Here is a 144,179-nt window from a genome sequence, read left to right as displayed (position 1 = left end):
TATTGAGTTTAAGGCCAGCCTGGGCTATGTAAGATCTTGCTAAAAAGACTTTTGCAGGATAGACCAGCATGCAAGTATACACCAATAATAAACTACCTGTAAAAGAAAAAGAATGTGACCTCATTTACAATACCCACAAATCTGATGTTTTTTTAAAAAGGTTACTCATTGAAAAACTTTATATTATTATAGTGATAAAAACCTGGGGGGCTGGAGAGATGGCTCAGTGGTTTAGAGTACTGTTTGCTTTTCCAAAGGACCTGGGTTCAATTTCCAGCACCCACATGTCAGCTCCCAACTCTCTATAATGCCAATTCCAAGGGATCTGACACCTTACACTAGTGCACATAAAATAAAAGTTGAATAAATTATACAAAAAAGATGCAGGAAGGGATCTCGTGTTCATTAAGTAGAAGGTTCTAAGTCATTAAAACATTTGTGCCACTGAAAATGATCTATCCACTCAACACAATCCCTTTCAAAAGGAAACAAAATTTGTCATAGAAAAAGCTGTGTGCAACCATAAAGGACCCTGAGTAGTCAATGTCTTATGAGCAGAAACAATTATTCTGACGATATCACAGTGCTTGACTTCAAATAACCAACCCAGCTAGGGTAAACAAGCAGCTGAGTGATTTTCACCAAAGGCAACAAGAATATGTGCTGGTAAAACTGGGCATCCACAGGGGAAAGAATGAAATAATATCCATATCTGCCACCATACAAAACTTAAGCTTAGCACGATCTCGCTCATTCTCAAACCCAGCACCAGGCAGGCAAAGGACAGAGGAGGCTACAAGCTGGTAGTCATCCAGTTCTTCCCGGCATGTTCCAAGCCAGCTGAGCTTATATCACAAGACCCCATGTCAAAACAAAACAAATGAAACTCAAACTGGATCAGAAACTTAAGTGTAAAAAAGCCTTGAAACCGTTCAAGAGGAACTTTAGGGAAAGTGTTGATAATGCTTGTCTGGGTAAAGACTTTTTAGATACCAACTCAAACCAAACAAAACAGCCAAAATGAGATTATATCAAACTAAAATTCTTCTTCACCCAAAGAAAACAATAAAAAGAGAGGAAGGAGATCATGAGAGATGTATGCAGGCTCCTAACTCAGTGAAGGAAGAATATAGACGATATAAGAACACACAACAAAAAAAATTCAATTAAAATAGATTAATAATCTACATGACATTTCTCAAAGGAAGATATACAAATGGCTCACAAGCCTATTTAAAATGTGTAATATAACCATTATCAAGGAAATATAAGTGAGAAAAACATAATATCCATTTTAGTCCCATCTGAATAGCTTTTTAAAAATCTACAAATGTCATAATAATGCAGGGGAAAGGGAACTCTTATGTACTATGGATGGAAATATAAATTGATACAGCCATTTTGGAAAGCAAGTACAGAGACTCCTTAACAAACCTGAATTAAAGCTACCACTTGATCACAAGTATGCTAAGTTTGTATCTAAAGAAAAGCAAGTCATTGTCAAGGAGATTTTTTAAACTCTCAAATTCGCTGATACTTTATTGATAATAGCCAAGCTATAGAATCGATTTAGATGCCCATCAATAGATGGATGGATGAAGAAAGTGTGGTACATACGCACAAGAGAATATTACTTAGCTGTAAAAATTCATTAAATTGGCCAGGCCTGGAAGCATATGCTTTTAATCTCATCCCAAAGAAGGCAGGGAGGCAGAGGCAGGCAGATCTCTGTGAGTTCAAGGCCAGCCTGATCTACAAATCAAGTTCCAGAACAGAAAGAGCTACAAAATGAGAGCCAGTTTAAAAAAAAAAAAGATGGGGCTGTTAGCAAGATGATCAGGCAAGGCACTTGCTACCTAGACTAATGCCCTGTGTTTGATCACTGAAACCTCCACTGTTTTGGAGCAAGCCCACCCGAGGTCACGAAAGGGATACACTCAGAGCTGAAAACAAAGTCCTTATTGCTAGCTAGTGACTTCATGGGGAACTTGCCCAAATCATTCCGCCCTCATCGCCTAACAGCCCTTTGTCTTTTAGGCACAAACCACATCCTAGTTGTCACAGTTCAGTTATCAAGAACCAGAACCACAGAAGCTAAAAAGCAAGGTGAGTACATTTAGGGCCTTTCTGGAACTAGGAAAGACTAGGGCTTTGCAAGATTCTTTCTATCCCCACTTTGGCCAGTCTTAGGGCTTAACACGATGGGTTTTAAGGTCATAATGATGCTTCTAACATGGTACCCATTGTGTTGAGATACAGGGGCCCTGTTACAACATGATAATAAGACACTTGAGATCTTCATGTTGTCCTATGACCTCCATACACATATTATGTAGGGCACACACAAAGAGAAAGAGAGAGAGAAAAAGAATTTTTTTAAAGTTTAGAAATATACAACCAAAGAGGCAACTGGAGACTCAGAACCTATTTTGTTTTGGAAGTAACATAAGAATTGACTAATTTAATTGTCTATTTAATGGAGAAGATGCTAATAAAAGGGTTAGTAAGACTTGTCAATGCAGTAATTATTACAAAACAGGTGGATAGAATCAAACTGTTTAGGTAAACATTTATAGCTTTACCTAACCAATTTCCTGTAACAAGTCTTCTAATACATAGCATTTATAGCTAGTAGAATATTGACATGATCTGAGACCAGCCTAAACTGATAATAAAACAAAGGCCCTACTTTTAGGTACTACATGTCATAAAAGATTTCCTGTCCTTACATGATAAGCACTTACAGTAAGCCCTGACTATGTTTAAAATAGACCTTTACGATGGGAAACTTTGTTCTCCCTTCCATATTAGGCCAAGGCTTCTAAAACGTTTCCTTGCAAACCTTTTAGCCCAAGAAACTTTTACATTGTCCTGGATATACAGGTACAGAGAGAGAGACATGAAAATCAAACACTTCTTTCTTAGGATGTCCCCTACACTGTATCAAGATGAGGCTGACAATCTCTGTCCCAGCTACTGGCTGCTAGAAACTCACTGGATGGACCATGAACGCAAGCTTTGTACTTTCTATGAGAAGCGCATGACCACAAAAGTGGTTGCCGATGCTCTGGGTGAAGAGGGGAATGGTTGCGTAGCTCAAATCAGCAATGGAAATGACAAATTTCAGTTTACCCATGACGCAAGTCGTCTTTACCCGCGGCAGTTTGAGCCTGCTGTTGAGTAAAAGGCGTTTTTGTTATAGGCCAAGGAAAACTAGAGAGCGGAAGCACAAGTTCGTGGATGCACTGTAGATGCCAACCTAAATGTTCTCAAGTTGGTTATGGGGGTGGGGTGAGGATGAGGAGCTAAAGGATGGGGCAGGTGATGAGGAGTGGGGGATGAGGGAGTGGAGGGTAAGAGGGTGAGAGGGTGAGGGGGTGAGAGTGAGTATATTCCTGAAATGACATATACTATTGTGTCTTGGTGTTTGGGGCCTAAAAGAGCCAGCAGGATGCCAAAGCTTTTCATGCTCTCTAAAGACAAGGCTGCCAATAGGTTCTCAGAAAGTCCTTAAACCGGGAAGGTGAGAAATCCGGAAGCAAAGCACCCCAGATTCAGCATCTCGTTATTTCATGTGTCCTGGAATACAAAGGCTGACACACTGCTTTGAAGAAACAACACACGGAGAAAAATGAGGAGGAGGCTGCATAATGTGCTCAAAATTCGGCCTAGAGAATGAAGGAAGCCAAAGAGAAATCTCAGGAACACATGGTCAAGAGCTGTAGGCCACACTCACTCAGAGTTCCTGCTTCTAAGTCTGAGTTCAGTCAAAAACAAGTCTTTAAGAGTAACAGATAAATGATCAGATCTCAGGGAGAAAAGACAAACATTTACTGGTAACGAGCAACAAAATTTTATAATAAAATGGCTTTGTGGAATACATATAATTTCGCCATCTATTAAAAATGAAAACAAATTTGCACACGAAAGAGATAAATGCCTCTGTATATTTTTGTATAAATAAATGTGGACTGGATGTCTGATACCATGGGAGGGAGAGCATCTTTGGCGTTTTTTCCAGGGCTTATTGTTATTTTGATTTTATATTTATCAGAGTGGGAATTGTCGCATAAATATCTTTGAGCCCCTTTCAGACCTCTGAAAATTCTATTCCTAAACCAAAAATTTGTTTAGTGATTTGCGTGTGTGTGTCCATGAAACTCCAATCAGCAACATAATTTTTTTTAAGATTTATTTATTTTATGTAGATGAGCACTATTTTCAGGCACAGCAGAAGAGGGAATCAGCTTCCATTACAGCCATGTGGTTGCTGGGAATTGAACTCAGGTCTTCTGGAAGAACAGCCAGTGTTCTTAACCGCTGAGCCATCTCTCCAGCCCCAGAAACTTGGTTTTTAAAGACAAACATTTTAACACAATTCAATATAAAATTATACTGACTTATGTGAAATGCTCCAGAAAACTGTGTTTTCTCAAGAGCATGTTGCACGTTCAGTAAGCAACACAGGATCGCCAGGGACGTGAGCTGAGGTGTTCGGCACTGCGTTTGCTGGCCGTGGGTGAGGTCGGTGTACGCTGCTGGTTCAGAACCAAGGCTGTGGTGCAGTGGCATGACACAGCACAGGTGGGCACTGCCAGAAACCGCTCTCCTTGCCGCGCACTTGATTTTGAGTTGACTTTTGGTTCCTGCACACTCGGCGTGCCAATTTTTCAAGGCATTCACATTCAGTGACTCCACCTATGTGAGGCGACGATGTAAGCCCAGTTTAAGAAGCTGGGCTTTAAAAGGCCAAGAGCCATTTACACATCACGCTCTTTATTGTTGTTGGTTGGTTGGTTGGTTTTCGACACAGGGTTTCTCTGTGTAGCCTTAGCTGTCCTGGACTTGCTTCATAGATCAAGCTGCACAGAGATCCTCCTGCCTTTGCCTCCCTGAATGCTGGGATTACAGGTGTGCACAGCCATGCCAGGCTAGACATTATGTTCTTAACGCCATCAAATCCAAGCACTTGTTTAAAAGAAAAACATGCATATTCGTTTGATTTGAACAGAAAACACATGCACATGGCTACAAAAGGAAAATAAAACTTACCTATGGATACCTATGCATTCCCACCACTATGCCCAGCCATCAAGACGCCCACCTCAGAAACAACTCAGACCAATAATTTCCTATGTATTTAAAGAAACACTCACTATATAGCAAGCAGACACCTGCATTTACGCTTCGCTTTACGCAAATAATAGCACACTTGAAATGCCATGGTTTAGTTTGCTTCATCCACTCCTTGGTGTGTGTGAATGGGCAAGCATATGCAGGTGTGGTGTGTGCGTCTGCATGTGTATGTGCGTGAGCATGCGTTCCACGCTTGAAGACAGATGACAGTCATGAGCAGTCAGTTCTCTCCTTCCTCCTTTGACTCAGATCACGATTTTTGCACACCGGGCACCTGACCAGCTGAGCCCTCTGGTTGGTCCTTATCCACTCGTATCTTATAGACTACTTCACATCAGTACAGCATTAGCTGGTTTGGTTTGGTTTGTTTTTAGAAGGATACGTAGTTGTTGGGCAGTGGTAGCATATGCCTTCAATGCAGCACTTAGGAAGCAGAGACAGACAGATCTCTGAGTTCCAGGCCAGCCTGGGTCTATAGAGCTAGTTCCAGGACAGCCAGGGCTACACGGAGAAACCCTGCCTCAAAAAACAAACAAACAAACAAGCAACAACAGGAAGAATGATACATAGCTAAGTCACACAGATGTATCACAACTTCGTACATAATTGTTCCAATGGTTTAATATTATGTACAATGATGCCCAAACACATAAAGTAATATATTTTAACATATGCACTTATCTGTATATACATAGATTAAAGTCAGTTCCCAGGAGTTTGATATCTGAGTCAAAGAACAGATGCATTCTACATCTTGATTGTAAAACTATACTTTAGAGATTCGATCAATGATAAAGTAATGATAAAGTAAATGATAAATCGATTTAAAGTAGGAAAAACTGATTGAAATTCAAACCTAAATAAACAATAAAAATAAATAAAAGCAGTAGCAAAAACATTTGTTTCTAAGATCACAGATTTTTATAGTTAGAGATGAACCTGTAATCAGTCATATTTAATTTGGTTTAAGAATAAAAATATAAGCTGGGCTTGGTGGCGCATGTCATTAATCCCAGCACTTAGGAGGCAGAGGCAGGCAAATCTCTGGGTTCAAGGCCAACCTAGTCTACAGAGAGAGTTTCAGAACAGCCAGGACTACAAGGAGAAAACTTGTCTCGAACAAAAAAAAAAAAAATTCATCACTTTGAGGCTGTGGGATTGGGCTCCATTCCCTTGCTCCAGAGCCTCTTCTGTACTCGCATCCAGCAAGACTCTTGTGGGGCTGACTCACACTCTAGAACTCAGACTCCTCTTGACTGTAACACCTAGACCAGATGTAAACAGCCTGTGTCACTAGGTCATATCTGTCTTGATAATCAGTACTGAGTCAGTGCTTGCCCAAATATGTCAGAGAAGTATGTACTACCCAGGGCCAGGACATGTGAGGACTTCAACAGCTTGAACACTTCATGTTCCTTTGCCTCAGTTGGTACTGAAGGGGTGGGACTCTCGGAGGTGACCAGATCACGATTTTAGAGTCCTTAGGAATGCGTCTAGAGTCCTTATCACACAGCCCCAGGTATAATGGGAGCTTTGAGTTCTTTGTAAATTCAGTCATGTTATGTAAATATGTTTTTGTTTTAATCCCAAGTGTGGGATTTTAGTTTGGGCTTTAGTTTGTTCACAGCTGATAATTGACTTGTGGGGTGTGGTCTTTGCCAGCTGGTAAAGGACTGCCCTGGGCAGCACAGAGAGGGGCACGACCTAGGACTCTGAGGGTAGCAAGAGGTATTGTCATGTGGCACGTGGCAGTTGAAGCAGATAGACAGAGACAGATGCTTCATGGTTCAGAGGCTTGGAGGAGACTGCTGCATTTGCTGTTGACAAAGATTGGTATAGCGCCAGGGAAACCCATTGACTGTAAAGAGCCAAGAGAAGTAAAGGAATCTGTGCCCCCTCTCCCCAGTAACCTTCTCTCTCCTACCTAGGGTTGTGGGGTTAGAAGGAAGAAGCTTTAATGAGCCTGAAATAAATTAGAGTTTAAAAAATGAGCGCTATACTCTGGAGAGCTTTCTCATCCTCATTTCACAATGTTGAGAGTGCACTGAAAAGTTAGCAGTCCACAACAGAGCCCCATCAGGTTGGACTTCCAGATAACAAAATACTAATATGTGTTTATTTAAGCCAGTAAGTCCATGGCAATTTGTTACAGCTTTCCAAACAGACAAAAAAATGTGCCAACTTGGAATTTTGCCTACCACACAACCGAATTTAAAGAGGAAAAAAAGTATAAGTTGTTATTATTTTATGTCTATTGCTTCATAATTCATTAAGTCCATTTAAGTTATAAAATCAGGTAAGAAGCAAATTATCTTCTTGGAGATGTGCTCTCTCGCTTGTACTTTCTCTCTCCCGGAATTCTTTACTTGTAGTCTCCAAGATCACTATTTGGAAGATTAGGCACACAAAGCACATTTTATCCTCTTTCTTCATAAACTTATAAAAGTATAATATTTGCACCGTGATGAGAAATGAGGTTACTCAGAGTGTAATTATAGTTAAAGGGTGATTATTTAAATAAAGAGGATCAGAATAGACTCACATGAGGAGAATCAGTTGTAATGGTCTGCAGCACATAAGGTATTATGGTCTATAACCATTAATTATGCATTTAAAATAAATAGGGAGAGAGCTTGAAAGTACCTGATTTGTAGAAATGGTATTTGATGAGATGGAAAGGCTAATTGCTCTGATTTCACTATTAGGCACCATAAACATGTACTGGATTTTAATATTGAGGCCCATAAGTAAACATAAACATATTAGTTAAAAAACAAAAAATATTAATGGGGCATGGTAGCAAATACCTGTAATGCTAGTATTCAGTAGGCTGAGTGAGGCAGGAGGATTGCCAAGATTTTAAGATCAACTTGGACACATAGTAAGTAGGAGGTCAGGTAAGACTATAGAGCAAGGCATTGTTTCAAAAAAGCACTCTTTTCACCCTTTTCAAACATAAGCACTTCTAGTTGTGAATCTGAAAGAAGGGTATGATGAATTGATAGAAATACTATAATTAAGTGCATGATAATCCAAATACCCAAATTATATGCATTAAAACATAACAAAATACATGCCTAGGAGTGGTATAGCTGGATCTTGAGGAAGCACTATTCCTAATTGTCTGAAAAAGCACCAGATTGATTTCCAAAGTGGTTCTTCAAGTTTACATTCCCACCAGCAGTGGAGGAGGGTTCCCCTTTCTCCACATCCTCTCCAGCATGTGTTGTCACTTGAGTTTTTGATCTTAGCCATTCTGATGGGTGTAAGGTGAAATCTCAGGGTCGTTTTGATTTGCATTTCCCTGATGACTAAGGATGTTGAGCAATTCTTTATGTGTTTCTTGCCATTTGATATTCCTCTACTGAGAATTCTCTGTTTAGAATCCCTGCACAGATGCAGCCCATAGCAGCTCAGTGTCCCAAGAGAGTTCCCTAGTAATGGGAACAGGGACTGTCTCTGGAATGAATTCGGTGGCTGGCTCTTTGATCAACTCCACCTGAGGGGTGAGCAGCCTTACCAGTCCACAGAGGAAGACAATGAAGACATTCCTGATGAGACCTGATAGACTAGGATCAGTGGAATGGGAGGAGGACCTCCCCTATCATTGGACTGGGGGAGGAGCATAGGAGAAGAAGAGGCAGAGAGGGTGGGGTTGGGAAGGGATGGGGAAGGGATACAAAGTGAATAAACTGTAATTAATAAAAATAAACTAAAATTTTAAAACAAAAAAAATAAGTTAATATATAAAGTAAACCTTTTTAAAAATCATATTTTCAAAGTCACCAATTATTTTAAGTTTTTAATATATAACTTTGAAAACTAGGTTAAAATGGTAGAGGAACCCATTTGTTATGTGCAGCTATAAGTAAGAGGAAGCACTTTGTGATGGTTCCAAGTCTAATGCTGTGTGTTCTGTAAGCTCTGCCAGGCATAGGTGAACCCAAAGCCAGAAGAAGGATTCATGCACACAAAAGAGAAGGTTTGGTGCAAATTCTCCCACAAGATGCTTACAGAGCCATAACATTACCATCTTTAAAGCAGGGCCAGACTGTCTCTGACCAGAATAAAAATATTGGTTCATTTAGCAAAAGCACCTCAGAGAGGGAGATGCTGACAGGCAAAAACATACAAACTCAGTAAGAATAAAAGCAGAGTCTTCATATTGCATAAGCAGGGTGGAATGAGGAGGGAAAGGAGACAGTTCGTACAAAGTTACACAGTCACATTTCCAGTTACAGACTGGAAGCACTTACAGGCTCGAGGCACAGAAGAAAAAAGACACTATAAATCCAAAGGACTGGAAGAACTGGATAAAATGATGATGAGAAGAAGAAAATGCCAGACAGCTTGAAAATAAGAGAACGAAAGACAACAAGACCAGGGAGCCAATGAAGGAAAGAAAATAAATCTGATAGAGAGCTGAAGAAGAGCTGGACTGAGGAATGGAGAAAGAAAAAAAAACTGAATCAGACAACATTTGAAAATATCTGATTGACAATCAAAGTTACTGATGATGAAGAATAAATAATATACTTGTATTATCCAAGAATCCAAAATATACACAATTATCTGACAATTTAAAAATAATACGGTAAGTCAAAATATGTAGACCAACGCCACATCTTGCTGAGTAGACTGACATTACAGATGCTTCCGATAACCAAGCTGGACTTATGTTACTTGAAATGTATTTACACCATGAGCTAACCTGGGGCACATACTGTTAGTGTTTCTGGTGTGACCCAGAGGACACATAATTTTAGAATGTATAAAAACTGGAAGCATCTGAAATCTTGATAGGCTTCTACGTTGCCTTATTACAAAGCCAATGATAAAATGCTCTTCAAATTTGTTCTGTGTTACACCCTATGAACAATTAAGAGTATAGCAAAAACAAAAACAAAAACAAACATGGTGACACCTAACTTTGATCCCAGCACTTGGGAGGCAGAGGCAGGCTGATCACTGTGAGTTCGAGGCCAGCCTGGTCTAGAGGTCGACTTCCAGGACAGCAAGGACTGTTATAAGAGAAAACCCTGTCTGAGAAAACAAAAAAAACACAACCACAAAAATGTGACCAAAGCTTTCAGTTGCTTAGGGTGCCAGTCTCCCACCAGCCTGTTACTTCTCTTTCACATTTTTTGGTTTTATTTGTTTTCACTTGCACAGAAACATTGTTTTAAAACTTTGACATTTCTTTATTGTGAGTATATGTGTAAACATGGAGATGAGCACATACTGGCAGGCCACAGCAGCGAGTGTGTGCAGGTCAGAGGACAGCTTTTGGGAGTCAGTTATCTTCCCTCTATCATATGGATTCTAGGGCTCACGCTCACTCAGTCAGACTCGGTGGCCAGCATCTTCACCTGCAGAGCATGTGTCCAGGCGTGTTATAGTTTTATTGTTACTCTGTGAGGACATAGGAAGGGAAAGAGATGCTTTGCTTCTGCTGAGACTATAGAGTATCCGGCAATCATTTCTCTAGGGAGGAAAAGACCTGTCTATAACATTCGCTAACTGTCCCACCAGTTGGCTTTACGCTGTCAGGGCAACGCCAAGGGCAGAGCTGGAAAGAGATGAGCCCTGTTCTCTAGAAGAAATGTGAAAGACTTAAACTTCATCATCACAGTCTATAGTGAAACAGTTAGAAAGTGAACTATAACGTATTAATCACCTTAGTATGGATATAATTTATATTTAACTCTACATTTGTATAGCTTAATTTTGAATAGCACCTCGTGGATTTGTAACTATAAGTTCACAAGATTCCTGGAAAATCTTAACTATCATCTCTTGAACATAGCAGAGAAGATACTTCCTCAGAACTGTCACATTCGGCATCTCTGCTGTCTGGGTTGCTCTTTCCTGATCAAGCCCCATGTGTTCCCCAATGCCCCCTCCAGGACTGTGCTCCAGTGGTACCTTCGCTAGAATATATTCTATGATCTTTCTAAATAAAAGAGCAACTCCAGCCCTATCACTCTTTTTCCCTTCAAAGAGCTTATTATGGGCTTAAATGTGTGTGTGTGTGTGTGTGTGTATTCATGGGCCTGGAGATGTAGTTCACTTGCTAGTGCCTGAGCATTCAGGAATCCCAGAGTCAGATCCCCAGCAAGCTTGTTCCCAAATGTATTAGACATATACCTTTTTTAAGAAAACCAGCTATTTATTTAACTATCACTCCATTCATCACCTTCCTCATGGTGTGAGCTCCATGAAGGAGTGACTGCTCTCTCCTGTGTCTTTGACACTCACAATGTTGTCTACTGCATATCAGATACCACACAACATGAATGAGTGAATGAAACAATGAATGCAGAGTATTTTGAAAGAGAATGTATCTCATTTTTTTTAAAGGTGGTTCAACTTTCCTTTCTAATTACCCACCCAGAATCGCTTACGTGGGTCTATTTCCTAGAGAAGTGTTCACAAATTTTAAACCACACTGTAGGGAAAGGAATATAAAATGGCAGAGAAACACTTAAATGCTCAAAGTCCTTAGTCATCAGGGAAATGCAAAACAAAACGACCCTGAGATTTCACCTTACACCCATCAGAATGGCTAAGATCAAAAACTCAACTGACAACACACGCTGGAGAGGTTGTGGAGAAAGGGGAACCCTCCTCCACTGCTGGTGGGAATGTAAACTTGTACACTACTTTGGAAATCAATCTGGTGCTTTCTCAGACAATTAGGAATAGCGCTTCCTCAAGATCCAGCTATCACTCCAGTATTCTTCTCTGAAGAAGCCAATTTTGTTTTGTTTTGAAGCAGGATCTTACAACCAAGTCCAGACTGGTCTCAAATTCCCAGTCCTCCTCTGTCTAATTCCCAATTGCTGGTCATGTACCACTCTGCCCTCCCATCCACTTGGGGTGTGTGTGTGTCTTTCTGTGTCTGAATGTCTGTCTGTCTGTGTCTGAATGTCTGTCTGTGTGTCTGTGTGTATACATGTGTGCATGTGTGTGTGTCTTTCTGTGTGTCTGTGTGTGTGTATCTGTGTCTGTGTGTATATGTGTGTGCGTGTGTGTGCATGTGTTTGTGTGTGTATAATGGGTATTGATCTTGGGGGACCTTATGCATACGAGGCAGGCAAATACTCATAATTAGCTGAGCGGCACCCCTAGCCCAGTCAGAAGATTTCTTTGGTTACTAATCCAGTTTTCTTTCTTTTCCTCATTTACATAGTTATTTACAGGTCTATTCAATTATTTCTATTTTTGTATTTTAAACCTGGTAAATTTTATGTTTTTAGGAAATTGTCTGTAGCATCTAATCCATTCAATGTGTTTTCGTACTGTTTTCGTACGGTTGATCTTCCATAATCCTCTTGATTACAGAATCGGTAATACTGTTATCACTTGATCTTTCCAAAAGAGCAACTTTTGGTTTCATTATTGCTGTTTTTTCTTTCCCTCTTATTTTTCTGTTTATTCTACTGGTGGTTGTTTCAATGATCACTCCCTTCCTTCCCTGGCCTTTAGGTTAATCTATTCTCTTCTAGTTCCTTCTCTTGCACATTTAAATTGTTGATAATTTATTTTAAAATTCTAAATGTTTCCTGTCTGTATGCAACATGCTTCAAGACCAAATTGAAGGCTGCATGCACAGAATTTTATCTGAAACCTGACTGAGTTTACAAAGCTTGAAACGAGTTCATGGGGTTCTTGCTGTCATACATACCCTTAACCTCATAGCTGACTCCAGCCATCTTACCTTTTTCCTTACAGAATCAGCCAAAGAATTAGGTGGGTTGTTTGATTTTTGTTTTTGGGCTTTTTAGTTATTGTTTAATTTTTTGGTTGGTTGGTTCCTTGGTTGGTTGGGTGGGTGGGGGTTTTGTTTATTTGTTGTTTATCTAGATTTATGATTTATTATTTCATTTCATTTTATGTGTAGGAGTGTTTTACCTGAATATATGCATGCACACTATGTGTCTGGTGTCAGTGGGGGTCAGAGAGGTCACTGGATTCCTGGAAACTGGAGTTAGGGTTGTGAACCACCATATGAGTGCAGGAAACGGACCCCAGGTCCTCTGCAAGAGCAAGCTGTCAACTGCTGAGCCCTGTTCAGTCCCTTGTTGGTTTTGTTTTTGTTCATTTTCTTAAGGTCTTATGTGTTACCAAGTTTCCGAAATTTGTCTAATAGCTCTGAAAATGTGATATGGATCAGACATAAAGTATATACACCTTCCCAAAGTTCCCAAAGTCCAAGTTTGGCATCTTTTTTTATTATTATTTTAATGCATCCATTGCGAAATTTAAGAATATAAGATAAAAAGAAGTCCAAGCAAAACTTCAAACTGGCTTGATAGTGGTGGTGCTCAGCACTCTGAAGGCAGAGGCAGGCAGATCTTTCAATTCAAAGCCAGCCTGGTCTATGGAGCGACTTTCAGGACAGCCAGGGCTACACAGAGAATCTCTGTCTTAAAAAAATCCCCAGTTCCACTCACCATCTCCCCCAAACCTTCAAACTGTCTACACATAAACCAATCAAACATTTGGGATTTTATGCTTCTTTTGTCTAAGCACTAAATATTGTGGCATGTGAAATCTGACCCCACTTTCCTTTAATATGGAATAGGGCAAAGAGGAAAAAAAATTAATGTTTCCTTTGCCATCACTCCAAAGAATATGGGCACATACCAGCTCAGCTCTGGTCAGCTCAGGTGGGAGGGAGTTCCTCTCCTTCTGTCATTACTGCATGAGCATCTGCTGGAGTCTGAATTTCCAGCATCATAAATGGTTTTCATTACAGCTTACCTACAATGTGTGGCCTAAAGCAAACCCTCAGTGGACATTTGTTAAATGAATAGTTACACTCAGTTTCAACATACCCAATACTTACACAGACTTTTATATAGAAATCTTCAATTCTATGAATAATCATAGTCCTGGCTAATCCTCTGATTCACACTTATTTTCAATGAAACTATACATAAGAAAATAATTCAGATAAACTCATCCAATGAAACCCCTTATGAGTTTCAGTGTGTGGATCTATGGAAATCATGGTTACTAAACTGGTTTGTTTCTTCCAAGTAAATGAAGCATCCTTTCCTGTGAGTAAAATTAGCTGTTAACTGAATTCCTTCATAAAAATAAAGTAGGATTTGGGCTAAATAGTTATCTCAGCACATATATCTCAGTGATGTTCATAAAAAAAAAGTTTATCTTTGCAATGCGGGGGCTAGAACTCAGGCCTTCCACATACTGAGCAAGTGCTGTTCCATTGAGCAACATCTCCAGCCCCACAAAGATCATTTAAACAGCAGACTACAAATATAAATATTCTTAAGACAGAAAGGCAGGAAGAAAAGCCACGTGTTTGGCAAATGTTAAAGGGCCATGATTAAAACACGATAAATTCAAGGTTCTGTAAAGCCATGCGAAATCACACCAAGGCTATCACTTTATTTAGATATCTTTACTGTCTTCCAGTGTGCCAGAAGGACTAAAATGACCCTCGGGACGCTAGGAGCATACTTCCCTAACACTCTTTTGAACAGCACCACTGTTGCTTTTCAAATAGAATGCCCCAAAGCTGTATGACTTTTTGTGTGTGTGAGTGTGTGTCTGTGTATGTATGATCTGTGGGTCTATGTGTATGTTCGAGTGTGTATTTGTGTGCTGCGTGTGTGTCTGTGTGAATTTGTGTGTGTCCGTGTTTGTACGTACGTGTGTGTGTGTGTGTGTGTGTGTGTGTGTGTGTGTGTGTGTTAAGGAAATGAGATGCTTAAAGTTAAAGTACTTAGGGAAGATCAGCATATTCTTGAAACTAGTGAGCAACAACGCCACAACACAGTTTGAGGCACACAGGGACAACCATCTTCCTTTGGCCTGCTGCAGCCAAGGATGAAAACTTGGTGAAAGTGAAAAAAAGACACAAAGTAGAGATTGTTTCTCGGCTTTAGGATGTTTGAGGATGAAAACAAAGTTGTTGACCCAATGTTTAGATTAGAATTCCTTGAAACTTTCTCCTGAGCGTCAGAACTCTTCTCATATCGCTATCCCCAAGTTAACACATATGACTAGATTAAAGTGTCTACATTTGGATACTTGAATTTTTTTAATTGGATCATTACAAACTACCCAGTTGATTCAATTAAAGGAAAAAAGTAATTTTTTAATTAATCTCATGCCTGGCAGTGGAAGGCACAATGACTTAATTAAGCAATATGCTTAGGAACTGAAAGACTTTCCCGCAGTAAAAACAATTCAAACTTTTGCAATATGGGTTGAAATATACCCAACATTACTTAGATAGGTCAAAATTACACATTATTTTTAATAACCTGATTTTGTCCTTGAGTTCTTATTGCCAGTGATAATTGAAGAAAAGTGCACTTAAAATTAACCATCCCTTTTATCTAAGGGTTTCTTAATTATGTCATAATTTTAACTCAATAAAAATATTTCTTACAGATGGATTGTCTTCTCTCCTCTGCCAAACCTGTTTCTGAGTGGGGACAAAGGCTTGAATACGGCTATTAGGGTGGAAATGAAACGAGCATTTGGCTCGTGTGTGCAGTCACCTGCCTTGTCTTGTCCAACACAGTAGACACTAATCGCATGTAGCCATTTAGGACTTGCAACTCCTGACAAAGATGCACTTTCAACAGAAAACACACACAAGGTTTCCAAGATTTTACCTAGAGGAAGAATATGATATTGCATCGATTAGTCACATTAAACATTATACAGAGCATTCATGTTCCTATAGTGATTATTGGTGGGGGTTAAAATATTTTAAAACATTTGGTTAAATAAAATATTAAGTACTAAAAATTGACTTCAGCAGTGGGTGGTGATGGCACACGCCTTTAATCCCAGCACTCGGAAGGCAAAGGCTTCTATAGAGAGAGTTCCAGAACAATCAAGGCTACACAGAGAAACCCTGAATCAAAATAATAACAATAATAATAATAAACAATAATGATGATGATTCCACATCTTTTAACTTTGTTTTAACAATTTTAAATTGCATGTGTGCTTTGCACTATATCCCATTGGACGACAGTACCCTGGCTTTTCTAACGTGGGGCCATTGGTCTAACTGTTCCCTCAGCAGCCAACACTGGCATCTGCAAAGGAAAGTCATGTGACATGGTGACATCACTGAGGGGAGCCAGCTTCCCCGGTGTGGCCTTCACCTGTAAGCTCTCCCTAGCTCCAACATTCCTGGTCCATCCCGAGCTACCTACTTTGATCCACCAGTCTTTGAATCATCTCTGCTTCCTGCCTAAGCTGTGCACAGTGTTCCAGGCCCCTCTCCTTAGATCCTTCCCCCACTGTTTTAACAAGCTCTGCTGACACGTCAGGAAAACAGAAGCAAAGCCTGGAGGTTCTCCGAGTCTTCCTTGACTATACCAGGGTTATTGTCCCCTTGCCATACTCCTGCATCACCCAGGGTCTCAGAGTGGTAGTTCATCAAATCCTCATTCTGGGAGCCAATTCTGCCTTCCTCTGTTTGCAAGCCTTCTTACTCCTTTATCCCTCCTCTCCATCACCTTTGGTTTCTCCCTTTTCTTCCTGCCTGATGGGTAGCTCCCATCCACTATGCTGATTATGGTTTTTACACCACGAATCATGGCAAAATTCTATAAATATGAGTTCATGAGACCTGGCTTTTGATGTTCAAAGGAAAGATCACAGTATGGAGCATGGAGCAGAGAGCTGTGGAGCTCTAAAGGAGAATATGGTAGTGCCGTTAACAAAGGCAGGAATTGCAAGGATTTCTCGCTTCTGGTCTGTGCATAAATCTGTGAGTCCCTTTTCTTTATTGTGTGTTAAAAATAGGGGCAGGCTCAGGGAGCAAAGATGTTTGCTACCAAGTCTGGCAACCTGAGTCCTATGGTAGAAGGAAGCAGCAGAGTCCTACAAACTGTCCATGTACCATACACACACACACACACACACACCAAATAAATAATTAATATAAATTTAAAGTGAATTTAAATGAAAAAGTATAGGCCCAGTTTAAAAATAGTTTAAGTGTGCATTTTCACGCAGTTGCACATATTAAGTTTTTTTATTGTGACAGTACAGAAACAAAAGCCAAATAAGAAACAGCCTTAAATACTAGCACCAACATCTGTTATAAATTGTTTCTCATAACTTTCCAGGTCCTATTATTCCAGATTTTTGTGTTCATCAATTTGGACTCATTCTATACTTAGTTTGTTCTAGCTGATAGATTCTTGCAGACATATCTTTATATGAAAAAAAAAAAACATAGAATCCAATCTTATTTTTGATAGCCTCATAGTATTCTACTGCAGGACTAAACCCTAGTTTTCTTGTCCAGTCCCATATGAATGGATGGGGAGTGGTGAGCTATGGTCAAGAAGTCTGGAGGGCCGGGCTAAGACATGTGTTACTCTGTGTGCTAGGTACAGTCTAAGCGTCCAAGTACCACTGTCCCTTTGTACTTAGACATTCTGATGCCTGTGTTAAATTGCCTTCCGGGAAAAGATTATTGACTTGTAAGCCCACAATGAATGGGTCTCTTTTCCCTCCTACGACAAATAGCCCATTGAAGTCTTGTAAAGCTTTACAAATGCTATTGTTCACAGATTTCAGTTACAGGTGCTTGATGGTCAGTAAGGTGGAATACGTTTTCATATTTACCTGTCAGATTGTTTCTACATATATCAGTCATCAGTTCAAACTGTTCTCTATGGGTTTTTCTTGTGGATTCAGTTATTTATACGTTATGATTATTAATACTTCAACATGTGTTGTGAGTTTTTCATAAATCTTTCTGATTTTAGGAAGAACTGATTGCCATAAGGATGGGTGGGTTGGGGAGGGTAAAGTATGTTTCAAGACAGGATCTCTCTAAGTAGCCCTGGCTGTCTTGGAATTTTCTCTGTAGACCAGGCTGGCCTGGAGCTCACAGAGGTCTGCCTGCATCTGCCTCCCAAGTGCTGGGATTAAAGGCGTGTGCCACCACCACTCAGCCATAAGGATGTTTTAAAATTTAATGAAATTTCTAGTTTCTATAGTAGTTTCCAAATGATGAAATACATACATTTTATCCAAATTCTTTTACATTTAACTCATTGATTTACAAAAAAGTTTGCAAGGGTCTAAAAGTAAGAATTTAATATATTTTCTAAATCATTAGTCAATTATAAAATGCCAATTATTGAATACTCCATTTGCTCCACTAGTTTGAATATGCTGAGATATATATATATATATATCCCTATTTTAAGTTAATTAGTTTTTTAGTAAAGACTCACTATAATTAAATAATTATTTTTTTTTCCTTAAGTAAGACTCAACTTTGGCTTTCCTGAAACTTGCTATCCAGACCAGGCTGGTCTTGAATTCACAGGAATCTACCTGCCTCTACTTCCCAAGCGCAGGCATTAAAGGTGCTTTTCAGCCTTTCATATAAACCTATCTATCTATCTCTGAGTCAATAAAACACTGTATATGGATATATAAATATATCCTTAGCCTTTGTCAAATGTTTTTTGTTTTTTTTTTTTTCAGACAGACGTTTTTGGCCTCCTAACTTCTGAGTGAGCTTGGCCAATAAAGAATGACAATGATGAGGTCCAAAGTTCTTCCATTTCTCTATAGAGGAGGCAGGCTGGGAAGACTAGAATTGGTAGAGTGCTTGTCCAGCCTTCAACAAGTCTTGGATCCACCCTACTCCCCCATAAATTAGTGGTGTGTACCTGTATTCCCAGCTCCTGGGAAATGGAGGCAAAATGATCAGGAGCTGAAGGCCATCATTGGTGTCCTGGCTAGTTTTACGTCAACTTGACACAAGCTGGAGTCATCTGGAAGGAGGGAACCTCAATTAGTGATTGATGAGGGAAGGCCCATGTGGGTGATGCCATCTTTGGGCTGATGGTCCTGAGTTCTATCAGAAAGCAGGCTGAACAAGCCATGGGGAGCAAGCCAGTAAGCAGCACCCCTCCATGGCCTCTGCATCAACCCCTGTCTCCAGGTTCCTGCCCTGTTTAAGTTCCTGTCCTGACTTCCTTCAGTGATGAACAGTGATGTGGAAGTAAAAGGCAAATAAACCTGTTCCTCCCCAAGTTGCTTTGGTCATGGTGTTTCATCACATCAATAGAAACCCTAAGTTGGACATTGGCTATAAAGTGAGTGTGAGGCTGGCCTGTGCTATACAAAACTCAGTTGCTAAAGGAAAAGGAAGAACTGAAGAGAGGAAAGAAAGAAGGAAGAAAGAAAGAAAGGAAGGAAGGAAGGAAGGAAGGAAGGAAGGAAGGAAGGAAGGAAAAATTCAGACTGCCCCGAATTTTTCTAAACCTCATTTCAATGTCTCCTTTCCTTTTTTATTCAGTCTTGGCAGTTGTATCATGGTACCTTGGTAGACCAGTTCTGGTTGCTGTTGCAAACTTTCCAATTTCCTTACATGTCTCCTAGACTTTGGTAAATAGTCTTTTTTTTTTTTTTTTACTTCTCTCAGTACCCTCAAATAAATGTGATAGTCTATACAACCTTGGCTCAAATTGGAATGTTTGAAGAGTTCTACTAGAAACCATCTTATACTACAACTCCAGAAAACTGGATTATCCTTGAGAACCCATCCAACCTCCTTCCCTCTCTTTTTCAACAGGTAATGTCCCTGGCTACTTTGGAAGTCACATCAAGGACATTTGGAAGTAACACTCTAAACTTCCAGCTACTGTATCCATAAGCTTACCTCCACATCCTCCTTCCTTTCCTCTTTTCACAATGAAAGGAGGAGAGACGTCTGTCTAGTCTAGGCTTCAGATTCTACTTTCACTTTTTTCATGGAGTTGGGCCACCATGCTTCCTTGAGTCTCAGACTTTGGACTTGGTCATCCTGACACCCTATCATGCTTCCTTTCTCTTATTCCAAGTTATCAGGCTATGCTTGTCCCATTTTACAGATGAAGACCCTCTTTGTTCAGGTTGTCTTCCATTCTTATCTTCCTCTTTTCATCAAATGTCTTAGATTTTACACCTGCTCTGGATGTTCTTGTAACTCTGCAGAAAGAGCTTTTGTAAGATCACTGTGTCATACTAAAAGCTTTCTCTGGAAAATAGAAAATGAGAAGGAAGAAAGGTGATCAAGATCTGAGAATGTCATAACTAGTCCAGAAGGAAGTCGGGGAGAAGAAATGTCTTACTTGATGCTTCTATCCATCATTGGCTGGCATTGCCCAGGAAGAAGTCTGTTAGCATCCAAAGATGCTAACAATGGACTCTGTCCATGCACTGCACTGGTATTAGTTACCAAGTTCAATTTGAAAAAGAACTCTAAACAGTGTCTAAGCCACCAAAACCTCTGTTGTGCTAAAAACAAACAAACAAACAAACAAATAAGATAGAACAAAAGAAGCCTCCCCTGGCTTTTAATATTATGAATCACTTTTTTCTTAAAAGTAGTTGTCTAATTGTCCTGGGTCAGCTCCTTGTCATCTTTGAAAGATAAACTTCGTCTAGACATCCCACAAATGTAGCCCCCTGGGGTTCTGTCTCAGTCCTGCTCTTTCTGTCCTTCACAGACTGCCTTAGAAGTCTTGTTCATGTCCATGACTTCAGTGTGGTGACAGCGGGCTCGCATCTACCTCTGTACCAGGTAAATGACATGGCTACTCACTCATCATCCGTTACCCTCGCCTCCTCCTTCTCTTCAGCTGCTCACCGCCAACCACCAAGTCTGCTTTTCTAACCCCATCTCCTGCACCTTCACCTCTACCCTTGCCTTATTTCAAATCATGGTTTCTTTCTCTCTTCTAGCGTGTCGTGGTGGTCTCCACCTCTGCTCGCCCCTCCCCTTTCTGATTCGTACTTCATCTTCTTCCAACCTCAGCATTCATCCAGTTGGTAAAATATACATACATACATGTATACATGTAACTGTATCTCTGTGAAGAAAATGTAGATTAAAGCAAAAGTGACATCTACATTTCATTATTTTAGAATATACAGAGAAAAACTTTCACTGGTTTTATCAAACAATTCACTTTTTTAACCTATTGTATTTACTTTCTGAGATTTAAATATCAAATCAGCACAGCTTGGTGGCTTGAAACAACAGAACTTTATTCTCTCACATTTCTGGAGGCCAAAAGTCTGAAATCAAGATGTTGCCAGGGCAACGTTCAGTCTGGGGACTCTGGAGTAAATTCCTTTCTTACTTCTTCTGTCTTCTGGGAGCTTCCAACATGACATCCCTGGCTTGTGGCCACAACACTGCAATGTCTAACTCCTTTTCTGCGTTGCTTTTTCTAATGTTTTATCCCTCAAAACTTTCTTTACCCCTCATCTTATAAGAATATATGAGATTCTGTTTTGGCCTCACCAGAATGTTCCTGGATAAATCTTCCTCTGCCTTTCTGTAACTTAGTAGTGTATGTTTCCGCGTGAGGCAATGTTCATCCTTTACCATGGAAAATAACACCACAGATTTCAGGGATTTAGATGTGGGCTCACGGGGGCGGGGTCCAGAGAGCATCATTCAGCAGACAATCCCAACCTAATTAGTAGAGCTAAATTGAAGAGTCAATGTGAACAGCAGAGGCAACTCTTCCCTCCTCTCTCTACCTCTTTCTGTGTGTGTGTCTCTCTCTCTTTCTCCTTTTCTCGCATATACAGAATTAGGAAGATCATAAATATTCAAGGTAATGTGGTAACATGAACCTAGACCACTAAAAATATTCGTACTGTGGCAGGGAGTATAGATCAGTAATAGAACACTTGCCAATAACATGCACGCTCCTGGGTTTGATTGCCAGCATCACAGCCAAAAGTAATGAGACTGGCTGTCTAATAATCCTTTATTGAGAAATCGGTCTTGGAAAAATATATTTCAATACAGACAAACAGATTATTCAAATCTATTTATAAAATGTGCACATCAAATCATCCTTACTTTAATATTTTATGATGCTACTTGTATATTTTATGGTGAGCATTCATTACTTTCATAATCACTTGGTTATTTTTCAGTTTAGTCACTGAAACGTGGATTGTAGTCACAAGAAAGAAGTACATGACTAGTCACAGAAAATTTGAAAATTAATTACCTAATGTTTGAAAGTCTATTAAGGCAACATTTCTAGAGTTAAAAACAAAAGCCGATTTTTATTTTAAATCAAACTTCTAGAAAATTCAATTAAGCCTCCAAAGATGCTAGGCTTCATCTATCTCTAAAGAAGATTGAAAATAAGACAGATACAAGTAAAATTGGCATGGCCTGTAGGATCCCTTAAGAAGTCATCACATTCATTTTATTACCCAAAGGCAAGCTGCACAATAGGGAAAAAAAAAAACAAACTTAAGTCTCTTTTAAAAATAAATATTTAGGAAAGAGAAATCCAGTATCTTCATTGGGCTCCCATGCTCTTCCATGTTCAAATGTATCCACTGTATTTCATGGCTCTGCAGGTTGAGGCACTGGAAGAGCTATGGAAGTCTACACATTTTCTTTGAGAACAATTTAAAAGGGGAAAAGGAATGTTCCTTTAATCTATAGGAAATCTGTGTATAAATAGCACAATATTACCTTATGGCTATTTATGACAGATTCCTATGTGAATTCTGACTTAAGATATTGATAACTAAATAATTATTAGAAAGGCCATTATTATGTAAATGATCAGAAATTAAAATTCTCATTGCAAGGGGAAGGCTTTTAATGTCCTACATTCAGTGAGAAGTAATGGACTTAACTTTTATCAACTTAAAGAAATTACTTTATTCAATAACTCAAATGCCTTCTTCATGCTGGTATATATATTTAGATAGAACCTGAGGGTTCCACTTGGCCTTAAACTAAAATTACAGAGAATCTACATAGAAGGAACTTCTTTAGTAGTTATTAGCTTCAGCTCTTCCGTGACTTACCCAGTAAATCCACCAAGGAGCAAATATCTTGCAGACCGCTTCTCAGGATGCCTTAGAAGAAATGATGGCTTCTCCATTCATGACACACAAAACCATTTAAGGATTAAAACAATGTGCTCAAAGGACTCTCCTCTTCCATTATATACAAAGATCTTTAAAGCCTTTAACCTCTAGAGATTATGCAGACAATTTGCATACAGTTTCCTCAGGGAGAAAAAATCAGTTTGGGTGATTAACTCCATTAGAAGATGAAACACAAAGAAGGGAAGAAGAATAGGCAAAGAAGACTTACTCAGGTTGTGTATCTACCCTCAGAATTTACATCCACTTAAATGTATTTATTCTCGAAGCAGGGGTTACAGATCAGAAAATGTCTTTCAAAGGGAGTAACCGTGTAAGTAGTGGGCTTTCATTCATGAAATAATCTATTTTGATAACTGTAAAGATTCTCATTATTACTTGTGGAGAGACTTATCAAAAATAAATAATGATATACATATTTCAAACATACAAGTAGAGAACTAAATAAACTAGTAGGTACAAAGATTGTCTTTTGCATTTTCTGTTGAAGAGTTGTAAGAAGGTAGATATATTCATTTCAGAAGTGATGCTAAGAAGGTGTTAAGAAATTAAGAAAAGTCACATATAAAAGAAATGATAGAAACATGGACTTGTTATTTGTGACATTTTATTTATGAAAAGTAATAGAGATAATGTATATCTATCTATGTAATTTTGTCTGTAGGCATATATGGAAAGATTTTTCTGTTGTACAATGAACACACAATCAATATTTTTGGCCAATGTCATAATGATGACTAGGATGAATTTTAATTTTTTTATTTTTATTTTTCTGGGCTATTGTTATATCTCCAAGTAAACAAATATTATTACAAGAAGGGAAATTTTGGTTTATTTGTTTGCCTTCTTGCTTGAGAAAGGTTTTCTCTATGTAGCCCTGGGTATTCTGGAACTTGTTCTATAGACAAGGCTGGCTTAAAATTCTCATAGACGTGCCTGCTTCTGCTTCTGCCTGCGGAGTGCTGGGATCAAGCGTATATACACCATCAGTGCCTGCTAGAAGCAGGGAGAACATTCAACCCCCCCCCCCAAATATTAACATCATTACCTCCCACCTTCCAACATCTAGGTCAGTGATGTCATAGTCCTGATCCCCATTAATCACTCGGTTTGGATTTTAGCTGAGTGCCTACTGTGATTCTGGGACTTACATGCTCAAAAGCCCAAGTTTCAGGTGTAGGAAAAATCAGATGAGGAAAACTCATTGAAGGGGTTGGTGCAAGTAGGAAGGGAGGGCGGAAACAGCAATCCTGACTTCACACTCCTGTGTTTAATTCAGGGTTTCCCACACTTTGTTGCCTGGGTACCTCAACAGAACAGAAAGAAGAAGATGGCTTGAGGCCTTCTCCCACCTGAGATTTTCTTTCAAGACTTAGATTTTCTATAAACTATTGTAAGAATTTTACTTTGTATTTCACCAAATTTTCGATATGAAGAGAGGTTTTTATATTACAGATGCTGGAGTAAGACAGATGTTCCTAGAAGCAGCTGGCTATGTTTGGTTTTGTTTATTTGTTTGTTTGTTTGGGAGTTTGAGTGGCTGCTAGGTTGGGGGGTTAATACCCATCCCCCGCTCCAGAGGCCAATCAGCATGGAAAGTGTAGACTCTCCAGCCGGCATCCTCAGGAACAGCTGACCCTGTGCCCTAAGCTCTGCCCAGGGCTTAGACACCTAGTGGGAACTGCAGCAGATGGGAGGAAAACCCTTGATGACCACCGTCACTGAATACATTTGCTCAACTCACACTTACTGCAAAACATACTGTTTGTCTTACAAGTTCTTTCCAACATCCAAATGCTTAAAACTGAAAGAGCAGCTTAAGAAGAAAAATATAGACTGAGGAGAGGAGATGCTGTTTGTAAAATATGTTCTTTCAGTACTGAGTACTTCAATAGGACATTAAAGAGAAACAGAGAAAAAGCTGAAATGTGCATTTGTGCATGTGCGTGCGTGTGTTTGTGTGTGTGTGTGTGTGTGTCTATGTGTGTGATCTTATGGATATTCTGTCAATATTACACCTTCAGTATAGATTTGTTTTGTAAAATTTTAAATGTCTACAGAAACTAACAAATCAATAAGACCCCAGTTCTTCATACACTGATCACAGCATCAAATTTAATTTTAATATGAAAGGTTTCAACTCTACATCCTTGGCTGTAAAACAAAATTCAAATGATGCGTCTCACCCCCAGGAAAAACCTGTTGTACTGCACCAAACGCACTTTCTTTCAAGAAAGTTATTCCCACAATCTTCACTTTTTTAAAAAAAATAAGAAACGCCTAATAAAACATGTAGGTGACTCAAAATATACCTGTAATTTGATCACTCTTATTTTTAAAAACAAGCAAACAACATTGCCCCTGTATCTGAAGAAATGGGTAGCTGGAGCAACAAAGGGACCAAATGATGAACATTAAATCAAAACCATGCAGACCCAAGCAAGGAGATCATGCAAACTTTTAGAAAGCAATTAAAAAAAATCGTGGCCACTGAAAAGAAAACCAAAAAAAATGCACCAAGTTGTTGTCAAACTCCTGCTTGAAACCTTTTCAAAGGGAATGTTGCTGGAGCTGAGAAAGTTTTCGGTACTGTGAGAGCTTAAGAAGCACTTTTTTCTTTTGCAATTACTCATTTTGAGTCAGAAATGGTGATCTTTCTTTATTTCTCTTTTCTCTCTCCCAAATATATTGTAATAAAAATTTATAGAAAAAATTAATCTGCTTCTAGTCGAAGCCACATTTCAAAGAGAACAAGTAGATATTTTTTTTTTTACATTCAAAAGCAACTCAATGCAGTAAACAGATTACTGTATCTGAATATCCTATTTATGCATCAAATTTAAATTGTCGGAGACTGGAAACCTAAGTACCAATGCTTAATTCAAAGAGATATTTATCACAGTCTCTAAACTGTTGGGAAGAACACACAGACACAATAGGGATTACAAGTGTCTTTGATGAAGTCTCCCTCATTTGAACCTGTTTTTTCCTCATTTAGAGAACAAGAGATAATCGCCCTGAAATAAATATTTCCCCTTTTGAAAAATGTTTTAAACAAATGATAGTTGGGCAAAATAAGGCACTCCATACAGGGCTAAAGTGGAGAAATAATAAATGCAAGCAGACAAAATACGGAGATTATTTCTCTCCACTCTATTTTTCAAAAGAGAGAGGTAATGAGCGGACAAGCACTTGTAATTTACAAGCTGAAGTCTTCCTTTGACAGCCCACAGATCAATTAAACCCTCTTCAAATTAGTTTTGATGTGTTAATGTGAGAGTCCCCCTCATCTCCCTAGGTTTCCAAGGCCAGTTCCTAGTTTCCAGGCTGGCTCCCGGCTGGATTGTTTCTCCTGCTTTGTTGTGCATTAATACAAATCACTTGGAACTATGGAAAGACACAGAAACGTAACCTTGAAACAGAGTGCTCCTGGTGGTGGTTTATTTTCTCACACTGCTTTCTATCTTCTAGCTAATTAAAAGTAGAAAGAACTGAGATCTTGGTTAATGTTTCCTTCTCCAAGCTGTACGTGTAACCCTGTACGTGTAACCTTTAGCAACACTTTAGCAATACCAAAATGTAGCAGGTCGCCTCAATTCCCATTTCCACGACCTGCTCAAAGATGCCTCCATTCTAAAACTTGTTAACCACAATTTTAACGCCATCTTTCACTTGAACTGAGAAGAGTCTAACAAGCAAAGAAGGGCTATTTTAAATTTATGACTTGATAATTCTTTTCTCATATGACGGGAATCCAAAACAATACCTCAGTTTTATCTGACAGGGAATTACTGTCACGTTTGCCTCCCCAATGCTTCCTGTTGGGGGTGAGTGGCCTATTCTTCAGCATGACAAAGTCTGATTTCTGAATGGCTGGTAGTGTCAAAGGGCCATTAGTATGCTAAGCCTTTTAGTGGCATGGGATAGCTCCATCCTGCTTTCCTCAATTGTTACAATTGGGCCACGTGACTAACTGATGATTTCAAGGCAAGCTTTGGAATCTTGATGTCTTCCAGAAATTAATATTCTTTCTGGTAGTGCAATCTAGTGACTCCTCTTGCCCGGCCTTTTAGTGCTTAAAAGGACGTGATCCAGACCTAAGAGGAGAGGGAAAGCTCAACAAATAAATAAATAGCTTCTCTTATAATTAGTTTTTTAAGAGTGTAAAAAAGCAGACATAATCTGTTTGGTGGGCCTGTTGACAGTTTTTGCCATGTTCTTCAATGTTAACGTTTCTGCAAAACTTATTGACAATTACATGTTGAAAGCAATTTTTCAAAAACTGGCTTAAAGACAAGCAATGTTGTACTTCTTTGTATAGTCAGCTTTTAATTCCCAGCACTGTCTCTTTTTCATTTCCTGAAAAATATTCCTTTCATGGTGATTAACTGCCAGCCGGAATAGTACAATGGAATCAACACAAAACAGTCATTTGAAAATGAAAGGAAGTGAGTCAGACGGTATCTGATTCTGTACCGACTGATCACTTTCTTTATTGTGTCTTATACTGATCAACGCCTAATCTGCAAACCAACACGTTTGTTGAAATAACACTTGCTTGGTTCCAGAGACTGAAAGATGAGACACTTTGGATTACCTGTACCTGGTTCTATAAAGGTGTGGACAGAAAAACCGACCAGTTCCTGTCTGTGCCCAGCACTATCAAGATATAGGTGACATGCCTATTTGATAAAGAAGTCTATTTCCAGAATATCAACCCACATGTATTAAAATATGAAGAGAAATTAGCTCTCAGAGCCCAATGCGCTGTTATTTCGTGTTGTACCCTTGAATTTTGCACAGAATTATGTCTGAGAGCTCAGCAAAAATTTGGACTTTTCTAAATCAGTTAGAGACTGACCGGCTTTTCAGAAAACAAAGCAAAACAGAACAAATCTAGCAACCTCCCCCTCCTTCTTCTTCCGTCACCAGGCCCAGAGTTAGACCACACATCCTGTCCTCCTTGGCAATCTGATGCAATTATGTGGCTGAGTTTCATCTAATATGATATATTTAGCTAATAGAACGTTCTTCCCTGCCAGGCTTGGCCCATTAAAGTTTCTCATGGTCACTCTTTCATGCCCTTTCTCAATCTGCCAATATGGCTCAGAGCGCAGTGACTTTGAAAACTTTTGGAGAAGCTGAGCCAGAAGCTCTTGGTTCAGAAACATTTTGAAGTCGGAACCTCACCGGCAGGAATACCCACAGTGTAGCTCTCCATGATACAATTGTTTAACAGACATTTATTTCCTTTGTTAAACAACTGCTACATACAACCTGGTTTATTTTGGTCAACAGAAAAAAAAAGTTTTAAGGGTTGAAGTGGCTCAGCGGCTAAGAGAACTTATTCTTGCAGAGGACACAGGTTTGATTCCTGGAACCCGCATGGCAGATGATAGCCATCCATCACTCTAGTTTCAGGAGGTTGGATGCCCTCTTTTGACCTCTCCAGGTACAGTCAGACGTGTGGGGAACAGACACAGGCAAGCAGAACACTCATACACAGAAAATACAATAAACGCATCTGAAAGAGTTTTAAAGAAGGAAAAGAATTTTAGGCCTCAGGGTTTAAGTTGGCTATGAGTAATTTCTAGAAATTAGTAGTCACACTTTTAAAATCCAAAAAGGAAAATCAGTTTAGGGGAAAAGATCAATTAGATTTTGAAATCAAGCCATGTTTTTTAAAGCAGCAAACCCAGATCTTTAATTGTAATTCTGTTTACATTTACTCACATTCGTTCTAGGAAATGGTATAGTCTACCAGGATGTGACCCAAACAGAAGTAAAACAATGTGGTGGCATATTTACTGATGGCCTTTGTCAAGTGGAAACAACGTTCAAGGTAATCTAACCAGAAATGGGAAAAGCAACTACAGACAACATAAGGTTTGATTTGAGACAATTAAATCTGAAATCCTATTGCTACCAACTGGATTTTCTTGGCAGCCTTCTGGGATCCTAGTGGCTGACCCAAGATGAACTGACTGGCATGAGTCAAGCACAGAGTCTTCTCAATTGTCCTAAATTAATACTGTGTGTGTGTGTGTGTGTGTGTGTGTGTGTGTGTGTGTGTGTAAACAGGGTCTGTCTATGTAGCCCTGGCTGTCTTGACACTCACTACATAGACCAGGCTGGCCTTGAATTCACAGAGATCTACCTTCCTGTACTTCTGGAGTGGTAGGATTGGAGAAATGAGCCACTACATCCAGCTACAAATAAATTCCTTAAACAAAACTTTTTGTAAGCTCACTTGGTCATTAGATCCCACCCTGGTGCTCATCCATAGTTTACAAATCTTTTTTTTGTTTTGTTTTGTTTTGTTTTTGTTTTTTCAAGACAGGATTTCTCTGTGTAGCCATGGCTGTCCTGGAACTCACTCTGTAGACCAGGCTGGACTTGAACTCAGAGATCCGCCTGCCTCTGCCTCCCAAGTGCTGGAATTAAGGCATGAACCACCATTGCCCATCTTAGTTTAAAAATCTTAAGGAAAATAATTTGCCCAATATGTGATCTTGTTTACAGTCTACTGCTGTGCTTTGAACCAGCTCTGGTACAAAGTTTACTCTCCACCTGGCTTTAGATTCCCCAGAACCTGAGCTCACAGCATTAAGAATTTCTGATGGTGGTACTAAGTGGTGGCATTAAGTGGTACTCTGATGACTTGGCTAACTTTATTGAAATTTGTTTTGTTAGAGAGAACTCTTTGAACAAGTTTATTCTGTTCTGAAAACAGTGCTGTGTAGGAAGCTGTTTCCCCTTTCAGGCTGCAGTGGGACAAACGGAACCCTAGATTCACTTTTATTATTATTGTTTTTAGTTATGTGTGCATGTGTCTATGTGTGGGTATGAGCACCTGTGTTTGGGTGCCTGCAGAAGCCAGAGATACCCCTGGAGCTGGAGTTACACTGAGTGAGAACTCTCCAACATGGGTACTTGGGAACTGAACTCAGGTCCAGGCAAGACCAGTACACTCGCTTAACCTCTGAGCCATCTTGCTAGCGCTGGGTTGCTCTTGATCTTTTTTTTCTACATATGATCATGACAGAGGTTAGACAAGTCGCTCATCCTACCGTTTTCTAAGCAAACTCCATTTCCAAGTGTGTGCTCACCAGAGGTCCAAGCAGGTGGCCCCGTGAACTGAGGCAGAGTGCTGCATCAACCCAATAAGGCTACAGGTTCTTTCACACACAGCAGGCATGTTTACGGGGCTGGCTTCATCAGTCCTCTTTTAGAGGATTTATCTTATACAGACTGCTTCAAACACTGTAGCTATAAGTCCGTGATAAGGTAATGCAAAGAGCACAAGTTACCTGATTATAAATAAGATACTTCATTATTTCTAGTCTTCAAGCCTTACTGAACTTTGACTGCTCTGTTTCCACAAAGCATTCACGAAAATAAACTCCAGACCGCTTTCAGCTGACAAATGACACCTTTAAGCCGACATGACTGTCCTATGTTGTTTACTGGGTAGGAATTCTATAAACATTACTTATAGTATGGGTAACGGTGGAGCTGGTGAGGATCTGGCCTTCCTCCAAGCTGCAGGCCACGATTCTTGCAGCCTGCAGATGCCAGCTCGCACATCTGCATCTCCCTCCATTTGTGGACTGGTTGAGTGATCCTCTGGGTATCACGGTTTCTTTCACAACTAGGAATCTCAATAGAAAAAAATCAGAGGGCAGGGTGAAGATCTTAGGGCGTTGGTATTGAGCGGGTATGTGGATGGGGAGCTGGACGCTTTGGATAGGCTCCTGGGGTGGGGTGGGTGAGAAATGTCTCCCCATAGTCTTCGTTATGTGAACACCTGGACCCCAGTTGGTGGCTCCGTTTGGTCAAGCTTAGGTATGGCACCTTTCAGTTGTGGTCATGCCGCCCCACCAAGACAGACTCTTATCCCTCTGGTAACGGTGCCCTAAATGAAGCCTTTCTTCTGTAAGTTGCCACTGTCATGGTGTTTATCACAGGAACATGCAGATGATTCGGTATAGGTAGAGTCCTTCCCTGCACTTCCCTGTTTCTGATTTCTGGGCGGGGCAGCTAAACTAAACGGAAGCCCCAGCAGGTCAAGGGGAAAGTTAGGAACATCACCTCCTCCCCTATCCCCAGCCCCACGCCATTTTGTGCTTACAGGTGGGTAGTACAGCCTTGGCAGTGCTTGAATGTTTTTTCTCCCCGTGATTCTAGCTCGTTTAGAATGTCCTCTCTTTCCCTGATCACAGCTTCTGCTACACAGCCCTGCCTACAGTTTCAGATCCCATGAACTGCGGTTTTCCGTAGTGTGTTTGTTCCTCCAGGGCTAACACAGCCTCCTGATAGTAATCTTCCTTGACTCACGAGCTACCTGATTTGGCTTCTCTACAATGCAATCACCTATATAAACAAATCTCATGAATTAAGTTTGTCTGTTTGAAATAATCTAACGCTGTTTGTTCTCCTGATGGGGACACTGACTAATATATACGTCAGGGAAAGTCTCACTAAAGCTGTGACATTTGATCAAAGACTTAAAGGTAGCCATGCAGATATGCAGGGGAAATATATCCCAGGCAGACAAACAATTAATGCAAAGCCCTGAGGGGAGAACCTGCCTGACACATTTAGAAAAAATAACAGTGAACAAGGAAAGACTAATAGCAGAGGAAGAGGTAAGGGAGAAAATGCAGCCAATGGAGGGACACCGAGTACCTGTTGGAAAGCTTTGAGAGAGGGAGTGACTAATAAGAGCCTTATTCTTCAGGATGGCAGCTGTACTGAAAATATGTTGGAGGGTCAGGCCTGGTGGCTCAGGTCTGCAATCCCAGCTACTTGTAAAGCTGAGGCAGGAAGATCAAAAATTCAAGGCCATTTTGAGCTACAGAATGACTATGAAGCTGGCTTGGGTAATTCTATGCAATTCATTCTAAAAAAAAAAAAAGAAAGAAAGAAAAGCGAAAAGGGGGAAATGAGGATATGGTGTATTGATTGGCACAGTACTTGTCTAGCAAGTCTGAGGCCCTAGATTCAACTGTTACCTGATAGTGGAGGTAAAGAGTGTACTAAAGAAATGAGGCAGGCTCAGAAAGACAGATATTCTGTTTTCTTTCCTATATTGCCCTAGTGTTTTGTTACTGTGATAAAAAACTAACCCAAACCAACTTGGTGGGGGAAAATTGTTTATTTGGCTTACAGGTTTGTCTTAGATGGGTTGCTGTTGCTGTGATGAAATAACATGACCAAAGCAACTTGGGGAAGAAAGGGTTTATTTATAAAGGCTTATGCTTCTTCATCTGTTTTCATTGTTAAAGGAAATCGGGACAGGAACTCAAGCAGGGCTGGAACCTGGAGGCAGGAGCTGAAGCAGAGGCCATGGAGGGGTGCTGCTTACTGCCTTGCCCAATATGACTTACTCAGCCTGCTTTCTTATACCAGTTAGGACCACCAGCCCAGGGTTGGCACCATCCACATGGGCAGGCCTTCCCTCTCGGCTCCTCTCACACCAATCACTAATTAAGAAAATGTCCCACAGACTTACTTACAAGCCCAAATCTTTTGGAGACATTTTCTCAGTTGAAGGCCCCTCCCCTCAGATGACCCCCAGCTTGTGTCAAGTTGACATAAAACTAGCCAGCACAAGGTCACAGTCCATTATCAAGGGAAGCCCAAGGCAAGAACTCCAGGCCAGAATCTGGAGACAGGGACCAAGCAGAGATCATGGAAGACCGTTGCTTACTGGTTTGCATTTATGTTGCTTAGTTTACTTTCTCAAGTATCCCAGGGCCACCCACCCAAGGGTGACACCACCTAGGTTGGGTTGAATCCTCTCACATCAATTATTAATCAAGAAAATGTCCCAAGCCACTCTAATGGAACTAATTTTGCAATTGGTCTTTTCTCTTTTAGGTGACTCTAGTTTGTGTCAACAAAAACTAATCAATACTATAAAACTAATCAATATATAGAAAGTATAGATTTAACTGCACACACACACACACACACACACAAGCATGAAACCAGAAAGAAAATTATTTTAGGCAAAGGAAGGAGACCAGAAAGCAGTGGGAACCAGTGTCTTAGTGAGGGTTTTATTGCTGTGAAGAGACATTATGACTGTGACAACTCTTATAAGGAAACATTTAACGGGGGCTGGCTTACAGTTCTGAGGTTTAGGCCATTATCATCATGGAGGGAAGCATGGTGGTATACAGGCAGACTTGGTCCTGGAGAGGTAAGGTAATAGCTCTACATCTGAATCTGCAGGCAGCAGGAAATGACAGGTACACCCTGACAGGCTTGAGCTTCTGAGACCTCAAAGCCAACTCCCCTTCTTCAGTGACACACATACTCCAGTAAGGCCACACCTCCTAACAGTGGCTTAATAGTCAACTCTCTATGGGTCTAGGAGGGCCATTTTTATTCAAACCACCAAAGTGACGGAGGGCAGGCAGTTGAGAGGTGAATATGAGCAAAATGCAGTGTTCTATGTGATGAAAATGGCATAGTAGAATCCATTATTTTGTATACTAACCAAAAAAAAAATTAATTAGAAAGAAAGAAAGAAGGAAAAGAAGACCGGAAGTTAGGCAAGCCAGATTGTAGATCAAAACAGGGCAGAATGGATGACTATTATTTAATCTCTCTCAAATCTCAGATGTATAAGTCTTCCTAAGCAAGGCCCATAGGCTAGCAAAATGAAGGCTTCAGGCTTGCCCCACTCTGAGTTTATATTCTAGTTTTGCTACTTACTATCCACATGACCCTGGAAAATTTTTTCAACTTAGATGAGTCTCAGATTCTCTTTTGTGCTATGAAGATGGATCAAATGAGAAAGCACCCAGAGGAGCTGACTAAAAAGGCTGGCACACAGTAGATATTCAAGGAGCAGCTGTTCCTTTTTACTTTTCCATCACGTTAGAAGATGCAAGGAGAAAATAGGGCCCAGGGAGTTAGACACTTTCTCCAGCAACATTCTCCTAGGATCAATAAGAAGCAACTCAATGAGAGAGTTCTGTATTTCCAGGGCAGAGGGAATGCCTGATTAGGTGGGTAGGGATGCCAGCCATTAGAAATAGTAGCCAGGGACCTCTTAGGCGCCTTGGAAAATGACAATGCAATTCATATTGGAACAAGTAACATTGAGGGTGCATTTTTTTTTTAAAAAAGAAGAAAAAAAATGTTGCAGAAGGGAAAATGGAAGATTGGAAGATTGTTATAAGACTCAGAGCTGAGCCGGGCGTGGTGGCACACACCTGTAATCCAGAACTCAGGGAGGCAAAAGCAGGGGGGAATCTGTGAGTTTGAGGCCTCCTCTACAAAGCAAGTCCAGGACAGCCAAGGATAAACAGAGAAACCCTATCTCAAAACCAACCAACCAAAGAAACAAACAAACAAATAAAAGACTCAGCACAAGAAGTGATGGTATCTTGGGCCCATGTGCCAGCAACAGAGGTGGTAAGTGGTCCTTTTGGGATTTTGCTTTCAAAGTAGAGGCCCTGGGGTGACAAACGGAAGTGTTAAGAGGAAGTTCAGTGACAACTTGCCATTGTACTCCTCTAGTATTGGTATGAAAATCTTTCCTTATTGCCTTCTGGAGATCTTCCAAAGTGAAGGGTTGAAAGCCATTAAAATAGTTTCTGAAAACTGCTTTTAGATCTTTTACTACTTTCAAATCTCACATATAGAAATTTTCTGGCCATGCTGTAGTATGGAGTCATTTTTTTTTCAAAGCTATCCCAACATATTTCAAAATTAATATTCCGAACAGAGGGGAATGAGTTAAGGAAAACTCCAGAGTTCTTAGCTTGAACAACTGAAAAGGTGAAGTTTAGCAGAGGGAGGCTGGCCTGGGGAGATGGCTCAGTGGTTAAGAGAGTGTATTGCTGTTGTAAATGGACCAGTGTTCTGTTCCCAGCACCCATTACAACTGTCTGTGTGACTCCAGCTCCAAGAAATCAGAAACCCAGGTCCCTCAAGGGCACCTGCATTCACAAACAAACAATTAAAAAAAAAAAAGTAACTTTTTTTTTTTTTTAAATAGGGAAGGCTGGGGGTGGAGAGATAGCTCACAAGCTGCTCTTCCATAGGACCCAGGTTCAGTTCCCGGCATTCACACAGTGGCTAACAACCATCTTTAATTCCAGTTCCAGAGGATCTGACTCTATCTGTTGGCCTCTGTAAGGACTGCATACCTATAGAACACAGAGCTAAAACAGTCATTGTTAGTTTTTAAAAGCATGAGGCTGGTTAATCGATATTCTCTGCAAGAGGTTTATTAAGTGTGTATGGAGGAAGGGGGGGAGCAGGACATGGTGGGGAGAGAGAAAGGGAAGTGGAAAGGGGGGTGCCCCAAGAGAGAGGGAGGGAGAGAGAGAGAGAGAGAGAGAAAGAGAGTATAAGAGAGAGAGAGTAAGAGGGTAAGAGAGCGACCACGTGTCTGGGTTTGCCCTTTAAGGGGCAAGGTAACCACGCCTTTCAGGTGTGGCCACCTGGCTGGTGACACATGATGACATCATAAGTTGCTGGGTAACCCAGGAGCAGGTTGTGTTCCAAAATACTAACACTCATATCATAAATGAAAAACAAATACCTCCCCCCTTCCCCAAGATAGGGTCTCTGTGTAACAGAGGCCTGGCGATCCTGGACTTGCTTTGTAGACCAAGCTGGCCTCAAATAAATAAATCTAATATATATATATGGGTCAAACAGATTTGGGGAAATAAGGAGTTCAGCATGTTAGGTTTATAACATCTAATATCCAGTTGAGGAAATAAACAGGGAGGAATACGATTCTGAAAATCACAAAAAAGGATAGTCATGGGTGAAGAAGCTGCTCAGGTACAGGTGAAATTTGAAGACCACTGGAGTTCATGATGTCACCTAGGGACAGGAGAGGTCAAAGGACTGAGTCATGGATTCTTCAACAGTACTGACTTGGTAAGAGAAGGAGCCTGCACCAGAGTACAAAAGAAAGCAACCAAGGAAAGCAGTAGAGATACCAGGACAATATGATGCCCTGTGACTCCAGGGAAATCGAGATTCCAAGGACTGAGAAACGAATTGTGTAAAATGACGGGCAAAATGCGCAGAGAACTATTTCTTGGTTTATCAACATAAAGGTTGATGACCTGAAAGGGGAGGATTCAGTGAAGCCCTATGAAGGAAAGTACCACAGGAATGCAGAGAAAAGAGATTGGGAATAGAAACAACAGAGGCGGTAAACATAAATTTAGAGGGGTATTGCTTCAAAGAGACAGGGCAATAGGTGGTGGGATGAGTTGGTCAAAGTAAGCTTACCTGTTAATCAAACCAGGAGAGATAGCAGTCTGCCTGTGAAATAAAAAGAATGTTTCTGAAAAGAGTGAAGTGTCTTCGGATAAAAGTGAGGGCAGATCTTAGGTGGTTCAGGATAAGACCATATCTCCTTTGTGATGTAGAGGGATTAGATAGAGACCGGAATGGCTGATCTACGGAAACAGAAAGGAGGCAGAGAGACAACGTGAATGCAACTGTTGGTAAGTGAAGGTAGAGCCTTACCTGAGGAGCTGTTCCGACTGCTTCATTTCCCACACATAGGAAATCATTAGCAAGAAGGAGGGTAGAGGAGACAGCACACAGGTTTGAGGGAAGAAAAGATTTGTGGGGTAAAAGTGACATGATGATTGGCAGGAGAAGGAGAACTCACATTTATTACAGTTTCTTAGGGCTGTGGTCAAGTTGAGGCAAGAGAAAATTAAGAGAACACGGAAAGGGGAAGGGCTGTCTCATTTGCAAACAGGTAAGAATTCCAGCACAATTATCAAATTTTACCATGAAGGTTGTCTTCATAGGGACAATATTCCTTTTATTATTATTATTATTATTATTATTATTATTCCTTTCAAATACCAATGAGTCATGTTTAAGGCTCATGCATTTATTTCCCGGAGGTAAACTTAACAATTTCCTGGGAGCCTCACACACAGGAGTATAACCTTCATTTACAGTAAGAACACATCTTAATGACTCCTCTAGACCTGTGAATTTTTTTTTTTTTAATTCTATCAGCTGCAATTCTACTTAATGCATCCCAGGAACTAATATCCAATCCAATTTACTGGGAAAGAGAAGGAAAGTTTTCCTTCAAGTTCTTTTAGATAACTCCGGAAACCACTAAAATTGTATGTATGGATATTGTAAAGACACTTAACTGTATGGGCAATGTCTTCACCCTAACACCTCTCCTTTCGATACCAGGGCTTAATTTTGTATTAAAATATCTTCTTAGCAACCTCTTGCTCTACTTCATTCTAACTTCTTCTGAAATTCTTTTCTGTACCAAAGTCAAGAATGCCAGATTTTAGCTGGAAAGATGGCACAGTTCTTAAGAGCACATACTGCTCTTCCTGCGAACCTGAGTTCAATTTTCAGCACCCACATCAGGTGGCTTACAACTTCCTGTAACTCCATTTCTAGGGAGAATCTCCCACCTCTGACCTCATGGGCATTTTTTGCATTCATGTGCACATTACCCCACTCACACACATACACATAATTAAAATGATAAAAATGAATCTCAAAAAAAGAAAAAAAGAATCCCAGATTGATCTAAGTGGAGGTAAGGAGAATGCCCTGGGCTGCTTCAGTTTGAGAAAGACATAGAAACAGTTGAAACCTTAGGATGAGAATTCAAGAGTGTGAAGGGGCATGCGATTAAATTTATGTAGGAAAATTCTTTGAGTTCATAGGGACTTTGATCATTTGCACCCATTTCCCAAAAATGATTTCAAGAAACAGTTCTTAACTACACATGGAAATTGTTTCATTGGTTGCCAAGATCTCAAAAGCTTTGCCAGAGGTCATGATAATTTTATAAAATGATATTGTATTAATTCAAGGTTTTTCAATTAAATTAGCAATAAAAATATAAGATGGGATTTAAAAAATTAGTTTGTAGCCAGTAAATGATGATGGAATTTTGCCATGCCTCTGGTGATTTTGTGTGAAACTTCTGATAGTAATATCTGGTTTTAATTTATTTTTCTGGATGCTTTATTAAAGATCCATGTGCAAGGAGAAAAATTAAAAACACAACTTTAGATCCACTGTAAATTTCACATGCCATCAGAAATATTAAGATAAATGTTTCTTTTGGCCACTATGCATGAAATTCAAGCAAGATGTAAAATCAATTCCTATCCTAATGCTCCTATTTTAAATAGTAAAATGCAATTTGCATTGAGATATCCTATTAAGCCTACTAGCATAATCTATAGTTTGGATGAAATCATATTTAAAAAAAAACCCTACATGGTCCAGGCAAGGTGGCACACACCTGTAATTCCAGCACTTGGGAGGCAGAGGCGGGTGGATCTCTCTGAGTTCAGAGGCCAGCCTGGTCTAGAAAACCGATCTAGGACAGCCAAAGCTACATAGAGAAACCCTGTCTCAAAAAATAGAAAACAAAACAAACAAATAAAAACCAAACCATTCCTGTTCCATAATCCAGGTTATGTCCCGTACCTGAAATGTAAAAAATAAGAAAATGAAAGTGGTTATTATTAATTTTTTTTTAGTGAAATCTTAGTAACAAAGTAGATTTATGCTTTCAGATTCCTTCCAGCTACAGGAAGTCCTTATCCATGATAGTCACCAGGTTTCCAGAAAATGACACTTATTCAAGGATGTTATTTAGAGACCAGAAAGATCTATAGAGTAGAGAGAATAATCACAATAAACATAATTTATAGAAACCTTTTCTAAATAATGAAACGAGAAGAATTCTTTCCTTGTGTTTTATAATTTTAACGTTATAAGTAGTTTTCCTTTCCTTTTTAAAAAAATATTTATTTATTTGTTTGTTTGTTTGTTTGTTTATTCACTTTCCATCCCAATTCCTTTCTTTCTTTAAGTTGTTTTTGCTTTGTTTTGCTTTGTTTGGCAGGACACTACAAGGTAGTCCTGGATGGCCTAGAACTCGCTACAAAGAACAGGCTGGCCTAGAACTTACAAAGCTCTGTCAGCCTCTGCCTTTCAAGTACGGGGATTAAAGGCGTGCACTAACACCCTCAGCTTTCTGCACAACCTTTGCCACCCAGGGTGTATCAAGTACTAGGTGAAATGAACCAGCATGCCTGTATGGGTAACACACAGGAGGCTGAGGAGAAGGCCCATCCTCCTGATAGTGAGTCTGAAGGCAGCCTGTGCTACTTACCGAGAGTCTCTCAGAAGAGAGGGAACAACAAGGGGCAACAGTGAACCAGGCCACACGCTGGGAAAATGACCAGTAGAAACAGATATGCTCTTTCCTCAGATGACCGACTTTGTATTTTAAGGAAAGACGGCTGAACGGAATTAAAAATTAAGCAAGGGAGACACGAGGAAGGAGAAAGATACTACGCTAGGGGAGTCTACACAAAGAATTGAGGCAGTCACAGAAATTAGAGTTTTGTTGGTATATAAGCATTAGAGAAGATGATTTTGGTCATAGCATGTCTAATAAATAGAAGTGTAATAATTAAGCTATCTATTATCTGATATCACAGAAAATGTGGACATATTTTGCTCAGGGTTGGTTCAAGACTGGACCAATGATGTCATTAAAGACTCCTTTTCCCTGTTCCTCCATCCTGTCTTGTTGGCTACCATCAATCCCTTCTTGCTCAGAAGATGCAACAACTGTGGGCATATACCCTTATATAATTACTAGCAAAAGAAGGGTAAGGGCCATTGTTATTTCTTCTTCTCCTTTTCCTCCTTCCGCTCCTTCTCCTCCTCCTCCCTCTCCTCCACACTGCCCCTGCTGCTCCTCCTTCCCCACCCTCAGAAACCTTACTTTCTCTTAAAAGATTTCAGATCCTATTTATCCTGGACATGGTAATGTGCTAGTTGAAGGATCTCTTCAGGAAAAGCAAGCATGCAGAAGTTTTGGTCTCTTTTGTAGATATTAGGTTCCATCAACAAGGAAGAGGGAGGTAGGAAAAGTCTGAGGTATAGTTTCTACCTTATGGAATGGTATTAAAATAATAGCTGTGATCTGAAGGTCCAGGGGATAATGAGGGAATTGGCAAGAAAGAGTACTCCACTGAGCAACAGCCTATGGAAGACCAGGTTGGGGGTGGGGAATAACAGAAAAACTGCCAGTGAGTATAGTGGACGTAGGCTAGAGAGGAAGACAGGAAATAGCCTACCTTGAGCAGATCAGATATTTTGTCTTTGTCCCAAGAGCAATAACAATCCATTGGAAAAAATTCATAAATTAATGTTATATAAATTATAAATTGGAGGTCAGAATTTGATAATCCAGTATGAACTTGGTAGATATTTAGGTAAAAGTGAGAATAAAATTATATAGTTTGGTAATTATTTTAAGTAAAAAGAAAACCTTTCTTTAATCAATATTTACTGCAGAATTAAAAAAAAAAGTTCTGAGAGGTAAGGAAAAGCCTTACCTTTTAGGGGCAGGAGATATGGCTCAGCAGTTAAGAACAATAGTGCTCTTTCAGGGTTCAATTCCCAGCACTCACATAGCAGCTCACAACTGTCTTTAATCCCAGTTCCAAGGAATCCAATGCCCTCACACAGACAAACATGCAGGCAAAACATCAATGCACATTAAATAAAAAATAAATAAATCATAAAAAATGAAAATTGATCTTATTTCTCGAAGAATTTTTCCTCTTGCTTCACAAGTCACACCATAGAATTTTTCACAAAGGGCTAAAACAAGATGTAAAGCAGAAAAAAATTTCTGGAAATACGTATAGAAATGTCTGGCGTGGGATGGAAATTAGAGCTTAGAAAGAGTTTCACAGTGAAGGTGACGTGTGAGCGAAAATTGTAGGATGTAGGCCAGAGGAAAAGAGCAGGAACAAGTGAAAGAGGGGATAAATGGAAGAAGAGTATTCCAGATGCTGGAAAAGTATCCTGGGTACAGAGAATGTCAAAGGTAAAGTCTTTCAGACATAGGTATGTCTATCAAAGAGGCTATTGGGTTTAAGAGTGTAGCAAATGAGGGCGACAGAGTAAGTTGCCCTCATTGAATGCAGTCTTTTTTTTTCCCTCAAGTGCTGGAAGTGAACCCAGTCAATTCTCCATGATAAGCAAATGTCATACCACTAAGCTGCATCTTGGCCCCTACTTTGGGCTTTAAATGTCATAATAAGGTCTCTGGGTTTTCTGTTGACTAGCTGAGCTAGAAAGCCCTTGGGGTGTTTAGTAAAAAAGATGGGAATTCTGAGCCAATAGCTTTGACCTATGTGGAAGCAGATTGAGGGGCGTCGAAGGCAAACATCAAAAAGGGACTGCGGTTTGGATCAGAATACTGCTTGAAGATGCAGGGGAAATAGCCAAACTGTGGATATATTCGAAAGATTGAGGCAAAAAGAATTAAGAACAACCCCAAGAGACCACACTATTAGCTCACTGGGTAAAACAGACTTGCCACCAAACCTGTGACATGAGTGAGAATCGCAATGAGAAAACTGCCTCCTGCAAGTTCTCCGACCTCCACAAGTGTGGCCCGGCACACATACGCACATAAATAAATACACTTAAAAAGACCTATCACAAGTATTATAAGTACCCAAGTCAAGACTACATCAATATAAAAAGATTTTTCAGGCGATCTGCTAAGCTTTTGAAAAATTAATGTCCCCCATTGGTGTTGGGGTATCATTTGAGAAACGATGTTGAAAACATTAGTGGATGAAAAGCTGTATTAATACTCTGGAGGCTGAAGGAGGAAGAGGAGGATAAGTTGAAGTCGCCTAGAAAACACATCGAGAGATCCGGTCTTTTACAAGAAACAGAGAGGCTAGGAATGTAGAAAGAAAAAGAAAAGATTTGTTGAAGTACGGAGGAGCCAGGTAAGATTAGACAGGATTCAAGGCAGTTAAACCTGGTTATTGTTTACAGTCTTAGGTTATTGTTGCCTTTAATGGGGACTGGATTGGGATGGGTGACGAACGGAAGAGACCAGGCCCTCGACTACCTGCACACCAGGCAAGCGCTCCACCAACTCCGCTAGATCTCACGTAAATCGGTATCTTCCTTCCTTCCTTCCTTCTTTCCTTCCTTCCTTCCTTCCTTCCTTCCTTCCTTCCTTCCTTCCTTCCTTCCTTCCTTCCATTGGCGAGGCCAGTTTGTGTGTGTGTGTGTGTGTGTGTGTGTGTGTGTGTGTGCGTGTGGAAAATATGATTATTATAACTACAGACCATCAAACTGGGTGCAGCTTGTTCTGAAGCCTTGCAGACAGAATCTGGCAACACTTTGGGAAAGTACTACTTTAGTTTCTCAAAGACTCAAGGAGCCCTCCGGCTCTTCCAGTGGGCTCAGCCTCAGATATTCCGAGTTCTTTGAAAAATTATGAGTTACAGGTGTTTATATTTTTGGAGCCTTTTCTTTCGGGCTTCTCAGCCTCAGTGTAAATAAGCAACCCTACCAACAAGGATTACTTTTTATAGAGGCAACAATTACATCCGCTGAATCTTTTTTTTTTATTCATTCATTTTCCTCTTTACATCTTTCAACTAGACCTTTTAACTCTTTTCTAGACCCCCAACGTCAAAAGGGAAACAAACACTACGAGATTCTGTTTCTCTGCGGCCGCACTGCCTTGAGAACGGAGGAAGTGAGTCCCTAGCGGGGATCCGTCCTCCCGTCCTGGCGTTTTACCCGCAGGAAGATGGCGGCGGTCTCAATGTCAGCGGCGCTGAGACAGGCGTTGTTGGGTAGAAGGGCAGTGGCTACAGCTGCAGTTTCCATCTCTAGAGTTCCATCCAGGTAACATAATCACCAGCCTTGTCGGACTCTCTATTCGGGATTCCCAGGCCCCTCCGCTTTGACGGAGGTCGGGCCGGCTGGGCCCTGGAGGCGGCCTTGGAGGGCGTCCTCCGCTGACCCTTACCCGGGGCTCCAGCCGGGCGCCTGCGGGGCCTCGGGTTCCCGGGAGCCCTGGGTCTGCACCGCGGGGGAGGGTCTGAGCAGAGGACCCGTGAAGGGGATCTTGGCTCCTGGGCAGGGAGGCGTCTGGGCGACTTGTCCCCGAAGGTCCTGCATCCCTTCCTATGCGTCACCTGTTTGCTCCACTCCAGCCTGGAAGGTTAAATCCCTGCCTCCCTTCCCCTGGCTTTGGTTAATATCGACCGAGCTTCTAAACAGAAAGGTTGTTTTATTCATCATTCTGCTTAAGAGGAAAACTTCGTAGGGATGCGGGGTTAAAAGTAGTAGTTGCTGGAAGGTGATAGCATACCTCCTTTCTCTCTGTGGTGGGAATGGAATCCCTGGCTGTGCGTTTCAGGCGTGCGCTCCACTGAGGAGCTGCGGCCTCAGGCAGCAAGGTGATTTTTATTTTTATTTATTTTGCTTGTCTGTTTGTCTGGGACAGAATCACACTATGTAGCCCTACCTGGCCTGGAACTCAGATCTGCCTGCCAGCGAGATAGTTCTAAAAAGGTGGATGGAAGTGCAGAAGGTTTCTCATCTACATTTTAACTAACCCATTACAATAGTTGAGGGATTGTTATTTTGTTATCTTGAGTCATTTTCGTGGTAACCTCCCCCCACCTCACAGTGTTACTTTATTTTGCATATTTCTGTTTTCATGAATTTATTATTAGCATGTATATACACATACACGCATTTAAATCTATGAGATACTTTGTTTTATCTCTTCTTTCGAAGTTTGAGCCTGTAAAGCATGGCCTTGTATTGACAGCTGCATGCTATGGAGATTATGTTTACATTGAAGAAGGAAGACTGTGTAACGGGAGGGAAGAACGTGGTAGTTTAAAAAACAAAAAAATGAAAAAGTCAGGCACAGTTGAACACGCTTTTAAAGCCAGCACTGGGGAGCCAGAGGCAGTTGGATTTCTGTGAGTTCCAGGCCAGCCTGGGCCACAAAGAGAGTTCCAAGACAACCAGGGCTATGTAGAGAGACCCTGTCTCAAACCAAACCATTAAATTTCTTTAAAAAAGAAACAGGGAGACAGGGTCTATCAAAATGCTAATTTAGTACAGGGAATACAGAGTTAAAATGAGCTGATTAGAACTTTTGGAGGTAATTTTTTTGACAGTTTTAAGTGGTGGTTGTTTTGTGGGAAAAAACAGGTTGCCATTACTAAGATCAGGGGATCTGCAAAAGGGTTCTGGGACTGGGGATGTAGATGGGTTGGTACAGAGGGTGCCTAACATTTATGAGGTACTGGGTTCAGCTTCCAGTGCCGAATAAACCCTTTCTTGGGGCACATAAACGGTAATCCCAGCACTCCAGAGTTGCAAGAAGGGTTGCGGGGGAGGCATTTCTGTAGGCAGGAGCAGAGCAGTACCATCTCTGTAATACTAGTAAAAGATACATTTGTAATTAAGTGCTTTACATATGAAGAGCTTAAGAAATACAAAGTAGTTCTCTAAGATAAAATATTCCAGTGGTTAATTTAAGGCTAGTTTAGTTCTTTTCCACTTAAACATTATTAGGACTAATTTACATATCCTAGTAATAATGTATTATAGGACTAGAGCTGAAAACAAATTTAAGGGACCAGTAATGTATTTGTCAAGAATTATGGTAATTGAAGTTAAGATAATACTGCATTTTACAAACAGATAGCTATTACTACACATCGAAACTTAACATTTTCTGCTTGTAAATACGTTACTAGAGATTTGAATATATCATATATAAGTCATACAGGATGATCTTTGTTTCATATTTTAAAAAAAATTTAAAACCCAGGGAAAATAATTACGACTTCATGCTACCACATTTTTTTTTAACTTTTATGATGTGCATCTTACTTGAGACAATTATGTTTTCCTTTGCTTGTTTGTATGGAAACTTCCTACAGTATGTGTTGAGAATAATGAGTTTAAAATATTGAGTAGAAAGAGATCCAACCCATCTGGGAAATATCAATGGAAATCTCTTTTATAAATGTTTTGTAATCCTTTAGGAAATTGCAGAGGCACAGTACTTCAGGGGCAGTAAGGGAGATTCGGGTCAATAAGGTGAATGGTAGAGAGCAGCCAGGAACCAGTGGTCAGTGATTGAAGGAATCAGTTACCTATTACATTAACATCCGAATTCAATTATTATGCCATTGCAGAGAAAAAAAACCAGCAGGTGAAAAAGATAAAGTGAAACCACAGTCATGTGTTCTGACAGGACTAGTGTTGGCAGCCTACCTATTAAGCTTGTGTTCGGTGAGCTGCCATTTCCTTGCCTGAAGAGGGTAAAATTATGATTAGTCATCCATTCTTACCCCTGCTATCCTTAACTATCCTGAGAGGTTTTCCAGCACACATTCTACCCATTTAGGATATGAATCTACCAACAGATAAGTTGGTTTTCTGTTTCAAAATAGCAACACTTGCTACTTAAGATATTTGTTGTATCATTAGGTTTCCTTCATTTTAATATGATTGTGTATGTTTGTACCCCCTACCCGCATATCACTTCTCACATTTAGATTAGATCTTGTGTTTTTCTAAGACATAGCTGTTTAGTATAACAATCCACAGAGGGTGCTAATTAGTCTCTATGATGAAGATTAGGTGTATGAGACTTTTTTGAAGTCTGTTTTGTGCTCCCAATCTCTGTATTTATTTTGTAGCCTCCTTCCCACTATGAAGTTGAGCCTGTAGAGACCTCCAGTGAGAAAGTGGTCCTAAGATTGACATCAGTTCTGTGTTTATTTCCTTTTCTTCATGGGAAAGGAAAGTCTAAGTTGGTAGACAGATATTCAAGATCAGTAGGTTGGCTTCTAGTTCATTAAATATTTTTGTTTACATTTATTTGTTTTGTATATGTGTGTTTGTATATTTATATGAATAAATAGGTCTTAAGAGACATCAATGCGAGCCAGATAGGCACTAGCCTACATAAATGAGAATTAAAAAATATCTACAATATGTATTATTATTATTTTTTTTAGAATTATTTGTAGTGGTCTGTGCTTAGGATATTCACCTTGAACTCTTTTAATTTCTGTGTTAAGATTGTTTTACGAATGAGTTTGTACTTAACACATTATGACAAGTGTCCTGGCTCCAGTTTTATTTAAAAATTAAAAATGGGAGTGGAAATGAGTGATTTGAGAAGGGTACTTTCTGAAATGTGAGGACTTCTTTGGGATGACTTCATATGAAGCTTTTAACCATATGAGGCATAATGGGAAAAGATGGAGCCTCTTGGTTCCTGAGTAACATCAGCTAGAATAGATTTAGAGATGAGGTGAAGATAGAATTCTGACAGATTGTGCCCAATCCAAATGATTTCAAATGGAGAAGCTTATAAAATTTGTTATCCCTTTTATCATTTTTGTAGTGAGCACAAATTCAGCATAGCTAACTTATCTAACTTCCTGTGATTCATTCAGCCGGTGTGTCAACGATTCCCTTATATTGTGTCTTGTGTTTCCAATAGAATAATTTTAATCCAGCAACATGGCTGATCTCATCGTATCCAAAGATGATCTAGGTGTGTGTGATGCGGCTGGAATGCAGATGTACCCTTAGTTCATACCTTTAAACCCAAATGGTGATGGTAAAGTAGTTTGTATAAAGAAGCACCCATGTTTGAAAGTGATGTCTAATTGAGAGGCAGACAAAGTGATGAATCAGAGAAATATTGGACAGTATAGGATATGTCTGACTGTCATGAGAACAGGGAAAAAAGGTGACAGAGCATTGGAGAGATGGGGTGGAGGGAGGAAAGGGGAGAGAAAAGGGAGGTGAGGAGAGGTAGGCAGAGGAGGGGAAAGAAGAGGAGGCAGTTTTACTGTGAAGTTTTACAGAGACAGATTGCAGAGAGAGAGAACAAGATAGAAGCAGAAGACAGAATGAGCCAGAGAATGAGAAGGAGCCAGATTAGAACATATTGCTAGAGTTATTTTGAATCTAAGAACAATTCAGTAAGAAGTGAGAGAAGCCAGTTTGGATCAGTCAGCTTGGAGAAAAGTTTGAGGCAGAACAACTGAGTTGAACCAGCCAGCAAGAGTTCAGAAAGAACTCAAAAGGGTGCACTTATTTAGCAGTAAGTCTCAGAGGTTGTAAGGACACAGCAGAGGCCTAGCTTAGATTCTTCTGGAGGGTAGAGGCTTCCAAGACTAGGCCTAGGTTAGCAGACAAGTAGTAAGCCTCAGAGACGACAATTACATCAGGAGAATAAAAGTTGCTTTTACAGTTTCCTTCAGTACCCTGTGAATTAGGATGTCCTCATTCTTGTTTTTTTAGGTGAGGAGACAGGTGCAAAAGGAAATTTAAGACTTAAGTTCTCCTTGGTAGAGGATAGTTTGACTTATTCAGACACATAGTTTGAACTGTGCACGGAAGCACATTAAACACCCAAAAATAAATATAAAAAGTAAATATAAATAAGAATAAAATCTTGCATTCTTTTAAGGTTGAAAGAATATTAATACCTGAGTTCTTATAGCTCTTTTTAGTTGCATAGCCTGAAGATTCTTAAAAGAATCTGTTATTACTGAATTATACAGTAGTGACTTTTTTTTTTTTTTTTTTCAGCTGCTTTCATCTAACTATTTGAATATTTTTTTTTGTAAACTATTCTGTAAGGACAAGGGGACAATTCAGAATTCCTGTTTCAGGTTCTTTCTGTCTGTTGAGTGTTTTGATAGTTAAATGTAGCCTTAAGTTATTTAGAATTAATTAACTAATTGTAATCTTTTCTTCTTGCCTGCATTCTCTAGACTTACTTAAAAAATAGGATCACCTTCTCTAATTTAGTGTTTTGCTTTTTAAATATCAGTGGTTCATCATACTCACTGTTTACATGCATCTGATGTGTTCAGGTACTTTGGCCACAATTTATTGCTTCAGTAAATGTAGCTTTAGGCCTAGGCTTAGCTTTGGAGATTCTGAAAGGAGGGTAGGGCTGAAAACTCCTGATTTTTTTTCCTCTAGTTTTAATAAGTTTTATCTTCAAAGACATAAAAAATATGGCTTTCTTTGGGAGAGGAATAAGGGAGATTTCCAGAAACAATTATTCATTTATATTATTATTCATTTATATACTAATCAGAGGCGTGGGTAGGGGGTGGGTTAGAGGCACAGGAGGCATTTTGGTAATTTTGGAGAAAGCAGGCCATGTTACTCCTCTCTAGAGACTCTTGTTCTTCATTTTGGAAGAGCTCAGGTTTAATATAGTACAGCTGTTGCACTCTGCCCTTCAGAGTTTAAGAAGAAAGTGTCTTATCCTTTATAATGGAAATGTGCTTTTTAAGGAGGTGATCTTTGGCTGGACATAATTTTTAAAGAAAGTTCCTTGCTTCTCTAGAGTTCTTTTGTTTCAGGGCTCTCCTAGAATTGTTTAAGCTGAGGGAAGTGATCTCTCCAGTACAGATATGATTGCTTTTATAGTGTGTTTTGCTGTGTCCTTAACAAAGGCAGGTGAAGAATTATTTCTTGGTGTTTTCTAGGGCTCAAAAATATGTTCTTTGCTTCATTTGGCCACTTCATACACAAGTAAAAGGACCCTGCTTGACAAAAGATCTGTTCTAGATGACTGTTCAGCAAGCCATATGCTTCTCCTAAAAATGTCACTCTGTCTTGATGAGTTTTAAAGTAAATGCAGATGTTTTCATTCTTTTGAGGACCACCACTTTTTGAATGGAAAGAGCACTTCTTTTCAAGGGATTTCCTCATTGTACAAAAAGATATTTGAAGGAAATTAATACCTTTGTTTTAATAGTTTGAAATTCATTTTAATATCCTTATTTTTTGCAATCTTTTGAGAAATAAAATACATTCCATAATATAGCATTGGTTAAGATCTTGTATTTATTGAACCTTTTAAAAATATGAAGCTTAAAATACTTGGAGGTACTTTTGGGTAGTGAGAAAAGTGTTAGGTTTTAACTTCAAGAGTGGCTTCTCCCGTCATAGGTTAACTTTAGAAGTATAGTTCATTGAGTTGGAAGAAATTCTAGGATTATCAGCCTCTTTCCTTTACTTACTGTAAGATCTCTGGAACCTCTGCTGAAGATCTGAGTTTCTAGTAGCTCTAGAAAACAGTTTCCTTTGCTGTGACAAAGTGCCCTCTAGAAATACCAAGGGGAAAAGGCCTATTGTGCGTAATTGTTTCAGTTCAAGATGTGCTTCCTCCATTTCCAAAGAGGCAAAATAACATGGCAGCAGAAGAGTGTGGCAGGGCAGTGTTGCTCATCTCATGGCAGACAGGACTCTCAGAGAGCAAGGGGTCCTAGCTAGTTCCAGTCTCTGAGGGTATCTGCCTCTTCCAGGTAACCTTACCTCCAAAGTTACCAGCACTTTCCAAAGTAGTGCCATTAGCTGGAAACCAAGCCCTCAAGACATGAAGGGTGTGGGAGACGTTTCATATTCAAATCATAATGCACACACTATTCATTTATACTTCTTGATAAGTGATATTTCTTTGTGCTCTGTGGAGTCATTTCCCCTGTAGACTTGTCATCCCTTCCCATAACTAGGCTTAGCATCAGCTTGTTTATTCTATTAAAATGGCCAGATTTCTTAATGCTTTCTTGTCTCTTTGTACTCCTTTGGATGTTGTAATGGTTAATTTTGATTTTCAGCTTGATTGGATTAAGAATTCATAGGTGATTAGTAAAGCACACTTACAGGTGTGGCTGTGAAGGTGATAGTCCTGCGTGATTAGAGCATAAGAACTGTCATGATGAATGGATTAATTCTTAGGTGGATTCATATTATCAGTGCATAATTAGGAGGGATGCAAAGGAGGCATGGTCTTTAGGGGAAGTAAGTCATGTGGATATGTCCGTGGGTCTGTATCTTACCTGCTACCTTTCTGTACTGCCCTTTTCTCTGCTTCCTGGAGTGCCATGAATGAAGTGAACAGTTTCCCTGCCACATATTTTGCGCAACCTCATGGGGCCACATGACTTAATAACTTTGAAAGGTGGCTTAAAGCAACAATTCCTCCTTTTTACCTGTTCTCAGTCACAGCTATGCAAAAGTAATAACAGTAGATATTTTTTATTTTGTCAGTGCTTGTGTTTGAACTATGTATTATAGTTTTGATTACATTTGATTTTTCAGTGACCAAATCCATCCTTCCCCCTTCCCTCCCTCTCTCCCTTCCTCCTTCCTTCCTTCCTTCCTTCCGTCTTCCTTCCTAAGAAAGCAGGTTTATTTTGTAGTAGTACACTGCAAAGGGCAGCAAGCTGGGCAATAATGAGAGAGCTTCCTGCAGTCTTATTCATTTTTATTTCTTTTTCCATTTATTTTTACTTTATGTCTATGAAGTGTTTTGGCTTTGTATATATATGTGTACCAAGTATTCATGCCTGGTGCCCACAGAGGCCAGAGAGGGAGTTGGGTCTCATAGACTATTGTCAGTTGCCTTTTGGGTGCTAGAAACTGAATCTGAGTCCTCCACAAGAGAAACAAAAGTGTTTTTTTTAGCACTGAACCAATTCTCTAGCAAACTCTTTTTATTCTTTAATAGTACTTTCCACAAAATAAAAGTTCTTACAAGTTTACTAGGTTTTTCCCCTGTGCAGGCTAGTCTTATGACAACTTGACATACAAACTAGAGTTATCTGAATGGACAGAACCTTAATTTAGAAAATGCCTCCATAAGATCTAGCTGTCAGGCATTTTTTCAATTAGTTATTGATGGGGGAGGTCCCAGCCCATTGTGTGTGGGGCCATCCCTGGGCTGGTGGTCCTGGGTTCTATAAGAAAGCAGGCTGAGCAGGCCAGTAAGCAGCACCCCTCCATGGCCTCTGCATCGGCTCCTGCCTCCAGGTTCCTGCTCTGTTTGAGTTTCTGTCCTGACTTCCTTAGTGATCAACAGTGCTGTGGAAGTGTAAGTCTGCTCAACCCTTCCCTCCCCAGCTTACTTTTTGGTCATGGAGCTTTGTCGCGGCAATAGAAACACTAACCAGGGTACCCCCTGTGTAGATTGTGTGTCTGCTGTATCTGAGAGCTCCTTTCTTACTCACTGGTCCCTTTTCTGTATTTCTAGTTTTGAAGTTTTATGTTTCACTTTTAAAGGGAGCGAATCCAGTGTCTTTGCATGCTAGAAGCACTGCATGCTAGAAGCTCTTAGTGAGCTACCTACCCAGGCCTAGTTTCCTTTCTTTGACCCCTCTTTGGTTAGACTTGTATTAAGATGATGCTAAAAGGAAAAGAGCTGGGTATTGCTTCTCTTCCTTTTCTTTTGAATTACTGTAATTTTATTTCACAAATTTATATATGCTATATATTATTTTGTTTAAAACGCCTTTTAAATTTTTTTGAGCATTTCATACCTGAGTACTGTACTTACATCATTTCTATCTCTCTTTAAAACATCTTATTTCCCCCAAGACTTGCTTTTTTGATCTGTGGATTACTTGAAGTGTTTTTGTTGGGCTGAGGATGAAGCTTACTGGTGGAGGATTGTTTGCCAGTTGTGTCAGTCCCTGGCGTCTACCACCAGCACTGCAAAGCAATTAAAGTAGAAATGCCTGCTTGATTTCCAAATATTATTTTGCTATTTTCTGAAAATCCAGCTCCCTAGAACTTCCTTATTCAGTGTCCATCCTGAAACTTGTGGCTTTGCTGGCCTGGCTTTGTAGTCCACTCCCACAGGTGCACCAGAATCAGCCAGGAGCTCAGGGACCTAAGCTAAAAGCAGTGGCTGTTGCATAATCCCACCCTCTGTGAACCATCACTCCAGTGAATGGAGAGAAAGAACTTTTTACCCCGTCTTACAAATATCCATTCTTATCCTCTGGTGTGGTTTTGGGATTATCTAAAATTAGTACCAGGTATATGAAAGAGAAGGTAAATACTGGCTTCAACAATCTCTGAGCATTACTTTTCCTTTTTGTTTCTTGGAGCAAATTACTACAGAAGTTGTCAGATATGATAAGCACAGGCTTGGAGCACTGGGAGTCGGCAGGAGAAGTTGGGAGTCGGCAGGAGGAGTTAAGGTAGATTGACAATGGTTAAATGATGCTCCCAGGTCTGGTGCTGTTCCTGTTCTGCCTGCTCTGTGCATCCTGTCCAGATTACTATTACTACTATTATCACATTCAGTGGGAGTGTGTTTATTAGATGTTGCCTAGGACCAGCCATCCTGGATGAATTATCTTAAAAGCTAATTACAATATTTATTGCGTTTTTGCATATCTGGATGGACTTTAAATGATCTGAATTGACTTGAAAGGCCTTCATAACTTCAGATTCTTAACTAGTTATTTCTCAACTCTCGTGGGCAGATAGGAGAAGTTCACATGCCAGACAGAGTCTAGAAAATGAAGCAGACAAAGTATTTCAGGGTATATGCTCAGATCTTTCTGGAGCTGGAGTTACAGGCAGTTGTGAACCACCTGACCTAGGTGCTGGTGAGTGAACCTGGGTCCTTTGGAGAGCAAGCAGTAAGAGCTTTTAACCACTGAGCCATCTCTCTAGCCTTACCTTCTTTTTAAAAAATTTTTTCGAGACAGGGTTTCTCTCTGTAGCCTTGGCTGTCCTGGATTTGCTTTGTAGTCCCAGGCTGACCTTAAACTCACAGTTATCCTCCTGTCTCTGACTCCCTGAATGCTGGGATTACAGGCTGTGCCACCACACCTGGCTCTTTTTTTTTTTTTTTTAATAAAGACCTACTGCCCATGCCAGCCTTGACTTCCTAATTTATCTGCCTCCACACACCCAGTGTTGGGGTTAGAGGTGTTTGCCGCAATATCCAGCTGTGCTTTGTACGTTTTTAAAGGGATGTTATTACTGATTTGTGCTTACATAAACGCTGCCATGCACTTGGCCACAGAATGCATGCAGTCAGTGGTCAGTTCTCCTCCTTGCTCCTTATTGAACAAGGAATCTGTTGAAGAACAGACTTCTGTTGCTGTCTTTCATACCCTAGGCTAGCTAGCCCTCTAGCTTTTGGGAAATTCTTCTGTCTTCCCTCTAATTTCGCCCCAGGCGGTCTGGGATTAGTGATATATGCCACTACTTGTGTGCTTTTTATTTTTGATTGTTTGTGTGTGTTTTATTTATTTGTTTTTGAGACAGTGTCTCATTATATTGCCCTGACTGGCCTGGAGTTCAGAGATTTGCCTGCCTCTTGTTCCCGAGTGCTGGAATTAAAGGCACACACTACCATACTAGATTTCCAAATGTGTGGTTTTGTTTTGTTTTTATTGTGTGTTTGTTTGTTTGTTTTATTTTAAGACAAACTGACAAGTTTTTTTGTTATTTATTTATTTGTTTACCTTTATTTTATGGGCATTGGTGTTTTGCCTGCGTGTATGTCTATTTGAGAGTGTTAGATCTTGGAGTTACAGATAGTTGTGAGCTACCCTGTTGGTGCTGGGATTTGAACACAGGTACTCTGGAAGAGCATTCAGTGCCCTTAACTGATAAATTATCCCTCTAGCCCTGTGCTCTGACAAGTTTTATTAAAGAAAAGCTTCATTGGTTTAGTTTTCACCAGTCTGTTCTGGCATGCTTCTAATGATATCATGATCACTTGAGTCGATGATAGCCAGTATATGTACTTTGTAGGATTTTCCAGATGCCAGGCCTCTTTTAATATCATTGCCAATATAGGGATGGACTCCAGTTTGGGCCTACATACCATAGTATTCTGTTTGGATTTTCTTAGAGCTGGGCAGTGTTGGTAAGGATAGCCGATTTGCATTGCCCTGATTCATTATCTCCTAGTCTGCTTGAATACCAGTATATACTTTTCACTCTTCCTAACAATGGTACCTCCAGAGGGTTTTTCATCTTTCTGCTCACATCTTTTTGCTTTAGGTGCAGAACAGCATCCAACCAATAGCAGCTGCCAAGAAGGCTAAGAAATAAGTCAAATGTGTTCTTTTTACAGTGGATTAGGGGAATTGAACTCAGGTTATCAGGTTTGTGCAGGAAGGCAGTTTTACTGTTGAGCCATCTCTTTGGCCCCAGCTATGTCTTTAAAATGCTTTAAATGTTATGTATACTTATGTATATTAGGAAGTATAATAGCAAATGAATTCTTACGACTCACTGTCCAGTTTAAGGACTGCGACATGTGAGCTGGTGAGATGACTAAGTGGGTAAATACTCGTGATGCATGGGCCTGACAGCTGAGGTTGGTCCCTGGAACCCACCCTCAGCACTTTTTGCTCGCAGAGCTCCTGTTCCTCCTCAGGTAGCAATTTAGGTACCTCTGCTTAAACCCTCAAGGGTAGAAAAAGTGCTAGTCCGTGTGTATTTGGGCTCCTACTGGCATGGCCCAGTGTCTAACATAGGCTGCATGTTCCCATCTGAGGGCTTTATGTTAGGTGCCTTTTAGTCTAAGATATTTGCAAAACCTTTTAAGAAATATTTGTATATTTCTTAAAATACATGAGAGATCTTGGGACTAGGACCCAGTCTAATTCAAAACTCACTTTGTTTCCTATACACATAACTATTATAGTGTAGAACTTTACATTCGTGATCTCCTGCTAGTATCTAAGTAGTTTCAAATTTGGGGAGCATTTTGAAATTCAGAGGATTGAATTAGAGATTCCCTGTACCTCTCTGTGATAGTCTGCTTACTTGTCTGTATCCCTCGAGACTTAAGTCACTGGTAACTGGAGCTGTTTTGTTACTACTGGTGTGTTTTCAGAGTATACCTGTAGGCCCACTAGATTATGAAATAGTGTGGAAACTTCCAAAATACTGCCCAGTGGTCTTTCCAAGAAGCAGGAGAGCATTTTGGGTACTTTAAAAGTATATTTTTATTTTATTTTATTTTGTGTGCGCCTTTTGCCTGTATACATGTGTGCCTGGTGCCAACAGAGGTTGGAAGAAGGCATCAGAGTCCGTGGAATTGGAGTTACAGTTGTGAGCTGCATGTGGGTGTTGAGAACTAAACCTGGTCCTTTTCAAGAGCAACAAGTGCTCTTAATTGCTGAGCTATCTCTGTGACCCCTATTTTAGTATTCTTATGGAGCTTTGGATTTTAAATATAACCATTATGAAGAATAATACCATAGATTGATGAAAAAGATAAAGTGTTTAATAGTCTACCTTGCCTTTTCTATACTATTGAATAGTCATATTGCAGATTTTATCTTTTCTGTGTTTGAAGACATGCTCTGCTCTGTAGTTCATACAGCTCAGCCTGACCTTGAGCTGGTATGATCCTCCTACCTTTGCCTCTCAAGTCTGGGGTATAGGTATTTGCCACAATGCCCACTAATTGTACACTTAAGATAGTATTTACTAACATGCATTAAGTAGAAACTCTGTCAGAGAGCTTATTGTGTGATTTGGATCTTTTTAAAACCTTTATTAATTACACTTTGTTCACTTTGTATTCCCCCTGTAGCTCCCTCCCTTCTCCCCTCCCAGCCCTACCCTTCCTTACCCTTCTCCACACATGCTCCTCCCAAGTCCACTGATACAGGTCTTTCTCTCCTGATTTGGATTTTTACAGTTTATATTTTACAGGATTTCATGAAAGTGAAAATGTGTTGGAACTGGAGTTTCCAGTAGTGAACTAGTATTTTTTTTTAATGATCAATAGCTGTGTTATATAGACTTAGAACAGAATACTACAAAAATAAATATTTGAGGTCGAACATTTATATATTCTTCTAAATGATATTAAGCCACATAATGTTACCTAGTTGAAGTCGTTCATTTGTATGTATTCTAGCCATACAACCAGTTGAAAAGTAGAGTATCCTTGGACTTGACTATATATGAATTTTATAGGTAACTGTTACATTTTTCTGTGTTAGTTTATTACAAGGAATTTGAAGAGGTGGAGTAAAAAGCATCAATGAACATATCAGGGAAGATAAAAATTTATGGCTTTTCACTTACCATTTCAGCCAAAATGTGGAACTATACATACATTAAAAAATTATGGAGAGTGTTGTCACTGTCTATATGAATATTTTTACTTGTAATAGGTGCTAAGTGTCTGAGTGATCCAGAGAGAAATGATGCTCAGTGTCTGTAAATTGTCTTAGTTTTGGGCATCAGATGCACGGTGAAAACAAAACTACCTGACAGAGCAGTTTGGTTAACAAGTTTTTCCTGACAGTCTCACTGCATCCTACATAGCACTCATGCTCTATAATGTATACTCCCCCTTTGTGCCCAGAAAGCACCTTGTTGTGCTCTGTACTACAGAACATTTCTGTGAGCATTCAGACCTTTGATAGCGAAATTATACATATACATGTGTGTATATACATATGTATATGTATATATTCAGTAACTATAAAAATTTGAAGGCTACTGGGTCTAGCATTTTGCACAAGACATTGTAGATGTTTCAATACATGTTGGATAAGTTGAGTAGGAATTACCATCTCAACATACATTTAAAAAAAAATAGGGTCTTGCTAATTAGTAGCCATGGCTGGTCTTGAACTTGTTATATATATAGCTGGAGATCATCTTGCCTCAGTCTCTCACATGATAGGTGCTACTGTACTTGTCCTTTGGTGTTTATGATCTACAAAGTGCAGCAGGATTTTTGATAAACAGATATATTATTTTAAATTTTAGTATTAACTTACCAGATCTCTCAGATTTCTCTCCAAAACATATTATTTGTCTCAGATTGGTCATTTTATTTTTTGTTTTTGTTTTGGTGAATATATTTTTAAATGATAGAATATTATGAAAAAAATCAGTGGAAAAGTACTGTTTTCATGACTCATTTTCTTGTTGATAAGAATGAATTTGTGGGTGGGTGGTGGTGCCACATACCTTTAATCCCAACACTCAGGAGGCAGAGACAGGTGGATCTCTGAGTTCAAGGCCAGCCTGCTCTGCAGAGTTGAGTTTCAGGACAGCCAGGGTTACACCCAGTCTCAAAAACAAACAACAAAGAATGAATTTATGATTAAAATTAAGGCGCATATACAGTCCTGACAGTGCTTCTTATTAAAAAGTCACTGATTTAGGCTTTTCGTTAAATGGCTTACCGAGGAAGGCAGTGGAGGGTTTAACGACTCCATTCAAGTCTGTTTGTTTTATGGATTGGTTTAGATGAATCTTACTGTGATTATTAAGTATTTCTTAAGTGGCAGGAAGGCCTGTAAAAGTATACATTGAATAACAAGCAAGTGATTTTCTTCATTACATTAACCACTATGAAGTTTTGTGTGTTTGTGTTGTAACTTATTTTTATCTGGTCATTGGTTCTTTGTGCATGTATATTTTGTTGTCTTACATTGCTGAGGCCATAAAGTCTAGATGACCCTGTGCACTTTTTTTGTTTTAAGGTTCTGTTGAATTTTAGGTTTAAATACATATATAGGCCCACCAAGTTTATAGATACCCATTATTTAAAATACACTATATTCCAAAATGGAGCCACTTTGCTGAGTAATATACAATATTTTCAGTGTTTTACATGTTCACCTCTAGCTACATAGTTTATTACTTAGCCTTTGATTTTTTTTTTCAGTATGACCTTAAAAAAATGAATCTATGATTTAGAGTTGGCATGAACTTTAGGGATTAGGCTCAATAAAACATTTAAAACTACCAAAGTATTATCTCTTTTTAAATCTAGCAGCTTTTGTTTCTCAAGCACAGCCATGATAATTATTGCTTATAGTTTTCCTTAGAATGTATCAAGATTTGTTCTAACTTCTTGTTATTTATGTCTCATTTAACCTCAGTGGCTCAGTGAGCTCTCTGCTTCAGGAAAAGCAGATAGGATAATGGCATTTCAGTGACACAAGTGCACACCATTAGTATGGTGTAAGTGGCCTTGTGAAGAGCTGGCTTAGAGGCTCTATGCTGAGACCCTGGTTCAGGAAACTCGGTAGGTAAACCAGTAGTTCAATACAAGGACTGGAAGGATGGAGCACAATGTCTGTTACAAGGTAGAGTTTCCTTCTTTGCTCCAAAGGAGGCTCTAAACATTGGCTGCCTATAGGCTGTGGAGCTTGCTAAGTTGTAAGACTTTGTTTAGCGATACCTAGGTAGTTTTTCTAGCCAGTAATATGTATTTCAAGTATTATTCATTTCAGCCTTGATTTATACCAGTGAAAAGAATGTTTTGGTGTGTTTCAGTGAATAGTATTTGAAGTTCATAGCCATAAATAATTACTTCTGAAGAGGGTAAATATCCATTGTTAGAGTATAGTTTAAAATTAATTTGTGTTAGATGGCACTGTTAATACTGAAGAATTACGTCTTTTCTTTCTTTTCTTTTTTTTTTTTGAGACAGGGTTTTTCTGTGTAGCCTTGGCTGTCCTGGACTTGCCTTGTAGATCAGGCTGGCCTCGAACTCACAGAGATCTGCCTGCCTCTGCCTCCCTGAGTGCTGGGATTACAGGCGTGTGCCACTGCGCCCTGTGAAGGATTATTTCTTAAGCAACAGTTGGACTAGCTTACATTTATGCCAGGTACCAACCACTAAATAAGGGCTTTATGAACATAGTCTCATATAATTCTCACAGCATCCATATGCCATAGGTGAAAATACAGCCAGTGGTGTTCAGCGTAACATTGTGGGTGGGTAATACAGACTTCTATAATGTATAATAAATTTTGTACAGTTCCCTCATATCTCTGTCCCCATTGATTCTAATTTACTACTATTTCTGTCACTTAACTCTCAGGCCATTCTTAGCAGTTTCTTTAAATTATTTTTTTTTATAATTTCTTTATTTATATTGTATGTGCATTGTTGTTTTGACTCCATGTATATCTGTGTGATGGTGATAGAGCCACTGAAACAGTAGTTATAAACAGTTGTGAGCTGCCATGTGGGTCCTGGAAATTTGAACTCCAGTACTCTGGAAGAACAGCCAGTGCTCTTAACCACTGCTCCATCTCTCCAGCCTTCCTGTTTGTTTAAATTCTTAAAAAAAAAATTTTTTTTAAATGTGTATGAGCATTTTGTGTTTTGTGTATGAGTATTACATGTATTCCTGATGCCCACGGCTGCCAGAGAGGCCATCAAATCCCTTGGAACCAGACAGAGTCCCAGATGTTTGTGCACCACTTTATGGGTGTTGAGAGTCAAACTTGAGTCCTCTAGCAGAGCAGCCAGTGTTCCCGAGTCATCTTTAGGAGCGTCTTGATGCTTGGAGTTTGTTTCTACATATTCAAGAAAATATATTCTTATTATTTCCTATTTTTCTGAAGATGAGGCATATAATTCTAATTTTCATTATTTTACTTTTAATTTTGCTGTTATTAAAATTTTAATACACTGAAAAAGTTTCGGTAAAATGAAGCTACAAACACACGGTAGTATTTAAATTTAATAATGTTAATATTTTGCTGCTGTTTCTCCATCCTTCTTCTTTTCATTTTTTCTTTTGAGACAGGGTTTCTCTGTCTAGTCCTGAAACTCACTGTGTATTCCAGGCTGGCCTCAAACTCAATAGAGATCCACTTGTCTCTGCCTTGTGTCCTGGGATTAGAGGAGTGTGCTTCTATACCTCTCTTTCTTATTTTACCCATATATGCATATAGATGAGAAAAAATGTTTATAAAACTAGTGGTGGCAATACAAACTTGTAATTCTAGCTATTAGAAGGATAAAGCATGAAGATTGTAAGCTTGAGGTCAACCAAGCTACATACCCACTTACCAAGACTATATCAAACAAACCAACTCACTCACTCAGCCCACATCTAATATACATTCTTTTTTACCTAAACCATTTGAAGTAATTAGAAATGTCTTGTTGCTCTCTCTCTACTTAAACTTTAAACAACAGTTTATAAGGCTATGGTCATAGCTCACTTGCTGTGGGGCTTGCTAGGATGTAGACAGTCCTGGGTTTCATCCCCAGTGACCTGCAATCCCATGGGAGTGGAGTGTATTAGAGATAGGAGGATCAAATGGAGGAAGGAACGAACAAAAGAGGGAAAGAAAGAAAATTTTTAAGCAAACAGTGATATAATTGAGATAATTACATGATTAAGTGGGAGGATACTTTCACAAAGATTAGAGACAGAAGGTATGGACTTAAGGGATTGTTGTCCTAGCTCAGATGGAAAGGAATGGAGATGAAACAGAGCAGTGGGTATGGTCATCCATGTACTTGGTGGGAAAAAATAAAGGAAAGGAGTTGTCCACATTTATTTAAGCAAAGCCAGAAAGGTATTGTTTTGTAGGGTTTTCTTTTCGCTTGGGTTCGCCCTGCTTCTTACTAGAGGGAAAGAAAGGAGCATTTTTATCTCTATACCAGGTATTACATGCAGTTACTTAACTTGCTACTATTTCATTCTACAAGTAACTCTGTGAGCTATTATTAACCTTATTTTTACAGTGGAGGAAATTGAAGTGCAGACTTTAAAGTGATTTTTTTTTTCTAGATCATATTGCCGTTAAGTGTCAGATCTGGAATTCTAGCTTGGAACAGACTAACTTTTTTTGTTTGTTTGTTTGTTTCAAGACAGGGTTTCTGTGTGTAGCCCTGGCTATTCTGGAACGTGCTCTGTAGATCAGGCTGGCCTCAAACTCACAGAGATCTACCTGCCTCTGTGTCCCAGTGCTGATATTAAAGGTGTGTGCCACCACCACCATCCCGCAGGTCTTACTGCTCTTAAGTTATAGTCAGCACCTGCTTATATTCCATTTGGTTTCATGAAGAGAAGTAGTTAGTGCCATTTTAAACTGAGATTTATTAATTTTAATCATGTGATCATCCAATTTTGTAAAATGGTTTGTTCACGAATACCAGATATTGTAGATAGACAGACACTTCATCTTTGAGTAAATAAATGCCTAGTGTCTTTATCTTTGATGTAATATTGTTGATAATGTAATGTTACTCAAAAAGTTAATTTTTACCTTTTCAGCATAGTGGCTCTGGTCTAAATACATTTATGATGCAAACATAATCTCAGTGGTTTTTATTAAAGATACAATAATGTTCTAAACCCAAAGTCCTTAACCCCCCCAAAAAAAACACAGCAAATGTGAATACTTTAAGTTGCAGATAAATGTGTAGGTTCAGGTTTGATTTAGCAGGTAAGTTCTGCAAGATGTAACAGTAGCTTTAGTGCTTTTGTGAAACAATCATGTAATGGCTTTTGAGCTTGGAACTCAAAAATTATGCTGCCCTTAAGACCAAAATAAAGCTTTGTAAAATGTGACATCTTGATTCACTTGAAAATAGCAAAGTCTCTAAATATCGCACTGAACTTCAAACAGTCAATGTATAGCAGATACCGTACAACTTGAGTTCTCATGTGGCATTCTCTAGAGAGGTATTATCAACACACAGTTGCTTCTCAAGCTGTAGGTGTCAGGATCTATCACTTAAAATCAACAAAGCTTTATTTCTAGTTCATCCTTTGTGTCCCTTACAGGGCAGCTAATCACTTTTACTCTATGTCCTCATTTGTGGACATACCAGCTACCATTAGTTACTGTGACAGCAGAAAATGATACGGCATGAAACCATATGGACTTTCTGTGTCCGCCCCAGCTCTGAATAATGGCACTGAGACTTATATTTATTTATAACAGCTTTAGGACTTAGCTCCCTGTTGATTCCAACTAGCTCTCATAACGTGTTTAATCTCTCTTCTGTCACGTGGTTCTTTACCATTCCTCAGTTTCTCAGTCCCAGTACCCTGTTTTTTCCTTTGCATCCACTAAGGAATCCTCTCACCTTCTGCTTCTTCCTCGGAGTCCCTATCTCTGCCAGAATTTCTGCCTCCCTCTCTTGCCTCAGCTATTGGCTATTCAGCTCTTTGTTCAACCAGTCAGAAATGATGGAGAACAATGTTTACAAAACATTGAGACAGGTGATTCTGTCCGCCTGTAGGCCTGCGTTCAACTTTCTAGGCACATAAATCAGCATTTGAATAATACAAAGACAATGTTTATATAGTGCACAAAAATATCACTCCAACAAATGCAGTCATGTGTAGACTTAAAACTTGTGGATATGGTCACTTTCTCTTACATTTCACTGATAACATAAATTGTATGCCCATAGCTAACTTTGAAGATGTTAAGGCAGCACAATCTTACCAGATGCTTGAGAGAAATATAATATTACACAGCCCTAATGACTAAGCCTTATGAGAATATATAGAATTACTTATGGATGATTAGTGTACTTTGGTAAAAAATGTTAAGTAGATCTTGAATAATCCTATTTCAACTGAATTCAAGGTAAACCCCTAACCCCCAGCTGCTAGAGAGCAAGTCTAGGGTGTCATTCCTTCTTGATAAGGGGTGTACCATTGAGCTGCATCCTCAGAGCTGAGTTAAAGATCTTGCTGCAGAGTAGCTCTGTGGAGTGACTGGTTCCCTGCATCCCTGCTCTAGATCTTCCTTCACCTGAGGTGGACCCCATGTCCACTGGCATGAGCTGGCAGCCTTGCAGCTGCTTTGCCTACTTAACAACTTTCAGCACACCCTTGCTATTCAGTATTGTAGAGAAGAACTTTCTTCCTTTTTCCCTGTTAAAATGAAGTATGATTTTAATTCTAATCATGTTTGTTATAAACTTAAAGCAGTAAAACATGATGAGAGTGGAAGATGGGGTTCCTGAACTCCTGCATGTTTGGAAGATTTTTGTAAGGACTGATTTAAAAACCAAGAATCTCAGGGTTTCTTTTGCTATGATATAACATCATGAGCAAAAGCAACTTTGAGAAGAAAGGGAGGGTTTATTTCAGCTGAAAGCTCCCACGTGGATCACTGAGAGAAGTTACAGCAGTCACTCCAGGAACGACTTTGGATGCAGGAATTGAGGAAGAAGCCATGAAGGAGTGCTGCTTGTTGCTTGCTTCTTCCCAGGCTGTCAGCCTGCTTTCTATATACCCCAGGACCACCTGTTCAGGGGGAGCACCCCCCATAATGGACTGGACCTTTCCACATCGGTCATTAATAAAGAAGATGTCTCACAGGCTTGTCTGCATTCTTATCTTTTGGAGATTTTTTTTTGTCATATACAGAACTGCATTAGCTTCTGTTGAAAATCAGCACCCTACAGGGCTGGAGAGATGGTTCAGAGATTAAGAGCATTTACTGTTCTTGCAGAAGACTTAGATTTGGTTGTCAGCACCCGCTTAGTGGCTAACAGTTGTCTGGCCTCCTCAGCTGTCAGGCATATACATGGTACAAATATATGTATGCAGGCAAATACTTATATACATAAAATAAAAATAAATCTTAAAAAAAAATCAGTAGCCTGGGTCCTCCCCTACCCTCAAAGATGCTCAAACCAAGTTATCAGATACATGATGGGGAAAGTTCTAGTTACAGCTGAGACAAAGAATTCTTTGGAATTCTATATATACATAGTATTCTTTGGAATACTATGGAAGGGCTAGAGAGATGACTCAGTTGTCATGCAAACATAAGGACATGAGTTCAGAGCCCCAGTACCCTTGTAAAATCCAGCCCTTTTATCATGTGTCTGAAATCTCAGGCTGAGGGCTGAGACAAGAAGATCTGAGGAAGATTGTCCAGAGCCTGTCATAACTGATATGCTCCAAGATCCCAGCCAGAGATCCTGTCTCAAAGCAAGGTGGAGAGCAACACTTGACAACTTCTGTCTGACCCTCCATACATACAGGTAGGGCTGGCACACCTGCACACGTACGCATACCCTCCCCCTACAAGTGAAAAGTGATAGTGTCAGAGCCTATGTTCGCTGTAATTCCCCTGCAAGGTAAGATTACGTTTACAGCATGCAGCCGGCATGTGGGAAAGCTGTGGATTTGGTTATTGAACAAGGTGCTTATGAGTATTTTAATATCAAAGACTGCTCACATTGCTAGCTCCTGAAGGGAGTTGTACAATACATCCTTCCCCAGGTATCAAAAAAGGCAAAAGGAATTTACAAAGATAATTATTTTAAGGCAATTTACAATAAAGATTAAATTCTAAAAAATTTTTCATAAAAACAAACTTTTTTGTTTTTTGTATTTGGGTGAAGTGTTCTGTAGATACCTGTTAGGTGCATTTGGTTCGTAACATGCTAGCTCTACTACTTCTTTGTTTAGTTTTTGTCTGGAGGACCTCTTCATTGGTGAGAATGGGGTATTGAAATATTCAAGTTTTTAGTATTTTAAGAAAAGGGGAGAACTAAATAGTTATCTATTGGTGGGTATAGAGTTAAAAAATACTTTGAACTTTTTTTGGCAAAGGAAGTTCATGAAATTTTACTTAGAATCTTAAATACATTATACCATTTCTGGGATACCTTAGGAAATTTATCAGTTATGTATCAATGTGTGGAGTCTGTTAAATGCTCTGTCTTTGTCACTGTAAGCCTGTTTTTTTTGTTGTTGTTTTGTTTTTGTTTTTTCCAGTGCCCCCTCCCCGCAAAAAGTTTCTTGGGAAGTCCTTTTTTAAAATAATTTATTTAATTTTTATTTTATGTGCGTTAGTGTGAAGGTGTCCAATTCTTTGGAATTGGTGTTACAGATAGTTATGAGCTGTAGGTGGTGCTGGGAATTGAACCTGAGTCCTTTGGAAGATCAGACAGTGCTCTTAAACATTGAGCCATTTTCCAGCCCTGTGAACTCTTCTTTTCCCTATTTTTGAAGTGTGTTTGGAATTTTTTAAAATATAAAATACTTCTGTATTTTCATGTGCCAATGAAAATAAATATATAAATCAGTTAATTTTGTTTCTATTATGAATACATTTTTTGTTTTATGTTTATGAAAGAAAAATCTTTTATTTTGATGCCAAAAAGTGCAATAGGTAACTTAAACCATCTAGCAGTTACTTATTTGACCAGAGGATCACTGATTCTCCTGGGCCTACTTTTCTTTTCTTTGTTCATTATAGTTTTTCTAAGTGTATTATAAGAATAATTGCTTTCACATGTTTGCTTATGCTATAAATCTATTAAGTAAGGAGAGATTCAACATTAGCAACTATTTCTTGCAAAATGTGCATTGAATACTGGTGCCAGCCCAAGGTCTAAAAAATAGTAAGGGTGGCAATTGGTGGGACATATGGTCACAAAAAGCATGGCCATATTTTGTGTTACACAGACACTAGAAGTTTCTAAAAAGTGTATTTTTTTTTTCAAAAGTGTGTAATTTTGGAAAATTTGCTACATGATGCAGTACAAATGAATAATTATTGTGAAGTTCAGCAGCTCAATCTGGACTTCTAAAATTTTGCAAAATGAGTGGTTAATATATACAGACATAGTATTTCTACATGCATATGTGAAGAGACTTTCTCTAGGCAAAGTTACAAGTCTGCAACTTTGAAAACCGCTAGTGAGCTTTTCTCTTTAGCAGGATAAACTAGGGCTCACCAGTTATCACAAGCTATACTCTCTTTTTGACAGGGTGTGTAGCTCGGGCTGGCTTTGAATTGTGACATTCTCTTTCTTCAGCCTCCCAATTGCTGGGCCTTCACAAGTGTACCATTGTGGCTGGTCTCTGTTTTTTATTGTGATACAATATTAATATGTAAAGTGAACTATTTTATCTGTTTCAAGTGTAAGTTATTATCATCCTGTTTGTTATTGTGACAAGCAGCCAATGCTGTCAACACTGTTGTCTTACGAACTTTTCATAATCCCAATGGAAACCCTGATATTTCTGATATAAATCAAATATATATCCCATTATTATCTGATGTTTCTCTCATCAACCTTCCAGCTTCTGTTGCCCATCGATCTATAGTCTATGTGCTTTGATGCTTCTAGAAACATGCAAATGTTTCCTTTGTAACTGCTTTATTCACAATGTCTTCAAGGTTCATCAATTTTGTATTGATGGCTGGATTCAGCTTACTTTGAGTAAATGTTCTGCTGTGTTTGTGTAATTTTACCACATTATGTTTACCCACTTAGCTGTCGATAGATTCTGGAATTTTTTCCACTTTTTTTTTTTTTAGTTTTGGTTTTTTGAGACAGGGTTTCTCTTTGTAGCCCTCGATGTCCTGGCACTCTCTAATCTATAGGCTGACCTTGAACTAAAAAATATCTGCCTGCCTCTGCCTCCCAAGTCCCAGGATTAAAGGCATGCACCACCACCATCCAGCGGAACTATTTGTGATTACTGTTGCTATACTTGTAGTGTGCAAGGATATCTTTGAATTCATGCTCTCAGTGTCTGAGATGAAGTTGTTGGAAGCCGTACTGTTTTCCATAGTGCTGCAGTGAACAAATTTTCCCACACCCTTGCCGCTTCTTATTGCTTTCTGGTCTTTCTGGTGATAATAACTCTATTATGGGCATGAAGTAGGTTTTGTTTTGTTTTAATTTTGAGACAGTGTCTTACTAGTGATTTAGCATATCTGTGTTGGCATTCAATATGTAAACCAGGCTGGTCTCAAACTCACTGAGATTTGCCTGCTTCTTGCATGCTGGGATGAAAGGGATGCTTTACCAGACACAGTCTTGACCATTTTATCTGAACGATTTTTGTTTTATTTTTTGCATATTTTTGTGTACACATTAGGCTTGTTTTTCAGACACATAATGGTCCTTGTGTTAGCTTTGTAAGACACTACCATGCATGCTTCCAAAGTGGCTGCACCTTTTTTTGTAGTCCAGTGATGACGGTCTTCCCATCCTTGCCAGCATTTAGTATAAGCAGTGTTTTTGAAATTTAGCTGATTTTGTTTTGTATTGTTTTTTTGACACAGGGTCTTTCTGCATAGCCCTGGCTGGCCTGGAACTCACTATGTAGACCAGGCTGGTGAAATTTAGCTATTCTGGTAGATCTGCTGATCTCTCTGTCTCACTATTTTTTAGTTTTAATTTGTGATTTCCAAATGATATATGATATGGACCACCTTTCATATATGCTGATTATCATCAGGTTGTTATTATAGTATTGCTTGGAACTACAGGATCCTACTATGTCATCCTAGTTGGTCCGCAAATGGGTATGTAGATCAGGCTGGCTTGAACTCCTTGCAGTCTTCCTGCCTCTGCCTCCCAAGATCTGGGGATTAGAACATGCACTGCTCTGCTTCCAATCTATGTGTGCTTTGTTGAGGTGTCTTATAACATTCCCTGCCCAGTTTTTAATTAGGTGGGTTTTTTTTAGTGAAATTTATGAGATATGTGTGTATTCTAGATGCATTTTTTTTGTTGTTGTTTAAGTCAAACTCGATGTTTTGCAAATACAGTCTCTTATTCTGTAGCTTTGATTAAAAAACTACATTTTACAGAACAGAAGCTTTAATTTTAATGAAATACAGTTGATTCATTTTTGTATGGCATTAATCATTTTTGGTAGGTACAAACTCAGTGCCAACCACAAGCATATAGAATAGAATCTTGCTAGTTTCACATCTTAATACTGGTCTTTTGGTCTGTTTTGCATAATTTTGGTGAAGGGTTTAAGGTCATTATATGACATGTAGGGAGGAGGCTCAATGGGTACAGAACTTGCTACACAAGTACAAAGACCTGAGTTCCAATCCCCAGAACTCACATAAGAAAGGCCAGGTGTGACAGACGAGCCTAGAACTGTGGTGCTGGGAAGTATAGCTCCTCAAAGCTCTGGAGATTGCTGGCCTGCTAGTCTAGATGATTATGAACTTCTGTTACAGTGACATGCCTTTCTCAAACAATGAAGTGGAGCGTGATGGAGGATACCCAGTGCCAACCTCTGCCTCTCATGCCCACACAGGCATGACAGACAGATGGAATTGACATGAAGGTCACTGAATAGATTTTATTTTTCATTTTATTATGTTGCCTTTGCTTCTTTCCCAGAAGTCAGTTGACTGTATTTAAATAATGTATTTCTGTGCTACTATGTTTTAAGTTCTACGGTCAGAAAGTATCAGTCTTCTGACGTTAATTTTCTTTCTGTATTTCAATTTGGATCTTTGTCTTTGAATGTGAACACTAAGACTGGCTTACTAATGTCCAAAAAGTAACTTACTGGGAGTTTGGCAGGGTTTCTTTCATCTATAGAATAATTTGGGAAGAAATGGTGTTTTAACAATACCAATGTCTCTGTTCATGAATATAAAACATATCTTCATTATTTAGATATTTTATAATTGCCTTTCTTAGAGTTTTTTAGTTTTGCTCATAAAAATCTTGTATACACGGTTAGATCTTCATGTCAATGTTTATTTACAATTGTATGTCACTTAACCGTGGGAATAAATTCTGGGAAATTCATTGGTGGTGTTTTTCATTGGACAAACATCATAGAGTGTACCTTGAGCTGAGACACCTGTGATGATCCTGGAGGCTGTGATCCTACAGATTTGTTGATGAAGTGCTACTTTCTGGCATGACTATATTGTTGTGTTGATTATATATAGTCATGTTTCTAATACCACATTTCATTTGCTTATTGATGGTAGCTAGCAAAGCAGTTGACTTTGGTATATTAATATTGTATTGTATAACCTCACTATTACAGTTAACTTCTTACAAAAGACTTTTCTGTGATTCATGTGTTTGGGCTCAGATAGACTATGATGTCATTGGCAAACAGACCATTTTATTCTTGTCTAATATATGTAGTTTTCTTTTCTCTTGCTTTCTTTTTCTCTTTTTTTATACAACATTGGCTGGCCTGGAACTCCTTATGTAGAACAGGCTGGACTTGGTCTGCCTTCGTCCACTTCTTAAGGGCTGTGATTAAAGGTGTGTGCCACCAGGCCCAGTGGTCTTTGTTTCCTGTACTTACTGCATTAACTTGAACTTGCATTGCATAACTGATTATACCTGGATAGTCTTCTTTTTTCTTCTGGTCTAAGAAAACTTAGTTACTTAACATTCAGAGTGGTCTTTGTTGTAGTGCTTTGTATATGTTTTGTTAACTGATGTTCTAGAAAAAAAGCCATAACTATGTTAAAGATTATACAGAGGGTAGCATGTACTGCTAATACAAGGGACCTGAGTTTGGTTCCTAGCACCTATGTTTAGCAGTTCACAACTGCTTATAATTCCTGCTCCAGGATAACCCTAGAGAGGTCACCAGCAACACACATGCACACACCCACACAGATACACATAATTAAAATAGTAAAGCTTAAGATGTTTTAAATTTTTTTAAAGGTTTATTTTGTGTGTGAGTGTTTGGCTTTTGTGCATGTGTATTATTGTGTGCAGTGCCAAAGGAGACCAGAAGAGGGCATCAGATCCCATGAAACTGGAGTCACAGCAGATTGCAAGCTGTGATGTGGGTTCTGAAAATCAAACCTAGGTCCTCTGCAAGAGCAACAAGTGCTCTTAACCACTGAGCCATCTTCTCTAGTCCCTGCAGAAGTTTTCTTTAAAGAAGGTTCTGTAAGGCTGTCTAAAACTTTATTGGAGACTAGAAAGAAAGTTGGAGGTCCAGAACTAAATTATCCTGGTTTATCTTTTGTCTCTTTACTAGCCATTCATTGTCCACCCTATGTCATGTCTGACTTACATTCTTGTGACTATAAGGGAAAACCTTTTGGACTACATTAATAAGCCACTGTTTTCTACTAGTCAGGAAGTTGAGAATCTTACCAGATAGCATCTGAAAGGAGTGAAATCTCGTTATTCTGTTTCACACCCGCCTACCCAATGCTTCCATCAATGTATTTGAGAAATTCCTTGATTCATAAATTTCTGTTGTTTGGTAACTATAAAAATTTGATGAAAGTTTTCATGTTGGAACCTGGTGCTCAGGGCAGCGTGAATAAAGGATACCATGTGTACCTTGTGTGTGTATACCATGTATGTGTGTACCATGTGTGTGCTTGGTGTAGTGAGAGCAGAAGAGGATGTCAGATCCCCTGGAACTAAGTGAGTGTTTAGAACCAAACCTGAATGCCCTGAGAGGATAGGAAGTAGCTCTTAACTACTGAATCATTTCTGCTCTCCAACCCCCTTTTTCTTCTTTTCATGTTAGGTTTATATAGCTCTCCTTTTCTCTAGTTTCTTATGGTGGATATTTATATTGTTCATTTTAGACCATTGGTATCCTTTGGATTGTATTATATAGGATTAATTCCTATCACAAGTTTTCTTTGCTCAGAGGAATAGGCTCATAAGAAAGGGCATCTATGAGAAGATATTTATATTTTACTGATTTGACCAGCTGACATTTTAAATTAATATGAAGTACTCAACTATAGAAATCTGAGTTATAAGGTAAGTTAGTTTTGATAAAGAAATTACAGGTGATAACTTTTCACTGTTATTTTCTTGAACCTAAAAAATTTGTAGGATCTTTGTTGTTCCTTTTTTTCTATTCTATATATTTTTCTGGAATATTAAAGTGGTCTTTTGATAATTTTGGAACACACACATACAAACACACACATAGCCATGTACAAGCCAAGGTGGATAAATAAAGGTCAGAGGACAACATGTGGAAATAGGTTCTTTCCTCCTACTGCGGATCCCAGGATCTGAGCATCTTCACCCATTGAGCCATTTTGCTGTCCCCTTAAACTCTGTTATCCTTAAGTTTATTGCTAGAGAATACAGTATGCTGATGAAATTTTAAAAATTCTCTGTTGACTCAAATTCTCGAGAAGATTTAAGATCAGGCATAGAGGATGATTAACATATCAACACATTTCAGGTCTAAGATAATTATTGTGACTTGGAGAACATTTACTATTACTTTATCATTTCAGTTTGGATCTCAGTAATATTTTCCTATGGTTTAACATGGAACTAAACACTTTCTGATTTTATATGAATTTGGGTTAATTCAATTTGTAAGAAGTTGAAAACAAACACAATGGGTTTTAATCAAAAGGCTAAGGATTAATTAAGTCCTTAGAGATTTGTGTTAAGAATAGAAATCTTATTCCATACACAGCAGATCATTTCTGGTCTTAACATTATTAGCTTAGCTTTAATGTTTATAAAGCAATATTCAGGTATTTGCAGGAAAAAATAAAACACCAAAACTGTTGATTCCTCACCAAAGGGGATACATGCATATTTGAAATCTGGACAGGTTTTGGCAGGAAGTTTGCCTCCTCTGTGCTGTGTTTGCTATGATAGCTGTATATGAATGTTCAGTAGAAATAATGCTCCTGGATGGCAAAGTGATTCAGGACGTCAGTTCTTCTTTATATGGACCTCTTTGTGAGACAGTCCTGTCTTTACGCCATGATCTCTGGGTTCCAAAAGAGTGACACAGCCCCAGAATCAGTGTCCCAAGAGATAGGAAGTAGAAACTGCTAATCTCTCAAATCCCACCCTGGAAATCCGTACACGTGGCTTCATTCTACTGATCAGGCAGTACAGAACTCAGTCTCACTGAGGAGGGTCACGGCCTCCAGCTGCTAGAGGGAAGGAGTGGTGTCAAAGATAACTTGTAGCCAGATTTTTGAATTAGCACAGAAGATAGGGGAATGTTGACTAAATTATTTTTAGTTGGCAAGGTTAATTGCTTCAGAGTAGGAGTACTATTAATACTTTGGGTCAAGAAGTATACTATTATTCAGATTGTTTTTGGTACAATTTGAACAAAATTGTTTCAGTCATTTCAGACATTTGAAAAGTTTTAAGTTGAAAACAAGCACAATGGTTTCTAATCAAAAGGTCAAAGATTAATTAATTCTTCAAATTTGCTATAGGATTTGGAATTTTATTCCATACATAAGACTAACAAACAAATTCTGGCCTTGAAAGTACTTAGTTTTAATGTTTATAAATCTGTATTCAATTATTTGCAGAAATTATAAATAAATATGAGATTAATGTGTATGTATATGCACACATGCACAAATAAACAGCATGCAAACAACTGTAGTAGTCAGTTGTTCTGATAGTCTGGGTTTTTTTTGTTTTTTGTTTTTTTTTTTGTTTTTTTTTTTTTTTTGCTCATAAATCTGCAATTCAAGCAGGTTTTGGCAGGGAAGTTTGTCTGTTCCATGTTGCATATGCTGTGTATGCGTCGAAGCATTAAAAATCAGTATTTACAAGCTGGGTGTTTTGGCATGTGCCTGTATTCTGAACTACTTGAAAGCTTGAGGCAGGAGGATCACTTGAGATCAGGACATTGAGGTCTGCTTGGGCAAGTTGCTATGTCAGAACAATCAAGCACCCCAGTATTTACAAGGTCTAAATGAAGAAAACAATAAAATGAGAATGAAGCAAGTCAAGTAGGTTCTCATAGATAAGTATGTTTGATGTATTAGTAAGGCGCAAAACTCAAAAATGATCTTGAAAGAAAAAGTGTACAAGTTTTATGTCATTGGTTTTGTCTGCCTCTAATCCCAGCACTCCAGAGGCAGACGCAGATAGATCTCTGTGAATTCGAGGGTAGCCTGTTCTATAAAGTGAGTCCAGGACAGCCAGGGCTACACAAAGAAACCCTGTCTTGAACCCCCGCCTCAAAATAGCAAATAAATAAATAAATAAATAGAAAGAAGAAGAAAAAAAAAAGAATTTGGTAGACAATGAAGCTTGGCGGCACATGCCTGTAACCCCAGAACTGGGGAGGCTGAGATAGGAGGATGGCAGTTTTGAGGCCACCCCCCAAAAAGGGCTGGTGAGATAGTTCAGCAAGTAAAAGACGCTTGTCACATAAGACCAGTGATCTCAGTAAAGGTAGGAGATAGTCAAGTCCAAGAAGTTGTTCTCTGACTTCTACATGTATGCCTTGGCACTTGCACCCCTCCCCCCACACGCACGCGCGCGCGCGCACACACACACCACACCACACACACACAGAGCGCCCACATGCAAGAAGACGGAGGGAGGGACGGAGAGAAGGTGGGAAGAGAGGAGGGAGAGCTGGACGGAGGGAATAAGTTTAAAAAAATTAGCCCAACTAGACTGTGGACAGAGTGCTAACAATAGTGAGATAGCACTGAACACCTATTAGATTGGCTAATAGCTAAAACAACAATCACAGTTAAATACTAGAAAGATTAGAAAAAAAGAGCCTCACTTACTGTTAGTGGGAATATAGGATGGTCCAGCTAATTTAGGAAGCTGTGTAGAAGTTTATTAAAAAACAGTATTAACATAAGAGTAGCAATTATTCACATAGGTATTTGCCCCAAAAAGGCGAAATTACATGTCTACAAAAACAAACAAGCAAACAAACATGTATCTTGGTGCTTTTTTTTTTGGCAAAATAACCCAAATGTTCTTCCATGAAGAAATGAGTAGAGAATACTATCGTTTTACAGAGAATTCTTCCAACAAATTAGAAGTATATTCATTTGTACTTCTTGAAATCACCTAGACTCTCATTATTAGAAGTGTTAGAGCAGTAAATTCCTCAGCTTAGAAATATAAAGAATGGAACCTGGAAGCAGAGGAGTTAAGTGATCACAGATAGCTAGTAACATGTCCTCACAGTTAGAAATAAGTCTCTCACTCTCCAATCCCACTCCCTTCCTCCGTTCTTTCCTCCCTCCCTCCCACCAGTGAATTTGCACAAAATATGAGTTGTATATTTTAATAATGGCAGTTGATAATTGTAAGCATAGCTGGCAGAGATTTATCCTTTGGGCAGAGATTTAGAGTTAATACTTTATATGATTCTCAATACTGTCTTTTTTTGTTTTTGAATAGGTAGGTAGTCCTGTTAGGAGCGCTGGTGTATAAAGGCCTGCTCAAGACACTACTTTCATTCTTTGGAGCATATACTCAGTAATGGGATGGCCACATCAAATGATAACTCCATGTTTAATTTTTTTTAAGATACCAGCACATTATTTTGCATAGTTCTGAACCATCTTATATTCTACAGAGATTCCAGTTTCTTTATATTCCTATCAGTGATATTGGTACATAACTATCCTAAAGGACATGAAATAGAACCTTGGTGTATTTTGATATGTATTTCCCTAATTCTTAGTAACCTTGAACATTTTCATGTACTTATTTTGTTTATTTATAAATAAGTAAATGTTAACAGTGTCCTTTTCCAGTTTTTACTTTATTTTTTGTTTGCTAACTCTTTGACAGTTCGAGAATTATCCCTATTAAGTGAACTGCTTTTACCTATTTGGAAATTGAGTCTTTACTGTCGTATAAAACTTTTTCCTTCTTGCTACCTAGTCTTTATAATTTTACAGTACCTTTGGTCTAAAAATTATATATTGTAGGTGTATAACCTGAGGGTAAGGAGAAGTTCTGGGTATCAAGTCAGAGCCTTGTGCTTTCAGACAGATGCGCTACTGCTGCACTACACTCTCTCGTGGATGGAATTATTAATGGTGTGTTCATAATTGACTCTGGTCCTTGGTGCTACTAGATGACATTTTTTCCTGGCATTTTGAAACTTATCTAGGGAGGATTTATTTAGCACATAACCTATACAAATATATATTATACATGGCCTTTATGTAGGCATTTTTTCTGAAGTTAATTATAGGAATACATTATTTTAATAAAAATTAGAATTTTGCTAGGCATGGTGATGAATGAATGCCTTTAAGCCCAGCACTCTGGAGGCAGAAGTGAAGGGATCTTTGAGTTCAAGGCCAGTGTGGTCAACATAGCAAGTTCAAGGCCATGTGATCTTATCTTAAGACAAACAACAATAACTGCCCCATACATAGACAAAACAAACAAAACCCAGAAAGGATTAGAATTCTTACTTTGTTCTCATTGCAATATAGCAAGTCTTTTTCTTTTTAAAAATTATTTTATTTACATTTGTCTATGTGAGGGTATCAGATCCCCTGGAACTGGAGTTACAGATAGCTGTCAACTGCCAGTGTGGGTGCTGGGATATGAACCCAGGTCCTTTGGGAGAGTAGCTAGTGCCCTTAACCACTAAGCAACCTCTCCAACCCCAGAAGTTTTTTGTTGTAAAAAAATTTTAAATTGTGGCCTGAGGGGGATGCAGTTCTGTAGAATGCATTCCAAGCACCCAGAAAATCCTGGTTCAGTAACCATTACCACATAAACTGGAGGTAGCAATATCAGAAACTCAGATACTTCCTTGTCTACATAGGGAATTCAAGGCTGGAGTATGTGACACCTATGTCAAAGGAAAAAGATGTCACGAAAAGGATTGATTTTTGTGCCCATCTTATTTGCAAATTAACATTTCTGTTTTAATTATTCATTCAGACATTTTTCAATTTTGTGAACAAGTGGTAGACTGGACTAACAACACTAGTTAAAATAAACATCCATATAATTTCTGTTTAAATTGCTTCTAGATTGAGAGTGAAGAAATTTGTTCTTATAACTGAGGACAGCCCCCTTCCCTGATGCCATCTTGTAGGAATCAGCATTCCAGAACAATTGGTACCGTTTTGCGTGTTTTCGCCTGGTCTCAACAAACCAACCACTGTGCCCTCATAGAGAGCAGTCCAGCACTTGTCATTGGTGGCCTTTTTGTGAGAGTGTCTGTGGACTGACATAAAGTGCTGCCTGTTGTGAACTGTCAAGTGAGAGTCTGCCAAAAACTCAGCAGACAGAACTAATTGGGGAGAAAAAGGGCTTTTGTGCAGTCTTCTCTTTCGTTCCTTTTCTTTTTCTTTTTAAGAAGACAGATACTGTTAAAGTAGCATGTTTACGTTAGTCTGTCTGCTTCTCTCTCTCCATGGCGAGATCATTCTCTAACTCCAAGTCTTGCACTGCAGGTTGTTGAGCACATCTGCATGGAAGCTGGCACAGGACCAAACTCAAGACAGACAGCTTATAACAGTTGATGAGAAACTGGTAAGGGTTTCCTGCAACCTGCTGCTATCATTCTGCATTGGCATTGTTTGTGCAATAGATTATTCAGTATAGTGTTCCGAGTTCTTCTAGGAAAATTATACACAATGCTTAAGATTTTCACAATAAAATAGAAGTGAATGTTATATGCAAACATCATATACACGTATTAAGAAATTAAAGAAAGGACTCTTTCAAATGCTGATGAGTAGTAATTGGAACTCTATTTGGAAAAATATTTTTAAATTTTCTCAGTTACACTTCTGTTTATGTTATGTGATGACTACCAGTGTTCTCTAAATTAAATATATTGTGTTTTCCTAGAACCATGCAATGTTATTATCACTCTGTGTTTTTATGTATGCCCATAAACCTCATTTCTGTGTACTAAAAAGTTAAAATACAGCTAACAGCAAAAGAGTAATATTTTTCCATCATCAGTCAATACAATTTTGACAGCTATCATTTAAAATATCTTTAGAGTTTAGATGCAGCTTGATATAAATGCATGTATTATACAACAGCACAACTTTTATAATGTTTTAAAGACTATTGTACAAATGTAAACGATGGTATTAGTATGTATTTCATTTGTTGTATGGTTTACTGTATAAATAGAAGTATCTTAATTACCCTCCTTAGGCCAGCTTTCTGTGTTGAGCTCCACCACCCCAGCACCGCCACTCATTCTAATGAGGCCATTTTTTTATCACTCAACTTTGACCCTGTAAGCACAATCTAAACAAGTCACTCTGAAATCTCTATTTATTACTAAAGATAATAGATGGATAACAAAATAGAAAAGTAAGCAGATAGTTTAAGAAATCCATGTCTTAGACCTCAGGCTAACTGCTTTTTATTCAGATTATCTTAGGCCTGTCCGTTGACACTACCATCATCTTAGTACAGACCAGCGATTCTCAACCTTCATAATGCTTCTTTGTTGATACTTAATAGCTGTAATTTTGCTGTGCTTATGAATTGTAAATATCTGATATGTGGCCCACAGGTTGAGAAACACTGGTGTAGACAATGCCATATAAATTATTTGTATTTAGTCAAGAGTAAAAGAAACAGGCAGTTGTGTGTAAGAGGAACATCTCTTTCCTTTCACATGTGTTGTGAAGGAAACACCAGTGTTTTGGTTTTTGGTTTTTTTGTGGGTTTCTCTGTGTAGCTTTGGCTGTCCTGGATTTGCTTGGTAGACCAAGCTGGCCTCAAACTCATAGAGATCTGCCTGCCTCTGCCTCCCAAGTGCTGGGATTACAGGTGTGTGCCACCACTCCTGGCAGCACTAGTGTTTTACTTTTGTTCACCATCTCTTTGAAGCCCAGAGATTGGCTTATTGTTACAGTATTATTGTTTATTAAAATTTTATAGAGTTTATTGGTAGTGTTTCTTGGTTCTTTCTATCTTAAAGAATTACCCGGTTTATATATTACTCTAGACAAGTCATTGAGGTATTTATACTGGGTTAGTATGATGCTTTTACTTACATGTCACAAAATCAGTTGTACACTGCTGATGGATTTTTCTCTTTGTACATTTCCCCTAGAGTTATTACTTTCCTGGAAGCATGTTAGTGAAACGGCAGTACAGTATTCTATTGGAAATCAGCTGAGTTCCTGATACTACTCCAACACCTCCAACACAGTCACTGTGTTGGAGTAATATTGAATATGGGTAAATGAACCCCTAAATTAGAGCTTTAGCTATTTATTTTTATATTCCAATTATAGAACTGGATAGTTAACAAAATATTGCTAGATTTTCATGTCTTATTCCTACACAGCTTCTAAAGAAGAGCTAAGTAAGTAGCATAATAAGATCATGGACTCAGAAGAGCTTTTACAAACAAAGAGTATTTGGAATTAATTATGTTTGCATTTTGAGCAAATAAGATTGTTATACATATATGTCTATGTATGTTACATTAATGATACAAGTATTTCAGAATCTAAAATAAATCTCATAATTATTTAAAGGATGATTTTAATGCTGTTATTATGTAATTTAAAACAATTTATTATACCAGGCATGGTGGTGTACATCTTTAATCCTAGCATTTGGGAGGCAGAGGCAGATAGAACTCTGAGTTCCTGGCCAGCCTGGTTTGCAGGGTGAGGTCTAGCACATTTCAGGCTCCACAGCGAAACCCTGCCTCCAAACCAAACCAAACCAAACCAAACCAAACCAAACCAATTTATTAGATTGGTATGTTTTTTTCTGTTTGGCTATTTAGTTGTTAATTTTTTCTTTGTGTGTGTGTGTGTTTGTACATACATCCATGCTTGCACCTTCTGTGGGAGGAAGAGGCCAGTGGCCAGAAGAGGGCCTTGGATCCCATGGAGGTACGATTATAAGCAATTATAAGCTGTCTAACTTGGGCACTAGGATCTGAACTCAAGTCCAATGGAAGAGCAGCAAGCACTCTTAACTGCTGAGCCATCTCTCTAGCCCTTTGGCATGCTCAGGGCTATATTCTCATTCTTGATATGCTGTCTTTAGTAACCACCCCATAGTAGATACCATAGTCACATTTGTACCTTAAATTAGATGGAAGGTAGAATCTTAATTGAAATAAAGTTGGCCATTACTTTATAGATAGCCATTATAATTTTATTGTTATTCATATATAATATAATTTGAAAAGTAATATAGATGATGACTGGGGACTCAGGGAATGAACTAAACATTTTAGATCCATTTTGTTGCCCTGTTTCTAGTTTCTGAAAACTTTTAAAACTTTTAAGTATCACCTACTGATTTTACAGAATCTAGTTATTTTTAGTTAAAAAAAAGTCTAACTTTCCCCTGCCTGAACTGTTAGAGCCGAGGCTTGGAGGCGTCCTGAGGAGGGAGGGCTGTGGAGCCTCAGGACACAGGAGACTGGGAGATATGGTCAAATTTTTTACCTCTTTCTTGGGATAACCAAGTGGTTCTCTGATGTAAAAAAGGTCAGTTCCTTGACCCTTATTTCCTTGTTAGGCCTCTCTTCATATTGCTGATGAGCCATGACTGTTAGAAAGTTGTCTCTTAAATGGGTGTGGTGGTACATGCTTACAGCTCCCGAATGTAGGAGGTGGAGGCAGGAGGGGCTAGATCCCAAGATCATCCTTGGCTGTATAGCAAGATTGAGGTCAGCCTGGACTGCTTGAGACCCTGTCTCAAAAATCTAACAAAAAGTTCTTTCTTATGAAGAAAATGATGAGAAAACTCTGTACTTCTAGGCAAAATTAAAAACAAAAACTTTCATTTATACCTGAGCCATACCCAAAATTTAACTCCCAAGTCCTAAATATAAACTTGTACTAAATTTCAAACTAAAATAGTTAAAATTTTAAAAAGACACTGAAGGAGGAGATCTTTGTAGCTTTGGATTAGACAAATACTTTTTAGATACTATGTTCTATTAAAAGTGTTCAGTTCATGTTTTTAAAAAGTGGTAAAAATGGACAATTCTCACAATTAAAAATAAATGGCCCAGTGAATAAAGATGCCTATCACCAAGCCTGGCGACCTGAATTTAATCCCCAGATCTTATATGGTAGAAGAAGAGAACCGATATCCACAAATTGTCCTATGATCATTACCTAAGGCTGTGTGACACACAAAACTACAACCACACATTCACACACACACACAAATAGATTAAAATGTAACAATAGTTTAAAAAAGCTATGTATTTTTTGCTTCTGTTACTCTCTTTGTGGAGCTCCTGTCCCTTCCAGGTCTTACAATCTCCCCCTTCTTTCTTTCTTTTTTTTTTTTTTTTCTCCCCCTTCTTTCATAAGATTCCCTGCACTCGGTCCAAAGTCTGGTTATGAGCCTCAGCATCTGCTTTGATACATTGCTGGGTAGAGTCATTCAGAGGCCCTCTTTGGTAGGCTCCTGTCCTGTTCCCTGTTTTCTCCCTCTTCCGATGTCCATTCCATTAGCCTTTCTGAGTGAGGATTGATAATCTTACCTAGGGTCCTCCTTCTAGCCTAGCTTTTAGGTGTACAGATTTTAGTATGATTATCCTGACTATATGTCTTATATCTACTTATAAGTGAGTATATACCATGTTTGTTTTTCTGCTTCTGGGATACCTCACTCAGCATGATCTTCTCTAGTTCCCACCTGCAAATTTCATGATTTCCTTGTTTTTAATTGCTGAGTAGTATTCCATTGTGTAAATGTACCACGATTTCTATATCCATTCCTAGGGTTGTTTCCAGCTTCTGGCTATTACGAATAAAGCTGCTACGAACATGGTTGAGCAAATGTCCTTGTTGTATATTTGAGCATGTTCTGGATATATGTCCAGGAGTAGTATAACTGGATCTTGAGGTAGCACTAATTGTCTGAGAAAGCACCAGATTGATTTCCAAAGTGGTTGTACAAGTTTACATTCCCAGAAGCAAAGGAAGGTTCCCCTTTCTCCACATCCTCTCCAGCATGTGTTGTCACTTGAGTTTTTTGATCTTAGCCTTTCTGATGGGTGTAAGGTGAAATCTCAGGGTCATTTTGATTTGCATTTCGCTGATTGCTAAGGATGTTGAGCATTTCTTTAAGTGTTTCTGTGCCATTCGGTATTCCTCAATTGAGAATTCTCTGTTTAGCTCTGTACCCCATTTTATAATTGGATTACTTGATTTGTTAGTGTTTAACTTCTTGAGTTCTTTATATAGTCTGGATATTAGCCCTCTGTCAGATATAGGGTTGGTGAAGATCTTTTCCCAATCTGTAGGCTGTTGTTTTGATGACAGTGTCTTTTGCTTTACAGAAGCTTTTCAGTTTCATGAGGCACCAATTATTGATTGTTCTGAGACTGATACTCCAAACAAGGACCATGCATGAGATAACCTAGAACCCCTGCACAGATCTAGCCCATGGCAGCTCAGTGTCCAAGAGGGTTCCGTAGCAAGGGTAACGGGGATTGTCTCTTGTATGAACTCAGTGGCTGGCTCTTTGATCACCTTCCCCTGAGGGGTAAGCAGCCTTACCAGGCCACAGAGGAAGACAATGCAGCCAGTCCTGATGAGACCTGATAGACTAGGGTCAGATGGAAGGGGAGGAGTACCTCCCCTATCAGAGCACTTGGGGAGGGGCATAGGAGAAGAAGATGGAGGGAGGGTGGGATTGGGAAGGGGTGAGGGAGGGGTCTACAACTGGGATACAAAATGAATGAAGTGTAATTAATAAAAAAATAAATACGTTTAAAAAAAAAGCTAAGAGCCTTGTCTTAGTTATGGTTTTTATTGCTGAGGAGAGACACCATGACCATGACAACTCTTCTAAAGGTAAACATTTAACTGGGGGTAGCTTACAGCTCAGAGGTTTAGTCCCTTATCGTTATGGTGGGAGACATGGGCAGTATGTAGGCAGAGGAGCAGCACTGAGTCTACATCTTGATTTGCAGGCAGCAAGGAGACAGTGTGCCACACTAAGCATAGCTGTGCCATATGTAGCTTCAAAGCCCTCCTCCACAGTGACAGACTTCCCCCAACAAGGCCACACCTCCTAACAGTGCCGCTTCTATGGGCCAAGCATTCAAACACATGAGACTATGGGGGCCATTCCTATTCAAACCACCAAAGGCCTTAAGGGGAAAAAAAAAGAAAATGATCATAAAAAATATTTGTTAAATACATTTACTGAGAATTATATCCAGAAAATACATGTATCACTTATGTCAGCCTCAAAAGTTATATGCTATATAATTTTATTTATTTTATATCTTAGAGGTTGGAGAACTCTAGGAATAAGAAATTTGTTAGTGGCTAGAAAGGCTGGATATGGGTCAGGAAGAATTAAATCTAAAAGGAATGAAATTTTGGAGAGTGATATAACTGTTATTAAGATGGTGATAGTCTGGTTAAAACCCTAAGTTGTATTGATTTGTGAACTAGACCACAAGTCACAGAACTGTACAATAACAGCAGCACATTTTCCTGTTTGCAAAGTATCAGTTTCTAGAACAGATGTCAAGGTCACTTGTTAATTCTTTGTTAATTACTCTTTTGGAAACAGCTGTTGTCCGTTCTGAGAGGTCTTCCCCAAATCATATGTAGGCATGCCATTTTCTGCACATTTTCCTTCTGTATATTGAATTTGCTGCTAGCTTTTTGGTCTGTTAAATTAAGACCATCTTAAAGAATGGTCTGTAGGTGTGTTTAAGAGTTCTTTAGATGGTCTACAAAGTGAATAGCAAATTATTTTCCTACTTATACCATCTGTACCTGCCCTTCTCACTATGTTAACAATCTATCCCCTTCCCCCCAAAAACTGAACACTCAAGGAGATACTTTGAGTCATCAAATTCTTCTATTCTTTGCAGTTATAGTTTGCAAAACAAGAACTAGTTTCTATTAAAAAAAACTGAAAAAATTTTAAAAAAATTTAAATTTCATCCCTGTATACACATCTTTTTGTGTACTCACTATAGCACAGTGGTTGTTGTTAAGAAAAGCCATGTGTACTTTAGTATTGTTGCAGATGGAATTAGCCACTTTTCATGGTACAACTTTTATTATTAATATTATTTTAATTTCCAATTTATTACTTTGTATCCCAGTTGTGGGCTTCTCCCTTTCTCTTCTCAGGCCCACCCTTCCTCCTTCTTCCTCCCCTATCCTTCTCCCCTATCCCACTAATAGGGGAAGCCCTCCTCCCCTACTGTCTGACCCTAGACTGTCTGGATCTTCTTCCTCTGTGGGCTGGCTAGGTCTCCCCACCTGGGAGAAGTGACCAAGGAGCGGGCAACCAAGTACATGTCAGAGAACTGTCTCTTCTCCCCTTACTAGGGAACCCACATGGAGACTAAGCTGTCTATGGGCTACATCTGAGCACGGGATCTAGGTCCTCTCTATGCATGGCTCTTAGTTGATGCATCAGTCTCTGCAGTCCTCCCTGGGCCCACTGTTTTTTTTTTTTTTTTGGCTTTGTTGTTGTGGGGCTCTTGTCCCCTCTGAATCCTTATATCTCCCCCTTCTTCCTCCATAGGATGCCCTATACTCTGTCCAAAGTTTGGCTGTGAGTCTCTGCATCTGCCTTGATCCGCTGCTGGGTGGAGTCTTCGAGTAGATCTGTGGTAGGCTTTAGTCCTGTTTTCTTTATTGTAGCTGCTGCCTATGTCTATCCTGTTTTCCCTTCTGAATGAGAATTAAGCCTCTTCCCTAGGGTCTCCTTGTTGTTTAGCTTCTGTCTGTTGATTTTAGTATGCTTATCCTATATTATATGGCTAATATCTGCTTATCAGTTAGTATATACCATGCATGTCTTTCTGCTTCTGGGTTACCTCACTCAGGATGATCTTTTCTAGTTCCATTTGCCTGCACATTTCATGATTTCCTTGTTTTTAATGGCTGAGTAGTATTCCATTGTGTAAATGTACCAGTTTCATTATCCATTCTTTGGATGATGGACATCTTGGTTGTTTATAGTTTCTGGCTGTTACTAATAAAGCTGTCATGAACATGGTTGAGCACATGTCCTCATTGTATGGTGGAACATCTTTCCCGTGTGTGCTCAGGAGGGGAATGGCTGTCTTGAGGTATGGCTATTCCAGTTTTCTTAGAAAACATCGGAATGATTTCCAAAATGGTTGCACAGGTTTACATTCCCACCAGCATGGAGTAGAGTTCCCCTTTTTCCACATCCTCTCCAGCATGTATTGTCACTTGAGTTTTTGATCTTAGCCACTCTGACAGGTGTAAGATGAAATCTTAGAGTTGTTATGATTTGCATTTCTTTGATGACTAAGGACCTTGAACATTTCTTTAAGTGTTTCTCTGCCAGTGGAGATTCCTCTGTTGAGAATTCTCTGTTTAGCTCTGTGCTCCATTTTTAAATTTGGATTATTTGGTTTGTTGGTGTTTAATTTCTTGAGTTCTTTATGTATTTATGTATTCTAGATATTAGCCCTTTGTCTGATATAGGGTTGGTGAAGATCCTTTCCCAGTCTGTAGGCTGTTGTTTTGTTCTGTTGACAGTGTCTTTTGCTTTCAGAAGCTTTTCAGTTTCATGAGGTCCCATTTATTGATTGTTGGTCTCTGAGCTCTTGGTGTTCTGTGCAGGAAGTTGTCTTCTGTGCCAATGAGTTCAAGGGTATTCCCCACTTTTTCTTTTAACAGGTTTAGTGTGTCTGGTTTTATGTTGAGGTCTTTGATCTACTTGGACTTTAGTTTTGTGCAGGGTGATAAGTATGGATCTATTTGCATTTTTCTACATGTAGACATCCATTTAGACCAGCACCATTTGTTGAAGATGCTATCTTTTTTTCATTGTATGGTTTTGGCTTCTTTTTGTCAAGCATCAAGTGTCCATAGGTGTGTGGGTTTATTTCTATTTGATTCAATTGATCCACCAATCTGTATCTATGCCAGTACATGGTACAACTTTTAACTGAAACACCAGATGACAGAGTGTGGTTGTTACTTGGTCAGTAGTGTGTGGCAGACATTTTCCCAAAATGAATCTACTTCAAGAAAAAGTGACTGGTGAACTTGCGCTTTTAAGTGAAAGTTAGAATTCTCTTTTAGTTAAAACACACTTGCTGTTCATGTGTGGATGTCTGTGTGGGTGTAAGCATGTGTGCCTATGTGCAGTTGTCATATGTGAAAATGCTGAGAAGGCTGGAGTGTGCCTGAGGGCCACCCACCTTTGTTTTGAGATAAGCTCTCTTGCTAATTTGTCCATGTTAGCTGGTTATGGAGTCCCAGGAATCACCCTCTCCCCACCTTTCCTCTGCTGGAATTCAAGCCTATGTCGTTGTTGTCTTTTTGCACATGGCTGCTGAGGAACTCAGGTTCTCCTGCTTGCTTGGCAGGAACCTCACTGACTGAGCTAGTGCTCCAGTGCGGAAAATTATAATTTTTATAGAACTTGCTGACTGAATAAATTTGATGCTTTTGTAGTGCTTCAAGCCCATTTTAATGTGATTGGAATTTATGTTAACATATGTGATTTTTTTTAAAAGTAATGAAATATTTGGAATATACATACATACTTCCGAGTCAGTATAACAAATGTGTGATGATTCATGGGTAAAATTTTAAAGATTCTTTTAACCTTTAAACAATGTTTTTAAAATTCACTTTATAGCCTGATCACAGCTCCCTTCCCTCCTCTTCTCTCAGTCCCACTATCACATTCCCTTCCCAGTTTCCCTATTCCTTTATTCTCTGAGAAGGGAAAGCACCCCATGGGTAACAACCCACCCTGATACATCAAGTAGAAACAGGACTAGGGGCTGAGGCCAGACAATGCAGCCCAACCTTGTGAAAGGGATCCAAAAGCAGACAACAGAGTCGGTGTAAAAAATGTAAAGCTTAAGATAATACAATGAATTATAACCAGATATGAAGCTGTTATCATTCTTTTAAAAAATTGATTCTTCTGACTAGTATCTATATGAAAATTCATTGTTTTCATGTATTACAACCAAATGCAACCTACCATTAGAATGTATAGACAGTTGTCAGAATTCATCCGCCTTCTAGTAAGCTAGATGTGTATTAAAGAGAGCTTCAAAAGTGCAAATATACATACTCAAATGAAGTGTATGTTAAAATTTTACTGCATTAGAATTTATCACATAGTAAATATCTATATCCATAGCTTATATAAACAAAACATTACTGGAATTTCAGTAATATTTAAGAGTATAACAGAATATGGAGACAGTAACAGTAGCCATTCCTCTACGTCTTCTCTTTGGGTGAAACATCCCAGGGCATTGAATGATTTCCTGTGAGTTCCAAGAAATCACAGAATCCTGTGAGTTCCTTGAATACCCTGCTGTTGCACTGAATCTCTTTAAAATGTTGTTGCCAACTTTTCTTGAGCTACTACAGATGTGGTGCATGCAGGGTGTGGTGGCAACAAGTATTGCCTCTCTTTTAATCACAGCAGTTCCCATAGGACCACTTACAATTTAGCTCTCATACATCTTTATGAGCATTTCATGGAGAGCTAGAAGCTCATCAGTTTTTATGTGGGCTGTTACCAAGTCAAGTTTCTTTTCTTCTAGCTTGAGCATAGACTGATTATTATTTTTGACAGTTTTCATACTCAACTTTTCTTTTTAACTATTGCATTTTATGTGTTAGAATAAATATGGTACTTGCTACAGATAGGAGGAAAGCTTGCAAATGGCCTCTTTGCCCTTGGTTTTTATAAGAGGAGGAGCTGGTGGCCATGGAGGTTGGAGCAAGACTTTGCTTTTAGGGTGTAAATTAAGGACTCTGTATAGTGTTTTGTGAATGTTAGTATGATAAGTACAAAGAAAAAATATTTTTCTATTAATAGTGTATTGACATATGCACTCTGTCCTTAAGGCATTGCATATAACAGGAAAGTTTGCTGGCATTTTCTAGTGTAAAGAACCATCTCTCATTTTGGAGAGCTATACACAATGGCATTATTACAGAGCAGAATCTTCTGGGTTCTTTGTTGTGTATAAATTTCTAATTCATTTTTTTCTAATGAGAATTTAAATATCAAATATTCAGAATATCCTAAAATAATATTATAAACTTACATTTAAAAGTACAGTTTTTAAAACCTTTTTGTGAATTGTACCATTATTATCTTCAAATATATAGTACTTGGTGCAGATAAGAAACCTTGCAAATAGTTGCTTTGCCCTTAGTTTTTAATAAGAGGAGGAGCGGGGCCATAGCAGTTGGGACAAGAATGTCCTTGCTTTTGAGTTTTTTTGGAAAAGCGACGTTTCCCTTCTTTACGTGCCGCCCTCGTCTCGTCTCCTTTTTGTGCATTGGGTGTCCTGTGTCCAATGAAATGCCGTCCTTTTATTTCCCCTTAACTTTACAATAGAGAAGGTAAATTCATAATGTTCTTTAAAGATTTGAGTAGCCGTTCTCCTTAAATAACTAAAGCATAAATTACACTTTTAATTGCTTTTTAACCATATTCATGCAATAGTTGCTTATTTGTCAAAATTTCTTAAATTAACAATTTACTACTCCACCAAAAAAATGACTACAAAGATAGAAAAGTATTCTTATCAGAGTAAGTTCCATTCTTAATGAAAGTCCTACAAAATAAGCTTTAATAGTTAGGATTTGTAGATTAGTTTTGTAAAAACTCTGTTGTCATCTTTCCTTTGTTCAGCAAGTGCTCACACGCTGTCAGATGCCACTCATTCTGCTTTTGTGTTTATTCTGACATTTGAAGTAGTTTTCTTTGATATGCTTAGTTATCTTCTCCATAAACTACTTAATGTACCTGTTTATAACTTTTATGAAGTATTATACTTATACATGTGTCTCTAGTTTAAATGCATATGAAATAGGAAGCTTTTAGTAGTTTATAAATCTGGAGGGTTTTTTTTGTTTGTTTCTTTGTTTGTTTTTGTTGTTTTGTTTTGAAGAGATGGGGAAGGCCAGCTGTCATTACAAAACTTTCTGGAGAAATGTCTTTATAGTATAATACTACTAATGTAAAAATACTAGCATTTTGGACATTTTTAGTTGCCGTTGTTATTTTTATTCAAAGTCAGCTATGCATGAAGAATAGTCATTGTTAGATTTTGCTAGTTTGTTGTATTTTATTAAGTTTCTTCCAAATTGCAATAATATAGCTCTTAAAACTGTTGATTACTTACAGTAACTCATTGCTAGCTGATAATAAGCACATGGCACTAGCAGCCATCATAGCTGGTGAGATTTGAATATTCCTGTCTTAGATGTGTGGAAGCAGTGCTTTATTTCTGTAGAAATATTTTGTTACTTTAAATTGTCTTAAATATTTTCTTGACTCCAACTGGTTCTAAAATTTTCTTTAATTGAGTAATCTTTTTGCAAACCTTCAAAAATAAAGCTAGTAGATTTGCTATATGTGTTTCATATTTTGTGTTTTTTCCTCTTGCGTACTATAATTTCATGGTGAAATTTATAAATTTAGATTTAAAATTGACCAGTAACAGTGACCCGCACAGAGAGATAACCCTCCGTTGAAAGCTTTATTTTCTTTGACTGTGTGCTCCCTCCCCTTTAGGGGTCAGCTTTCTTTTGGTGAGATTACTTTCTTTTGGAGATGGCAGCACTATCTCTGCTAGATTATAAGTAGTGTCTGCAGTTGGGGTTATGTAGCCTTCCAGCAGCTCAAGTGTCTGTTTTGTCTGGACTTTACTCACACACATTCTTTCGCAAAATTTCAAGGCTTTAGTCTGGAGCACTGGGTCAAAGGATATGTCTCTTTGAAGGGTAGACAGGAGTTTCTTTTTCTTTTTTTTTTTTTTTTAATGTTTTATTCACTAAGTAGTATTTCATTTTACATCAAAGAATATCAGTCTTTGTGAACCCACCCTGGTGGCAGTTTAACATATGGGTTTTTCTTTTTCACTAAATACAGATAATGTTGCTTCAAATAAATAGGACTATTCAATTTAAAATGTGAAGAAAAGGCAGTGGCTGATTATAAAGGTTAGTTTACAATATCATGTATATCTCTAAAAGAACTATAGTATTTTAAAGTGTACTTCCCTGTGAACTGTTACCTATGCTAGGCCACTGAAAACAATGAGTGGCCATGAAGACGTCAAAGATCGTGACTGTAATTCTAAGAGGGTGAGGAAGCCACCCTGAGTCGGCTGCTTTGGTACACGACTGTTTGGGCATGACTTTGAAAAATACCAGGGACAAACAATGAGACATGTTTTCTGGCTTAACCTAAAAGGGGAGTTTCTTTCTGTACCGGTTTTATGGGTTTATTGGTAACGTGCTAATAATCATAGAATGTTATGATTTTTATGTTTTTAAGATTTCTGCATTTCATATTTGAATCACATGATATACGTACACCTAAGCATATGAATTAATATAATAATAATTTTATGTTTCTATGTAAAGCAGTGAAATCTATTGAAGGTTTGTCTAAATAGAATTTAGAACTATTTCTACTCTTGAGGGCACGACACTTGTAAAGCAAGTGCAGCTAACCTGTTCATTTCATTTAAAAATAATGATCACTAAGTCAGATTTATATATATAATTTTTGTAGATTATATTCTCTGTATAAATGCAGAACTTTTATTTCCAAAATTTGTTTCCAAAAATGTTATTCTAACATATCATTAGGCTCTATGAAACTTACACTTTTGAAATGTTACAAAGCAAATAAGTGTGAAAAATAGTAGTTTTTATATATATAGACAAGAACCATTATGGCTTAGAGAATAGCTACATTAAATTGCTGGAAGAACAAAAGATCTTTAGGCTACAGTATTCAGCCATTCCTATTATCTGTGATTCTTCGGCAATTAAAGCAGATTATTTTCTTCTTTGTTCTTACTTAGAGCACTTGAACAATACTGAAGAATTGAACTGACTGGAATGTTTTCTCTTACAAAAGCTTTAAAGTTCTATGCACCAATTAGTAAAATACAGTAAAAGTTTAAACTGTTAATAGCCACAACATGGTGAATGCACAGGCCTGTAGTAGGCAGCTCTGTGTAGCAGCTCCCGTTGTGGTCTCTTCAGGAGGTAAATGTGTCTGCTCTTTTCTTGCTTTACTACCAGCTGTGTATGGCAAGTCTGAATAGTACTGGATGCTTGCTTTTAAGAATTTCACATTCTTGCATGTTATTATATTGTCACTTTGGCTCTCATTAAGTTAGAGTTGATAATATTTTATTTATTAGGATTTATGTAGAGTTTATTTTGTTGTTTAAAATACAGTCCTAGTGTGAAAATACGTATCAGTCTGTTAGTAACAAATTCTGAGTTTGTGCTGTGTCTTCTTGTAGCAAACCGCTTGTCTATTAGTTTTCATTTAGTAGAATATAGCCAGCCATTAAGTGTTTGTACTGACTTTTAAATAAGTGTTTTGGTTTGGGGTTTTGCTTGGTTTTGATATACTTGATAGTAGAAAATATTTTGCTTTAAGCTGTAGCTTTTTTAATTGGCCAGCTTGCCAGATTGAAAAGAGTTCATCCAAATTACCACTAACTTGTTAAACGATTTGTGTCTATCATTTTGTAGTAGGTTCTCAGTAAAAGTAGGGGCAGGAGGAGGAAGAAATTTGGATGTAGCATATTTTGGTGACAATTATTTTTTCCATTCTATATTATAGAACCTAGGGAATAAAATTGTAGAATTAGAGCAAAAGAAAGAAGAATACAGGCCTCAAAGTTTGGAGCTAACAGATTTTGTTTCCTTGTTTAGAGTTTCTAATTTTCTAATTTTAAATGCTTTCATTCTATTCTCAAGAAGATTGCCTATAAGATTACAGATATTCATGCTTTTAGAAAATGGGTCTTTTTAAAATTAGCAATGATATGGAGACTTCACACTCTATGGAGTGTGCTGTGTCTCCACAAAACTGCCTCTTCCGCACATTTCTACAAACGTGGGGATGGGTTTTGCTCAGTAGCTGTTTCATATTAGGACTTCTAAAGACTTTCAAGTTTGTTGAGTGTTCGTTAATTTTTTTGATGCTTCCTTAGACATAAACAATTATAGTTTTCTTTAAGCAAAATATTGGCTATAGATACACCAGACTCCAGGCTGGGATCATTAAGTTTAAGATGAAGAACCATGGATCTGGTTACTATGGTCATTTGCATGTTTTGCATAGTAACTATTGAGTACATATCATTATAAAGAAGTATTACCAATGAAAAATAGTTTAACTCAGTTGAACAGTATGAGCGAACTTACCCTTTTGATTCTTAGCTCTTTCCCCTATCTGGCCATTTCCCTTATCTGAAATGCTCTTACCTTAGACATTAACATAGATGATTCTTGCCATCAGGGCACAATCTCCAAGTGTATTCCTTGACTGCCTACTTAAATAACCCTTACCCTCCCAACCCTACCCTCTCTGGGGTTGAAGCCCACTGGAATTAGATTCATTGACAGATTGACTTCCATCCTTTGCCTGTTAGTCTGTGAGTATCTATCATGTCTCATTTTGAAAACAGCATGTAGTTGGATATATATATATATATATATATTTAATATAGTCAGCCAGTCTGCATATCTTTATTGGTATGTTGACTCTATTTAAGGTTAATGTTGAGAGGTGTTTACTACGTTTTTAGTTTTATTGGTTGCATTCTGGTTGGTTAGATCATTCTTTTATTTCTCACCTTAATGTTAGAGATATGCTGCTTCACTGTCCTGGACATGATAGCTTTCTTGCTCGCCAGCTGTCCTTTATGCAGCTATTTCTCTTAAAGGTTGTTTTGTTTTGTTTTGTTTTAAGAGTTGCTACTAATTGCTGGACAGTGGTAGCACACACCTTAATCCTAGCACTCAGGAGGCAGAGGCAGGCTGATCTCTGCTTTGAGGCCAGTCTGGTCTACAGAGTGAGTTCCAGGCCAGCCAGGGCTACACAGAGAAACCCTGTCTGAAAAAAACAAACATTAAAAAAATGAGTTGGAGGTAATTTAAGTTTTGTGTACGGGGTGCAGTGGAGGCAGGACATAGAATGAACATGGAAGTCAGAGAGGAGTTGGAGGATATGGTTCTCTCCTTCTATTCTTTGGGTTCTGGGGATTGAACTTAGAACACCAGACTTGGCAACAACTACCTTTCCGCTCTGGGCCAGCTCATCATTTCCATAAAATTCTTCCCTGTCTGTCTTTATTGACACTCTTCCTTCTTCTCTATATAATATTCCTATTGTCATCAGTCTTGGCTTGATGATCATGAACAGCTGTGGTTTGCAGTTGTCTTGAAATGGCCTTATTTCTCCATCAGTTTTAAAAGCTTGTTCTTCAGGATTTAGCAGTCTTGCTTGGCACTTAACGTATTTTTTGTGGTTTGAAATTATCATTTTTGAATCTGTCCTTTCTTTTAGGGCTCCTGATGAGAGATCTGTCATGTTCACCTTTGTAGTTGAGTTAGCATTTTTTTTCTTACACCTTTTTTTTTTCATTCCTTTGGATTTTTGACATCTTGATTATATCATTGAAAAGTTTTCTAGTCATGTCTGTTGAGTTCTAGATGCCATTTGCACTTGGATGTCCATTTCTTTCTGTAGAGTTGGGAAATATTCTGTTATAATTTTGTTGAGTAGAATCTCTATGCCTCTAGTTTTATCTTAGCTTCATCTATGCCATGGATCCTTTGATTTTATTTTAGAGTTATTTGACGTTGTGGTCATGTATCCTCTCACCCATGTTCCATTGTTTGAATGTCGTATTTCCTGTACTATATCCTTCATGCTTTCCAGTGTGTTTTTATTTCAACCATTGAGTTTTTTTATTTCCAGCATTTTACAGTTTTTATTAATCTATTTTCTTAATAAGAATGTTTAAAATGCTGCTGACTTTTTCATCTCTGTTGCTGATTTTTTCACCTATTTTTCTGACACTGTTGCTAGCTTTTTTCTTGTTCCTGGATTGAACTCATCTGTTTGTTTGCATCCTTTTTTATTTTTTTCCAGTGAACTTTTGACATTTTCATCGCGCATTATATTTGCATCAGTACCTTTGGCTTCACGAGTTAGCTCATGAGTTAGCTTTTATAGCAGTCCTGCTGCACTGCTGTTTTGTATTCCCATCTTGCAATTTGTGCCATCTGTTTGGCTATCTCTTCCACTTTCATTCTCGGATCTTCTAATTGAATAGCTCATTCCTGTGGACTTAATCTCCAGTACTTCTCAGGGGAGAGAAGAAAATAACTGCCAAGCTGCAATATCGAACCAATTAAGGTATAGAGAAATACTCTTATAATCAATCAAAGCCCACCCAGTCTATCATCAGTGACAATAAAACAGAAATGACAAAACTAACAAATGTATTTTGAAATAAAAATTACTTAGCATAAAGGAGGAGTTCAGCAAAGGGGGAAAGCAGAGGAGAAGGAAGATGAAGTAAGTGAAAGGAAAAGGAGAAAAATAACAAGGAGTTTGAGAAAAAGAAACCAATGATTTACCAATAATAAGAACATGGGGGGGCAGTTGATAGGACCTGGAGAGGACAGGAGTTCCACAAGGACCAAATATATCTGCGCACAGGGGTCTTTTATCAGACTTTCTCTGAACAAGGATCATGGATGGATGCAACCTAGAGCCCCTGCTCAGATGTAGCCCTTGGTAGCTTAGTATCCAAGTGGGTATCTTAATAAGGGGAACAGGGACTGTTTCTGACGTGAACTCGATGGCGGGCTCATTGACCTCTCCCCCCCCCCCCACCTCACGGGGAGAAGCAGCCTTGGTAGGCCACAGAGGAGGACTTAGCAGCCAGTCCTGAAGACACCTGATAAACCAGTATCAGATGTAAGGGGAGGAGGTTCTCCCTTATCAGTGGACTTGGAAAGGGGCAGAGAGGAGATGAGGGTGGGAGGGTGGGATTGGGAGGGAAAGAGGAAATAGGATACAGCTGGGATACAAAGTTAACAAACTGTAATATTAAAAAAATAAAAATTAAAAAAAAAACATTTGAAAACAAAATTAGGTACCTGAATAAAAAGTAAAACGCAAGTTATAAAAATGCCGCACACACATACAAAAAGTAAGAAAAAGAAAAAAAAAAAAAAGAAAGAAAAGAAAGCAAAGGGGAGGGAATGGAGAATACCCAGAAAGATTTTTTTTTAATAAAAAAAGGTGAAAATGCTACTAAAAGTATAGTTTAAAAAAATGGAAAAGAAAGGAAACAGGAGCTGCCAAGGAGAAAGGAAGGAAAGGAGGATTGCAGCCTTTTTTTTTTTTTTTTTTTTTTTTCTGGATAATTGGAGACGGCTGGTTATATGTTCAGGAGAGGATGGGATCGATTGAACTTGTCTTGTGGTTTATGCTGATGCTTTGCCTGTGTTAGACAAGTTTGCATTGTCCAACAGAGTTGTCTTCACTGTAGTATGTATTATATTAGTATGTAGTATGTGTTCTGAATGCTGCACTCAAACACCAAGCAAAGCAATTTAAGGATGTAAAGGTTTGTTTTGGCTCCCCGTCAGAGGGTATAGTCTATCATTGCAGGTAGGTCACGGCAGCAGAATTCAAAGTAGTTCATCACATTGCATGTGCAGTTAGGAAGCAGAGAGAGAGATGAATTGCTGGCACTTAGCTAGATGTCTCTTCTGTAGTCCAGAACCAAGTCCCAAGGCAGGGAGGTGACTCCCAAGTATGATTAATGTAATTGTGAATTTACATTTATAGTTTTAGCTTACTTAATATATGAGGGTCTTGCTTTTTTATCCAGTTTGATGATCTGTATCTTTTAATTTAGTGTTTAACTACTTAAAATAAGCATCCTTAGCAAAATAGTTGGTCATAAAGCTACTGCCTTCTTTGTTTTTCACTTGCTCCATCTAATTTCTCTTTTTTTTCCTTCCCCAGCCTGAGTAGTTGCGTAGGAATTACAGAATACACCCTTAGTTTTTCATAGTTACAAATGGTTAGTCCTCCTTGTCAGTTCCACTGGATTTCAAATCACCTAAGAGACACACTTCTGGGCATGTCCATGGTGAGACTTTGGAAAGCCAGAATGCCAAAAGAAATGTGGACAGTGGAGGCTCCAGCTTATGAGGTTTCAGAAGGAAGCAAAGATGTAGGAACTGGCTAGAAGTCATTCATGTTAGAATCAGGCAGAGAGTCTGCTTTCAGGGGTTGGGGAGAGGGCTCGATAGTTAAGAGCACTTATTGCTTTTCCAGGTACCTGAGTTCAGTTCCCAGCACCCATGGTGCCCTGCTGACAACCACCTGTAACTCCAGCTGCAGGGCATTCAGTGTCCTCTTCTGTTCTCTGTGGACAACTACACACACGTGGGCATGTTCACACACACACACACACACACACACACACACACACATAAATGAAAGAGAGCAACGAGTAGAGCAAAAAGATATTAAAAATATATGGTCTAGTGAGGGGCAGTGTGAGTTTAGTTCAGTAGTTAAGAGCATATGCTCTTGCAGAGAACCCGAGTTCAGTTCTTAGCACCCATTTGGTAGCTCAACTTCCTTAAAGATTCAAGCACCATTAAAGGGAAACCTCAATTTATAGAGTGATGATAAAAAAAGGTTTCTGAGCGCAACTTTCTCTCTCTCCCATTAAAGGGTATTAACTTGTAATAATGCAAATTCATTTGTAAGGAGAACTAGAACTTAGAATGCTCCTGAAAGGGTTGCTTGCTTACAAACAGTTGCCTAGCATAGCTGATTTTCTTGGGTCAAGTTGTAGAGATACCTGTGGTAGGAAGGAGCCAATTCCATCTTTCGCTGGCAGCAAAACTTGTCAGCATTGTCTACATAGTACTGCTTTTATAGGCGTGGAGAACACGAGAGGTCTAGGGTCATGGATGCATGCCTGTACCAAGGTTCCTGAAAGCTGCTGAGGCCAGGATATGTTGGCCTACTAGATTTCCAGCAAGAAAGCCCTGAAAAGCTATTGCAAGAAACTCAAGTTTAAGCCTAAATTGGAATGGAGATCCAAGGATGTTGGAGATGCTAGGACCACTATTCAGTATTTGACAAAGGAAGCTGCAGGCATGGAGTAGAAACAACACAAGAAAGAGGCTGTGTGTAACAAGCCACAGAGCTGGAGAGGAAGGGTTATTCAAGCCCAGATGATTCTAATACCAGCTCCAAATGTTAAGCACATATCTGGAGGGTTTAGTGTTAGCCCTATTAGATATCTATCTTGATTTGGTCTTTTGTTTCCTTGCTATGCCTCATTCCTCCCTTTTAGAACAGAAATACTTATTCTGTGCCATTGTTTATTGGAAACAAGTAACTTGCCTTTTGAGTTTGTAGGTGTTCATAGTTAAGAGTCTGTGGCTCAGGCATGGAGAGATGACTCAGGGGTTAAGACCTCTTTGTGTACATGCAATAGACTGGGGTTTATTTCCCAGCACCCACTGGGAACTCACAACTATTTGCAACATAGGTTCTAGGAAATACAATTTGTTTTTGTGGCCTCTGAGAGCACCAGGCACACAAGTGCTACATTTTGATATCTGCAAGCAAACACTTTCATACATAAAATAAAAAGAATTCTTTTTTTTTTTTTTTAAGTCTGCCTCAGAATTGGGTCTTTACTTCCATTTTTGAGCAAGTTTGGAACTGTTAAAACTTTGAGGGCTTTTGGAGATGGACTAAATGAATCTTGCATTATGAAATGAACATGGAAGTTAAGGTGTCAAGATTCAAATGTTATGATTCACATGATGGGTTTTGCTTTCATGTTGTTTTTATTAACCCTAGCCAATCTACAGGGTTTAGAATCATCTGGAGACTACTCTGTGTGTGAGAGTGGGGTGGGGAGGGGAATCCCACAGTGGTTTATGTGAGAGGGCAAAGTGGGCAGAGTACCAGCATTTGTCTCCTTTTGCATTCTGTCTGTGGATATAATGTGACCACCTCACACTCTTGCCACAGTTCTTCCCTGCCGTGCTGGACCCTGACGTCCTCCTAAGCTGTGGACCAGAATAAACTCTTCCTTAAGTTGCTATTACCAGGTATCTTGTCACAGCAACAAGAACAGTGGCACATGCACGTGAGGTGAGGGTCCTAAATTGCACTTCATGTGTCACTACAGTCCTGCATTATGTTTATATACTCTTCATGTCTGCATGTGCTATAAATCCCAGGGTCTCATTTTTCCTTTCAAGACGACTTGAAATTTTAAGGAAAGTAACACAGAAGAGAAGTAGGGCTGGGAACATAGTTCCGTTGGTACAGTGCTTGCTCGCTAACATTAAGACCTGAGTCTGATGCTGCAGATACGTATGGAAAAGCTGGGTGTGGTGGCACGTTTGTGGTCTCAGTTTGGGGATGCATTGACAGGAAGAGCCTTGAATACAGCCAGCATACCAAATTGGGAAGCCTCAGGGCTCAGAGACACTTTCCTGACAAACAAGTTGGATGACTTCTGAGGAACAACCCAAGGTTATTCTCTATACACACACTGTGTTACATGCATGTATACATAACTGCACACGTGCATGTACACACACAAGAAGAAAAACTCTTATTTACTCACAAAATTGCAATTTTTATTGTTCCCTATCACCTGAGGTTAGTTTCCGTCTGCTGCCCATTTCTTTCAACCCAAAGAACTTCATTTACTCCTTCTCTTAGTACAGATATATTGGGACAGCTTCTCTCCTGATTATCTGGACCGAGCTTCCCACACCCTATGCTAAAAATCATTACATGGCACCAGCAAGGTAGCTCAGTAAGTAAAGGTGCCTGTCACCAGTACTGATGAGTTTGATCCCAAAGACCACTTTGTGGAAGGAGAGAACTAAGCCATGCAAGCTGTCCTCTGATCGCCACATGCATACCATGGCGTCACATGAGTGCACATACATACCAAATAAAAAATGCAACTCTAAAAGACCTTAAATTATCTTTTTCTGCCATAACAATGAATCATAGACTAGGTGGTTTGAATCACAGAAGTTTGTTTTCTGACAGTACTAAAGGCTAGGATTTTAAGATCAGGGTGCCAGCAAATTTGGTTTCTTTTGAGGGTTCTTTTCCTGGTTTGTTAGAGGCTGTCTTTTTTTTGTTTGTTACAGCCATGTTCGTAAGTAAACCAAAAAAAAAAAAGGAAGAAAGCAGCCTTTCTAATGTTCTACTCTCATGATCCTAGCAAAAATACCAGTTAAATACCATAACATTTGGGCTTTGTTCTTCAATGTGGAATTATAAGGAAAATACAGACTCTGAGCCCTCACCAGTCCCTTCATGGCTTATAAAATTTGAAGTGTCAGGACCTTTATTTATTTATTTACTTACTTACTTGTTATTTTTACTTTAAAGCTGTCAGTCTGGTTTCAAATTTTTAAAAATGTGAGGAAATACATAGCACAGAGTTTTCAAGTGTACCAGTCAGTGTTACCAGCCATACGACAGTATTGGGCAGTTGTCAACATCCAGTTCAGGAACTGTTTCCTTCCACATTCTGAGCAGAAACTGTCTCCATTAAATAGTAACTCTGCGTATCTTTTCTTAGCTCTCATAATCTGTTATACTTCTGTATGAATTTGTGTTTGATAAGCCCCATAGTAGAATAAAATATGATTGCCACTTACTACATTTTAGCATGTTTCAGGGCTTATCCATGTTGTGGCATATGTCAGAATTTTATTCTTTTTAAAGGCTGTGTAACATTCCATTATCATAGTGATATTACATTATGTTTACACATTCTTTTGTTGATAGACATGAGTTTCTTTAAAATTTTGGCTATTGTAAATAATGTTACTATGAAAATGTACATTCAGATAACTGTTGGAGTTACTTCAGTTATTAGATACTCCAAAAACAATTATTGGATCATGTGGGTATTTTATGTTTAGCTTTTGGAAGTATTGTCAAACATAGTGGGATTATTTTCCACTATGGCTGTACCATTGTAAAAGGGCTCTTGGCTCTCCATCCAAAGCTTTATTTCTGGGCTCCCCATTTTGTTGCTCTTTATGTCTGTGTAGAAGAATTTTAATACAGCAACATGACTGCTCTGGCAAGGGACCACATAGATCTACGTAAGCTGGCTGGAATACAGACATGCTGTGGTTTGCTGTATGATTTGGCTAGAATACTGACACACCCTTAGTACACACCTTTAATCCCAAACCACGAAGATAAGGTTAGTTTATAGAAGGAAGCTGCCATGTCTAATTGAGGGGCAGACAAAGTGATGAATCAGAGAGATTTGACAGAATGAGTCAGACATAGGATATGTCCAACTCTCATGAGAACAGGACAGGAAAAAGAAGCTACTAAAGAACAGCACAGAGAGAGAGAGGTGCTTTTTTGTTTGTTTGTTTTTTGTTTTTTAACCAGGACAGTTGTACAGAGACAGGTTGCAGGAAGAGCAAGCTAGACACAGATGAAGACAGAATGAGCCAGAGAATGAGAAGGAGCCAGAAGATTAAAACATATTGCCAGAGTTAGTTTAAGGACAGGCAGAGCGATTTAGTGAGAAACCAAGAGAAGCCAGTTTGAATCAGTCAGCTTGGAGAGGAGTTTGGGCCAGAACAGCTGAGTTGAACCAGCCAAGGAGAGTTCAGAAAGAATTAGAAAGGCTTGGGAACGACTCATCTCATCCTCTCATCTGAGTAAATAAAAACATTTATTTGTCTGCTTTGCAGCATCACACTGTTTTAACTTTTCGTAATAGTAAAGTAAATTTTAAAATCAACAGTGACCCCTCCATTTTTATTTTAAGAATTATTTTCAAAGATTGCATGTATAGTTTCAGATGTATTTTTCTATTTCTGTCAAAATGTCATAGAAATTTTATATGTCTTTTTATTATTTTGAGATGGAGGTCTCTATTTAGCCCTTGTAGCCCTAAGATGACCACACAGAGATGTGCTTGCCTCTGCCTCCCAAGTGCTGAAATTAAAGTTATGCACCACCATGGCCAGCCACCATTGAGGTTTTGGTAGGGTTGCATTGATACTGTGATTACTTTGGTAAGAATACCATTTCATTAACACAGGATGCTTACACTTACAGGTTTTAATTTCTTTCAAGAATGTTTGTTGTTGTGAGTATGCAGATGTTATTGTTCTTGTTTTATTCATTAAGACTTTATGATGGATTGTTACATAATTGTCTGGTTCATTATTAGTGTATAGAATACAGCTGATTTTTCTGTGTTGATTTTGTTCCCATTCATTTTGCTGAATTTGCTTATTAGCTGTAACCAGGATTTCTTAGTGGCAATTTTGTAAGGTTTTCTACATACTACATCATGTGATCTGGAAGCAGAGATAATTGTGTGTTTTTTAAATTACTTTTCTTGCTTAATTAATCTGGCTAGAACTTCCGGTGCTCTGTTGAGAAGCAGCACAGGTGGACTGTGCTATCTGGTTCTTTACCTTGGAGGAAACAGTTTCAGTTTACTCTTTTGTCATGTTCCTATTCATGTAATATACATGGCCTGTCCTCAGGCTACAGTAAGGATTAGGTTCTTAACCTGTGCTTATGTTCAGTTTTAACCCTGATTTTACTTGGGGTTCATGGATCTTTCAGTTGATATTTTTTATATTTAGAAATCTAGTTTTAAAAATTTCTCCTTTGGGCTTTTCTTTTTATGTGTATGAGTGGTTTTTGTTTGTTTGTTTTTGTTTTGTTTCCTCTGTGTGTGTTTCTGTGTACCACATGTACACATTGTGTTTGTGGAAGCTAAAAGAGGCTATCAGTGATTCCATGCAATTAGAGCTACATACAGATGTGAGCTTCCATGTGGGTGCTAAGAATTGAACCCTGGTTCTCTGGAGGAACAGCCATTGCTCTTAACTTCTGAGCCATCTCTCCAGCCTCTTTTCTACAACTCTTAAACTAATACTGCTTTTTTCTCCCCTCAGTATTTATCTTTTAGATGGTTTAAAGTGTCTAGTTTCTGTTGTCTTATCTTTGATTTTAATGGACTTTTCTTTAGTGACTTTTTTGTTGTTAATCTAGAATAGTACAATTTTAAATATTTTTCAGTATAATTTCTATGTGGTTCTTTTCTGAAGTTTTAAGTTCTTGACTGAAATTCCCAATCTGTTCACTTGTTTTGTTTATCATTTTTCTTTAAATCTTTATATAGCAGCTACAAAACCTTTTTGTCAGCTAATTTCAGTATGTATATCTTTGAGTCTATTTCTATTGATTATTTTGTAGTTACTTATAATCCAGAGTTTTCTATTTATGTGCATGCTTAGTGATTTTTAAGTATGTAATTGATATTCTGAGTGTTCAATTTTGGAGAGTCTAGATCTTACTGTCTTCCTTTGTGGAAAGAACGTTTAGTATTATTCTAGTAACTAGCTGATCTACTTGGTATCAGTTCCTAACAGCAGTTTTAACTATCTGTTTACCTTGTTAGAACAACAGATTGACTGAAACCTGAGTGTTTATAGATGGAGTTGCCCTGCTTCTGACTGTTCATGTTGCCAGTTTGGTGTCTGCTCCTGTCCAGAGACTGCGGATTTGACACATCTGTGCCTCTTCAGTATACTGCCTCACAATCATCATTTACCCTTCAGCTTCAAATGCCAACGTTCCTTACCCACTCTGCCTTTGGTGGGTGGCCCATCACCTCCCATAGTTACAGCCCATATACCTCCAACATAGAGCTGAGATAGTTGGAGGACTGTGTCTTGAGTTTTCTCTGTTCAGGGATCACAAATTTTCCAGTATTGAAAAATAGTAATTGTAACTGGCAGGAGCAGAAGTGTGATACCTATGACCCCAGTATAGCTGCAGCATAATTCCATTACTACACACTGATGGCTCTTTTGTGGTAATGGCTTCGTTAGCGAATCTTTACTTTTGAAGCAAACTCAGAGACTGATGATGTTAACTGCCTATATGACATATTACATATACAGATTTATTTGTGTTTCTTTTTAGTATACTGCCAGACTCAGAGCTCAGTAATTGAGTCACATGCTTTGCCAAGATTCAGTTGTGCTTATGTCCATTACCTTTCTCTGCCAGTTACACCTAATGATGTAATTATGCAGTTCAATAGAATGGTATTCTGTTTGTTCTTTATAGAAGAAACAACGGTTGGGAATTGCTGTAGTTAGGGTTACTATTGTTGTGATGAAACACCATGACCAAAAGCAACGTGGGGAGGAAAGGCTGTATTTCACTCACACTTCCGTATAACAGTTCATCATCAAAAGCAGCAAGGGCAGGAACTCAAACAGGGCAAGAAGCTGGAGGCAGACGCTGCTGCAGCAGAGGTCATCGAGAGGTGCTGCCCGTCCAGGTAGCTGGGACTGCTGGTATCCAGTTTGTCTAAGGAATACTTTTATTAAATAAAAAATCATGCAGCTTTTGAGGAAGTAAATTTTTTTATTTCCATCTTTCTTTTTTGATTTTATTAGTTTAGTTTATTGCTTAAACCATCACTCAGATTATAAAAAAGTTTTTGCATTCTTCTTTGGCATGATAACTTTTTCAGTATTTATTTAATATATAATTTTCTACTGCCATAGTTTCTGTTTTCATACCTCTTAGTATATATTGTGTATATATATCTTCCTCTTATTATCAGGGAATAAAAACGTACTACTAGATTAAGAAATAACATTATTTTTAAACTATAATGTTGTTATATAATTCCAGGCTCATGTAGCCAGTTTTTAAAATTAGTATAGTTCTTAAAATATTACAAGGTATCTGAAAATAGCTGATTGACTTTCTGGAACGTTGCAATTAAAAAGTAAAGAACTATGAATTTTTGCTATCAAAGGGTTTATTATTATATTAAATGTTACATCTTTGTAAGTATTAAAATCTCATTTATGGGGCTCGAGAGTTGGCTAGCAGTTAGGATCACTTGTTGATTTTGTGGAGGATGCAGGTTTAGTTGTCAGTACTCACATGGTAATCGACAAGTGTCTGCAACTCCAAAGGATCTGACGCACTGTCCTAGCCTCCACAGGCACCAGGCATGCACAGGGTGCACATCCGTACATGGAAGCAAACACACGTAAAGTAAAGAGAAAAGCTAGGTGTAGTGTTACATGCCTTTAATCTCAGCACTTAGAAGACAGAGGCAGGTAAATCTCTGAGTTTGAGGCCAGCTTGGTCTACAGAATAAGTTCCAGGCCATCTGGGACCCCCCCCCCCAGTAAAACCTACAAAACAAAAAAGTGAAAACTTTTTTCAAAAAGGAAAACATCACATTCATTAAATATTAAAGTACCCCATGAAGCATACTAATTTCCAGTGATTTGTTAGGCACTTTCTTCCTTTCTTTGGTTTGTTTTGAGGCAGGGTCTCACTATGCAGACCAGATTGGCCTCAAACTTACAGCGATCTGCCTGCCTCCTGAGTGCTGGAATTAAAGGCATGTGAGTAGGCCACCACAACCAGCAAGCATGACTTTTTAAAACAACTTGACTTTCAGTTTCCCTAAGTTAATACAAAATACTTTTTTTTATTATATCTATCTGAATATTCTAGTAGATTTTCCTCATTTATATGGGAAAAGCTTATTTTTATATTTTAGCATTTTGTTATAAAATAACTTGTTGGTAGACTTAAATGTCTAATTATCTGCTAATCTGAAGAGGAAAAGCAACATCTTGATTCATCAAAGGGTTCATGGCCGACTTCCAATAGTAAGACAGATGGACAAGAGAAAAACATATCAAATTATTTAGCCAAAATTTTATGTGACACAGGAGGCTTCAGAAATAACCAATGACAGGTAAAGGTTTTCTCTTAGGTTCATAATGGGACACTTGAGTAGATATGTGATTGAACACAAAGGTGAGATCTAACTAAAGCTTATAAACTGAAGGTTAACAGCATCTGTTTGTTTAGAGTCTTCATAGACTCTGGGTTGGCTTAGGACAGGGTGTCTCAATGAGAGACTTGGGTCTTAGATGAGATAGTCAGGAATTTCCCCAAGAGACAGGAGGGGGTTAGGGAGTGACTATTATTTCCAGCTCTGAGCCATGATTTTATAATATGTAGCTCCACAAAGTAAAAATCTGAAAGTGTTTGTGATCCCATGCAGTAATGAAGTCACTGCGCACATGTGTGATGCTCCAGAATTATAGAGCAACTCACTTAGTTGTCTTTCTTTCTTTCTTTCTTTCTTTCTTTCTTTCTTTCTTTCTTTCTTTCTTTCTTTCTTTCTTTCTTTCTTTCTCTTCCTTCCTTCCTTCCTTCCTTCCTTTCTTTCCCTTCCTTCCTTCCTTCCTTTCTTTCTTTTCTCTCTCTCTTTTTCTTTCATCTTTTCTCTCTCTTTCTCTTTCTGTCTGTCTCTTTCTCTTTCTTCCTTTCTCTTTCTTTCTCTCTTTCTTTCCCTCTTTTTCTTTCTCTTTTTCTTTCTTTCTTTCTCTCTTTTTCTTTCTTTTTTTCTCTTTCTCTTTTTCTTTCTCTCTCTCTCTCTCTCTCTCTCTCTTTCTTTCTTTCTTTTTTTTTTTCAAAACAAGCTTTCTCTGTGTAGCCTTGGCTGTCCTGAACTCGAGTTGTAGACCAAGCTGGCCTTGAACTCACAGAGATCTGCCTGCCTGTGCCTACCCAAGTGCTTCGGTTACAGGTGTGCGCCACAGCTAGCTCACTTAGTTTTTTTTGTTTTGTTTTGTTTTGTTTTCTGTCATCAAGTTTTTTCTTTGCATTCTTGTTTGCTCTTACAAAGGACCACTCGGTTGGGATTGGTTTGTTTGTGACAGGGTGTCACTATGTGGCCCTTGCTGGCCTCAAGAGAGCTCTGCCTACCTCTTTTGTAGGAAACAAAGGAAACAAAGCAAGAAGATTGTCATTAATTGGGTTATAGAAACCAAGAGAATCTTAAACCAAGTCCAGCTTGGCAAACAAAGTCAAGCTCATTTTCTCCTTTGTATGTGATTTTAAGACCATGCGGTAGAGTCAGGCTAAGTAATGTGTACCTGTTCTCTGCCTTAAGAGCATAAAGGATTGTCAGGCATGGTCGGCACATTCCCTTAATCTTTGTCCTGGGAGGCAGAGGCAGAAGATCTCTGATTTTGAGGCTAGCTAGCCTGGTCTACAAGTGAGTTTCAGGCTCCCAGGGCTATGTAGTTGAGAACCTGTCTCAGGAAACAAAAAAAAAAAAAGTATAAATGAAAAGTGATCTAATTTTACATTGCTGATTAACAGTGTGGAAATTTACCTTCTCTTTGCAAAGTACTTAGATACTATAGAAATTCTGATAACTTTTGTCACAGTTAAGTGTTGTCTTCCTAGTTAGCCTTAAAGAATTAAGTTACTGCCGGGCAGTGGTGGCGCACACCTTTAATCCCAGCACTCGGGAGGCAGAGGCAGGCGGATCTCTTTAAATTCCAGGCCAGCCTGGTCTCAAAGTGAGTTCTAGGGATACACAGAGAAAAACACTGTTTTGAAAAGCAAACAAAAAAGACTTAAGTTACTGATGGATCTCGAGAGATTGCTCAGCAGTTGAGAGCACTTACTACTCTTATAGAAGACCCAAGTTCAAGTCCCAGTATCCATGTGGATGGCTTACAATCACATGTAACTATATTTCTCAGGAATCGCTCTGATGCTTCTCGCCTCTGAGGAAACCCATACTTATTTGCATAGACATAACACAGAAACACTAATTAAGAATGAATCTTGGGAGAAAAATAATTTCACTACTAAGATTTTTGTTGCAGTACACTATACTTATAAAGCATAGAAAACAACTTTTATTGCACTAAGAAATTGTGCCACATCAACTGAATAAATGGTTACGGGGTCATTAAAACTGAAGACTGAATATTTACATGGGGAAATGATGTTGTTACACTTGGAAGTAATCAATACAAAACATTATTAGTAAAATAGGCATATGAGTACTTAATTCAAATAAGGAAGTCAGTGCTAGGGCATTATGCATATTGATATACTGTTTAAAATTTCTGAACATTATTGATGTTTTAGTACTTTTATTTATTGGTTTTGTTTGTTTTTGTTTGTTTGTTTGTAGACAGTTTCACTATGTGGCTCTTGCTGTTCTGGAACTCACTCTGTAGACGAGGCTGGCCTCAAACTCAGAGAGATCCATCTGCCTCTGCCTCCCAGGTGCTGGGATTAAAGGTGTGTGCCACTATGCCCAGCTAGTAGTACTTTTAAGAATGACTATCCTGAAAGAATCATCTTCTGTCTCCTTCCTTGGTCCAGCATTTTTCTGACACCTTTCTACTTTTAAAATCAAATAGAATCTTCCTTTTAGTGAGCCTGAGAGGTAGCTCAGCAGTTTAGAGCACTTGTAGAAACTCTGGATTGTTCTCCAGCACCCACATGGTGATTCCCCACCATCTATAGTTCCAGTTCTAAGGGATCTCATGCACTCTTCTGGTCTCCACAGGCACCAAACACATATATGTCCAGGGAAATAAATAAATCTAACAACAACAACATTTTAACAATCTCTCTTTTCTTTAGCCACTATGGCAGGTATAATGTTTTACTTGTCTTCACTTAATCCTTCTACATGAGTGCTCTATCTGCATGTACACCTCCATACCAGAAGATGGCATCAAATCCCAGTATAAATGGTTGTGATCCACCATGCCGTTGCTGGGAATTGAACTCAGGACCCCTGGAAGAACAGACAGTGCCCTTTTAAAAATATATTTATTTTATTTTATTTTATTCATTTATTACAATTTATTCACTTTGTGTCCCTGCTGCAGTCCTCTCCCTCATCTTCTTCCATTCCCCCCACCCTCCCTTTTCTTCATCCTTCTATCTGACCCTGGCCTATCAGGTCTCATCAAAGCCTGGCTGCGCTGTCTCCCTCTGTGGCCTGTCAAAGCTGCAGCACCAGGGGGAGGTGATCAGAAAGCCAGCCGCTGAGTTCATGTTAAAGACAGCCCCTGTACCCTTTACTAGGGAATCCACTTGGAAACTGAGCAGTTCATGGGCTTCCCTTGAACAGGGGGTCTAGAGAACCCCCTGGGCCCACATTTGTTTTTTGTTTTTTTTTTTTTTTTTTTTTTTGGCTCTGTTGGTCTCCTTGTGGAGTTCCAGTCCTCTCCAGGTCTTTCTATCTCCCTCTCTTCCATAAGGATTCCGGTACTCTGCCCAAAGTCTGGCTCTGAGTCTCAGCATCTCCTTCGATCTCCTGCTGGATAGAGTCATTCAGGCATTCTCTGTGGCGGGCTCCTGCCCTGTTATTTATCTTCTCCCTCTTCCGATGTCTATCCTGTTTGCACTTCTGAATGAGGAGTAAGCATCTTTCCTAGGGTCCTCCTTGTTGTTTAGCTTCTTTAGGACTATAGATTTTAGTATGTTTATACTATATTATATGTCTACTATCCACTTCTATATGAGTATATACCGTGTGTGTCTTTCTGCTTCTGGGATATCTCACTTAGGATGATCTTTTCTGGTTCCCACCATTTGCCTGCACAGTTCATGATTTCCTTGTTTTTAATTGCTGAGTAGTATTCCATTGTGTAAATGTACCACACTTTCTGTATCCATTCCTCCTCTTAACCGCTGACCCATCTCTTCTAACTTAATCCTTCTAAATAGTGATGATGAGTTTGTTGTGCATTTCTTAACAGAAGAAGCTAACAGAGAGCTTAAGCCACTAGTTTGTCAATGCTCTTCAGATCACAAATGTTAAGATTTAGGTTCTTCTATGTTTGTCAGTTACAATTCCTTCTCTTAAGCAACAGCATATCTGAAGTATAATTATTGTGTTGTCTGTACCTTTTGTCATGCACACACACACACATACATGCACATATGCACACATTGAATTTCTTACACAGGAATGAAGTTTTATTATAGTCTTTCAACCCTTTAAGATTATTCAATATTATTAAGATATTAAAGTCATTTTTATGGATGTCCTAGGCCTTTCCACATGTGCCTGCGTACATAAGACAAGTTTTCTTTTCATGCATTGTATTTAGTATTTTTTTCAATTATATGTATGTATGTTTGTGTGTGAGAGATAGAAACAGACAAAGAGACGAGAAATGGGAATGAAGTGCCCTCCTTTATCATTCTCCACATAGTCCTTTAGACAGAAATTCTCTCTCAACCTGGGACTCAAAATTTTCACCTAGGCTGGCAGTCAGGAAGCCTCAGTGACCCTCTTATGTTGGAGCAAGAGCTCTGTGCACCAAATGTGTTCCTTGTTATGCATAATGGAAATTAATGCTGTTTCTCATAATTACGCAACACATGCTCTTAATTGCTGAGTTGACTCCAGCAGAGAGAGAATATGAATCAATTCATGAATGAACGAATGAGTGAGTGAATGAATGAATATGAATTATTATATTTTCCTGTTTTAGGTCTGGTCAATTTGAAGAAAGACAGGATGAGTCCAAAACACACAAGTAGAGTAACCAAGCCTTACAAAGAGAGAGCTAGGTATTTATTTCTCTTTTCTGGACTTGAAGCAACATGACTGGACAAAGAATTACTAACTCATAATTTTCAAGGGATATTGGACATAGTTTTGTATCAAGAATATTGGACCAGCTTCCCATTATTTGTTTATCCTGTTCTTAAAAACTGTCCAGTAGTTTTCTTGAGAATAGAGTTGATTTCTACTGTGGAGCATTTTGTCCAACAAGTAGGTGCTGAGTAGCAACTTCTGTTCTTGTTCAAGCACTGTATGTATATCATCTAATCTTTAACTTAAAAGTAAGTTAATTGATGGATATGCAAACACGAGAGATTTGCCCATGACTCCAAGTCGTAATTCAAACCATTTTTTTTTAATCCAAACTAATTTTTACATACCTTGTTGCTATAGCAATTGCCCTGTCTTCCTCAGAAGGATCTAAGAATAATAAATGTATTTTTGGTTTGGAAAGGTTTTCTAGTTCTAGTTTTGTTCTTTGTGTGATCTATAGTATTGTTTTCAGGATGTCTTCCTATAGTATCTATAACACTTAATAAACAGCTTTGACATTGGTGCTGTGATAGCTTAGTTCAACATAGAAATATAAGGGTGTCACATCCAGTATTTAATGACCTACTTGAATTTCTTTACCAGTTTGTTGGCTGAGCAACCAAACAAGAATTGCATTTACTTTCACAACTCAAATTTACATGAAAATTTGTGATTATATCCAAATTGTTTTGAGCACTGATTTTTTTTTAAAAATTCTTCCATAGTAAGTAACTAGGTGGGATTATGTATCCTGTAAATTATTATATTGTAATTTGCTTATTAAACCAGTAGTGAGTGTCTTTGTCTAAGTCTATGTTGTTTACTTAAAAGGAAGGGCTTTTATTTTGTCTGTTTATTTTGCCCTTTTTTTTTTTTTGAGGCTTTCTTGCTGTGTGGCTCAAGTTGGTCCAGAATTCACAATCCTCTTGCTTCTACTTCCCTGGTGTTGAAATTATAGATGGGTATTATACAAGGAAGTTATTATAAATACATTTTTTAAATCTTGATTGAAAATCACGATTTGAAATCTTTCATGATTATAAAATATTAACAGTCAATCAAAATGTAGATCGATTTTAGGTCTACTATCAATTTAAATACAATTGGTCTTTAATATTCTGAAGTAGAGCAAATCTCTAGAAGTATTATCACTAATGCTCTAATGGTTATTCTATTAAATTTCTAGCTTCAACCCATACTAATTCTGTTAGTGAACTAATTACCAAAGAGCCTGGTAAATATTTTGACTTCTTTGGGTGCAGCAAGATTTCTAGTAAAACTTTATCCAGCAATGTAAAAGTATTTAATTATTACTCTTTACAATAAGTTTGAACTGATAAGGGTAAGTAGGTGGGGCAACCGGAAGTAATTACTAAGGCCAGTGGCATTTTTGTGGTTTAATAAAAGCAGAAGCTAATTATTCAGTTTTTATTTAAGTGAATTGATGCCAAAAAAGGAGATTCCTGCAGAGCAGCTGCACTTCTTCAGTGTCACCCTAATTTACCAAAGACACAACTGTCACAAACAGAACTTTTAAACTTGATATATAGCCACAGAAGTAAGGAGGCTTTTGTTTAGAGTGCTTGCTGGAGAACTCCTTTATACAAATCAGCCGGCAGATGACGGACAATGATGAAAATTTGATTCTTTGAAGTCATAATAGTCATTGAAACGTGTGAAATTCTGGTATTGAAAAGAAAGCGGCCAGCAAGACTCTAAATCCTGGGTGGTTGCAAAAAGCTTGCTGGGAGGTTTTTCTGCATTTTGACACCAACTTCCCATTGCTTGTTCCTTACTTCCTTTGTTAAAAAGAAAAAAAAAAGTTGAATTCACACAAGATAAGTGGGGAAAGATGATAAGGGAATCAGTTTTTATATTAACAACTAATATTTTATCATTTAACATTATTAGGATAATTATATTCCTTAACAGTAGAAGTAGGTTTCATTTTAAACCCAACTGTTTAAAAGAAAGAAGTTTTAAAATTCAGTAAATCTATGTAATTATATGCTTTCTTAGAACCTACATATATTCTTAACTAGTGAGTTGAGGTTATTTGGTTCTAACTTAATGGCTTCTTATATCTTACATGACTTAACTTTTTTCCTGATTTTAAAAAATTGAGTTAAAAAGAAATTAGAAAAGACAATATTGATATCTTTAGGTCATTTCTTTTATAAAAATAGGGTTTTAGAATGATCACAGGAGATGAGTACTTTACTGCAAAAGTAGCAATCCATAGAGAATTCCACTAATTTAGCAGTTTAATTTACAAGTGTCTTGTTTGCTGTCTGCAGTAGATGAGTCACAGGTAGCTTGTCTTGAACTGAGAAAGGGTATTATTGAAGACCTCCACCATAAGGCTCACAGATCTCTGCAAGTGTTTTAAGTGCTTCATTGAGATCTTGGAGTAGGAGCATTAGCCCGTTGGAATGCACGGTAAAGAACAGGTTCTTGTCAGGAGCTGATGCTGTTTGCATGAAATGATAAGAACAGTGACAGTGCATTTTACAAGTATGAGAAATAAGTTTGTCTAGGCTGAAAGCATGTCTGCAGGGACTTAGAATTTTTGAACTTCTGTGACTATTAGGTGTCTTTAAGTATGTGAGCTGCCAAGCCCTTTTATTGTCTGTCCTGCAGCAGCTCAGCTGGGTTGCAGGCACTTAAATCTTCTGCAGGCAAAAACAGTGTCTCAGGACATCGTGCAAGGGCTTCAGTATTCAGAAACTTCTTGCTTATCAGTTTTAAATTGGGGGCATGTGTAGACAGACAGACAGATAGATAGCCAGAATTTAGATATAAGAGTAAGCTTTATTGGTTTTATTTTTGACATATATGCATCACAGTATAGAAGTATGAAAAATAGTTATTTCCTATAATCTCACTTTCTGGAGGTAACAAATTAACTGATTTCTTTCATACAGTTGAAGAAAAGCCACGTAGCATAGTTCTATTCAATAGAAACTGCGCAGAGAGGTTGATGTGGGATTTGGAGAACATGCCCACCAATTAATGCAATAGCATGCTTATATTAAGTGTTTATACTTTGCTGCACCCATAACAAGGAAATATCTTAATCCAGGGCCTATAAAGATGGCTTAGCAGTTAAGAGTGAGAACTATTCTTCCAGGGGACCTGAGTTCACTTCCAGCATCATATGTGCCTCACAACTTCCTGTAATTCCACCTCCTGGAAAATGACATCCTCTTCTGAATTCTTCACCTGCACTCAACATCTGTACATATCTGCACACAAACACACAGACACATAATTATAAGTAAGTATTTTTAGAGCTACATTAGCCCAACAATTGAGAATATTAAATAATAAATGAAATGGCAGTTAAAAAAAAAAAAGAAATAGGCATTGAGGACCTCCCACAGAGTTATGCCACTTCAAGCTCTATGTAGAGGACTATATTTTAGAAAGTCACTCCTTAAAATGTAACACCAGGGCTGGGAATATACCTTAGTCATAAGAGTGCTTGCCTACCATGTGCAAAGCCCTAAGTTTAACTACTGGCACATCCAAAAATTTAAAAAAGGGTTTGTGTGTTGTATGTGTGTGTGTTGTGCCATGGTGCCAAGTTGGGAATTAAACCCACACCATGTAAATGCTAAGCAAACACTCTGCCTCAAAATTAATAAAACTTAGTGTTTTTAAATCGAACGTGGCAGTTAAAAATTGCTAAATGATAACAGAAACATTGGAATTCCCCCTTAGTGTTATTAGCCTTAGGTTGTTTGATTAACAAATGAAAGAATTTAAGAATCTCTGGGACATGCCTGTGTTCCAGAGTGTTGTGATCCCCGACTTGAGGATGTAGAGGCAGGCGAATTTCTTTGAGTTTGAAGCCAGCCTGGTCCTCAGAGTTAGTCTAGGACAGCCAAGGCTATACAGAGAGACCCTGTCTCTGAAAACAAACAAAACAACAAAGACTCTCAGCGACAGTTTAAGTTTGAGTTTAATTTAAGTTTGAGTTTAAAAGAGAAACTCCAGGGCAGCAAGCTGTCTGCCTGTGCAGTTGCCCAGAGGAGGGATATAGAGAAAAGGCCATGTCATCTGAGGTAAGGCATCGTGGAGGATAGCCACATGATGGACAGATAGCCACTTGGCAGGATGGGAGCTTTAAAGACAGACTTTAAAAATCCACATACCTTTAATCCCAATGCTAAGAGAAGCAGAGTCAGGAAGATCTGTGAGTGGGAGGTCAGCCTGGTCTACAAAGCAAGTTATAGGACAGCCAAGACTACAGAGAAAAATCCTGACTCAAAAAAAAAAAAAAAACAACAACAAAAAAAAATTACCAGTATTGCTCTGGCAACCACCTGAAAGAAAGAAACAGAAAAGTTAGACCTTCCTGAGTTTTCAGTCTGAACCTTGTGGGACTCCTCCTTGGGTCTGCACTAGGGTGTAGGAATTCTGAGAGGGAAAGTGCATTACCTGTAATAAGCACTAGTTATTCCTTCTATTTCTTTAGCATGACCTAAGGTGAACCCACCTGTTGAGGGATGGTGCCTTGGCCAGGTGATTGGCTATCCCCATGAAATTAACTCTTAAGGAAGGAGACAATGCCAAGTCTCCACCTAGAGGCAGATTCTAAGACTCATAGCCAAACTTTGGGCAGAGTGCAGGGAATCTTATGAAAGAAGGGGGAGATAGAAAGACCTGGAGGGGACAGAGCTCCTCAAGGAGAGCAACAGAACAAAGAAATTTGGGCCCAGTGTTCTCTTCTGAGAACTGTATCTCCAACCAAGGACCATGCATGGAGATAACCTAGAACCCCTGCACAGATGTAGCCCATGGCAGCTCAGTGTCCAAGTGGGTTCCATTGTAATAGGAACAGGGACTGTCTCTGACATAAACTCAGTGGCTGCCTCTTTGATCACCTCTCCATGAGGGGTAGCAGTCTTACCAGTCCAAAGAAGAGGACAATGCAGCCAGTCCTGCTGTGAGACCTGATAGGCTAGAGTCATATGGAAGGGGAGGAGGACCTCCCCTATCAATGGACTTGGAGAGGGGCATGGGAAGAGATGAGGGAGAGAGAGTGGGTTTGGGAGGGAATAAGTGAGGGGGCTACAACTGGCATACAAAGTGAATAAACTGTAATAAAAAAAATAATTCTGTTCTTTTGTCTGGAAGGTAACACCTTTCTGTCAGTGGGTCTTCTATAGGAGTGTATTCACAAACTCTTCAGGAGTTACCAAGCTGGCTTGAGCAGTGTAAGCAGTAGTTCAGAAGAAGTTGTCCTTCACTTTTGGATACAGAGATTCTATCCAGGAAAGAAAGAAAGGAAAGGGAAGAACATGATGGACAGTTATAGTTCAGTGGTTGAGCACTTTCTTGGCACGCACAAAGCCTTGGATTCAACCTGTACAAAGGAGAGAGAAAGTTTTTGGTTTTTTTGAGAGAAAAAAATTTTATGGCTCCTTTTTCACTGTACCTGAATACCAGTTCTCAAATGTAGTCTTTACAGATAGCACAATAGAAATTTATAAAGTAAGATACCAGGGTAGTAGGGTGAAGTGAGCCAGAAAGATTATCCCAGTTTACAAATGAGAGATCACACACGTGGAGAGAAGACGTGAGAAAAGCACGTCAGTTGATATGTAGGTGTCCAAAGATGTTTGTTTTCTTGTTTTCCCTCAGGATATCACTACTTTAACTGGTGTTCCAGAAGAGCACATCAAAACCAGAAAGGTCAGGATCTTTGTTCCTGCTCGAAATAACATGCAATCTGGAGTAAACAACACAAAGAAATGGAAGATGGAGTTTGATACAAGAGAGAGATGGGAAAATCCTTTGATGGGCTGGGCGTCAACGTGAGTACTCTGAATATTGTTTTCAGAGTTTCTGTTGAAAATACCGCATTTATTTTCCTTTAAAAAATACTATTTTTCTTAGAGCTAATATGTTTGTGAAAATTATTTTTATTATAGTTAGGTTTCACTACAACTTAAAACATGGAACTATATATATACATACATATATTTATAGACATGTTCATACATGTGTGTCTCAGAACAATTAACTGCAGAAGTACTATATTGGATACTGTTGAGATAAGCGTTGGTATATGGCATTCAAACTGTAAATATTGGTCAAAAGTACTCTGGTAGTGATACCAGAGTAATTTAGTGACACACACTTACTGTTTTTGTTTTGGTTTGGTTTTCAGTTTTTGAAACCAGCTCTCACTGTGTATGTACCTCTGGCCAGCCTAGAACTTGTTATATAGACCAGAGAGACCTCAGGTTATGCCCGTCCTCCCATCTTTCCGTAGTGCACCACCATGCCCAGCTTCACCTTGTTTTTAAATTAAAGTAATGTTCTGTATAACATGTATTTTGTTTATTAGAGGTATGAGAACTGAGATTAGAAATTAGGTAATTCGAGGAAAACTTATAATTTCCTGAGATGTTATGATTACGAGTATAAATAATAAATTAATTATAAATTAATTTTTATAACATAGAATAAATTTTAGAAGACATCTGTTTGTTGCTGTGTCCAGGAGACTTTTTGTTAGCTATCCTTCTATTTTGAAATTTCAATAAAATTATATTAGGCATATTATATAAAAACATAGTTTCTAGAAGTTTTGGTATCTTAACTTTTATGTTTCACATAATATATGGAGTTTTTTGTAAATCATATGCTTCCAGAGACCTAGGAAATTTAGAAGAAAAATTTTTGTCTGTATGTAGTGGTTAAAATGTTAGGATCATTCTTTGCAGTTACATGGATTTTTATATGTTCATCTATACCTGAGATTTATCTATTAATGCATTTCCAACAGTATTCAGTAACAGATCTTGCATTGATACCTCGTATATTCTAGTTTATTTCTGGGTCAAGAAGATTTGAGGTCAGCTTTGATTAAAACAGTGATCACCATGAGAAAGGGGAAAAATGGAGTCAAGATGAGAGAGGGAAGAAAAGGTTGAATTTTCGAAAGTTACAGTCATACACCATCACAACACTAGTGGCTAAAGCATAAATTATTAACAATAGAACAAACGATCATGTTTATACACTTTATATGAAACAGCCTTCAAATAAAGACCCAAAGAAACAGAGAATCTGTGTATTCTTAGGCTTAGATTTGATGATGTGTAGACAGTTGTGTAAAGCTATACCTAGACAACGCAGCCATATCTCATGGTAAACGCCTGGGGAGACCGGGCTTCTTTGTTTAAATCCCATCTGCATTCTGTGTCTTCAGGGTTTATATTCCTTTAGGTATCCGACGGTCACCTCTAGAATGAACATTTCATAATGACTTCAGAGGAAGGGCAGAGAACTTTGTTACCGCCTGCTTCAGGGCAGAAGGGCAAGAAAAGGCCAGAGAGATCTGATTGCTGCTACTTTGTATTTATTTATATATCAAATGCCAGATACCATGTTTTGTGTAGCATGTCTCAAATGGTATCAGAGGGTTTAGAAAATAAATTTATATTACTTTGCTATGCTTGCACAAATATTCACCTAGTCATCCTCACAGTATTGCTTCTAGAAATATCACACATTCTGAAACTGATCACCTAATATGTGGGTTGAAAATTACTGTATTCTTTTTGGATAAAATACAGTTTATCCAAAGTGGAACATACTTTAAAAACAAGAATTTTCTATAGTTACTTTGTCCGAAGTTTTGTTTTATACATCTTAAATATTTATAAAAAAAAAAAAAATTAGTTCTTTTTGTTGTAATTGTAGTATGAAAACACTGTGACTATTTTACTAAAACAGGAACTGTCACATTTGTTGACATTAGAATTAAGTTTTTTTCGATGTTTAGCTTCTTAATAACAGAAAAAGATATTATATAAAATTATTGGGAAAACATTCAGAATTTTGGCTTCTTTTGTGATATACTTTAAACCTTTAATAAAATTGTTAGAATTGGAAGGTGAAGTTTTTACATTTACTTGAAAGTTTGTCATTTACAAAATTTACATCTTGTGCTGGAGAGATGGCTCAATGGTTAAGAACTCTTCAGGATTGTGGGGGTATTTCTTTGACAAGCTGGAGACCTAAGTCAGGGTAGGCTCCTGGGAGGATATGAGGGAGATTCAAGCAAAGATTCTTAGTAGCAGAGGCCGTAGAGTCAAAAGAGGACACCCTCTAACTTAGACTAGTCTGCTAGTAGAGGGAGGGAAACACCAACCCACCCACAAAAACTTTGACCCCAAATTTATCCTGCCTACAAGATGTGTAGGGATAAAAATAGAGCAGAAATTGAGGGACGACCCGCCCAATGCCTGGCCCATTCAAAGACCCACCCTATGGGAGAGGGTCAACCCATGACACTATGAAGATATTCTACTATGCTTGCAGACAGCATCATGACAGAACTGTTTTCTGCGAGACTCCACCCAGCAGCGCCTCCAAACAGATGCTGAGACTAATAGCCAAACATTGGGGGATGCTTAGGGAGTCTTGTGGAAAAGCGGGAGGAAAGAGAAAAGGACCTAGAGGTGACAGGAGCTCCACAAGAGTACCAACAGGGCCAACTAACCAAGGCCCAGGGGGACTTGCTGAGGCTGAAACATCAACCAAGAACCATGCATGGACTGGACCTAGGCCCCCTACAAAGATGTAGCAGATGGGCAGCTTAGGCTTCATGTGGGTCCTCCAGTAAGGGAAGTGGGGACTGCATTGGATGCAGACTCACTTGCTATCTTTTTGATCACTTCCCCCTGGTGGGACTGCCTTGCCAGGCCATAGGGGAAGAGGACAAGTCCTGATACAACTTGATGAGCTGGGGTGGACGGGAAAGGGAGCGCCCCTTTAAAAGGGGAGGGGTGGAGGGAAGGGAGAAAGGATAGCATCCAAAGGGGAGGAGGGTAGAAGATACAACTGGGAGGTAAAGTGAATTAAAAAAAAAAAGGAACGCTTCAGGAAGACCCACGTTTGATCCCCAGAACCTGCTTTGGGTGGCTCACACGATCTTTAACTCTAGCTGCCAGGCAGTCAGACACTTCTGGGTTGTGTAGGCACCTGCATTAATATGCACATCCCTTCACACATAATTTAAATTAATAAAATACATCTTACAAGTTTGTGTCTGAAATAAATGAATGGCTTCACCATAATTTAGGTTCTCAGTTTACCTGTATTTTATTTTACAATGATATGGTTAATAGCAGCTTGTAGAATATGGGAAAATTACTTAAAACCTAGCCATATTAAATAAAAATATATAGTAAATATATATATTGTGTTTGAAGTTTTATAGTTGTGCAGGTGTGGGACTGAGACTCATCTCTAGGGCTTTATGCATGCTAGGCAAATATTTTATGACTGACCTCCATCTTCAGCTTATAACTTTCTTTTTAATGAGATCGCGGCTTTATTTAATTTATTAATTAATTTATCTATTCAATACATTTTTACTACTTACAAACCATTCTTGAGTATGTTGAAAGAGAAATGAGTACAGATCTTATACCTAAAATGTCTTTTTCTGAAGATCCAAAATTTCCTCATGTAGGTGATCTAGACTTGATGATCTTTGTCTTAGTGGATTACCTCTGGTTTGAATCTACTGTATGGGTGGAGTAACATGGAAGATTTAAAAAAGACCTAGACCCAATAGTGAAGAACTATTCAATTAAAAGCACAGAATACATCACACGCAGTACTTAGAAAGAGGACCTCTGTATGTTTAGAGGTTCTTTCCTTGTCTTTAGTACACAAATAGAAAAGACCCTGATCCCTAGAGTAGACCCACGCTAGCAGAAGGCAACTCTGCAGTCCCTGTGTCAGCCCTGTGACGGTAGCTAGATCCCAAATGGTGTTCATGTTTCAGTGAAGATATCTGAGGGCTTACTAGGGAAGTAGGCTTCGTGGCTAGTGAACATAGTTCTGGTTTTAAATATAGTGAACATATATCATTATTACCTATTTGTACTATTTTTAAAAATAAAATTGAAAGGCCATTTTCTAAAGTGTGCCTTGATCTTTGTTTTTAAGATTTAAAAATTCACACTTTAATACTATATTGACCTGTTGTATCTGAAGTGCAAGCTTCTTATACTCTTTTAGTTATCTGACTCTTTCAAATGTTAGAACTCAAAGGTAAAAGGTTTATCGTATGTAAACTTGGAAAATATCTAAGTTACAAAAGTCATCACGAGTTTGGCCCAAGGTCTATTCTGTATAAATCCCCTTAATCCAATAGGGTAGCACAGTGAAGTCCAGAAGAAACCATTCCTTGTCACTTAGTAGAACTGCTAGTTAGTTGGTTATTAAACTCTTGTATTTCTTTCTTTTTTGTATTCAGCATGCATGCATTCGTAAGAGCAAGGTCAGGTCGTGAAGTTTGGGAGCAAGCACCATTAACCTACCAAGCCATCTTATTAGAGTAATATCAATCTGTCACTGAGTTTCTAGAAACAAGTATTTTGTTTCATGTCACATGGACATGGAAGGTCCCCTAATTTAAGCAGAGGTGTTCATGAATTTTGATATTGCTAATTCTTTCATTGCCTAATAGCCAAATAGTATGCTTGATCCTTAAACTATACTAACCCATTAATGTGGCCATGAGCCTTAAAGGTGTAGTTAGTCCTTGGCTTAGCAGTAGTAAATAGCATTGTCTGTGACATCCTTTCCTCTAGCACTGTTTGACTTTATTACAAAGTCACTTTAAAATATTTTGTAATTTATTTTTTTAATTTATTCACATCACATCCCAATCATAGCCCCATTCTCCTCCTGGTCCTACCTTCTGTCCCCGTGCCCCTAATCCCCTCCCCCAGTCCTCAGAAAGGGGTAGCCCTCCTCCCCTCCCAACTGATTCCAGCCTATCAAGTCTTATCAGGACTTCCTGCATCCTCTTCCTCTGCGGCCTGGCAAGGCCATCCCACCAGGAGGAAGTGATCAAAGTCCATGTCAGAGCCAGCCCTGTGCCTCTAACTAAGGAACCCATGTAGTGACTGAGCTGCCTATCACCTACATCTGAGCCGGGGGCCTAGGTCCTTTGAATGCATGGGCTTGGTTGGTGCCTCAGTCCCTGCAGGGACCCCTGGCCCAGATTTGTTTTCTCTGTCTTCTTGTGGAGCTCCTGTCCCCTCTATCTCCCCACTCTTCCATTAGACTCCCTGCACTCTGCCCAAAGTTTGGCTGTGAGTCTCAGGATCTGCTTCAATACCCTGCTAGGTGGAGTCTTTCAGAGGACCTCTATGGTAGGCTCCTGTCCTGATTTCTCTATTCCACTGCTTCTGCTGTCTATTCTGTTTGCCTTCTGAATGAGAATTAAGCATCCTCCCTGGAGTCCTGCTTGTTACTTAGCTTCTTTAGGTCTGTGGATTGTAGTGTGATTTTCTTGTATTATGTGGCTAATATCCTTTAATAACTGAGTATATACCATGCTTGTCTTTCTGGGTCTGGGTTACCTCATATAGGCTGATCTTTTCCAGATCCATCCCTTGCCTGCAAATTTCATGATGTCCTCGTTTTTAATAGCTGAGTAGTATTCCATTGTATTAGATGTACCACAGTTTCTTTATCCATTTTTGGTTGAGGGACCTCTGGGTTGTTTCCAGTTTCTGGCTATTACAGATAAAGCCACTATGAACATAGTTGAGAAAATGCCCTTGTTGTATGGTGCAGCAAATTAAACACCAACAAACCAAATAATCCAATTGAAGAATGGGGTACAGAGCTAAACAGAGATTTCTCAACAGAGGAATCTCTAATAGCTGAGAAGTACTTAAAGAAATCATCAGCGTCCATAGTCATCAGGGAAATGCAAATCAAAACAACTCTGAGATTCCATCTTATACTATCAGAGTGGCCAAGATCAAAAAATCAAGTGACAGCACATGTTGGTGAGGTTGTGGAGAAAGAGGAACATTCCTCCATTATTGGTGGGAATGTAAACTGTATAACCACTTTGGAAATTAAACTGGTGCTTTCTTAGAAAATTGGGAACATTTCTACCTCAAGACCCTGCTATACTGCTCTTGGGCATATACCCAGAAGATGCTCCACCATACAACAAAGACATTTTTAAATTGTTTGAATCAGTTGGCTCAGTTTTGTAAATTCTTCAGTAAGTTACTGCCTCCTTCTCTTGACTGATTCTGTGAATAAGTACATGAGTGCTAATATTTGTAGAGGGGAGTAATCTGGATACATGAAACTATCAGCTATTACTCTCCTGCCCTCTATCCACTATTATGTACGTAGAAGAGAACTCAGTCAGTACAGAATGTATCTTTATGGATTTATTTTCCAGTGCATTTATATATATATATGTGACTTCATGTCTCTTTTGGTCAAATTTGATGCCATAAGTTGTAGGATCAGGAAGCTTGCTGATCACATATTCATCCACACAGAGGAAGCCGATAGGGATAACACTGGGTAGAGCAAGCAAGGTCATAGACCCTCAGAACCTGCCTCCAGAGTCTTGCTTTCTCTAGTAAGGGTATGCCTCCTGATGGATCTGTAGTCTCCCTAAACCGTGCCACCAGCTGGTGACCACAGGTTCAAATACATGAGTCTGTGGGGACATCTCCCACTCAAACCACAGCACTTAGCATTCTTTTCTTATCAGAGGTCATTAAATAAGAACTCTCAGTGCAAGAAGGTTTTGCAGCTATCTTTTATGGAGTCATAACTCTATTAAGTCAAGAGTTGTTAGGTGTTTGTGGTACTTAATTTCTATGTACTTATATTAAAATTCTAAATGCAAACAAAAATCTCACTTTAAAATTAAAAAAGAAATACCGTAGATAAATAACAATGAAATGTATTTATTGTTTACCCACATTGAGAAACAGCATGTCCAGTATTTCAGAAGTGTCTTACCTATTTTTTATTTTATTTTATTTTTGTTATTGTTTTATTTTTTGTTATTTATTTTATTATTGTTATTTGCCTATTTTGTATTGTTTTTAAAGAAAATCCTTTATGTGAATGTGACTGTTGTTTTTGTACAACATTGTATTTTCAAGATTCACCCATTTTACTACCAAAGCAGCACCTTGGTGATTTTTTTTTAGTTGGAGTTTTTGCATGTAATTCTGAAGTGAAGAATCCCATGTAGATCTTTTAATGATTGTGTGACTTCCTTATATGCTACTTAACCCTTAAAACATTAGTCATTGATTTATAATAAAATCTTATATTCTAAAGTATCAGTAATATATTAATTCTCTGATCCTTCCGAGTTTTGAACTAATGATGTGGCTGTGTAGTTTTGTTCTAGTAGATAGTCACACATTAACTACTAGATCACTTGGAACTGGTGCAGGATTGGTTTTTTTCTTTTGTTTTGCTTTCCTTGCTTTGTTGGGATATGCCTTAGTCCCGAAATGTTGTTGTTTCTGGTTAAATGGCATGGTCTTCCTGATGTTCCAGTGGAAAGCACAAGGTGCTTAGCAAGTCCTAACTTGTTTTAGCCAGAACTAGATAGCTGCTGACACCCCTGTTCAGCCCTTTCCAGCCTTCCCAACTCATATACAGTGCAAAAGTTTCCTTCCCAGTGGATTCCTTCCTTCACAAATTTGATCCTTGTATGTCTAGCTGCTCCACTAGCACCCCTAAATTTTATCTTCAGATTTCTTGTGTTTTCAAGCTATGCCTTTCTGTTTGACCATGTTCTTATCTGTCTGAACTACAGAATTCTTAGGGGAAAATCTGTGAACTATTTTCCAACATAATTTCCTTAAGAAAGAGAGAGGGAGATGGGGAGGAATTCTCTCCAGTCATTACTGCTATTGTTCCATCTCTCATCCATTTTCCTCTATTTTGTTAAGAATTTATAATTGCTTTTTATGTATTTGTTAGTAAGGTAAACTTCCTTAGATACAAGCTTCTTTATCATGTCTCGAAACCTGAGTAGTTGAGATTTGAGCAAATAGAATATAAAAGTAAAAGTAGAAGTATAAAGATTGAAAGACATATAGAGTGTGAGAGATTTTATGGAAAAGATTGGTACTTAGGTGGGATTAGGAGGGGAGGAGGGAGGAGTTTATGGGAGGATACAAAGTGAATAAAGTGTAATTAATTAAAAAAAGAATAAAAAAGATAAAAATTAAAAAAAAAAAGATTGGTACTTATAGTGAGCCAAGAGAAATGGTTGGGGTGGGCTTCCAAATGTTTAGGTGCTAGGAGAGGACTCTCAGTGCAAGGAACAACTGAACTAATAGGAAATCTCATACAGATTGTGTACTTGTAGAAACACGTGTAATTTTACTAGTTGGTAATTTATAAGAGGATAATTAAAAAGAAGTCTAAAAAAAGAGTTCTTACCATACTACTTAAACGGTAAGGAGGCAGAAACCACTTTGTTAGACAGTAGAAACTGTTTGAAGTTTGTGAACTGGCACTGGGTTTGGAAATAAATAATAGGAAGATAAATCTGATAACATGTTAAAGGGTGTGTTGGAATTTTAAAAAAGACGACAGAAAGATCAAGATATTGGTAACAATATAACCTAGAAAGAACTATAAAATATAGATGAAGGAAAAGAATGACAACCCAAGTTGAAAGAATGATTGCTTGTTACACTTTTCTTTACCTCTCAGAGGTTTACACTAAGCATCTGTAGCAAACACAGTTACACTTTTATAAACATGAAAATAGCAGCAACATCTTGGAAATATTGTAGGAGGCATTGTAAAACATCTGTATAGATTTATAAACTGACATTACTATTCTAAATTGAAGAGCTCAGTCAGATGTCAGGTCTTCGAATATTTGTTTTTGTTTGAGGTGGACTTCTGCCATAAAAGAACATTGTTAGTGATTTGAGACTAGGTGCTGTCTTTTGTTGTTGCTGCTGAGGATTCATGGTATGGATACTTCTTAACTACAATGGGATTAAAGTCCCAGTCAACCCATTATACATAGAAAATTTCATAAATTGAAAGTGTTTCTTACAACCAACCTATAGAATGTGGTAGTTTCTCAACACGTGTCCAACATATAGCTCACTTGTTCATTGCTGTTGCTCAGCATTCAAGTGAACACTTAAAACTTGAAAAACAGCTGGGCGGTGGTGGCTCACGCATTTAATCCCACCACTCGGGAGGCAGAGCAGCCACAGGCAGAACCATATAAGTTCTAGGCCAGCCAGGGCTACTCAGAGAAACCCTATCTCAGAAAACCAAGAAAAACAAAAGAAAAGAAAAGGAAAACATTTTCTTGGACCAATAAGCTGGCTCAATGGGTAAAAATCAGTTCCTGTAACCTCCACATGTGTACTATGGCATGTGTGTACACACATACACTCACACACACTAAAATATTTTTAAACGAATGCATTTTGCTGTGTCACCATCATAAAGTTGAAAATCTTAAGTGAAATGATCATAAACAGCATCTGTACTGGCACTTCTGTAGTCAGTAATTTCTTGCTCCTGAAATTTCCAAGGTCAGTTTGGGAATCTTCTGGGGTTTTTAATTCAAAGCTTTATCTTGTCCTTTATTTTTTATTTTATTTTTATTTTTTATTTGTTATAATTTATTCACTTTGTATCCCAGACTCCCATAATCCTCCCAGCCTCACCCTCCCTCTCTCTTTTCCCCCCTATGCCCCTCTCCTAGTCCACTGATAGGCTAGGTCAGATAGAAGGGGAAGAGGACCTCCCCTATCAGGTCTCATCAGGACTGGCTGCATTGTCTTCCTCTATCTTGTCCTTTTTAATAGTTTTTAACAAACTTTAGTAAAGAGAACTTGAATGTTTTTGCAATTATGATTTCTATTTTAGATAATTCATACTTGAAAAATCAAAGTTAACACAGAAATATTGTATTCAGAGATTATTACAAGTAAAATATTCTGTCATAATTTGCTTGATAATATAGCAAACGCATTGTATTTAAGACATTGATTGTATTGCAGCCAAAGCTTAATAGTAAATCATGGGAATTATTTCTTCTAGGGCTGATCCTCTCTCCAACATGGTTCTAACCTTCAATACCAAAGAAGACGCAATTGCCTTTGCAGAAAAAAATGGTATGACTGAGGTCCTTGACTTCCTTCCTTTCTAAATCAAGATAAGATTTTGTATTCTGAACCTTGAAAATGTTTAAGAATGTGAAATTTGGATAGATACTTGTGGCTTTCCCTCATTCCTGAGGTCGTTGGCCACCAGTGGTCCTCAGGAACAAGGGAGCAGAGGCAGTGGATTGGGAGTTTGGTGGCCTGTGAGTGTGAGTAGAAATAACCTTCTGCTATCACCTTGTGAGGAGGCGGATCATTTATAAGGGGTGAATAAGGGTTATTGGAACTGTGGGGAGCGAATGGGGATTTCCAGGGTGGGTGAATGTCATTGACTAAAGGGCAAAGGTACTGTGACGCCCCAGTAACTTGGGGAGGCATTCCAGGATTCCCAGGTGCTTGCTGAAGGAGTTTTCATCTGGAGAAAGGGAGTTGTAACTGTAATTTCCCTAAGAACTACACGATAGTCTTTAGGTAAAAGGTGAGAAGATCCAGTCTCCCTGAGGCAGAGAGGAGGAAGCCTTTTCCACAAGGGGAGTCAGTCCTCCATTTTCACCAACCTCAGAGCTTTCTGATAATGGTGGACTGTGACCTTCCTTAGCAGCAAGGTTTCCCCAACAATACTTAGCTTGATAGTCACTCAACACCAAGCCAGAGTTTTTGTTCTCTGACACACAGATGATAAAAGAGAGAATCAGAACCCACAAGTTATACTTGGACCTCCTCTGCATAAATGCTGTTGTGTACCTGTGCACATACAATAAATAAATGCTAAAAAAAATATTTGTTAAGTATATGGAATTTGAGCTGAAAAAAATCATTTTATGTATCTAATCCAGTGGTTTTTAGGTTTCTTTGTTTTTCTCCACATCAAAATTTCTCCCCACCCTGATCACGAAATATAAAATGGAATGTGCAGTGTTAAGACCAAACTTGACATAGAGACAGAGGATAAAGTCACTGGTTCAGCACTTACCTTGTTTTTGAATCTTTATGCAAAACTTTCTGACATTTCATTACTTAAAATCTAATTGCATGTATCATGAGATGGTCTATTTCAGTTTTGAATTTCACTGTAAAGTTTTTTCTTCTTTTTATTTAAAAATCTAATGCCTCTTATTCTACCTAATAGCCTTTTAATTATTTGAAGGTACTTGTTATATTCATTCTAAACTTCCCTTTAAGCTTAAATGTAAATATAATTTCAGTAGTACATTACATTTATATAGCATAAGAATATGTAGAAGCTTTTGGAAAAGTAATAATACATATCAGCTTATTGTGATCTTGCGATAAACAAATTTTTAAAATTTTTTTAAAAGTTATTTCCTGCTATTAAGCTAATATACTGTAATGAAAAGGGGACATTGGAGCCAGAGCAGTCTATACTCCAATTTTGAAATTATGTATTTAATTTTTAGTGGATTTAGTGGATTTTGTTTTTTCACAGTTAAGAGTACTTAGAAGGGGCTGGAAAAGAGGCGTAGTGGTTAAGAAAGCTGACTGCTCTTCCAGAGACCCTAGATTGAATTCCTAGCACCTACATGGCAGCTCAGAGCTGTCTGTAACTCATACATGTAGTGTTCAGATACACACACACACACACACTCTTAACACATACGCATGCACGCACATGATGCAGGCAACACACATAAAATAAGAATGACAAGTAGCACAGAGGAAATGAGAATATCAGGTGTGTACCTGAAATGTAGGTAATTGGTGATGATTGTCTTTGACCTCACCGCCTTCTCTTCATCTGGCATCTTTGCTGTTTGTGTGTCTTATACTTAAATTCACTACTGTATATTTGTACCTAATGCATTGTATCTGACAATACATGTGTGTTGTGGGCTTTTCCTGGGGGAAATGTAAGCCAATGACTATTCCTCCAGATAAGGAACCAACAACAGATCAAAGAAGCTGTTCCACCTGAGTCTACCCTAATGGACCAGTGAATTTTTTGGCTGCATGGCTCCACAGTAGCTATATCACTAACACGCTCACCCGGTCCCAGGTGATGAATCTCGAAAGCTAGTTCCCAGGTGCTTCCTGCCTGCTTGGTAACAACTCCACTGAAGAGTATCCCTTCCCCAGTAACTGATTATTGCTTATATAACCTCACTGAGGAGCCTGTGCGTCTTACAACTTAAGCCTAAAACAGAAAGAGATATTTAAATTCTAGCTAGGCTTTGATCCATATTCGTTATCTATTGGAAAGAGATAATATGTGCACCTTCAGGACATTGTTGGTTTAAGGTAGTGTAGTATATATAAAAAAAATTAATGTTATCTAGTACATTTGATGTAAAATGTGAAAGCACTATAAATGTTTTCTACATCATTCGTTGTACTTCCTCATTTAGTGTTTCTTAGCCCATGATGAAAAGCCTGAGGTCCGGATCTGGGTTATAGAGGAGAATGGCAGAGCATGTGCTGAGCACACCCTGGGTTTATAGCCAGACTAACTGTATTTGAAACCATGGCTGGTAACCAGAACTTTGTACTTCCGTCTCCATATGTAAAATGAGAATTGCTGTGAGGATTAAAGGAGTTAATAAAAAGGAAAGGGATTAAATAGGATCTGACACATCACGCATAAAAGAACATAAATATGTCTTCTTAGTAATAGACCAAGAACGTCTCTTCAAAAGGTTTAAGTACACTTTCCTTGGACACTTTTTGGTCAAGTTCTAAGTTTCTTACATATGAAATTGTTGTCAGCCTAACTGTATTGCTACTTTGATTCAAGATAACATTGTAAAATATTTCTGTATTTTAATTAAACAGTTCTATTAATGTTTTCCATCCTTTCAGCCTTCCGTACTTCATGTCTCACACCTTGCAAATTACTCATCTGGGGTTTGTATCATGAGTTCAATAACAGGAAATCTAATTAAATTGTTAAATCCCTGGCTAGTCTTTCTCCTAAGTGGTCACAAGGCATATACGACTGCAGTTGCTGTGTGAATTGCAGGTGTGAAGTAGACACTGCTGCTATTGAAATCAGGTGATTTTCTAATTTGATTTACCTCCCCAGGAAATAAAGTTGGTTAGGCAAAGTCAGGAGGAAATGTGACTTGAGAAAGCTCAGCTGGTAGTGACTTAGAAAAACCCACTCGAGGTGGATTAACATTTCAGTCTGCAGCATACAGAACTGTCCAAGTCACTGATTTGTCTTCTGCACCTCACAAAGCCTCACATACTCTGTACACAGTGAGGTTAAGACTCTTTGGTCTTAAGAATTTAAAGCTACACTGATTTTCAGGGTAATGCTATGCTTTGTACTCTGTGGTACTTGTGATCTGCTGTGTTTAACTTTTAAGCAGTATGTATCTTTAAGTAGGTAGGTCCTACTTTCTCAGGTAAAGTGGAAGCAAGGTGTCTTAGTCACTGCTCTACTGCTGTGAAGGACACCATGATCAGGGCAACACTTATCAAAGGATTTAAGTGGGGGCTTATAGTTTCAGAGGCTTAGTCCATTATCATCATGTCAGGAGCATGGCAGTAGGCAAGGGTGGCACTGAAGCAGAGGCTGAGAGTTAGATCTTGATCTACAAGCAGAGAGACACATGTCCTTCAGCCAGGCCATACCTCCTAACCCTTCTAATCCTATCAGTTCCTCTCCTTGGTGGCCAAGCACTCAACTATATGCTCCATATAGGTGGCCATTTTTATTCAAACTACTACAACACAAGTTCTAAGTAAATAGCTTGAAAGTTTCCAGAATCCTCATAGCTTGAAGGATCTTTTCTAAATTCCCCAGCATCCTTCTCCATTATATTTACTTTTCTTAAGAGTACTGTAAGGGGCATATAAATGAATCTTCCTTTTCCCCACACCTAACATCATTTTATTGGGACCTAATGCTATTGAAAGTTAGGTGAACCAATGTCTAAATTATCAAATGCAGAGCAGGTGGGTGTCATATACCTGTATTCTCTGCTCAGGGGAGGCTTGAAACAGGAAGATCAGGATTGCAAGGTTATCTTCAGCTGTGTGCCTCCCTCTCTTAAAAAAAAAAAAAAAAGAGACAAAGAAGAAAGAAAGAAGTTCAAAAGCAGTAACAGATAAAGCCTGCTGCAGTAAGGAGCTAGCAACTAGGATTGGAATTCTACATTGAATTGCCACACAGAATAGTGAGGCCAGTTAAAGTACCCAAGTTTAATCCCTGGAACCACATTCCCCCCTTTTTGAGCAGGCCTTAAATCCTGTTAGCGACCTACTGGCTGCCACCAAGTCCTTTGAACTTTTGCAATGATTCCCCTCTCATAACTCTTGCAGTATACTTGTGTACCTTTTTTTGCATTGCTGTTGTTCAGGCACTCTGTCATATGTCACAGCTGTGTGGTCAGGGTCTAGGGATAAATCATTTTGTAGGCATAATAGTCCTGATGCTCAGATACTATTTTATCCTGCCTACTAAATTCTAAGCACCTATCAGGGAAAATAGAATTTTATTCATCTTTGTCTTTAATGTGTTCAGTACATATTGGTGAATTTCAATTAATATGGTTAGTGAATTATTTTCAGATTCAGTTACCTTCCAGAAAACATACTGATTTGTAAATTATTTTCCATATAGTTTAAACTTTTCTATGTCATTTTAATTTCCTACTGCTCTATCTCAAAAATAGAACTTTCCAGTTAGAAATTTGAAAAAAAAAAAAAAAAAAAAGTACAGAAAAATGACTAGCAGTGTCTTTAATTTATGTTTTCAAATAATTTATTTTAAGTGTATGGATGTTTTGTCTGCATGTATGTCTGTGTACCAGATATTTATCATGTGCCCTCCGAGGTCCCGAGACTGGAGTTAGAGACGATTGAGCTACCTTGTGGGACCTGGGAATTGTACCTGGGTCCTCTGGAAGAGCAGCCAGTGAGTGCTCTTAGTCACTGAGCTGTCTCTTGAGCCCCCATGTCAGGTTCTTGTACAAGAACAAAGGGAATTACTCTTATTCCTCTTGAAGTCTGATAGGTGAGTCATTACAAATAAAGCTGACAAATATGAGACCGCCAAGAGGCCAGAAAGTTGCAGGATTTTATCTCATAAGATATAAAAAGGAGTAAATCATGGGAACAGATTATAGAAATGTGAGGCAAGAAAAGTCATAGTGAACAAAGATTATCTTACGTGTTGACCTTGATATGGAGGTCAGAGGACAATTTATGGACGTTGTTTTCTCCTTCTACTATGTGAATGCTGGAGACGGCACTCAGGTTAGCACTTGGTGACAAGCACCCTCAGCTGCTGAACCCTCTCACCGGTCCAGATTGTCTTAAACTTTAAGGTAGCAACCCTTGGTACAGTTACTGGTGGCATGCCAGAGCTGCTGTGAGCAAGGTGGGCAGCTGACCTTGCCTCCTTCTCCTGTGATGCTGTGAGGAAAAGTTTTTATGATGGCTGCCTTCTATTTTATGAGCATTTAGTCAGTTTGTTGGATAGATTTTTGTTGCTGTGCCAAAATACCTCAATTAAGCAAATTAAAAGTGATGCAGGGCCTGGTGAGGTGGCACATGCCCTAGAGGCAGGCAGATATGCCCGAGTTTGAGGACAGCCTGGTCTATGTAAGTGAGTTCCAGGATAGCTATGGCTATGTCTCAAACACACACACACACAAGGCCAGGCGTGGTGGCACACAGCTGAAATCCCAACACTCGGGAGGCAGAGACAGTCTATCTCTGTGAGTTCGAGGCCTGCCTGGTCTACACAGTCCCAGTCAGGCAAGGCTACACACACAAACCCTGTCTTGGGTGGGGATGGGAGAGAAGGAAAGAAAAGAAAAAGAAAAACACAAACTGATGCAGGAATATTTCAGTATGTTTGAGAATGATGCAGGAATATTTCAGTATGTTTGAGAATGATGGAGCATTCTGGGGAGCCAAGGTCCATAAGCTGGACCACCACCTACCATCACAACTGCCCTAAGCCATGGCTTAATGTAAGCTCACAGATCCCAAGAGTGCGACTTAGGGACAACCAAGGTGGGTTTCAGAAGTTATAATATAGATTTATAGCTGGGAGCTTAAGATGGAGAAGAGTGAAAGAGCAGGAGGAGTCCTCCTACATATATAGCAGGAGGTGCCCAGGAAACATGCTGCCAGGAGCTTCTCTGCCTGGAAGCTGATGAGGTGGAGGAAGGGGTTGGCTAGTTATACTTAGGGGGGTTGGAGGGTAGATGAGGTGAAGATTGCAGTTCCTTTTAGGTGCTGGGGTGCCTTTGTAGTTTCTGCCATGCCCTCAGGATGGTTTCCAGGAAAGGGAGACTATCTTTCTGAGGGAAAAGATAAGAAAATACCAGATCCCACTCCTGGCATCCTTCAGCCTCTGGCAAGGACCGGGCTGCCCACACACTCAAGGACTTTTCCAGGTTTTAGCAAAGAAAGAAACTGGTCACTCTTCTTTGTGGTCTTTTCACCCTGAACTGCCTAGTGAACTTCTGTTCCCATCAACAGTAGAAGAGATTGACTCTGGCTTCCCGTGGGAAGTCTCAAGAAGGCAGTGGCTTGGCCTTCTTGCTTTGAGGCAGAGCATTTTCAGGAGTTTGTGGTGGAAGCAGCTGTTGACTTGACCAGGCAGTGCCTCAGAAGTAAAGAGAGGAGAGGGGCAGCCTCCAGTCACACAGCTCCCTTCAAAAAGACCCTGCTTCTCACAAGTAGTGCCACCCCTTTGTGACAAGGCCTTTTCCTTGAGCCTTTTAGGGACGGTTAAGTTTAAACCATAACAGCCAGATAATGGGGAATTCAGAAAAAGCTTTCTTGGAGAAAGAGGGCCAGAAACAGGAGGGTGGGAGAAGGCCAGAGAGACCTTTGCTCTGAGATTGCTCCTTTGGCTTAAGTACTTGGCAGACTGAAGAACCATCCTTAGAGATACCTCTTTCCCACAGCACATACATTTCAGTGTTTTTTAAAACTCCCTACAGACAGCAAATGTTTTTCTGTCAAAATAATGTGGAGCTTATACTGAGTTTTTAAGGCTGAAGTATATTGCAGCATTCTTAAAAGTCCTATCATAATGTTGGCATTGTTTTTAAACCATGTGTGATCTTTGTTCTGAAGTCTTACTTTTGTAAATGTTCTGAAATTTAAAGGAGATAAAGAGAAAGCCTGAGATCAGCCGTGGTGTCCCTAATCTGTGGAGCCCATGCCTTTAAAGTCCAAGTAAAATGCTGTTACTGACACACTGATAGGACTTGAAAATTACTCAAGATCCACCTGACTGTATGGAAGTGAACACCACTCTCAGTATCCTGCTAGGAATTAAGGCATGCTCTTAATTTAAAATGCTCAGTAGATTTCAAAGATTCAATGTCAAAAGATAATGTTTTATTATGTGTTGGTATTTTAAATGCTTTGGACTAAGTATATGGTTCAAACCATTTTTCTTGTTTTTCATTTATTTAGTTTGGCTGCTAAAAAATTAAAATTATAAACATATATAGTATATTTTAAGTCTCTCATCAGCCTATATTTTAGAATGTATATGAGAATTGAGGGGAAATTGCCTATTTTTCATTTACCCAAACAAAGTATTATAGAGGTCTGTCTTTTTTACATAAGAATGCTCTCACTCCTGAGACTGAAAGAAATTTCTTTTCTCCAGCCAGTTGCTAATTTCTGAAGTGTCCCCTGCTTTTTCTCACCACACCTCACTTCCTTTGGAAGACTGCCTTGCTAAATATGGATAGTTGGGAAGTAAAAGCTTGAATGGCACTTATTCAGCCTTTTTCTGCCCTCTCTGTATCTTTCACACCTCCAGCTCTCCCAATCCCAATTTTTACATACAAAGTAAAGAAAACACAAAGATCCTGATTGTCTTTTGGCTTTAATGTCATATCCTAAACCCCTGGCTCTGCATGTGTTCCAAAGGAACTCTTCAAAGATAATTTTGTTTGTAACAAGGGGGAAGAGTCTGAGGCCTCCTCTGAAATGCAGATGAACCTTCCTTCAGCTCTTTGTGGGCTGCAGAGACCAACCTTTCTCACCCAGGTGGCTTTTGTCTTTCCTTGTGCTGTGTGAGAGCTAGGCCGGAGGAGGAAGCTACCTCATGGAGAGAGGAGGTGGAGGACAGCTGTGGAAAACATGGATGGTAGAGGCCTAAAATCTACTACCATTTAGATGCTAATAAAAACCAGAAATGGCACCCTCCCCTCCCCCTTTTGATCTGATTTGGAACTTTGTGACTTTTCTCTGGTATGGCATTTTACCCCCTGTGTTTTCCCCATTGTTGTTAGCTGTAAAAAGTCTTTGAAATTCTCAAAATGAATGAAGGTTTTCCTGAGGAATAAGAGAACTGAACAGGCTGTGAAACCTCTTTGCATGGTGGGTCTGTTGGTGGAGAAAATCTACATTTGAAGATAGAGGTAGAAACAGGAAGAAAATGCAGCCTTAGGTTTTGAATGTTCACACAAAACAGTTTCACAGCAAAGGGAATTAAGAGATAAGGTTATACGGAGTGAAATATGAGTGACATGTATTCAGGTTGCCCCACATAATATTTTCTATTATAGGAGTGATTACATGAACTTTTATATTTACCAACAGAAGTAAGTCATAAATCAAAGCAGATTACAGTCAAGCAAGGGAAGTTGTTACAGGTTTTTCTTTTCTTCATTTAGTTATTTGTTTATTGGTTTTTGTTTGTTTGCCTTTTTTTTTTTCTCGACAGGTGTAGTAGACAGGGTCTTAGTAGCCTAGGATGTCCTAGAACCTATTTTGTAACATGGATTATACTGGAACTCATGATGATCCTCTTGGCTCAGGCACATACATACGTGCTTAAATGATAATGCATGCAACACTATGACCAACAACTTCTAGGTTCTGTGTCCTGTTTCGAGGAAGAAAAATAACCCAGTAAAAGGACGGGAGTAGGTGGGAAGGATATGGTCTCTGAGTGCCTGTCATTTATTTAAAGTCCTACACATCAAGGCAGTATTTCCCTGCTCCAGTAATCTCTTTGTAGAGATAAGAATATAGGAAGCTTACAGTAGAATGTATTAAAGTCAGGGAAGAACAATAAGTGAAGAGATGCAGTTAGTTTACTGTATGTCTTAAATACCTGTACGTTAATCTCAGGTAAATGATTATAGATTCCAAATTAATGTCTGTTGATCTAGAAGATAATGAGATCTAAAGAAGGTTTTGTTTGTTTGTTTTTTTGAGTAACTGAAGTAGTTTTCTCCAATTAAGCAAAGCAGAACAAAGATTGTGATAAGTGGAAAATAGAGACAGATTAACAAATCTCCAGGAATTTATCATCTTTTCATGCAACTGAGGGACTAGGAGTAATAAAGACAGACTCCCTGGGAGGCAAACAGATAAGGAAAGGAGCCATGACTAGATAAGAAAGATAGTGAGCCTCCAAGATGGCCCGCTTCTTCCTCATCCTGCTGACCTAACAGAAGTCTAGCAGCTTAAAACAAAGGCCTTATAGGGTTTTTTTCCTTCCTGTTTTTTGACCACAGATCCCTGCTGATGGACGGCTCCAACAAACAGGTTAGAGGCCAAATCAGGACATGCTGCAAAACAGTTGTGGGCCACTCTGTCTTTCTTCCAACCAACCAACCCTAGATAAGGAGAGGGAGAGGAAAAGTGCTCACAGATTTAAAACGCCCAGCCCTCCAGAAGAGATTTGAATTTGGGCTTCCCAATCCCTCCTTCTCTTTTTTTTTTTTTTTTTTTTTTTTTAAAGATCTGCTGCATGCTTGTGTTTCCTTACCCCCCACCTAATGCCTTTCTCCATTGGCTGATTCTGTCTGCGCCTGTTGGCTGCCTTTAAGATTTCTCTCCTGTTACCTGTTGTGCTTAAGAGTTTCCCTGCCTTTTAATTCTTTCATTGGCAGAGAAAATGAGTAAATGAGTCCAATCAATACTTTTGATCTGGAACACAACAACAGACATGCTTGTTTTGATAACCTTTTTACCTATCAAACTTAACCTCAGGGTAGCTAAGCATCTTCTGACTTAAGATCTCTTCCAAAGCAGTTTTTCAGTAGTAACATGCCAAATAAATAAATGTGGGTTATTTCAAACACTTCCCTTTACAGTGGGAAAAAGTTTGGATTTAATGAGGTCACCCATGGAATCGCAAAACTGTGTGCTTGTTTTGCATTTGTTTAGGATTTCATTTTGGAATGGCAAAAATAAAAGTTGAGGGTCAGGTATTACAGCTCAGCTAAAGGGTACATACTCAAGCATAGACAAAGCCCTGGGTTTGCTACTCAGCACCAAAAAAGTGATGTGAACAGGTAAGCTTGGAATAGGATCATTTACCTAAAAAGTGGCTGCTTATTTCAAAGTCACAGTTAAAACATAAAAAATTAGCAGAGAGGGTACCAGAACTGAAAAACCTTAGCTCTTACACTGGTGACCAAGAATTGAAGTCAGCAGAAAGCTTATCAAGTTATTGTGGTAAACGAGAATTTTGCATAGAAGGAAGTCAGGTGCTAGAAGGAAAAACCTTATATTATATATGGTGACAGTAACCTAGGACCTGAACCCAGCAACATGAAGCAAACTCCGCTAAGATTTTTATACATTTGATGGGATTTTTCAGACTTAGAGTTTTTGTATGTCATAATACAGGGAAGTCAGGTCTGTCTTCTTTACCATATAAATATTCTCTTTCCCCTTGATAAATAATTCACAGGCTGTCATGTTGCTCACAAAGTTTTTTCAGTTTACATAAAAAGATTTAACCTTTGCCATTATTATATAGTCTTTTAAGTAGAGTTACTTTGATTGACATCACAAGTGGACTAAGTAGGAAATCGTGAACTGGATGTATTCCCAGCATGTGGGATGTTGAGGCAGGAGGATCAGAAGGTCATGATCATCGTCTGGTATATGGTGAGTTTAACACCATCCTAGGATACATGTTACTCTACCTCCACCCCAAAAGTGCTAAATTTGACAAAATGATATCTATTTGTGCTGAAGTCTGATTGGACAGAGGATGGTCTGACTTAGGATTCCTCTGTGCTTGTTTGTTCAGGTTGTTCTTTCTGCTGCTCTATGTCATTTCTTTTCTCTGGGTGTAGGAATCATGAGGGTCTTATATCCTATTTCAAAGGAAGGATAGACCGCTCTTTCATAGAGTCAGGAGGTAAGAGCCAGAAGTCAGAGCAGCCTTTCTGCTGTTGCTGTTTCATCATTAAATACCCAAATGGCATAATTGGTCTAATGTTCCCTTACCCTTGTCATCATTAATGGCCCAGTAAACAATCTCAGTAGCAAACTAAATACCCATTAATGTCATTTGAGTTTAAAGGCATTTCATTCATTTCTTGTGTGTGCATGCATATGCATGAGTGTTTGTGTGTACACATGCCATGGTGCATGTGTGGAGGGCAGCGGATAACTTGAAAGGATTAATTCTCTCTTTCCACCATGTGTATTCCAGGGACCATCTCAGGTACTCAGGCCACTTGCCACCTTGTCAGCCTATCACCTAAGGTTTTACTAACAATCTTGGATAATTTATTTTTAAATAAAATTGCTGGAGGGAGTAATCAAGCCAGCTAAAAGACACATTTACATTCTGAGGACTATTAATATTAATCCAAAGCAATGCTGGTTTATTTGATTGGTAAATTTATGTTAACTTGAAAGAACACATTCAACTAGAATAAGAGTCTATACTTAACCAGATTTGGAGTTCTCCATGAGGCATCTAGCAGGTTCACCAGCCAAAGGCAAGCATACATCCCCACAAAGAAGCACGTACCCGTGCGCAAGCCCATATGCCAAAGTACAGACTCATGCTCTCTGACATCAACAGAACACTAAAGTAGCAAATACTGAACACTTGTTCTAGAAAAGTAGAGGTGAGTTCCTCCAAGCCTCTGGTCAGATCCTTTTCATCAGTTGATCACCAGTAGTCCTTTTTTTTTTTCTTTTGGTATTTCTTTCTAAAGACACTTTATTTAATATATTTTTGATTCATCTACACTGACCTTATACACAACAACGTGCTAACTCATACCAGAACAAAGCTTATCTAACACCCATATTCTCACATCATAGTCTTCTAGCACCGTGCCCAGGAACTATTTTAGTCACTGATACCACACATAAGAAACAAAAAACAAAACAAAAAATGGAACTCTAAATAGACCCTTGTTTAGAGTGTCAGCAGGGTATTTTACTTGACCTCAGCCAGGAGGCAGTTCAAAGTCTGTTTACTTCTGTGCACGTCATGAATGACCACAGAAGGATGAGTGTATTGATTTGGGGGCTACAAATGAATTTTTATAAGCAAGTGAATTCACAGCGGAGTATTTGTACCAACAGCCTACAAACACTCCCCCCCCTTAGCTCTTTATTCCCTATCTCTGGTTGAAAGATTTTATCAGGTTAAGGTATTGAGGGTGAGAGTAAGGAAGAGGTGCTATTTCTTAAACTGCCCCCTCTTGGAACTCTGGAATTATTTTTCTCATGGTATGATTCCATAGGGTAGTTTATGAATTTAAAAAGATTAAGAGAATTCCTATGCATAACCCATGCCCAAGATTAATTACCTCAAAAATTCTGTTCATGATTAGATATTTGCATATATCTTCTCAAGGAATTAAGAAGAAATGTGTTCTAAATTTCTAAACCAAATTTTCAACTGTGATTTTGAAACACAAAAGTTAAGTAATCGTTTGATGTCCTGGTTTCTTTTGTGGCAAATTCTGAATAGGGTATTTCCAATTAATGCTTTTGAGATAATACTGTCTGTATGACAGTATATTACTTGAAAAATAAATTTAAAGAGACTGTTGACTGTTGCATCAGAGGGTGGTGGTATTTTGCAAGGTGCTATATCTCTAGCAGGTGTAGTATCTTTGTTACTCTAATGAATCTTCCAGATGCTGTGTATTCCTTCTTTTGTTTATTGACATCATATGTCCTTTCACAGAAAAGATTGTTCTTCCATTTTATTCACAACTTTAGCACTTCTATACTATTTTCTAAAAGCATATCTAAGATACTTAAAATCATTTCAAAGTGAGTTTTTTAAAGTGAATTCCTGGAGAGCCTTCTGCCTTTCCTCTTTAAATATTTTGGTGTCCGCTTTGCCTTCTGCTAGGTGCGACAATGCCAGACTAATCTGGTGAAGTGTCTTGAAACCTTCAGCATTTACCAGTGTGCCTCCCTGGGTGTCTCAGAGACTTGTTTGTTCTGATCCCCACAGTGGCAGGTTCACTTGTTCCAACACAAATTATTAAACTGTTTACTTCCATCCTAATTAATGTCAGGGTTTGTGATTATGTTATCAAAAGAGAAGAACCTTACACAGGACTGGAATCAGGGTTTCTAGAGTAAAAGTTGTCATAAGCAAAAAAGAACAAATAAATGTTTCTCTGTATGTTTATTACTGAGCCATAAATGAAATGGTTCTGTGAACCAAAATGAATGGACTTTTCTTTATCTTATATGAAAGTCATAAGCTAACTGTCTTGACCCGGCTTGTTTTCAAGGGCCTGTCTGTGTGCATGTGTGTGCATAGGTGTGTGTGTTTATGTGCGTGGCTGGAAAGATTGCACCAGTCATTGCATCAGAAATAGAACAATCCAGCCACATTGTAAAGATCTACAAAATAAGATGGCCTGCGTTCTGAAAAAGAAATTTGTTACTGGACATTAAAGATCACATGTTAAATTTACTATGCATTTGCCAGATGTTCTCCTCTTATACTAGAGCTTAAAGTTCAAAATATTTTTGTGAAAGCATTCTGCTGTGTGAGAAAGCGGAGTCAGCGCCTCTCATCATGTAGGTGCTGGTGGGTGGATTTGTGGCTAATCTGTGCCAGATGGCTACTCTCCGCAGTGGGAAGTGGTGGCAGTCCCGGGAGCTTTACTCCATCCCTGGGCAGCTGCCTTGGACTCAGTTGCTTTGATCTTCTTGGTGCACAGCTGGAAAAAGCAGAGCCTGGTTTTGAATGGCCCAATAAGATGACATATGGGACACTGTCATCGACTGCACTTTCCCTTTAAATAAGTGTACTTCAGACAATGCACTGTTGATCTCAAATACAAGTTTGGAGCATTTGCTTTAAAAAAAAACAAAACAAAAACACAACTTAAGGTTGAAAAAATAGAAATTTGGACATTGTGAATATTTTACCAATGAATTTACTATGCTCTGTTTCATATAAAATTCTTCCTTTTTAGGAACAAATTTCAGATGAGAAGTAAAAAATTTAAAAAAAAGTATGTTTAATTCATATAATTTGCCCATTGCTAAGCTCAATGTTCAGTATCTTATGTGTTGTTATTCTTAGAGTTCTGTCTTAATATGTCCCAGAACAGAGCAGAAGTATATTCTGAGGGATGGGCAATCCAAGGTTACGTGGTGTTCTTTCACTTTGGCTGTCTACCACAATTGTCATCAGCCTACCTTATAACCCTCCTTGCTTTCGTCAGACGAGTGCAGATGTTTGTTCAGCCTTGGGAACAAAGCTGTTTCCCACAGAAAATTGTGAGGGCACACAGCTTCTCCCTGTATTCTGACAATCATGGGTGATGGTGGTGGAGCAATTGTGGAGATCATATGCAGGCTACAGGTCTCTTCTGAATTGTTACCTCCATTCACAACAAGCATAATCTAGTTTACAGTTCCCGGGAGAAAAACTAAGCCAGTTTTTCATTCCCTTCTCTGTCTTCTCTCATGGCACTGACCTGGCCGCATTTTGAAATCTATAACCAGAACAGATGATAGAGCTGTGCCTGGGTTCTGATGACAGATGCAAATTCATAGTATTTGCAGGTCTTCATTTCCTCAGGACATCATCATTAAACTGGAAAGTCCGTGTTGGCAGGTGGTGGGGGTTGAGAGAGTGTGTTCTCACTGGCAAAAAAGGTCAGAGGATTCTTGAGTAACCTAACCCAGTGACTGTCATGACAAGATACAGACTCGACATTAGAAAACTTGGTTCTTCCTCCATAGCTGGAGCAAGGTGGAGTGAATGTGTGGGCACATAGGCCTCATTTTCAGGGATTTTCAAGTCTTGTAAATAAAAAAATTTGCAATCAGATTGAGAGAAAGTGGCTAAAATAAAAATGGTAAATATAAGATACATTTAAAGAAACTCAGTTTTATAGTATGAAGTGGACAGTGTATGTCTTTAAAGTCGACCAGTGTTAAAATGGCTTTGACCCCTTAGCCCTAGAACTTAAGGCTTGGTTATTTCTCAGTGCTTTTTTTTTTTTTTTATAAATACATATTGTTAGTCTGTACAGAAATAAATCATAACCAATCATATAAAACTATTATACATATAAGATATATAATGCCTACCTTATAAGCCAGGTGACTTAAAGACGCAAACCCAGAGCTCAGTGCGCCAGTTGTGTTCTTGCCTGAGGCTGCATAGCTGCTTTTCCCTTACCCGAAACCTTCCTCAGAGATGTGCACCTGCTGCACCCAGATCTCTTATAGGCCTTATTGTTACTTCAGGGAAGGAGGGCTTATTTATCTACAGTACACATGTAGCTTCATTCCTGTAGGATATATCAGCACCCCAGTTATCATGCATACTTTATTCATTTTTATTCTCAGCTTTAATGAGTTTGGGGATTTTTGTTTTATTTTATTCCTTTATTTACATGCAATCTCTAAAAGTAGTCCTTCACGCATAATAAACTATCAGTAATTTAGATGAATAGTAAATGTTCAGTAAATATCTGTTGTATAGTCTTCATTAAATTTTGTTTTTACAATTATCAGCATTTGCCGTGGAAAGTAACTGAGAAGTTTGCAGTATTTAAATGATCATGCATAGACTACTCCATTAACTTAACCTAATAAAACCCCAATCAATAATTAATAACTAGGTTATTGCTCATTATATCCAGTTTATCACACAGTCAGATATGGTGGATTTAATAGAGTGGAAATTTATTTATGTGAACACTGAGTAGACCCATTCCTCATGACAACCTTACAAAATGTGTACTGTTTCTTCTGTCTTTTTATAAATGTTTTGAAATGGAAATAACCATTTAATGTACTTATTTTGTGAGCTCGGCTTCTCTTAGCTGTAGTGTTTTCCTAATGAGGAGGGAAGTACTCAACATTCACTCTGAGAGTAATGTTGAGCACATAAATGGGTATTTTCAATGTTTTTGCTTAACCACTTTATTGTGATGAGCTCACTTCAGGCATCCGTTCAAGCATTTGCCACATTCCAAACTCTAGACATCTCAGGGAACTTTCGACAGTGAGAAAGGCCATTTTTGAAGCCATGGAGCTTCCCTTAAGATTTTACACTTTCATTGTCAATTACATTGTATGCACTTATCCACCACAAAAAAAAAAGAAAGAAAAAGAAATGAAAGAAAAGGAAAAAAAAAAAAAAAAAACCCAGAGAGTTAAACCTAGTCTAATGTTGAATTTGCCTTTCTGATTTCCCATTCCTTATAGGTACTGAGCTGTGTTTAAACATGTAGTGCTAACAGTAGGTAGTGGAGAATCGAGGAGTTTAAAACATGAAGAATTGCATTTGGGGCTACTGTTTTCCTTTCCTGGACAATTACAGCAGGGTACTTTGAGCTTCAGAGGTCATGCTTTATGGCATAGTTGAGGACCTGGTGGCCTGAGCATTACTCAAGTCCTGTTACTCATGAAGAGACACTAGAATTCCCTAGAATTGGTCTGATCAAGAAGGCACTTGTTTTGACTCTATAGTATGCATTTTGGACATTTTATACATGATGCTCAAGAAACATTCTTGGAGATGTTATTTGAAAAAGAGTCCTGAGAAAAAAGAATGGTGTTTAACATAACCATTGAAGAAATGTTGAGAATCATTTTTACTTTGGTTAGTAAAGGCACAGAACTTGGTAATCTGAAGAGGACTAGGGAATGGGTGGAGAGAGCTCTGTTATCTCAGATGTGTTCCAGACACTAGATCTTAGAGCACTGCGGTGAGTTATACCATTGAGTGTTCTTTGAGTGGTTGAAGGTGTCACATGTTAAGCCACCCTAAAGAAGTCTGAGTCTATGTAATGCATAACCACAATTAAGCAAGAAATTTTAAGTGAAGAGAAATTAAATCATAGATTACACCTTCATTTTGAAATATGACAACTCATCTTCAGGCGGCATTTGGACTTTTGCACACTGGATTGGGAGGTAACAAATTACTAAATATTTATATTTCAGATGTGTTGACATTTATTCCTGTCAATAAATGCTCATGAAATTATAAAAGTTAGCCTCTGTTTGCTCTGTCTCTTAAGTATCCTCATTAATTCTGTTCCTGTGGGTTTTGTTTTGGTTTTGTTTTTCCATCTAGGATGGAGCTATGACGTGGAAGAGAAGAAGGTTCCGAAACCCAAGTCCAAGTCTTATGGTGCAAACTTTTCTTGGAACAAAAGAACAAGAGTGTCTACAAAATAGGTCGGCACTGGCTACATTTCTGCTTGACTGTGACTAAAGTCAGCTGCGCACTATTTATAGTCCATGGATAATGCACCTCTTAATCTCCTAATAAATGTGACCTTGAAACTACAGGTACACTTGGCAATTTCTATTTTAAGTGTTTTTTGATGTCTCACCCTGAACTCATTACAATTTCCTGCACAGAGAGATCCGAGGTGTTCATCCATCTAGGAAATCATAGCACTTAGAGTCTTCTAAAGTGAATGCCTGGAATCAGCTGCAGCCTAGGTGTTTTCTGATTGCCTTTTATAGCTGCTCCCAAGTCAATATCCTGTATAAACTTCAAGCCATCCTTACTAAACTCCTATCTGGGAAATTCTTTTGTCATGGGTAAAGAAGCACATGATTAAGCCATAACCCGATAACACTCAACTCAGCTCCCTTGTAGTGAACGTTCTCCTTTTTTATTAGAGCTTTGTATTTCCTCAGTACTTAGGAAGGAAAATGGATTTGTCTATACCACTGTCTGCCGTATAACAGCTGGTGTTTGTAAGTACCCAGTGGAGATCATTTATTCTTAGGAACTGAAGATTCAAGACAAAATAAAGCCAAATGTTCGGGACCTTTAGTGTTGTTATTGTGTTTTAAAAATGTAAGTAACGTTTTATTGCAACTGTGTGGCCTAAATCAGGCTCTCTTAGAAAATACTGTCGGTAATAACTGGCATAATTGTCTTCTCAGGGAGACACTTAGATTTCCCATTTTGCAAAGAAGAGACACAAATCAAGACCTAAAAAGGATTAAATAATGGGCTCAGGATGACAGTGGTCCCAGATGCTGAAGGTGACATTGGCATTACCTGCTTCAAACCTATGCACCATGTGTACAGTAGCTACAGAGAAATGTGCTTTAACAATAGCAGATTATTCCTTTAGATTATATGTTCTTCAGTATGTAAGTTTACATTTTCACCATTATTGCTTGTAAACACTGGTAACACATTGCTCTAGCTCAAAAAAGTGCATCAGAGATTACAAGTTTGTTTTGAGGAGCATATTGGCAATCCTTTAGAAACATGTAAATGCATACTCTATTTCATTCTAAAAATTCTGTGTATCTAAAAATTCATTCTATCGCTAATTAAGCATCCAAAGATGAACACAGAGATATACATAGATATTTTCTCTGCAAAATTGTTTCTAAGAACTAGTAAGTAGAAACAGAAGGAATGTCTAGTCAGAAAAGGTGAAGGGGAATAGAGAATTCTGAAACTATTAAAATGAACAGGGTATGAACAGGGTATATCTGGGCTGGGAGAGATGACTGAGCAGGTAAAGGTATCTGTTGCCAAGCCTGATGACCTGAGTTCAGTTGATCCTTGGGGCCCAGGTGGAAGGAAGACCCTTCACTGGCAGTGTGGCACACCCACCCAAGCACTTGCACACACAAAGTAAGAAGACGTTAAAACAAGATACATGTGGATGAATTTTTAGAAGAGATACCTAAGGAACATTGCTAACTGAAAAGAAGCCGGGAATATGGCCCAGTGAGAAGGCAGTTTCCCTTAGATTGCCTTTAAATACACATATATTTTATTTTACATCAGCCACTCAATTGGTCTGTATTTTAGCTGTCCCTGCCTATACTGGCTCCCTTGGCCACCTCTTGCCTTCACCTCCCTGTTAGATCATCTCTTTCCAGTCTCTACCTCCTGCATCTGTAAGTATTTTACTTCACCTTCCCTAGGGTGATCCGTCCTTCCCACTTAATCCTTTATTCTGTACCTAACCTCTGTGGTTATACTGTTTGTAGCTTGCTTATCAAAGACCTAACAGCTACCATCCACATAGAAGTAAACACATACTATATTTGTCTTTCTGGATCACCTTACTTGGAATGATTTTTTTTTTTTCTAGCTCCATCCATTTACCTACAAATTTCATGGTGTCATTTTTTTAATAGCTTAGTAATACTCCATTATGTAAACATATCACTTCTTATTCTTTTTTTCTTTATTCCATTCATCTATTCATGAACATCTAGGCTGTTTCCAATGTCTGACTATTATGAATAGAGCAGCAGTGAACATGGTTGGGAATTGAAGAGAAGAAAAATTAGATAACTCCATCAAAGAAAATATTAAATTCAAAAAATCCAGGCACATTACATCCAGGAAATCTGAAACACTATGAAAAGATAAAATCTACAAATAATAGAAACAGAAAGAGAAGAAGCCCAGGTAATGCACAGAACATATTTACAGCATGATCTTAGAAGAAAGTTTCCCTAGCCTAAAGGAGGAGGTACCTATCAAGGTACAAGAAGCATAGGGAACACCAATTAGACTGGAGCAGAAAAGAAATTACCATAACATATAATAATCAAAACGTTAGACAGACAGAACAAAGAAAGACTGTTAATGTTATAAAGAAAATGACCAAGTAACACAAAAGCAGACCGATTATATTAACACCTAACCCTTCAGTGGAGACTAATATAGATTGAACCCAAATTCAAACAAAGTAGTTGCACTCAGACACCAATTTGATGAGCTTTATAAAGGTTTTCTACACTTTTCTAAAGTGAGGAAAGTAAAGATTAAGTGATTAGAATGTTTACTCACCACTGATAAACTATAAAGTTGATCTCAAAGAATTAAGACAGTTGGGTGCTTTGTGCACGCTGCTTTGTTAATTGTTAGTCATTTCTTTGAACGTGCTCTGATTATATACATGTTGAGATGGTATGCTAAATAGAAAATTATAAAGATGTGAAGGTCAGGTACACTACAGTTGGGGTCTGTTTTTGGTGATTTGCACTATTGCATATATTTTTGATTTTATAAAAGAAAATTATAAAACACTCTACATTTGAAAGACAAGAAAATCACAACAAGTGCCAGGCCCTCTTTTCACTCGATATCCTGTGCTTTCAAGCAACTTTGTTCTACCATATAACACTTAATTTCCAGACAGTGTCAATTTCATTATTGACATTTGGATTTTTTTTTTCCTTTTAAGAAGTTTTTGCACTTAATTTGTAATAAGTTAGGTGGTAGCTCTTCAGCTAAACTGTAAGTGCATGGAAGGGGAAGGACTGTGCTCTCAGTGTTGGTAACAGTGTTGGACCTATTTTGGCTTGTGGTTTTAGAAAGAAATTGTGGGTGTTGATCATCATGATGGCAACAGCAGAGCAGAGCAGAACAAGCACTTCATATAATGACAACCAAGAAGCAAAAAGTGCAAGGCTAGGCTCCATCTCCTGCCTTTCTCCACCTCCCAAGAATGCCATCATGATTATGATAGAGCTTCATGAAGTAATCATCTTGAAATGTCCTCAGAGATATATTCAGATTTCCTAGGTGTGTCTTAGCCATTCAGTCTAGTCAAGAGGGCGCAGTGCAATGATGATTTTGAAAACAAGGTGTATTAATGTTATTTGGTAACAGTGTATTGGAATTGTACATTTTCTCTTAATCTACAAGTCACAGATATTTTTATAGTTC

General features: G+C 38.6%; 1 protein-coding gene and 1 pseudogene across 1 annotated transcript; both read left to right on the top strand.

Annotated features, from left to right (window-relative positions):
- The first annotated feature begins 2,926 nt into the window (after nucleotides 1-2,926).
- LOC110565360 (small ribosomal subunit protein eS6-like) lies at nucleotides 2,927-3,651 on the top strand (annotated as a pseudogene).
- A 39,006-nt stretch (nucleotides 3,652-42,657) lies between these two features.
- Nucleotides 42,658-140,805, top strand: Ndufs4 (NADH:ubiquinone oxidoreductase subunit S4). Its single transcript, XM_060385730.1, has 5 exons — nucleotides 42,658-42,816; nucleotides 75,463-75,541; nucleotides 112,992-113,164; nucleotides 123,246-123,319; nucleotides 140,589-140,805. The coding sequence occupies exons 1-5, from the start codon at nucleotides 42,719-42,721 to the stop codon at nucleotides 140,690-140,692; spliced, it is 528 nt and encodes a 175-aa protein (XP_060241713.1). The 5' UTR covers nucleotides 42,658-42,718; the 3' UTR covers nucleotides 140,693-140,805.
- Nucleotides 140,806-144,179: the final 3,374 nt, after the last annotated feature.

This window comes from Meriones unguiculatus, chromosome 6, assembly GCF_030254825.1.
Source record: "Meriones unguiculatus strain TT.TT164.6M chromosome 6, Bangor_MerUng_6.1, whole genome shotgun sequence".
Classification (NCBI taxonomy): domain Eukaryota; kingdom Metazoa; phylum Chordata; class Mammalia; order Rodentia; family Muridae; genus Meriones; species Meriones unguiculatus.
The sequence above is the reverse complement of the archived record's forward strand: the minus strand, read 5'-3'. Positions and strand labels throughout refer to the sequence as shown.

What these genes read in the sequence shown, in the direction of transcription:
- Ndufs4 (XM_060385730.1), top strand. Translation starts at nt 42,719, where the DNA reads ATGGCGGCGGTCTCAATGTCAGCGGCGCTGAGACAGGCGTTGTTGGGT. An exon ending in ATCTCTAGAGTTCCATCCAG is followed by an intron (nt 42,817 to 75,462) that starts GTAACATAATCA and finishes CTTGCACTGCAG; the next exon opens with GTTGTTGAGCACATCTGCAT. An exon ending in TAACAGTTGATGAGAAACTG is followed by an intron (nt 75,542 to 112,991) that starts GTAAGGGTTTCC and finishes GTTTTCCCTCAG; the next exon opens with GATATCACTACTTTAACTGG.